At 38.5% G+C, this 102475-nt stretch overlaps 2 protein-coding genes across 4 annotated transcripts in view; one reads left to right on the plus strand and one right to left on the minus strand.

Annotated features, from left to right (window-relative positions):
* Window positions 1-3066: 3066 nt before the first annotated feature.
* Window positions 3067-69533, minus strand: LOC5572868 (A disintegrin and metalloproteinase with thrombospondin motifs 18). Of its 3 annotated transcripts, none has more exons than XM_021843702.1 (15): window positions 69092-69533; window positions 68552-69026; window positions 40470-40542; window positions 16471-16560; window positions 15498-16410; window positions 7079-7207; window positions 6772-7021; window positions 6425-6711; window positions 6313-6364; window positions 5994-6251; window positions 4252-4444; window positions 3933-4189; window positions 3591-3854; window positions 3328-3514; window positions 3067-3270 (listed from the first exon to the last, which is right to left on the minus strand). In XM_021843702.1, the coding sequence occupies exons 2-15, from the start codon at window positions 68753-68755 to the stop codon at window positions 3215-3217; spliced, it is 3213 nt and encodes a 1070-aa protein (XP_021699394.1). In that variant the 5' UTR covers window positions 68756-69026; window positions 69092-69533; the 3' UTR covers window positions 3067-3214. The 3 variants fall into 3 exon arrangements, with proteins under 3 accessions (XP_021699394.1, XP_021699393.1, XP_001660627.2); XM_021843701.1 differs by having other exon boundaries at window positions 68552-68840; window positions 68921-69533; XM_001660577.2 differs by having other exon boundaries at window positions 68552-69533.
* Window positions 69534-99099: 29566 nt separating this feature from the next.
* The window catches only part of LOC5572867 (proteasome subunit alpha type-4), a 12424-nt gene continuing 9048 nt past the window's right edge, over window positions 99100-102475 (plus strand). Inside the window, exons 1-2 of the mRNA XM_001660576.2 lie at window positions 99100-99257; window positions 99401-99606. Coding sequence (XP_001660626.1) covers window positions 99255-99257; window positions 99401-99606 — 209 coding nt within the window. The 5' untranslated portion in view covers window positions 99100-99254. The remainder of the gene's footprint in view (window positions 99258-99400; window positions 99607-102475) is intronic.

Consider the following 102475-nt stretch of genomic DNA (forward strand, 5'->3'; position numbering starts at 1 on the left):
CACTGACAACTGGCTTGTTTTCTTGGCTTCTTTGATTTCTTCTTCTCATGTTTGGGCTATGCACAATGGTTCGGAGAGTACAAACTGGGTCAAAACCATTTTCACATTCCATTTGATATCAAAAAGATCATAAAATTTCAAATTTGCAATAGCAAATGGAGTCCAATCGACAATATTTAAATATTCAACTATTTTATATTCGATAGCACAGGAAAACAACCTAAATTTTCAATTACATCCAATTTTAGTTCGGTTAAATTTTGACGGTTTTTCACGTTCTGCCCTTCGAATGTGCGGTTTTCCAGTGACAGTTGATGACAGGTTTCCATGACTTTTGGGAGCTCGCAATCTAAGCCAGCTGTCTCCTCTCTCTCAGAATACGATGAGTGCTGAACAAAAATGAGTTTTGCAACGAGTTGCATACATGACATTGACATGACATGCATGTATGACATATTTTGAAAAAACGAAAAATCTCGAAGACTTATTCAAACAGACTCAAGTCAGAAAAGTTAACAAACTTACTTTATTATTCCTACGTGTTTCATAGACGAAATTCTACACGTTCCGCTTTAAACCAACTCGATTTTTCACTTTTAGAACGTTTAATTTCCGAATTTACAAAACGACGAAAGTAAGATTCTCCACTTTCGCAACCTAACCAGTACTTTCGCCGCTCCGTTGTATGGGAGACAAAGTGACTTAACCACGAATCAAAACAAAATACTACTTGAGTCGATTGTACACTTGTACAAAAACGTCTTGAAACGGCTTATCATTTTATCACAGACAAACAGACGTCACACTCTCATCATTGGCCATCGACCACCTTTTTAACGGTCGGTCCAAAAATATGGTAGGTGGCCGATTCACCACCCGTAGCGCTCGCATCGGTTTTGTTCGTGTTTGACGTTTGCACACTACCGCCATGTGTTGGCCTATCGGCCAAACACACCGATTTTAGTATTGGGCGTACATGTCCTCGTGACTATGATTTTGATAGACATTTGTTCTAAGTGTTACGTCTGTTTGTCTGTGATTTTATCATACAATTTTTGTGGGAAATAATAAGAACTATCTAGTGTTTGAATGCGAGCTGATTGCATGCAAAATTTAAGCCATATACACGGTAAGAAAAAGTTAGAAATATGATTAATTTTAAAACAGTTTTAGAAGAAAGGTTATGATTCTTCTTAATTAACTTTCTCAAAACCGTATGAAAGTTACTTACGTCGATTTGAAAAAGTAATCGAGAAATGGCGATAAAACTGTATTATATTTTGGAGATATTTAAAAAAAAAACAACGCATGGGTGGGATAAAATTCGGATTCTCGCTCCAGTCTACTTTTTGGATTGCATTTAGGTCTCATACCAACTGTGCAAAATTTCAGCTCGTTCGGAGAAACTATATTTTAGCGCCAGCCGTTCAAAGTTTGTATGGGATTTACTATGGGATAACTTACTTTTGCAAAGAAAAATCGCCAGAGGTCGCCCATTGACCTCTATAAAAAATCTGAACACATACCTGGATAGGTATTTTTACGATGAAGAATATTGCCGAAGAACGCGAAACAATCCGACATTTGAGAAAAAAGTTATTTAATGAAAACCTACTGGCAAGGCGACGTTGATTAACACGTAAAGGAATAACAATAATAACAAAATCTGGCAAAATTTCCGAATAGTCTATGTTTAATAACTTTTTTCACAAGCATCGGATTGCTTTGCGGTCTTCGACAATGCTGTTCATTGTAAAAATACCTATCGAGGCCTGTGTTCAGAATTTTTATAGAGGTTAATGGACGACTTCTGGCGATTTTTCTTTGCAAAAGTAAGTTTTCCCATAGTAAATCCCATACAAACTTTGAACGGCTGGCGCTAAAATATAGTTTCTCCGATCGAGCTGAAATTTTGCACAGTTGGTATGGGACCTAAATGCAATCCAAAAAGTGGACTGGAGCGAGAATCTAATTTTTTCGATATAACCGTGTCCCAGGCTAGTGTCCATGTGTAGCAGCTACTCAGTATTTTCCAATCAGGTAGGCTGTGGAATGAGTGTCACAAATTTTCACACTTTTATGGCATACCATGCAAAACTTCACAATAAAATAACTTAAGTTGACAGTTTTTGCACATGCTTTGGACAAACTGAACTTCACCGTCGTGATGGTGAACATTGCCCAAAGACAAAATAAAGACCTCCATGTCCCTTTCAGATGCCCTAAAATATTTGACACATAAGGTAAAAGAGTAAAATCTAGAATACCGTAAAAAGTTTACTGCGATCTGTCAAACTTGGGCAGTACTAAGGGACCAAATACAGTACTAGAAGTGGTATCCAATTTAAGCCCGAGTGCGACGGACCTGCTTTGCCTATACTATCTGTTGAGTAGGGTGTTTTATGTATTTTGAACAGAGCGTTACGCGTATATAATTTGGCCACTTCCATATATTGACGGATCCTGCTCCCTTAAGTATATCGATTATTCTCTCAACCCAAAATCTCACGGTATTCCCTCCCATCCCCACCAATGTTGTCAAAAATAGAGAGAGCTGCACCTACATAATGGGAGAAGTTTGGCCCAATAAGCTCAACCTTGGATGAATGAACTTAATTTAGCGTTGAATCAAACCAAATTTAAGTATTTTTTCTTATGACTTCAAAGGAAAAGCATCTAATGGAGACCTTGGAAATTCAGCCAAATTTGGCTTTATGGGGCTCAACTGCGGTTTTGCGTTGCTCAGGTTTGAGTAGCTCTGTGTTGCCGTGTATATGCGCAGGATTTACAAACACTGTAATATTTATAGCTTTATATAATAATATACAGCTTATAACAGAGCTTGAAGGTATCAGTGCCTAAAAGCACTTTAAAATATTTTATGATGCTAGTAAACAGTTAGAAACCTTTGAAAGGCTTATATACCGCCTATAACAGTGCTTAGTAGATACTTGGGTAGATTTAGGTACAGCAAAAAACTAAATTTAAGTGATACTTCGATGTAAAGGAGAGTGATATACAAATAAAATTCTAAACCACCAGAGACCAAAATTATAGTTCAGCTACATTTATGTATTGCTATTCGTTTATCACCGGTTATAATTTATAGTATAATAAATAATTAGTTTACAAAAGATTTGCCATCAAAATGCCTAGTTATCAGAAGAAAAAGTTTATCGACATATCATTTTGCATTCCGTCTAAAAATCGTATTTTACGGACTGAAATAGATTGGGTTTCTGAAATCGATGTTGTCCTCAAATATTTCGTCTGAAATAGGGTAAAAAATAAGCAAAACTGTTCAAGATCATATTGATAAAAAATTACCAGTATTCCTTGCAAAATTCATGTTTGCTATTAAATTCTCGATATACTCTTGGCTGATGCGCTCGGTTACGTTGATAGGCGAGAAGAATTCGAAATGTCTTTTGATTCTTCTGGCAGTTCGTTTTGTTCGCAAATGTGCTAAGCTATTGTATGATTCATTCAAAGGTGTATCGTCCTCGCCAAATCGCTAAATTTGAAAGAGAAAATCATTTGTCTTCGGTTGCAACAATTTCAACAAAACTAAGGCGCATGTCTCAACCTACCAAACACTTTCCATTGACACAATATCGGTTCGGCTCATCGTGGTTGCATCGAGCTCCAAACGGAAAATGTCCCTGTTCTCCATTCACAAGGTAAAACCGATGCCGAATGAAATTGTCCTGGCATGCGATGCGACAGCTGCGATCCGGATCCTCCACACTTGGAGCTATTTGCATTCCAACGCCAGAGAGGCCACGAACCTTTTGCTGGTATCGTTTACACAGTCTAGTCGCGTATTCGTACGTAGTGAGAACCTTGTCGCAAGCCTGAAACATGAACAAAGACTTCAATGACATTCAATTTCTTGAAGCGACATGAAGGTGAAAATGTGAAATGGAACAAACGATTGTATTGGGGGTGCACAGCTGAATGCTGGTACGGATGTCCATCCTTGAGGCTACGATTTGAATTCCTTTGGACTTTTCCATGCAACTGAAGTGACAGCCGGACTTTATATCCCACTGATTTTTCCGCGATTGTAACTGTGACAGTTTGTCATATTTTTCCGGTTCGAACTGTCTTACTCTCCAACGGCCATAATTATCGGCTTTGTAGAAGTTTGCTTCGGGAATGCGCCTTCTCTCTGGGTAATTGTAGAAAACTAAAAATAAGGGACATTTTTAAAATCACATTCACAGCTTTGATTCCAATTTAAATTGTTACCAGAGTTTTGAGTAACATTTTCTAACTTGCGAGTTGTTTGATGAGCGTCGTGTACAAGATTGAGGCTTTTGTAGTCTCGTCCATTCTCCTGCTGGATGCTGTTACTGGCTCTGTCCGGTGATATGGAACTCTCCGGGCAGAACATGGGATCTATTCGATAGAAGTTTTCCAATGAGCCATTGCATGAGAATTTCTAAAAAATCAAAAATTAGTATCTATTTTAAATAGCTTTTCTTAAGTTCTTTAGTTTTTACTGTCCTCTTTCTTTTTTTTTTGTTTTTAGAAACAAAAATCTTTAGTTTTTGTCAATTTTAGTTTATTTTTGTTCTTTGGTGTCTAGTAATTTTTATTGTTAATTCTTATAGAACCAATTCTCTTTACTGGATACTAAAAAAAAAGTTATGGAGATATCGAGTTATAGAACATAAAATCAGTGCAACTGTTATTCAACAGACCTTCGAACCATAACCATCAAAATCAACTTTAAAAAAGGCATTATGGTCCCATAGGGATCTCCGAATTAACACATGTTTTCATTGTGAAACTCTGTTGAAATTCTACAACACCATGGATGATTGCAGGTTTAGTTTGAGAGACTTGATCATTCGATCAATACAAGTCTCAATTTTTATTTTAAGATCTCTTTTTAACAAAATGAAGTTTAAAATCAGTGTTTTTCCCTCCATATAGTAAATTCTGAGGTAAATTTTCAAAGATCTCCAGTTAGGAATTCGGCAGAGATTTGTTCAGGAATAAATGTTGGAGACACCTTTAGGGAATTCCCCAAAAATACCTCTATAGATTCCTCCAGTAAGTCTTGCAGAATACTCTCTACGAAATCCTTCAGCAGTCTTTTACAGATTCATTTCCATAAGGAAAACCTCATAATTCCTCCCAGAAATACTCTCAGGGATTCTCCAGTAAGCCTCTAGGATAGTCCTATAATATTTTAGGAACTCATACTGGAAAATGCAGCAATTATTTCTGAAATTTTATATCCTACAACGGAAATCAGCAGAAATTCTTAGAAATAACCTCACAAAAATGTTCAATTCTCTGAGGAATCCTTATTAAGAGTTTGTCTTGCTTCCTGGTTGGCCTTATTTTAATCTCATTTCCAGTCATGGGTTCTTAAAAGTTTGTTTTTTTTTCTCAATTCTTTTAGTTCTTTCAGTGTATTAGTTCATTAAATCTTCAAATCTCTTGTTTATTTGTGTTACAGTTTTCATTGATTTAAGCAACACGTCCGGAAATTTCATAATTTCTTGTTGCCAAATAAGTGATAAAATCGAACGGTCTTTTTGTGATGACAAATTTTTACACAATTCATCGTGAATTGACTAAGAAAATCATCCAGCCTGCAGCTTTATTTTTGATTACAGAATTTGTTGGTCATCGATGACAATGCCTAACATTTTTTGAGAGCCAATATATTTTTGCATGGAGCCGAAAACAAACGTTGCCAAAATCAAACGGTATGTTACAAAATCGAACCATGCCAAAAAACGAACAATTTAAAAATTAGTTTTTTTCGCTACTTTAGTTCTTTCAGCACTTTTTGGTCTCTTAAAAGAATTAAATTGTTCCAGATTATATAATAATTTTTAGTTCTTGTCAATATTAAAGCTCTTTTAGTTCTACATTGATTTCATTTTTTTTATTTTAAAGTATTTTCTAGTCAGATCATTAGGTGTTTTTAAGCTTTTGGTTCATCTCTTAAAATATATTCAAGGTAATCTCACCTGACATCTTCCACTGATGCAATAAAAATAATCATCAAAATCAGAACTTCGAACGCGGCAGGTCGTCCCATCTGGGAAAATCCAACTTTTCGTTTTGGGATCCCCAGACTTTGTTTCGCAAAATATTTTGCACGCCTCCTCCGGATCTTCAGCAACTTTTTGAATGCCGATGCCTCGAATATCGGAGTCAAACGCTTTGGCACGATCGCATATTTGATTTGCGAAATCCAGTATAGTAGTCCGGGCAATGTTGTAACACTAAAAGGAATAATTTTTTTCTATGTGCTTGTTTAAAGTCCAAAATGGAAGAGCACCATACCTGTTTGGCAATACATGTTTCGTATTTTTTGTTGGAGCCAATACAACTATTTCTGCGAAACAAAAAAAAAGTTATTCAATTAATCAGCCATAGAATACTCAAGTGAGACAACCTCTTATCCAGACAAATCCTACTATATTGACGCAATCCAACGCTACCCTCTTTGAGGCGCCCAGATTCACCATACAAACATCCTGACTCGCACTCGGTCGGATCTCCCCAGGCGTCCCAGGTTGGAATAGTGTTCAAAGTTCTGGCAGTGTCTTGTTTTAAACTGGCAAATTTCAAACCCTCAATGAAAGCTTTTTTATCGATGGTCTTGAAAGCAGTAATATGTTTGCCACTAGATTGGATCGTAAGACCCGGTATCTTCGAAACACATGCTCCACTACGACACCACTGAAAGATAGTTGTTGGTAAAACTGATGATTGTATAGTATAATTGGTGCATTATATTACCATTAGTGTTCCACACGCAGTACCCTCCAGTGCTGGGTGAGACGTCCACGTGTATCGATCCCTTTGGCAGTGTAGATCTCGACAAATGTCGGCAACATGTTGTGCTTGTGATCGAATGCTGTCTTTTCCATACTTGAGCATGCACTGTTGATCTGCATCGAAGCGCTCTCCCGGTAGCATTCCTTGAGCAGCGTGATCCAAACTGGGCCCAAAATGGCCCCGATCAAACAGGCAAACCGCTTGACTAGTTCTAGAAAGACGAACAAACTTATAATGTCTCCTCTAAGTCTCCTGTTGTATGTCATACTTTAAAAACGAACTCAAGTAATTTCGACTGCATGTTGACCACGTGATTTTTCCACTTCCAAGAGTTGGCGACATTATGTATTGGCTGGGATCACAGTTGTTTTCCGATGTATCGTGGCGCATTCCTAAACTAAATTATCCAATGCAAAATACTAAATTAGTGGTTTAATCAATCCTGCTATTAGGGATGGTACACAAATTAAGTCACGCAAAATTTCAACTTTTTCGACCCCCTTATTCTTACTTCGTATGTATTTTTCCAAAAACATTTTTTGAGTTTTGTAAACTAAATTTTTATTTAAAGTTGTGACATTTTTCAAAAAACACACTGAAAAAACATTTGTAATTTCCTCAGCATTGGATCGACCAAAATTTTAAAACAAGGTATCATTAAAATCGTAATCTTATATTCTCTGAAGAGCGCTCACGAAATTTTTGCGGAAAAATCTGAAAACTATTCAAAATCAATGAAACAATCATTCAAGTCATCGTGCAAAAGTTTGGGTTCATCGCGCAAAAGTTTGGGTACACCTGAACTTACTTAAAACACGAAAAATCTGTGAAATATCAAACCAAACATGTACGCGCCATTATTTGCGTTTGAAAAAGCTATGAATCATTCAAATCTGTTGAAAAATGGCTGAGATATTGACAAAAAATATTTGCGTGCGGTTCAGGTGAACCCGAACTTTTGCACGATTTGCATCATATTGAGGAGTGAACCCAAACTTTTACACGATGACTTGAATGACTGTTTCAATGATTTTGAATAGTTTTCAGATTTTTTCCGCAAAAATTTCGTGAGCGAGAAGAATATAAGATTACGAGTCTAATGACACCTTGTTTTGAAATTATGGTCGATCCAATGCTGAGGAAATTACAAATGTTTTTTCAGTGTGTTTTTAGAAAAATGTCACAAATTTAAATAAAAATTTAGTATACAAAACTCAAAAAAGGTTTTTGGAAAAATACATACGAAGTAAGAATAACTCTTTGCCATTCGAATGCGGCTCAAAGAGTTTCAATTAGACGCGTAATCACAGCGATATGGATCGAACAATTTTCTATGTTTTTTAGGGGGTGAACCCAAACTTATGCACGGGAGTGTGTGTAAAAAAATACCATTTAGTTTAAAATTCCTATTATCAGTCCCGAACGTGTACTCCTGGAGCACTAGCGCAACTACTGGAACACGTGTACCAATAGTGGCTCAAGCGATTTTATGTTAAAAAAATAAGTTTCGTTATTTTGTTATTGTTATTTTTTATAGCTTAGGTAGTCCACTAATGGCACCGGTACCCTATTTCTTATTATGTCAGAAGTCTCATTTTATACCACAACAAAACAATCAAATCACGTTTTTTTTTGTTTCTCGATATTTTTTCATCGTCTTTCCATGAGTTTTGAAGAAATTATTTTATTTTCAGAATCTGTATCGATATTGCTCATTGCTGGGATTTAAAATATGCCGATATTTCTGGTGAACCGACTGAGAATCATATGAAAATTTCTCCACGGAATTATATAGAAACTAACTCCAAAATTAGAGATGGGCAAAAAGATTCGGAGCCGTTTGAATGATCTGGATCATTCAAAAGAAGGAGTGATCCATGCCTCTTTTTTGAAGAGAGTCGGTTCATTCGATTATCACGGATCAGACAAAAAGTAATCCGGGATAAGAATGAACCGATTTTTCCTTCGTTCGTTTCTAGGCTTTATTATAACGCTTGATATATGCCTTGCTTTGTGCGCCACTGCACACATGCAAGCACTGTTTGCTGTAGCTCCTCACTCTCAGCAAACAACTTACACAGCCAAACAACTAATTTGCTCCGCCCACTTGCATACAGGAAGAAGAAAGATTGAGCGAAAAAGCACCCACATGTATGGCAAAGCACATTCGGCCGAAGATGTCGTGAGTTTCTGGGGAAGAATGTACGAAAAATGAGAGAGGAAAAGATACGACGCATGTCGTGCAGCTGGAAGTGATCCGCTCTTTTTTCCGTTCGCTCGGTTCAGTTCACTCTTCCTTTGCGAGCCGCTAAGTCACTGAACCGTTCAATAGATCCGGTTCACTAAAACGAGTGATTCGGATCGGATCCGTTCACTGAAATGAGCCGTTTTGCTCATCTCTATCCAAAATAGTGACAATAAATTCCACAGAAGCACTACTTTAAGTATAATTTCGAAAAAAATCCTGAATTTTATACACGTGTTCTTAAATAAATTTGAAATGAAACTTATGTGAAGCCGGATTTTAAGCAACTTCTAGGACAGGAGTTTTATACTGCATTTGGAAAAGGGAAGTTTCCGAAGTTTTCAAAACCATGAAATTATCGAAAAAATACCTCGAAAGACATGCCATATACACGTGTGGTCTAAAAAGTGATATTTTCATCAATGGGGCTCTGCACTGTTTTGATTATGTATAGGATTTTGACGTTTACTGGCCTTGTTGTTTACTAGTTCCATGGCAGAGTGAAAGAGAGAAGATGATTTTTGTGCAGAGCCCCATACGGGAATCCCTAATCAAGAGATCTACATTTTCGTAGTGTCCTAAAAGCGACTGCTACCATTCCTGAAGCAACATAATAGACCTTTTGCGGTTTTGACCAGACTTGGCGAGCTGCCACTATGGGAAAAAGGCAATCGAGTGGTACGATGCGAACAACGTGTTTTTGGTACCCTAAAACACAATCCTTCCAACAGCCAGAGCTTCGCCCTGTCGAAAGGTATTGGGTCTTGGTCACATATACTGCTTCGCGACTAAAAATGGGTAAACCAACGTGCGAAGTTCGATTTTTGACCAACTTCGCCGCGTCGCGAGTCGCTACGCTATAGAGCGCATCTATGCCCTCCGCCGTGTGCATTATGCGCACTATTGAGAATCGAGCTGCGACGCGGCGAAGTTGGTCAAAAATCGAACTTCGCACGTTGGTTCACCCATTTTTAGTCGCGAAGCAGTATATTATTTCAAATAAAATAGCCACCGAGCAGCAGTTGGAAACAAACTGGCGTTCTACGGCGAATAAGGTCGATAAGATCACTGTACAAAATTTAATGGAAGGAGTTAACCTAAAGGCACAGCAGTTCGGATTTCGTTAATAAAAAAAAAATAAACAAACATTTTCCTTCAGATTGAGCTATTAAAAGAAAAAATATGTATTTTGTATTATGAAATTTGACTGAGAGATACGATTTTTTTTGTCGACTTCTTTTTGCGCGTTCCAGTCTTTAGGTGAAGGCCTTAAGACATCTCTGACATTATTCCTAATCCATCTAGGAAAAAAATCTTGTTTGAGCTTTTGGCGAAATTCTGAGAAAAAAATATTGGACTTATTACTAGAGAAATCACAGGATTGATTATTGTGATAAGTTTAGATGTATATCCTGTACGAAATCAAAGTGTGTGCATTACTTGAGAAAATTTTGGTGGAATTTTTTTTTCGAACAAACTTTTGAAAGTTTTAGAATTTTCGCAATTCTTTTTTAAAAGTCTTTGAGAGAACTCCATGGAGAATTCTAAGATTAAATAGTTGAAAAATCTCTGATGAAATCTCAAAGATTTGTTCGAAGAAATTTCCACAAATCACCAAACGGTCGTTTTATGAAATACCTAGAGTAATTCTTAGATATACCCTGGAAAGAATATTCGAAAAAAATATATGTAGGGAATTCCTTAATAAATTCCTATTATTGGAGGTATTCTGAAAATTTATTTGAGGAGTTAAAAAAAGTACAAATTTTGAGATAATACATTATTTAACGACTTTGGCAGCAAGGCGTGAATTGTTGCCAAATCTGGGCGTTGCCAAATTCTAGAAGACACATGTTTTTATCATTGTTATCACTTTAATTTCCAGGAAATCCACGGAGCCTTCTTCAATTCAGCTTGGTGTTCATGCACAAATTATGTCACGCTGGGTGAGGGGCTCATGCCAAGTGTTACAAGCCTCACAAAATTTTCTGAGGTATCACACAAAAAACGTAACAGTGAGGAAGGGACGTTGTCGAAATTGTTGAAATTTAGCGTGACATAATTTGTATACCCTTGTACTGAGTACAAGAATACACGGAACGAAATTCTGCGGTAAAAATAACTATTTTAGCTGACTACGCCCATTCTTGAAACTACCATGGAAATTCAGACCAATTTACTATGTTTACGGTACACCTCACCGCATTACTGGTACATTTGACAGAAATAATTTACAACAATCTGATTCCGACTACAGACTTGGTAAAATCAAGCGCATTTCTGGTCTGCTGAAAATTGCCGGTGCGAGCGCTTAAAATAACCCCCTAAAATGGTAGCTTTTAACGCACATTTTTTTGCGTGTACCGTTGGGTTATTTACGACATCTTGGAAATTAAAAAGGCTTGTGACATTGATAAGATATATCTGTCTGGAAGATTTTACTGTGAATTTAATTTTTATCGAATTATGAATTGATTTTTTCCTAATATTTCCCTAGTATTCAACCAAGTATAACTAAGTTTCTGGTTCAAAATAATCAAGAAAAATTGAGTATGATGTGAAAACACTTCTCAGAAGTAAGCCAGATTTTTTTTATAGTCTAAAGTTGCATTTTATCAAGGATTTTCAGAGAAAATGTAAGCAAAGGGGATTTTTTGGGTACTTTCTAACTAAATAACTAAAACATCGAAAGAGAAAACTGGAGTCTGGAACTGGAAATTTGTTTACAAATCGAAAGAAAAACATCTAAAAGAATACCATGTAGATTTCCTCTTGTATAAAAGTTTTTGCCGTATTCTTCGAAAAATTCCCGAATCCGACACATTTTTGCCGATAGTCAGCATCGCTTCCCTTAAACATTCACAACACAGGCGATCAACCAATGTCGGGAAGAAAAATGTCAATTGAATGCCTCTGACCACGAAAGCTTCGCTGAGTAACGTTACGGTTTTATTTGTTTCAGTCATTTTTCGTAATAGGCGCTGCTTGCACTGTTTGTGTGTCACACTGGACGTAACAAGTAAGATCAAACTATTTATGTTGTTTATGATCCGATATGTCTGAATTCTATGCAAAACTTAAGATTTATGCAAATGTCATCATGTCAGACGACATTAAATTGACTTTTTTTTTGTTTTTTGATGTTCATTTTACCGTTCGTGCTGTGTGTGGGAGGTGACGGTAGCGGATGAATGCAGACAAATTAAATGAATGCTGACCATGACAATGAAACGAACGTCGCGAAAAGTGTCGAATATTTACAGCACTGGTTGGCACCAACCTTTTAATTTCCATTATATTGCGATTTTTTTCACCACTTAGACTTTAGTGATCTTAATTTCGTCTTTCTCAGATTTCGACTTCAATTTCGCTGCCCCTTTTCGATCACCGCCACCCATGGAATTACCCTGATGTTCATGACAGTTTTCTTCGGCCGGCTCAGTGTTTACCATTTTCTCTTTGTTCTCGACTCACCAGCTGATCCTGTTTACACAACAAAACCAGCTGGCCTTCCGATGTTTACAGTCATCGTCATTAGCTGTGTTCAACGAGCTGCTCGAACTTGGTTGCAACCACTTGCGAGTCAGCTTTTGGTGTTCATTGAGCCACTCCAACCTACTTCGAGTCGCTCGGGTTTGTGTTCATTGAGCCGTGTCCAACCAACTCCGAGTCGCTCAAAACAGGTTGGAAGCTAGAGTCCGAGCTAGTTCAACCAGCTCGCAGTAGCTCGTGTTTTTGACGTTTAAAAACGTAAACATTGAGAAAAAAAGCAAAATTCTGAAGCGATACGGATTGTTAAGTGCACGATTTTTTTTTCACGTGGAATTCCGGTAAATTAGTAAAAAGAGTAAAAAGAGCGTTCATTGAGAAAGCAGCTTGGAGTTGCTCGAAGTAGCTTTGACAGTTATTTGTTGACAAAAAATACGAGCTAGTACAACCAACCCCGAGCAAGTTCGATCAAAGTCATTGAACACAGCTATTGTTCTCAAGCTTCAGCTGGTCATATTTTCGTGTCAAACCCAGCTGGTAGTGATTGAAATCAAGGATGAAAGGTGAATGGTGTTTAGAAATGTACCATCAGTACATTATTGGCGGCTTCTAAAATTCGTCATGAATGTCTAATCATTCGTGAAAATTACAATATTGTAACAATTGTTGTGTAAACAGGATCAGCTGGTGAGTCGAGAACAAAGAGAAAATGGTAAACACTGAGCCGGCCGAAGAAAACTGTCATGAACATCAGGGTAATTCCATGGGCGGCGGTGATCGAAAAGGGGCAGCGAAATTGAAGGCGAAATCTGAGAAAGACGAAATTATTGTGCATCCCGATAAAATTCAGTAAAAGAACTTCGCTCATTTTCCTCTTCTTTATCAACGAACTTAAGGTAACACACGATAGACTCATCGTGGCATCCATGAACAATCTATGTTCAAACTATCGTTGAAAAGAAAATATTTCTGGTGTATATCATATCGATCATTCGGTGATCTATCCGGATCATATGCTTGCTAACAACAGGCATGTTGATACACTTTCAGTTCATCTATGTCCGGTAGAACCGATATCACATCCCCAAAACTACAAAATCGATCATCATTTATGGATAGCAAACAGTTGCACCTTAAGCACCGCCAACACATTTTCAATCGGAAGGATTTTGGCGCGCTCGAACTGACAAATCCTCCGTTGTGGTGAAACTTCTTCCGTCGACGTGATGTTGGACAGTTTTCTAAAACAGTCGAGATAAAAGCCGAGCCGGCAGAGCAATGACAGTTAGTTCGTTCAAAACTTCGCTTCGGAAGTCCAACCGGCGAACTCCAGATTGGTGCTGCGAAGTCAATAAGATCACTAAAGTCTAAGTGGTGAAAAAAATCGCAATAGTTTTTTTTATCAAATTTGTTTCAAGATGATGTATATTGCAGACTGTTAATAAAACCTTCAAATGATTCTGATTAGATGTTAGGCGGAAAATTAGACATTGATGAGCTCCAAAAAAATTTCAAGAAACAAATAAGAAAGCGATTTTTTTATGAACAAAAATTCTGAAGGCTGTTTTCAAAAAAATGAAAAGCAGACTAATATCTATGGCGAAAATGTTTCCATCGGCCAGGAAGAGCCGAGGCAACGTCAAATTGTCTGAATTGTTTCAGGAAATATCTATGATCGAAGTCTATACTGAGTGCCGACATCAAATTTTCAAAGCTCTCTAGTTTTGAAATCGTTCAATCGATTCTGATGAAGTTTTCAGGAAAAGTGAAGAGCTACATAGGGTATTTTGAAATAGAAATTATGGGGAAAATGCATGAAAGCTTATCAAAAACATTCAAAAATCAATGAAATAATTTACATGATAGAATATATTATGGAATACTTCGGGAACATGGTCACCGGATATCGGTTCCGACAGGGACTTTAAAAAAAGACCTCCAGAATAGCATGCACTGTGACTACTAAACATTCTTAATTTTTTCACCAGAAGTTATTAAATGACAAGACATGAGTTATAAAGTGGTTTTGACCATATTTGGACACAGATTCTGATAGGGCTTTATATGGCTAATTTTGGAAACTCTTGCCATTGTCGTATGACAACTTGAATTTCATGATTTATCGCACAGAAGTAACATAATCTGGTATCCTTCCTGTTCTTTCTTACGTCTGAACCAGATCAGAGCCTGCTTCTCAGCTTACTGTTTCTTCGCTCCCACCCATATTTACATGAATCAACATGCCGTGAGTTCTTCTTCTATACATTAGGTCCCAACTAGGACAGGGCCCGTTTTCAGCTGTTCTAAGAGTATTTCCAAGATTATCAAGGAAGTTTTCTAAATAGATAAACCTTCTGTAATTCCACTAATTTGGCTTTAAGAATTCTCTAAGAGTTTTTTTTGTATAATTTTGCCAGAAATGTTTACGAAGCTTCCTAAAAGAAATTCTTCTAAAAACCTATAGAAAAACACAAGTAATGTGTAGTAGAGCTAATAATATATTAACAGCAGTTCCTATCATGCAACTAATGAATTTGTAAAAACATTTTGCATGAATATCATGTATGAATTCTGGAAGTATGCTCTGATATATGTTTTTAAACTCTATAAGGGTTTCCTTCTTAGATATTTGAAGTATTCCTAGAGAGTCTTTAAAGGATTCGACAGGGAATTTCATTAGGTCCTCCACTAAGCAGGGTTAAGCATAGTTTTCCCAAAACAATATACCTATCAAAGATTTGTTCAACTTTTCCTTCCTAACTCAATAAAGAAACGGTACAGAAATTTTTCATTGAATATTTTAGGTCAATAGAAGTACTAGAAGCCGAAATCCAGGCCAATATAATTAACTGCCATCGAAGATCTTGATTGTCGCATTCATATGATAAGGGCTTGAATTTATATTTTCCAAAATATATAAATAAACAGACACGTTTTGGTTCCAATGACTCACTTGTGGCCTATTTCGTGTGAAACGACGAACACACTTTCGAAATGTTTTCCCTCGTTGATCGTGCAGCTGGACGTCATCGTGCACATGCCAGCAACCGGTGCCAGCCCAACGACTTGGTTGCTCACTTTTCCAGTTTTACTGACCACGTACAGATCAAGCCCGGTAAGTATCACAGCGTGATCGAAATGTACCGGATCGGCATCCGAGATCGGATTCAATTTCCGCTGCCAGCCGCAAAAACTGTTCAGGTACACATCGATATCACTAGATCGACGAAGATCCTTTGGATCATTGTGCAGTATCTCTAGCCGCTTTAGGATGAAGTTGATCGGATGTCCTAATGAGGGATGGTTGTAGAGTAGCTGGACACCGTTGACCATAGCAAGGACAAAGCGAATAAGATGAGCTTCGGTGTTTTTAGGAAAATTCTTCGACATATGTTGGTAGAGATCCTTATCGATAAATATTGCAGTCTCAACGTGGAGTGTATCTGGAACTTTTATATTGCCAATGTGTCGTTTGCTTCGGTCTTTGCTCGGCATTGAAAAATAGGTGGGTTCGTAATGAGACATATCTGGTTCAAATATCACATTTTTATCAGTCTGGTTTACATGAGCGGTAGTTAAATTAGTTGTTCTATTTTTATTTATAAGTACGTGGTTATTAGCTCCGAATCGTTCTGGCAGTGGATGTAATATCAAGTCCGAATTGTTCAATTTGATTAACCCTCGGGCTTCGCCCTCACAAAGATCAAAAGCAGCATAGTCGTTTCTGTAAAAACAGTCAGCAAACTTTTGAACTAACTGATAAGAATCATCCAACAGTTGCGTTGAATTGTCGTAACTCTCGATCAACGCAAAGGAATCATCAATTAAAATATTGGATTTTCTTAGTTTTATCAAAAAGCTTTCATCTGTAAAGCAAAAGAAAATATTTAGAATCAAATACGCACGAGTAACATGTTTTTCCTTACCTGTACTATCACTGATATTGAACTCAATAAGCTTTTCCGTTGATCTCGTTGTACGTTTTCTCCGTCGCACGCTAACAATGCTGAAGTCATCTGAAATATAGGAAACAAATTAACAGTGCGCATCGTACCTTCGTGCTGTGCGTACACGAATTCTCTCTGCTCTTGGAAGTTTTCTTAAAAACTACTTAAAGCAATAAAACAGTACTTTTCAGTGCTACAAAAACAGTACTTTTCAGTGCTAAAATTAAAAACGGTACTTTTCAGTGCTACTAAAACAGTACTTTTCAGTACTATTTTTTCTACTATTGATCCCTTTACGATCCTTGTTTGGACCCGTGCCTTCGATTTTTCGTTGGACCCGTTGGCGAAAGCTAGCGGTGGTAATCCTTCTTGGACACCGTCTTGGGAAAAAACCTCTCGAAGGTCACGTCTTTCTCGTTTATTAATTAAACATGGTATCAACAACTAACAAAAGGAAGAATTCACTACTTCCTTCCAAAAAAGTGGGTTTTAAAACTGTCACTACACGTGGCAAGAATGGAAGAAAGGACGCTTCTCCGCAATGCGAAGTTTCTTCCAAGGGTGAAATGAATAATTGTATTGAAATGAGCAATCAGTGCTCTAGACAAATTTTCCGAACACCAAATCGAAGCAGCCTCTAGCCCAGGCTCTTTGATTCAAGTGAGGAAGCAAAGAGTGCCGCCTATCGTGGTCAGTTGTTCCGCATTTGCGGGATTTAGGCAAGAGATCTTGAACTCCATTAGGGAAATCAAGGTTTCCTTCCAAATCGCAAAGAAAGGAGACTGTCGCGTTTTGCCGGAAACTCTTAAAGATCGCGAACTTCTTCTCAAACATCTTGAAGAGAAGAAGCACAAATTTTTTACTTATGACGACAAAACTGAACGTTTGTTCAAAGTTGTCTTGAAAGGTCTCTCAAGTGACTATAAGTCACCTGAAGAGATCAAAAATGAAATAAATGATTTACTTGGATTTTCCCCTGTTCAAGTAATCATTATGAAAAAGAGAACCCAATCTGGCATTGTTCGGAAAGGGCTTTCTCAAGAATTTTATTTAGTTCACTTTAACAAAAAAGAACTAAATAATATTAAAGCTTTAAAAAAAGCAAAACTTTTGTTTGATGTTCGTGTGACATGGGAACATTTCCAGAAACCTGGAGGAAATTATCAGAACCCCACTCAGTGCCGTCGGTGCCAAAAGTGGGGTCATGGTACAAAAAATTGTCGCATGGATGCTAAATACATGATTTGAGGTTCTACTCATGCTAAGGACGTCTGCCCTGTGAAAGAAGATACCAGAATGTTTGAATGGGCCAATTGCAAGGGCCCTCATAAAGCTAACTTTTGGGAATGCTCTTCACGCAAGAGAGTCATTGAGGCTCGTGCCAGGCAGATGAAGGATAATATCCGTTACGATAACGGTCGTTTCCGGAATTTGCCTGGTAGAGTATCGAACAATGCTCATTTTTCAGTTAACGATCGCTTGATCATGAATCATACCCATCAGGAAGATCATAATCATGCTCATTCACTAACTAATTTTAATTCGTCGGGTAGCCGTTCGAATCTTTCAATTTCGAATGTATCTACCCACGGTAAATCCTTTGCCGATATCGTAGCAGGAAATTCGAACTCCTCCCCTGCTCGATCCATGGGTACCCATTCTACTTGTTTCAAATCAAATGGAAAAAAAAACCCTACCGCCACAGGTAACTCCGCATCTTCGTCTACCGGAAATTCTAATGGGAAATCATCAAATGTACCCACTTCAAGTGATATGTCTGCCTCAGATTTTAATTTTCTAACTGAATAATTGAATCTTATGATTGATGCAATGTTCAAAGTCACCACTATGACTGAAGCAGTCCAAGTAGGTGTAAAATTTACAAATCAAATTGTTATTGGATTACGCTTTTCTAATGGATCCAAATAATAATTTGAATATTTTGAATTGGAATGCTCGTTCTCTGAATGGTAAAGAGGACGAGCTGTTTAATTTTCTTACAGTGTAACACTTAAATATTTTGTGCCAGTCTAAGAATATTCCTTTTTGTTCATAACCAAAAGATTAGCAAGCTTTCAGTGTAGCTTTTGTGCCCGAAGATTTAAGCTAAAGTAAGTGTTGCGCACGGTGCATAACCAAAGGCGAATGAACTGGACGCTTATTAACATTCGATAAGTTACGGAATTTTCCACTAATTAATTTGTACCTGGCCTTTTGAATTTGCTAAAATCACCAATCGGGAAAGCGAACCAGTGGAAAATTTTTAGATTCCTTCGAAGTTCTCCAGAGCTGACCAATAAAAATCATCGTACAAAAAAGAGAGTACACGATAAGGTGGAAATTGCGTCGTAGCTTTAAGGCTCGAACAAGTTTATTATGCGCTTTCCATTTTATTCTGGTGGAGTCAGTGAAAGCGAAAAGATCATTTTCCGAGATTGTGAAGCTTTGAAAGTAAAGTGAAGCCACAGTTATAAAGTGAGCTTTTAGATAATTTGGTGAACTTTTATCCGAACTCGAATATTTTGAATTTTCAGAGTTTAAATAGTTTGACCGGTAAATTGAATAAAGTGAATAATTTATTGTGATTAGTCAGGCAGCGTCAAGCCCATCCAACGTGGGCAGCTTGTCCAGGCTGGTGCAAGATTTCCTGGATTGACCTGAGTACCACGTGTTCCCGTGCGAAGTCCTTTCCTGCGTGTGATCGAAGACTGTTCCGACTAGTGGGCCATTGTGGGTGGAAAATCAGTTAGCTTTCCACCGGTTAGATAAGCTCGGACGTGAGCTTGTGCCCAAAGTGTGTGCCCGAGTCGTTGATCCAAAATCGAGCAGTATTTCGACTCGTTTCGCCAAAGCGTGAGGCGTAGAGCAACATCAACCCGCTCTAACTCCACCAACCGCCAGGGACGCCTCTACCCTGAAGATCGTGCCCACGCGCGAGTCTACCGTATAGCACACGTTCCAATTAGAATCCGACGAAGCTCTCCTGCCGTCGAGGGACGATCAAGCCATCGCCGTTGGAGCACCACGCCGATGCAGTTAAGGTCAGATCCACACTAGCTTTTGAACAGATTGATTGTATCCGCAAATTGTATATATAGAATAAGTTAAATGAGTTAAATGCGTGACGTCACCAGACAAGTTACTAGGTTTTATTTGAATGTTCACAATAAATTGAGAGCTTGCATACGTTTTGAATAGGTCCTATGCAAATAACTCTCTAAATTCATTTTTTTTAAATAAATTCGTTTAAATTGACTTTGTTTCATAATATTTATTTCGAGTTCGGATTGAAAACGACTCTACCATTCTTTTACGTTTATTTTTTGTAAATATCTAGATTTGTTGGTTCCTTAAGTTAAGACTTTTTCTGCCGCTCAGTTCTGGTTGACTTTTTCTTTTCTTTTTGGTTTAGTTTCCGGTTTTCAGTTGGTTTGTAGTTAAATTTCCGTTCATTTGTCCTTTCGTGTGTGCCATTTTGGAGAGTTTTTGCTTCTGCATTGAACTATTTGCGACCTGCCCTGAGAAGGGTGGTCTCATACCGGGCTTAGACAGAGTGACGGTCCTTCGGAAGTCGAAGGTGGCGCTAAAGCCGTTGCTTGAGGAGCAGAGTAGAACGTTACATTTTGGCGCCCAACGTGGGGCCTTCGGAAAGCAATAGTTTCAAATTTCAAATTTAATTAATTATTTTTCTTTGACTGGCTTTGTACATATTAAATTGAATTCATTGCTGAATTGAACTCTTACATAGTATTTTCAGTTACTTTTTCAACATATTCTGTCAATTTCATTTTGTTTTTTTCAGTATATGCGCGGCTAGGTTTAAGTTTGATTGATAATTTCGGTAATTAGTGATTAAGTTCGGTCGGTTATTAGTTTTGGTTTTCGGTTATTAGTGTCGGTTTTCGGTTATAAGTATTATCGGTTTTGTGTAAAATTTTCAGTGAATTGTGTTTGAATTTGTTAAAAAAAAAAAAAAATCTTTAATTTAATTTTTTTTTTTTTGAATTGAATTTTGGTTTGTTTGACAATGGAGTGATATAAAATAAACGCGTGTTACTTGGACGAAAGTGAACTTAATTATGAACTTTTGTTACGTGACTATTCTACGCGAGGATCGCTCGAAGAACGTAGACGAGATCTCCGTGCGTTACTTCGTGATCCACAATCGGAACGATTAGTGCGAGTAACGGAGCACATGATGGTTGATGACCTCTGCACAGTACCAAGGAAGTTGAAGGAGATTGCGGACATTCTGTTTCGTGGATCTGATCCTTCATGCCTTTCTCGCTTGGTGCACTACCACCAAAGGATTCGACGCTACCAGCCTCGTACTCATCGTCAGCAAGAAGACGTGCAGTACTTGCTCGATCTGATTGCAAGGATAACCATGCATTATTATGGCCTTAACTTTGACGATACAGTGCGTTCAGTACCAATTGCTGAATCCACAGTTCGGGTACCTCGGTCAGACGAAAATACCGCAGGTGCACCGTTCAGTGTGATCATTGGACCTCAATCCATTTCCGAAAATACCGCTGTTGAACATGAGATTACACAGCGTAATCGAGAGTCTCCCTGGTTGATGACCTGGAATGAGGCAGAAGAAGCGGTTGGAGGAAACATGGAACGATCGGATGATACGACGGGTGTGATACCAGCACTTGTTGAAAATCTTTTGAATTTTCGGAACCAGGATCGAACACAGACCACCGGAGCGGTTCCGCGTCAAGCTAATCTACCGGATGCCTCCCCAGAGCAGTGTGGTAATCCTTCCTCAATAGTACATGGAGATGGTCCTACATTGGACCATACACCGAATGTCCACGGAGTGGAGACTGGAGCCGTAACTAAACCAAACGTGTTCCGTCCTACCATTCCATTGCGGGGAATGTCGGCGACCATCGATCATTCAAGGTCTGGTTTGTCAACGCCAGTTCCGAACCCTATCCGGTCTAGTCCGGTATCCAATGCCGTACCTGAAAATGTAAATTTGCAGAATAATGAGTACGTCCATGTATCCGAGATTTCAACGTACGTCCAGAGATGCTTCGATCAGTTGGTTCGCCAGAGGTTCTCAACGGTTCGGTTGGACCCAGCCGTTGATGCACTTTCGAATAATCTGGCCGAAATGAATTTCCATCCTAGGACTCAAGCTCTACGTGACAATCGGAATACCAGTGTAAATCAGACATTCAGATTCCCTGATCCTTCGCCTCCGTTGCAGTTATCTGGTCCTACTTTGGAACATCGTAGTACCCCTGATCCAAATCTAAGTGGCTGGAATACGATGAATTCCACTAGTCGACCAAGAAATGATTTCCGATCCGCAGCTAACTCTGGTGCAGGAAACGTCACGTTTGCTCCGATGAACCAGATGAATTCTAGCAGGTCGTCAGCTAGCGGTTACCCCAGACGTTTGCCGCATCAGCAGTGCAGCATAATCGAGAAGTGGCCGAAGTTCACTGGCGATACCAATTCGGTCCCTGTCACGGATTTTCTGCGACAAATAGACATTTTATGTAGATCGTATGATATTACAAAACCAGAGTTACGAATGCACGCCCACCTACTTTTCAAAGATGGCGCGTATGTGTGGTACACAACGTATGAGGAAAAGTTTACGTCGTGGGAAATGTTAGAATCTTATCTTAAGATGCGGTATGACAATCCCAACCGGGATCGCATAATTCGCGAAGAAATGCGTGTACGTAAAGCTATGTCGGTCCTTCGCGAGAAGGTCAATAAACAACGAAACTATTACTGAAAATACTCAATGAGGTTCCTAAACTACGTCCAATGTTCGAGATGTCAGCTAGTTCTGTTTCCTCACATTGTCGACTAAAAATATTCTGTCCAAAAACACAAGCTATGACTGCATTACGGCCGCGTAATGCATATACTACTCCAAATCTAAAATACACATCTGTGGTGCAACGATGCAGTCCGATCTGAGACGTCCTAGTGTTTCCTCGATCGTTGACGAACTGGTAAGCAACTTGAAAACAACAAGCTATGACGGTGCATCCTAATAGGCACATAAACCAAAAGTTTGCAATGAAACACTCTTTGAGGTGAAAAATACATATTGCCGATGTTCGAGAAGTCATCCTAAAGGTTTCCTCACATCGTAGACCACTTTTAGGCAGTAGAATAAGTCAAACAAACCTAGAATAGAAATCCAATTAGAATTTTGTTTATCTCGTTCCGTTTATATTCGTGTTGAGCTGTGTTGCATTGCTTGCAACTTATATGGGTCAATGATGCACTTCGTTGACCTTGACCCAAATCGAATAATTTCACTTTGTTTACAAATTGCAATAGCCCGGAATCACAAAATCTGTTCAATATTTCCAATCTTTAACCATAGATTTCATCCACAGTTCACTTTATAGTTAGCATAAAATCGTTTCACAGTAGTTTCCGTCGTCGAATCGCAGTTAAAATCATTAATTTTGAAGAAATTAGGTAGAATTAGTTTACCTCTATCCCATCAGCACAGCTCGCGTTCGTTTTTTGTGTTGATCGATTTCGTGTTTCGTTTTTGACAGATCGTCAAAAAGCTTTCGTGTTAGAACCCGGTACTGAAAGTTCGGGATATGTGTGAAGCGTTTGTCGAGATGTTTATGCGTTCGTGATTCGTGTTTTTGCTATGACATTTCGAAATGAATGATTGCGGTTAATTAATTAATGAGTGATTTCGCGTATGATAAGTTATTAAGTAATCATGTATATTTTCAGACCATTGTTCTGAAGTACGTTGGTTATTCGGAAGAAAATATGCTCAGACATTTCTGAGGGTAATTCGGTTTTAGTCAGTAATTCGTTAGTTGAAGATGCTCAGACATTTCTGAGGTAAATTCGGTTTTAGGTATTAGTTTTCTCAGACGTCTCTGAGGTCATTTCGGTTAAGATAAGTTGGTTGAATAAGTACGGTTGTTTGTAAAGCATGTGAGAGTTCAATATGACATAGCAGGACCAATCATTTGTCGTATTTGTTTAGTTTACTAGTTCAGAATTATTGTATGTTCTTCGATGTAGTTTGAATTAAATTAGAGTTTGATTTTTAATCTGTGAAATTAATAAAAATTTTGAAATTAATTTCAAAATTTTTATTATTATTAGTGTAGGCGAATATGTAACACTTAAATATTTTGTGCCAGTCTAAGAATATTCCTTTTTGTTCATAACCAAAAGATTAGCAAGCTTTCAGTGTAGTTTTTGTGCCCGAAGATTTAAGCTAAAGTAAGTGTTGCGCACGGTGCATAACCAAAGGCGAATGAACTGGACGCTTATTAACATTCGATAAGTTACGGAATTTTCCACTAATTAATTTGTACCTGGCCTTTTGAATTTGCTAAAATCACCAATCGGGAAAGCGAACCAGTGGAAAATTTTTAGATTCCTTCGAAGTTCTCCAGAGCTGACCAATAAAAATCATCGTACAAAAAAGAGAGTACACGATAAGGTGGAAATTGCGTCGTAGCTTTAAGGCTCGAACAAGTTTATTATGCGCTTTCCATTTTATTCTGGTGGAGTCAGTGAAAGCGAAAAGATCATTTTCCGAGATTGTGAAGCTTTGAAAGTAAAGTGAAGCCACAGTTATAAAGTGAGCTTTTAGATAATTTGGTGAACTTTTATCCGAACTCGAATATTTTGAATTTTCAGAGTTTAAATAGTTTGACCGGTAAATTGAATAAAGTGAATAATTTATTGTGATTAGTCAGGCAGCGTCAAGCCCATCCAACGTGGGCAGCTTGTCCAGGCTGGTGCAAGATTTCCTGGATTGACCTGAGTACCACGTGTTCCCGTGCGAAGTCCTTTCCTGCGTGTGATCGAAGACTGTTCCGACTAGTGGGCCATTGTGGGTGGAAAATCAGTTAGCTTTCCACCGGTTAGATAAGCTCGGACGTGAGCTTGTGCCCAAAGTGTGTGCCCGAGTCGTTGATCCAAAATCGAGCAGTATTTCGACTCGTTTCGCCAAAGCGTGAGGCGTAGAGCAACATCAACCCGCTCTAACTCCACCAACCGCCAGGGACGCCTCTACCCTGAAGATCGTGCCCACGCGCGAGTCTACCGTATAGCACACGTTCCAATTAGAATCCGACGAAGCTCTCCTGCCGTCGAGGGACGATCAAGCCATCGCCGTTGGAGCACCACGCCGATGCAGTTAAGGTCAGATCCACACTAGCTTTTGAACAGATTGATTGTATCCGCAAATTGTATATATAGAATAAGTTAAATGAGTTAAATGCGTGACGTCACCAGACAAGTTACTAGGTTTTATTTGAATGTTCACAATAAATTGAGAGCTTGCATACGTTTTGAATAGGTCCTATGCAAATAACTCTCTAAATTCATTTTTTTTTAAATAAATTCGTTTAAATTGACTTTGTTTCATAATATTTATTTCGAGTTCGGATTGAAAACGACTCTACCATTCTTTTACGTTTATTTTTTGTAAATATCTAGATTTGTTGGTTCCTTAAGTTAAGACTTTTTCTGCCGCTCAGTTCTGGTTGACTTTTTCTTTTCTTTTTGGTTTAGTTTCCGGTTTTCAGTTGGTTTGTAGTTAAATTTCCGTTCATTTGTCCTTTCGTGTGTGCCATTTTGGAGAGTTTTTGCTTCTGCATTGAACTATTTGCGACCTGCCCTGAGAAGGGTGGTCTCATACCGGGCTTAGACAGAGTGACGGTCCTTCGGAAGTCGAAGGTGGCGCTAAAGCCGTTGCTTGAGGAGCAGAGTAGAACGTTACAACAGCTAATAACGTGAATATAGCAGTTATTACCGAAACGTATTTGAAACCTGGATCCAAACTCAAAAGAGATCCTAACTTTTTTGTTAATCGTAATGATCGACTTGATGGGCATGTGGGGGAGTTGAAATCATCATTCATAGGCGTATAAAACATCTGTTTTCATCATTTGAAACTAAAGTTTTTGAAACTTTAGGTGTTTCTGTTGAAACACAGTTTGGTAAATATACTTTCATAGCTGCCTATTTGCCTTTTCAATGCTCTGGACAGCAAGTTAATTTGCTCCAAACTGACTTGCGTAAATTGACTCGCAATAAGTCAAATTTTTTTGTCATTGGTGGCTTTAATGCCAAACAACGGTCATGGAATAATTCTCAAAGTAATTCCAACGGCAGAATTTTGTTTGATGAGTGCTCTTCAGGATATTTCTCAATTTAATACCCTGATAGCCCTACATGTTTTTCCTCTACTAGAAATCCATCTACGATTGACTTGGTCTTAACCGACTCTAATCATCTTTGTAGCCAACTGATTACTCATGCTGATTTTGATTCTGATCATATGCCTGTTACATTTCAAATATCCCAAGAAGCGATTCTAAATCCTATCAGCTCCACTTTCAATTATTTACGAGCCGACTGGAGTATATATGAAACGTATGTTGACTCTAATCTTGATGTTAACATTTCTTTAGAAACTAAACTTGATTTTTTTTTTTTTTTTACTTATCTCGTTTATTTGGCAGGCTCAGGCGCCGTAGGGCATAACAGAGCCGAAATCTTTTCTTTTTTTTACATTATTTACATTTTGAAATTTGAACTTATTTTAAAAACTATGTTAGTTTGCGGAAGTTTTAAGGTTAGTGGATACATTTGAAATAGGGAAGGAAAGGATTTTTTGGAATTACTTAAGCTACTTAGACTGCTAAGCTGAAACTGAACAGAAACGGTTTGTGGGAGACACGACGAGAAGAGGACAATTTGAATGGGAAAAAGAAAGACAGGGAACGAACACAATCAAACCCGGATATTGATACGCTTCAAAAACAGATGGATTAAATTCATATATTCTAAATCAAGGCCCGCCAACACTTCCCTGACAGGTTTCTGCTGTTTTCCTCGGATCCGGAGAGTTTCAGTCAGCTCAGATCTGACGCCACGATGCTCAATGCATCCCCACACAACATGTTCGATATCCTGGTAAGCCACGCCGCAAACACAGAGATTGCTTTCTGAGAGCCCAATACGGTGGGTATGCGCGCTTAACGAATAGTGATTGGACATAAGCCGACACATGACACGAATGAAATCACGGCTCATGCCCAACCCCTTAAACCATGGCTTTTTCGACACCTGTGGAAATATGGAATGCAGCCATCTACCCATTTCTCCGTCTCTCCATTTCTGTTGCCAGCTGATCAAGGTCTCCCGACGGGCCAATGCAAAAAATTCTTCGAAGGCGATTTGACGCTCGTAAACATCGCCTTCTTTAGCGCCTACCTTAGCCAGAGAGTCCGCTTTCTCATTGCCAGGAATGGAGCAATGCGAAGGGACCCAAGCTAGGGTAATAGTGTAAGAGCGAATTGACAAAGCACTCAATGCCTGGCGTATTCTATTCAGGAAGTACGCTGAGTGCTTCACCGGCTTCATTGACCGAACAGCCTCCAGAGAACTTAAACTGTCGGAAAAAATGAAGAAGTGCTCGGGTGGGAGAGAACTGATGTACTCTAAGGTGTAATGTATAGCTGCTAGTTCAGCAACATATACAGAACATGGTTTTTGAAGCATGAAGGAGGCGCTATGAGAAACGTTGTAAACACCGAAACCAGTGATATCATCCATTTTTGACCCATCAGTGAAGAACTGTCGGCTCTCGCTGACATGCCCGAATTTACTTGCAAACATGGGAGGGATAAACTTTGAACGAAAGTGATCTGGTATACCATGGATATCTTGCTTCATGGACAAATCAAATACTACAGAGGAACAGTCGAATTCTAGGAAGTTATCACGATTGGTGTTAACCGAAGATGGGCTAACCTCCAGCGTCATGTACCAGTAGTACACACTCATGAAACGAGTTTGAGGGTTATGTTCAAGCAGCTTTTCGTAGTTTTCAATAACCAATGGATTGAGAACCTCACAACGGATGAGGAACCTGAGTGTTAACTCCGCGAAACGATCTGTCAGGGGCTGTACTCCTGCAAGTACCTCTAAACTCATTGTGTGAGTCGAGTTCATGCAGCCTAGCGCGATGCGAAGACAGCGGTACTGAATCCGCTGTATCTTCAGCATATGTGTTTTCGCCGCGGATTGAAAGCAAAAGCTACCGTACTCTAAGACCGACAAGATGGTTGTTTGGTACAGCTTGATCAGATCTTCCGGATGGGCTCCCCACCATGTTCCGGTTATAGTTCGCATGAAGTTGATTCGTTTTTGGCATTTCTGTGTCAGATACACAATGTGTTTCCCCCAGGTGCATTTGGCGTCGAACCAGACCCCGAGATATTTAGAAGACAAGCTATGAGTGATTGTCTTACCCATGAGTGTAAGCGGAAACTTGGCAGGTTTGTGTTTCTTTGAAAAGACAACCATCTCAGTTTTCTCCGCAGAGAATTCGATACCCAGCTTTAAGGCCCAAGTAGACAAATTGTCCAGAGTATCTTGTAAGGGTCCTTGTAGTTCGGCTGCTGTTGGTCCTGTGACAGAAACAACACAGTCGTCTGCAAGCTGTCTTAACGAGCAATTTTCCATGAGACAGTCATCAATGTCTCTCACATAAAAATTATAAAGAAGGGGACTCAGACATGATCCCTGGGGGAGACCCATGTAGCTAATTCGTGAAACTGACAAGTTGCCATGAGTAAAACTCATATGCTTCTCGGACAACAAATTGTACAAAAAATTGTTCAAAACTGATGAAAGGCCACTTGCGTGGAGTTTGTCTGAAAGGACATCAACACAAACTGAGTCAAAAGCACCCTTAATATCCAAAAACACTGAACCCATCTGTTCCTTTTGGGCAAATGCAAGTTGAATTTCTGAAGAAAGCAGCGCAAGACAGTCGTTCGTTCCTTTGGCTCTGCGAAAACCAAACTGTGTATCTGACAGCATGCCATTCGATTCAACCCATTTATCCAGCCGAAAGAGAATCATCTTCTCTAACAACTTGCGAATACACGACAACATCGCAATTGGGCGGTACGAATTATAGTTCGACGCGGGTTTCCCGGGTTTTTGGATGGCTATTACTCTCACCTGCCTCCAGTCATCCGGAACAATGTTACACTCCAGAAAGTGATTAAACAAGTTCAATAGGCGCCTCTTTGCGACGTCAGGTAGGCCCTTAAGCAAATTGAACTTGATTCGATCCATTCCTGGAGCGGAATTGTTACATGAAAGGAGAGCAAGTGAGAATTCAACCATCGAAAAAGGTCTATCCATGGCGTCCCTATCCACCGGAATATCTCGTCGCACGCGATCAACAGGAACGGAATCCGGACAAACTTTCTTAGCGAAATCGATAATCCACCGAGGAGAGCTCTCTCGATCTTCATTAACCGACGATGTATTACGCATTCTTCTTCCGACGGTCCAAAGCGTTCTCAACGAGGTCTCACGTGATAATCCTTCCACAAAATGACGCCAATAACCGCCTTTCTTCGCTTTGACCAAGCTTTTAAACTTGCGTTCAAGGGAAGAATAGCGCTCATAGTCGTCAATTGAACCACGTTTCCGGAAGTCTTTAAACGCGGCGGATTTCTCGCGATAGAGTGCCTTACACTCTTCATCCCACCACGGATTGGGAGGCTTCTTGCGAACCGACGGACCAGGCACAGGACGGCGTTGGGCTTGAAGAGCGCTGTTGAGAATCAACTCGGATAAAAAGCGATACTCTTCCAACGGAGGAAGTACTTCTACCGCTTGTTCTCCATCAATGATCGTTTCCGCGTACTTTCCCCAGTCTATGTGCTTTGTGAGGTCGTAGGCGAGATCGATGGATGAAGACTGTTGTGTTCCATTGGAAATTGAAACTACGATCGGCAAGTGATCGCTACCATGGGGATCCTGGATTACCCTCCATGAACAATCCAGCGATAACGAGCTTGAACATATTGAGAGGTCTAAACGGCTATCCCTAGGACTTCCATCTTGAGCTGGAGGTGCCACTCGTGTAACTTCCCCAGTGTTGAGAATTGTCATATTGAAGTCGTCGCAGAGGTCATATATCAACGTTGATCGGTGGTCGTCATACAGTTCCCCCCAGCCTGTTCCGTGGGAGTTGAAATCCCCAATGAACAACCGTGGTTCAGGCATAACAGAGCAGATGTGAGAGAGATCTCTGCGAGATATCGCCGATCTCGGAGGAAGATATATGGAGGCGACACTGAGGCTTTTGCCTCGGATAGTCACCTGACATGCAACGACTTCAATGCCTGACATCGGCGGCAGATCGACTCTGTAGAACGAGTGATGCTTTTTGATCCCCAAAAGCACTCCTCCATATGAGTCGGATCGATCCAGGCGAATAATATTAAAATCATGGAAAGGAAGGGTCACATCAGGTGTTAGCCATGTTTCTGATAACGCAAAAACATCGCACTGTAAATTACTAACTAAAAACTTAAAACTATCTAATTTAGGCATAATACTACGACAGTTCCAGTGTAGAACAGAAATCATATCTTCGACCTCTGTGGATAAATTATCCATCAAAAGATATGATCGTTGCAAGGAGGGGCATTCTAGAAGCCAGTTGCTTCAAAAGAGGAGTCACACATGGAAGCAATCCTTTGACAATGTTCTTCACTGGGTCAGAAGCATTGAAGAAATTAAGGATGATATCTACAATGCCAGAAAGCGTAAACATTGGAACGCCCTGAGGTTGCCCTAGGGGCTCCGAATGCGAACTTTCTTTTGGCTGAGCAGTTTGAAATTTTGGAATATTTGGGATTTTAGATTTTCCCGGTAGTGGCGGAAAGTCTCTTTCCTCTTGGAGTTTGAATCCAGGAGGTGAAAGCTTTGAGACTTTCGCGACAGGCTTAGTATTTTTCATGGCTGGTGGGTCATCACTGCTAGACAGATTCCGAGGCTTTTTTGTGGGTCTCTGGAGTCTCACACGCTTCCTCGATGAACCCTTGAAAACGAAGGAAATTCCTTCACCAACCTCAGAGTCGGAGCCCTGATCATCAAGAGACAGAGAAGAGTAGATATTTTGGGATTCAGCAGACGGAGCAGCCTTTTTCAACATCTCGGCAAAACTACGCCGAGAGCGCTGCTCTAATGATCGTCGCTGATGTTGCTGCCGGCGTACGTACGTCGGGCAGTTTTCGAGGGCATGTGGTGGACTTTCGTTGCAATAAACACATTTTGGCGGAATACTACATGCACCATCCACATGTCTCTCCCCGCAAGAAGCACAGCGAGGTTTGTTGCAGCAATACTGGGCAGTATGGCCCAGCTGCTTGCAATTTGTGCAATTCATTACCTTCGGTACGTACAGCCGCACAGGTAAACGAAGTTTGCCGATTACAAGAAAATTCGGCAAAGCAGATCCGGAAAAGGTCACACAGAAGGATTCAGAATGTGAATAGATCTTCTTTTCTCCCACCAGGGATACGGAATGCAATTGCTTGCATTCCAGTATGGGGACAGATGGGAGAGAAGGGTTTTTGAAGCGACCACAACCCTGCATCAATTCTTCGCAGGTCATACTGCCTTCGGTGACCACTCCCGCAATCTCAACCCGATGGCTTGGCAGATAAGTTTGATACTCACGAGTAAAGAGCTCACAGGCCACAATCTCATTGGCCTGTTTACGGTCACTGACGGTGACGCGCAGCTTACCAGAACCCACTGTGTCAATGGCGACAACGGAAGAGAATCGCTTAGTCAGATCCTTACTGATCTGAATAGTGTTCAACCGTTTGCCTTTGGATCGAAAGAAAACAACAAAAGGCCCACCAGAGTCGGGCGGGTAGGCCTTGAGGCGAGGGGACGTCGGAGATGGTAGAATATTGGTGTCCATTTGAGACACATCAGATTGAGGAGACACACATGGATTGGGCATAGAGGTGTTTGTGTTTTGTTGGTTCAACACATTCGAAGACTCAGTGAGGGGATACGACGTTCCCCCGCCATCATCATCTACACCCATTGCGGTAGCTTAACACCGCAAAGGGCGCACGAATAACTCAAACTAACACTATTCACAGAAATGGAAATTGAATCAAACTGAAAAAAAAACACATACAAAGGGGAAAGGGAAGAGGGAAAACTTTCACACGCAGTAAAAACTAATCAAAAAAGACGTGAAGAGGAGAAGAACAACGAGAGGTACTTATCTTTTACTCTATCCACGCTGGCGTCGTCGATGCTGTAACCGATGGGCGTCTACGCTTGGGGAGAGGTAGCAAGTAACGTACGACCATTCGCTGGGACGCGTAGATGTGTGGTTGATCTCCGCTGTCCACGCTATACGCACACCACAGACGATGATCGCACTGATGAACTCTGCACTGCACACAGGTAGCACACGGGACGGGGTGCGAGCTGCCTTCGATGATACACGTGATCAAAAAAGGACGGTCTGGTTCCTGGTTCGCTGGTACGGTGTATGTGTGGTTGGTCTCTCACTGCCTGCCACCAACCAACACAGGCGTCGATAACGATGGTGACCACTGTCGGCGTGGAGAGCGCACCGCTGTGCACGCTATATGCACACCACAAACGATGATCACTCAGGTAGCACACGGGACGAGGTGCAAGCTGTCTTCTACGATACACGTGATCGGAAAATAACCACGCAATGGCGAAAACGTTCAATACTTTTGCGCAAAACTCGATTAAACGGCAACACAATGGCTTCGCCAAAAGTGTTCCGCTTCCAAGCCGAACTAAGGCTCTTCACTGCACTAAAAACACTTTGCAATAGGCGTCGAAATACCAAAGATTTGGAAAAACGGGGGTGAACCCGGACACACGAGAACTATCGACTGTCTCGCACGGTAGCTCAACAAGGAATAAAAAAGAAACTAAACTTGATATTGACAATGCTCTTGAAACTTTAACAAATTCCATTGTTGAAGCCCGGAGCATAGCAATTCCAAAATGTGAAGTAAAATTTGAATCCGTGATTATAGACGATGATCTTAAACTCTTGATCCGTCTTAAAAACGTGAGGAGAAGGAAATTTCAACGCACTTGCGATCCTGCTATGAAAGTTATACGGCAGGATTTGCAGAAAGAAATCAAGAAACGTTTTGCTCAATTAAGAAACAAAAATTTTGAAAATAAAATTTCTCAATTGGACCCTGGCTCTGAGGCCTTTTGGAAATTATCTAAAATCTTGAAAAAAACCTCAGAAGCCAATACCGGCATTGAAAGAGGAAAACAAATTATTACTAACTAATTGCGAAAAAGCTCAAAAACTTGCTATGCAGTTTGAAAGTGCACACAATTTTAATTTAGGACTTACTAGTCCAATTGAAAATGAAGTTACTCAGGAGTTCGAAAACATTCTCAATCAAGAGAACGTTTTCGAAAATGCCTGGGAGACTGATTTGGAAGAAGTGAGAACTATTATTAAAAAATTCAAAAATATGAAAGCTCCTGGCGATGATGGAATTTTCTACATCCTCATCAAGAAACTTCCAGAAAGTAGCTTATCATTTTTAGTTGATATAGTTAACAAATGTTTTCAATTAGCATATTTTCCTGACAAATGGAAAAATGCTAAGGTTGTTCCAATTTTAAAACCAGACAAAAATCCTGCAGAAGCTTCTAGCTATCGTCCAATCAGTTTGCTTTCCTCCATCAGTAAAATTTTTGAAAAGGTTATTTTGAACAGAATGATGGCTCACATCAACGAAAATTCAATTTTTGCCAATGAACAGTTCGGATTCCGCCGTGGACATTCGACCACTCATCAACTTTTACGTGTAACAAATTTGATCCGTTCCAACAAATCTGAAGGCTATTCTACTGGTCTTGCTCTTCTAGACATAGAAAAAGCATTCGACAGTGTTTGGCATGAAGGTTTGATTGTAAAATTAAAAAACTTTAATTTTCCAACATACATTGTTAGAATTCAAAGTTATCTGTCAAATCGTACGCTTCAGGTTAATTATCAGAACTCCAGATCTGAAAGACTTCCTGTAAGAGCTGGTGTTCCTCAAGGCAGCATTTTGGGACCAATATTATACAATATTTTCACATCTGACTTACCTGAGTTACCTCAGGGATGTCAAAAATCTTTGTTTGCGGATGACACAGGCCTCTCCGCCAAAGGACGAAGCCTGCGTGTCATCTGTAGTCGATTGCAAAAAAGTTTGGATATTTTTTCTTCATACTTGCAAAAATGAAAGATTTCTCCTAATGCTTTCAAAACTCAACTAATAATATTCCCACATAAACCAAATGCTCTTTATTTGAAACCTTCAAGTAGACATGTTGTCACGATGAGAGGGCTTCCAATAAATTGGTCAGATGAAGTTAAGTATCTAGGGCTCATGCTAGATAAGAATTTAACTTTCAAAAATCACATTGAGGGCATTCAAGCCAAATGTAATAAATATGTAAAATAATATTGAAGCTTTAGAAAAAAGCTAGACTTATGGTCGATGTCCGTGTGACATGGGAACATTTCCAGAAACCTGGATGAAATTACCAGAACCCCACTCAGTGCCGTCGATGGCGTTATGGTATAAAAAATTGTCGCATGGATGCTAAATGCATGATTTGCGGAGGTTCTTCTCACTCCAAGGACGTCCGTCCAGTGAAGGAAGATACCTATAAGTTCATATGCGCCAATTGCGGGGGCAATCATAAGTCCAACTTTTGGGCTTGCCCTTCGCGTAAGCGAGTCGTCGAGGCTCTTGCCATCCGTTACGATAACGGTCGTTCCTGGAATTTGCCTGGTAGTGTATCGAACAATACTAATTTTTCAGTTAACGATCGCTTGATCAAGAATCATACCCATCAGGAAGATCATAATCATGCTCATTCACTAACTACAGTCGACTCTCCACAACTCGATATACTCTATAAGTCGATGGATTTTTTGGTCCCTTCAAATTCCCATACATCATGCTCTCCATTAGTCGATATTTCTATAACTCGATGTCTCCACTAGTCGATGTCCCGTGTGAGGCAAATTTCCCTTCATAACTCGATATATGTCTAAAAATCCTTTCAATACAAGGAAAAACGAACAACTTTTGGTTTGGAAGTAAATAAAGACTTGCAAGTTGTAATGAAAGTTAATAAACATGGAAATAGAAATATTGATTTTCAGTAACAATAAGTGATTTCTCGAGCTTTTTGAAAAAAAAGTTGTTCAAATATGATTTTTCAAAATGCTATCAACAAAATAATATTGCTTTCTTACAAAAGTGATCATAACAGTATTGGAAATGCAGAAATTTGATCCATTGGTTTTAAGATTTTTTGTGTCGATGTGTTACAGTCAGTTTGGATGGGGAAGGAATGTTAGGGTATAATGATTGTTGCTTCTAGAGACCGAGAATACCTCTGCATCTCCACAATGATCATGGGAAGGGTATTTTTTAGTTTTTTCTTTGTTTCTTTATTAAGGTGATTTTTTTGTGACAGAGGAAAAGATCTGGAAGTCATCATTGGTCAGTGATGCGATCCATGGATAAGGAGGAAAAATACAACTTAAACTTAAAGCTAGTTTTGCATTTTGTCTCGAGAAGTTTTTGGTAGAAGATTTAAAAAATACGTTAACATCCATAATGTCGAACCATTCAAAAAATGTTTTTACTAATGTTAAAGAGAGAAAATATATGTTAATTGAAATTATATAAAACAGGCATAATGCCGACACTTGTAGTGACGAACCATACAAAGTTTGTTTGAATATCACATAAAATTAACGCTGTCATGAAAAAATGTGTCATTATAAGCATGAAACGAGCTCACCAGTTGGTAATCCATCCTCGACTTAACACGGATATCTTTTCGCACTCACACAATGCAAACCGTAAAACTTCTCAGCGTCCCGAAAACGAACCGTCTTGCTTGGGCTTTTCAAAGCACTGCCCAGCAAACGAAACACAACTCCCGGCGTCTCGAAATCGAACCGTCTTGTTTAGGCTTTTCGAAGCACTCCATGTCTCTGTTACTTTTCAAATATCCCATGAAGCGATTCTCAATCCTGTCAGCTCCAATTTCAGTTATTTTCGAGCCGACTAGAATATATGAAACATATATTGACTCTAATCTTTATGTTAACATTTCGTTACAAACAAAACTTGATATTGACAATGCTCTTGAAACTTCAACAAATTCCATTGTTGAAGCCAGGAGCATTGCAATTCCAAAATGTGAAGTAAAATTTGAATCCGTGATTACAGACGATGATCTTAAACTCTTGGTCCGTCTTAAAAATGCGAGGAGAATGCAATTTCAACGCACTCACGATCCTGCTAAGAAAATTATATGGCAGGATTTGCAGAAAGAAATCAAAAAACGTTTTTCACAATCATTAAACAAAGACCTCTGCTCCGTGTTTTCGGATAGTGAAAAGTAGATTCGGCTGATGGTGCTTTGCCACCTGAACATATTTTTTGTGTTCTCGTTGGTCGCGATTCCGCCGATATTGCCAGGTGTAATGTTATCCGAGTTATAGTGCTTTGTGCAACGCTAAATAGCTGCAATAGAATTGGCTGATTGTGCTGTAATCAAAGTGTATTTTTTGAGGGAAGATTTTGAAGATGGCTTGTGGCGCCACCCGGATAGTTTTTGTTTCGTTTGAGAAAAGTGTGATTCTGACAAATTAAGAAGAAAAATCATATAGTTCCATGCCGTTAAGTTCTATTTACAATGAAACCATTCAGAGGATGTCGATTCAAATTCCCTATAGAATCGTTGAAGTTTTTTGAGAAAACGGTTTTCTACTCGGCGTTTAGACATATGAATGTATTTGGTGAGTTTGTTCCGATTAGACTACATATATTAATGCAATCTGGACTTTTTCTGTATCATGGGGACAGGCCAATTTATTTTCTCGTTTCAGAGAGCGAGTAATGGCGCTCAAACCAAAGCTTTTTAGCTAGGACACTAGGTGGAAATACCTGTGTCCCATCCCTGGAAGACGAACGCGCATGGAGTGACATTAACTTTCTTAGCTGCGTCACTCCCAACAATGATGAAACCATTACATTCACACTTACACCCAATTACAAAAAGTGTACTTAACTACACCTACACTAAATTTCAACCCAGTCGCATCACTCGCTTATAGTGAATCCTAGACCATCACCTTTCCCTTCATCCAACTTCTTGACATCTATGAGGGCGTCGGTGAGTCGCTGGCCTCTCTTCAAGTAGGTGTCATATCATCATTTTCCTTTCCTTTACTCGTAACGGAGAAGATGGGCGTGGCCGGCAATGGACATTGTCATGTCTTTTCATTTCTGACTTCCAATTGGATAGCTATTCCATCCGAATTAGTTCTCCATGAGCAATTGGAATAAGAGTGGTAAAGCAACTCACATGACAGTTTTCAGTATGCAATCTACGAAATACTCCGTTACCACGCAACGTAACGCAAAATCATTAAACAAAAATTTTGAAAAAAGAAATTCACAATTGGACCCCGGCTCTAAGCCTTTTTGGAAAATAATCTAAAATTTTGAAAAAAACTCAAAAGCCAATACCGGCATTGAAAGAGGAAAACAAATTATTACTAACCAATTGCGAAAAAGCTCAAAAACTTGCTATGCCGAACATTTTCGAAAATTCTTGGGAGACTGATTTGAAAAAAGTGAGAATATTATAAAAAAAATCAAAAATATGAAAGCTCCTGGCGATAATGGAATTTTTTACATCCTCATCAAGAAACTTCCAGAAAGTAGCTTATAATTCTTAGTTGATATATTCAACCAATGTTTTCCATTAGCTATCTATTCTAGCTATCGTTCAATCAGTTTGCTTTCCTCCATCAGTAAACTTTTTGAAAAGGTAATTTTGAACAGAATGATGGCCCATATCAACGAAAATTCAATTTTTGCCAATGAACAGTTCGGATTCCACCATGGACATTCGACCACTCATCAACTTTTACGTGTAACAAGTTTGATCCGTTCCAACAAATCTGACGGCTATTCTACTGGTCTTGCTCTTCTAGACATAGAAAAAGCATTCGACAGTGTTTGGCACGAAGGCTTGATTGTAAAATATAAAAAAATAATTTTCCTACATTCAAAGTTATCTGTCAAATCGTACACTTCAGGTTAATTATCAGAACTCCAGGTCTGAAAGACTTCCTGTAAGAGCTGGTGTTCCTCAAAGCAGCATTTCGGGACCAATATTATACAATATTTTCACATCTGACTTACCTGGGTTACCTCAGGGATGTCAAAAATCTTTGTTGTCGATTGCAAAAAAGTTTGAATACTTTTTCTTCATACTTGCAAAAATGGAATATTTCTCCTAATGCTTCCAAAACGCAACTAATAATATTCCCACATAAACCAAAATTTATTTGAAACCTTCAAGTAGACATGTTGTCACGATGTGCAATAAATTGGTCAGATGATGTTAAGTATCTAGGGCTCATGCTAGATAAGAATTTAACTTTCAAAAATCACATTGAGAGCATTCAAGCCAAATGTAATAAACATGTAAAATGTCTATATCCCATTATTAAAAGAAAATCAAAACTTTGTCTTAAGAACAAGCTTTTTATTGTCACGATGTGCAATAAATTGGTCAGATGAAGTTAAGTATCTAGGGCTCATGCTAGATAAGAATTTAACTTTCAAAAATCACATTGAGAGCATTCAAGCCAAATGTAATAAACATGTAAAATGTCTATATCCCCTTATTAAAAGAAAATCAAAACTTTGTCTTAAGAATAAGCTTTTGATATTCAAACAAATTTTCAGGCCAGCCATGTTGTATGCTGTACCAATATGGACTAGCTGTTGTAATACAATGAAGAAAGCTCTGCAGAAAATTCAAAATAAAATTTTGAAAATGATTCTGAAGCTTCCTCCCTGGTATAGTAACAATGAGTTACATAGAATATCCAATGTTGAAACATTGGAACAAATGTCAAATAAAATAATTAATAATTTCAGGCCAAAATCGATACAATCTTCTATTGCCACGATTTATGCGTTATATGTTTAGGTTAAGTTAGGTTAAGTATATTAAAAACGTTTTTTTTTCTCTTATAAGCAGGTGAAATCAACTCATCTGTAAAAAATCTGAACTGCTATGGCAAATGAAATGTAATATGTTGTTAACAAAATGTTAATAAAATCTTAAATTTGTTTTACCAAATTAGGATAATATAAGAAATAATTGTAATGTTTGGAATGATACTAATACAGAAATTAAAAAAAAATATACCTGCGCAAATTCAACTATTATGTAGTACAGGTACCCACAAGCTAAACTTAATGATGAACTTGAACTTTACTCCAATATCATAGGACAACAAGATGCAATGCACACCTTCGGTATTCATTAGTGCGCTAAATGCAAACTAAATCTGATGGACGAAAAAACAACTTAATCTAAAAACAAACGACAAGCGCCGGTGCGTGAACTGCAAAACTGGTAAACCGAATTCAATCCCATCCACCGAACTCACTGCCTCACCATATAGCAAGGTATAACGCCAATAGCAACAACCGCGAGGTGGTTGGGCTGGGAAATGATCGACTTCCGGTGCGCTTTGTGACCAGCCAGCTGATTGTGTTTGGTGTTTCGTGTGACAAATGGGCAAAGGCTATAAGGTGCGAAGCGTGGTAAATTAAAAAGAGAGACAGAATGGTTAACCAAAACATTCAGTTTGACCGAATGCCGATCAAAAACGTAACGTAGTATGAAAACGAAGAGCATCATGCAAGCACGTGGTAGCCCAAGCGCGCAAAACGATTTGCGCCAAATGCCTTGCGTTCCAATACCTATAGGTACAGTAACCCCACAGTTATGAATCAACTTAATATTAACTTTTTTGAAGCAAATACGAATGAAAATCATGGTTACGCAAAGTTATATACAAGACCAAATTCCCCCGCTTACACTGCAAAACATAAGTATTTTTTTTAATTATTTCAAAATACACGATAATTTGGACAAAAGTGTTAATTACTGTGGAATTTTGAATACAGTCAACTCTTTCTTACTCGATAATCCATATCACGATATCGAGTTTTAAAACCATAGTAAAATTTGGTTGTCATGGTTTTGTGTTCTGTAGCTCGATTCCCATGAGCGTTAATGCCATCAGACCTGAGGTGGGCCATGGTCCCTTCTCATGAGAGATAAAAGTCGTAAATGATTCGTTTCGATAATATTTGCGAACCGATTATAGTGGCGCACTTCCATACAGAGGTAGATCAAAACCTAAAAATCGCCCAAAATCGATTGATCAACTTTTTAATACTACCCAGGTAACCAATAAGCCGTATATTGGACCAAAATGTTGATTTACGGCTGATATAATGCCAATAAAACGTTAAGTAGCACTATATTAGCCGTATATGGGGGATTGGGCCCGATATACGGCTTATGGTTACCTGGGTAAATTTCACTTTTATGGAAAAATAGTAAACGTTTTTTAAAGTCTATTATTTTGATTTAGATTGCCAAGATGACGTATTCAACCCAATCACATGTATCTCGAATGAAATACAAATATTTCAAAGCAGACCATAATCAGGAAACAAATTTACCTTTTTACGATTTGAACTAGAATTTTTAGCAGAGTTATAAAATAAACAATATAAAATTTTAAATGTATCAGTTCAATTAAGGTTCAAGATCTATATGAAATTCTAAGCCGAAAACCCAAAGAGAAAACAAAAAGAAAAAACGCTTGTAAGCTGTAACGTCGCTTTGTCTGTGATTATATTTTAATTTATTGCGAGTCTAAAAAGATTAAAAGTCATTATTTTTGCATAACTGAAAATGCATCCTATGAGAAATTTTGTATTTAATCAAACATTGTTCCGTATCTGTGGGTTATCCATAACTGTGGGGTGACTGTATAAGAGTAGATATGGATTAAAAAACTGGATTCAGGAACAGAGGAATTCTTAATCTGTATTATTAATGAGCTCAATATCTGATTTGTAGAATAGATCAAGAACGTAAGCAATAAAATGCGTAACACTCAATGTACCATAGGGAACATATATTTTATAAAAAAAAAAGTATGAAATATACAGTTGACAATAAAAAATACTTACTTGTACTTTCCTTTCCGAATAGAAAACTGTGCTCATGTTCCCGCAGATACCGATGCAGATTGCTTTTATCTACCTGCAATGAAACAAGATACAAAGACGATCAAATGCTTTTATCCACTTAATAGCCAAATTAGCAAACAATGCCACGCTGGTGGACGTTTTCGGAAACATTGCACTGTTAAGCAGACGTCCGTTCATGTCATGTGGCCGTGGTGGGTGAAGAGCGAAATCTTTTGTGTTATTTCCCATTTAGCTATGTAAAATTTATCTCCTGCACTTCCTAACCCCGATTCAGGTGCATGATTTGAACAAAAACGCTATTGCTGCAATTGCAAATGCAGCACTAAGCGTCAGTGTCTTGAAGACAACCTCAACGGTGTAGAACGAAATGTGCCTTTAGAAATTTCTATGCATGAAGAAAATTTATGACACTTATGCCATGTTTTGTTTTCCATTACACGGTCAAATTTTGCATACGGCTCATCCTCCGAAGCACAAAAAACGGTACGCATCTTGTTTGTTCATGGTCACTCAGCTGTGGAATGGTCTGTCAATGCCAGCCCAACATCATCCTTTTACTGCGGCATTAAAAAGATTAAATCTAACATTGTGTGACACCATGACCTAGCGTGGTGATGGGCAATTGTTTTTTGGTATGAAACAAGATAAATTCAAAAACTAACTTGGCTCTGTGTCGAACCTAAGCTATACATTCTTGTTGAAATCGTATTGAGATTGTAAATTTTGAATAAGTTTTTATGAGTAAAGAAAATGCTACATTTAGATGTCACCGATAAAACAATACTTATAAGTTTTATACCATTCTAACTTATACATGACATTCTTCAAGCAGTAGAGTACGCTCGGTTATAGTGAATGAGTTGTTTCAATGTCACAAGAACATTATTGACACAGCTATGAAAATTTTGGTCCTAAGCACCTAAATACCTTTCCAACTTTAAATCTTCTCTAATTGTTTCCATGCATAAATTGCATTATGAGCATGGAGTAGTGTTTGATCCGTCAAATCTTTTGCATGCTCCTATGAAGCGAACAACGAAACGGAAGTGCAGAGGACTCGTCGGCTTCCATAAAGCAAGTAACATGTCAACATTTCCCTCCCATCCCCAAATTGACCTGCATTCGGACGCAGCCGGCGGCGTTATTGTTTGTTATAATAATGAGAGCACGAGTACTTACATATTGAAGATGCTACTGATCCCGAGTAGCGTATGTTGATTACCTGTGTAAGTACAGCTGTTCTTACTGTAACGGAGTAGCAACTGCGGAGGTCAATCATGCTCATGCTCATAAATTGCATCATAAGCATCAGGGTCGCTTGAGATACTTTCGTTATATTAAAAAGGTACTTTCTGAAAGGGGGTCAGGGGGGTCGTGACAAGCCTTACATTTGTTTTGGGAAACTCAACAAAAAGCTTGGAGGGGGAAAATTCAAAGGGAAATCCTTAATTTAGCGTGACATAATTTAATTACAATCCCTGATTTATAAAAAAAATGTATTTGACCAAATAAAAAATAAATGAATTTTGTATAAGGGTTACAAGTTTGTACAAAATTTGATGAAATCGATACTAAATCATGCAATTTCAATCAAACTATGTCTCATGCAAAAATTTAAGTTAAGTTTAGCATGCTTGTTGGATCAAAACCCAAAAATTAAAACAAATCCTTGTTTATATTTCATGAAACATCAATAAAACCTTAAACAGAAGTGTTTGATCCGTTGAATCTATTCATGCTCCTCTGTGGGCGAGCGACGGAATCCGGATCAATTGTGTCCGGTTCGCGTTGGGCGGGTGAAACAAACAAAGCATGCGAGTGTCAATAGTGTTTGATCCGTTTAATCTGTTCTATGCTCCTTTGTGGGCGAGAGACGGAATCCGGATCGTGTTTGTTCCCTTAGCAATCGCATTATCGGTATGGACCCATGCACGAGTTCACCATTAAATTAAATTTTTCACTAATCAAATTTTGACTTTTGAGCGGTATCTTGTTATTTACGTGGCCATGGCAACGAAGAATTCTTCACCGCTCAAACGTCAAAATTTGATTAGTGTAAAATTCACTAAGTTTGAGCGGTTCACTAATTTGAAGTTTGAACGGTGCCGAATTAGCTCATTCCAATGATAACATAAATAATACGGCACCGCTAAAACGTCAAAGAATAAACGCGTGGATTGGTCCATGCTCAAGTATTCATTTCAAATTTGATATTTATCGTTTAACAAAACGAATCCTTTCCTATATCCAAACTCTCAGTTTTTCTTGTGGAAGTGCAGAAAACTCCTCGGCTTCTACCATACTTGCTTTATGTGTTTTACACGTCAACATTTCCCTGACATCCCCAAATTGACCTGCATTCGGACGCAGCCGGCGCTGGTATTGTTTGTTATAATATTGAGAGCACCAGTATTTACACATTGAGGATGCTACTGATTCTGAGTAGCATCTGTTGGTACCCTGTGTAAGTACAACTGTTCTTGCAATAACGGAGTAGCAACTGCGGACGGTAAATCATGCTCATGCTCTTAAAACATCAATAAAACTTGTAAATATTTTATTTTTATTTTTATTTTGTTACATGTAATAAAAGTTCAACTGAAAATTACAATTTTCACGTCTAAAACCACAAATTACAATAACTTTCCTAAATCTCAATCGATTTCTATGACATTTGGAGTAAAAGTCTCTAAATTGAATAGCAGTCGAACCTGGGAGGGAGAAACCAATACAAAATTTCTGTACGTCATAGTGAGCCGGGATTCCGCTGTCACGAACTGTCACTATGAGCCCAGATCTCAAACATTGGACTAACATAGAAAAAGCGCGTAACTAATTAAAACACATTTTCGCATTTCATCAAAAGTGACAAAAATAGAATGAAAATCAATTCATGCACACAATGCAAGTAATGTTCCGTGAGCACCTTTCAATCGGATTGAATATAAAGCATTGAAAAACGCATCGTTTTACTTTTTCCAATAAAAATGAATATTTAGTGCATAGAAAACTGTGGCCCTTTTCCATGTTTGTCAGGAAAAATTGAAAGTACACAACAAAAGAAAACTAGCGATTTTCCCCAAGCCTGCCTTGATTGTTGTTGGCAAGCTGGAGTTATCTTGCAGTTCAAACAAACATTGTTCTATATTTCGTGTGTAGTATCGGTGCCTCCCTCCCAGAGTGTTTTGAATTGAGCTAGAAATCTCGAAAAGAAACTTTTTCCCCACTTTACCCTACAAATTATCTGCGGAATCAATGGCGAGTAATGCAATGATTCTTTTTCGCCTGTACTTGTCCAAATAGTATTTAAGAATTGCGAGTAGCAGATACATTACAATCAGGCCTTCAGTATCTAAGAGAAGACGGGGTAAGACCGCCCGCCTAAGCAATTTTATTCATATGTCAAAATCAAGAATCAATAAATACTTTTTCGATGCCGCATGTCGTTTTTTGAAGCCTTAGGCATGATCAAAAAATATCACAGGTGTTGTATTTCTAAAAAAAAAATAATTATTTCTTGAAGCTTTAAAAAAGTGATGTCTTATCATGATTTTCTTTAGCGACGGGGTAAAACCGCTTATATAATTGGTTTATACAGTTATTTGGTATAAATTAGGGGTGGCGGTGTTACCCCGTCAACAGTAGTCAGTTTTACCCCACTTGCGCAAATTTCACAACTATGGCCTTATTTCAAAGCTTAATATTTACAATTCATATTTCACTTCACCGAAGCATATTTCACATTTCTGTTAAAGCATGGACGGGTAATTTATTCTGTTTTTCCAAAAAAATCCCTTCCGAAATCCTTAAGTGAGCATCTGTTAAATTTGGATCAAATTCAATATCGACGAGCAGAAACTTTGTTTTTGACATTTATTATGAAAAATTTGATATCACACTAAATGTTTCGAAATGACAAAAATCTTGTGTTTATAGAAAGTGCTTGGTGAACTTTTAAGAAAATGTCCATGCCGAACTGAAAGTGGTCCGTCTTACCCCGGTGGGCGCTCCTACCCCGTCTACCCCTACGCTTTGAATATTGACTTTTTCATGTTCTAAACTGCCGTGAATCGCAAGTCAGTCCCATCTGCATTTTTGGCAAAATTGAGCTGAGTTCAATTTTCAACATATCTTCCAATGCTCTTTCAGCTGCATTAATGAGATAATATGTTTTGTTCGGAAAAATTGTGAAAAAACAGCAAGTCAAATTGCTCCATAATGAAATGTAACCGCAAATCAGTCCCACTACAGATTACCGCACCGTAAACATAATATGTGAAAGTTTCATTAAGATTGCAAAATGTTCCAATACTCTGGAATTTTTTGAATATTCGTATGGAAAACGAGTTTGGAAACTTCACAGCCCATTTTCTCAATGCCTACTTTTTACAGATGGGACTGACTTGCGATTCACGGCAGTAAAGCTGTTAAAAAATACCGAAATTTATGTGTGAAATAAGACTTGGCAGGTGCGGTGATACTCTATTGCCAGGGAAGTTAAGGAAATATACATTACGAGAAGATCCTGGACCAACCGGGAATCAAACCCATGCACCTTCAGCATGGCTTTGCTTTGTAGGCGCGGACGTTACAACTATTCTGAGGGAGGCCCTGACACTGAGAGTTCATTCATGCTAAAACTTTTTTAATCAATATTATTACAATTACAGTTTGAAAAAAATGCATGATTATCATGTGAAAGCAGCAAAACTTTTCTCGTCTTTTATAGCCGTATTTTAACAAATTCATGCAAACTCCCATAATTGTCAGGCAGAATAAGGAAGTCAGTTAGATAAAATACACCTGTGTGTTAAGTTGTTATCAAAAAATGAGATATTTCAAATAATATCTATCAGAACAGATCTGCCCATAACTGCATATTTGTCACATTCGACATGTTTAACAATTTCGATTTAATACCATGAAGGCTCATCAAATGAACACTTTCGATCCACTTACTGAAATCTGTGAGATTGTTCTAGAAAACTCGAAAAAATACCAAGTTGTTTTGTCACATTGAAGAATATAACCGCATAACAGTCACATTGAGATTATAGATGAGCCTCGTAATTTATTAGCAACGAAATTTGTATGAGAATTATTCTCTGACTATTCACCCCATATGAGATAAGAGCTGTACGAAATTTCAGTCTAAAATAAGGACTTTTGAGTTATAGGTAATTTTAAGATATATTAGTTTCTTCCCATACTGCTATAAAATGCACACTTTGTACTCCATTTACTCAATACCTACTTTTGTCGAATGTTACAAATATGCAGTTACGGGCAGCAGATTGTCTCCACCGATCAGACCATGATTGACAAGAGGAAACATCTCTGTATGAAAATGTGAGCAGAACCGTTAAACGGGGTACACCACTATTTAAAAGCAAAATAACAAAATGTCTGTTAATCAGTTACACATAACTAATACTAAGTGAACAGTATTAGTAAGGAAAATAAATTTATCATTTACATCCAAGTAAAATAAAAATATGTATATCAGGAAGTAAATCCACCATGCGGGAACGAAAACAATAGCATTCTAAAACGATTTCTCTTTCCGTAGTTCCCAAAATTTAGCCCGGTCAGGCAATAAATCTCATTAGAGATTAGACCTTCCTGGTGCTCAGCTTCTCGTTAGTTGACCATCAAAACAAAGACCAAACTAGAACCGAAATACTACAAGTACGATCGTTATAGTTGTGATCACGGTTAACGTCAGTAGTTGATGCATTGTAATGCGTCTTTTGTGGTAATGAAAATTTACATGAAGACTCGTTTAGGGCACTGAGAATTAATTTCCACCGCATTACCCACGACCGGGTGATCTATGCTCGGTATTTACCACTAGCTGAGAACGATGCATAAATTACCGCGATGAGCATGCTGGTTCTCATGCTTCTACCGGTCTGCACATGTCATATATAAGTTTTCACTTTTATTAGCTTATTTACAATTTTCACTTATGTGGAGTTCGTGGAGAGGTCGATGGACCTTAGTAGGATGCAGATTAGATGCAAGTGACATAGATATTATTCAAATTGTAATTACCTGGGAACTAAAGCTCATCACAGAAGAACGATAGGGTAGATGTACCAATAGTGGCGGTACTAAAGACGATCGAACTTCATTTAACCGCTTAAATTTTATAAGCGCAATTAATGTACATGTTAATGTTGTAACGGAAAGCAACGACCATTGACTTAATGAGAAAAATGATTTCATCGCAGTAATCCACGGCATGTCAGTGAAAAATAATACCGTTTTGATTCATATTACGGACACTTCAGCCCAATTCGAAGTGTGAGTCATCTGAAAGCATATAAATTAAATAAATCTATAAGATATCTCTGCGTTATTATCCTATCAGGACCCTTACCTCTCGGATGGTAGTAGAAGATTTAAATTCCACAACTCCAATAAATTTAAATACATAGAAAAGTGTGTCCTCTTCGTGTTTCTAATTCCGGACACCACCTCACTTTTGCTTCTTATTCCGGACGCTTCGATTCGAATTCCGGACAGCTCGTGAAAAGCAAAGTTGGAAATGTTAAATCGTTAAATAAACACTACCAGCCATTAGAAAAACGTCAAAACTAGTTGAGCATTGTAAATTTTCATGGTTTGCTATGTAAAAAGCTTGATAAAACGAGTCTCCAAATTGTGAGCTTTTGAACGGCAAATTTTGAAACATTTCAATTGAAACCTTTCCCATACAAAGTTGAGTGTCCGGAATTTGAAGCTGTCCGGAATTTGAATCAGAACGGTACCTTCACTATTGGTACACTGTTCCTTTAGTTGCAGTATATTTTTAATTTGTGTTCCTATAGTTGCGGTATCCGTTGTTTTCTTATGGGATCCTCCACTATAGGCACATTTTACCGCAACTATTGGTACAAGTAAGAAAAGCTTCAGCAATTTCAGAGATATTTCATCAGTTTTAAAGCAATTTGAACGCTCTTTTCAACTATTTCGTGTAACAACAAGCCAATACATCAATTGGCAGTGTCGGTTATGTGGCTAATGTAATAAAATCAGTGAAAACGGCACTACCGCAACTATAGGAACACCCACAACTAAGGGAACACTTACCCTATATCATTTTGTATGATACGAGGTAACAATTTTTTCAACTCAATTTTATTAAATTTCAATGAGAACCTATATTATAACATATAAAGTAAGGCAATTTTAGCGAGGATGAAGAAATTGCTGATAAGAAAATGGGTACCGTAAAACAGGGTAACATTGATCGGATTGACACTTTATTAACACTTTATGATGAAACATATTCAATAAATGAATGGTCTACTTTTAGGCATATTCCGCGGTTCAGTTTCTATATATTGTTGACGTAACTTTTAGCTCGGAGGTCTTGAGGTTTTTCAGTGAGGTGAATATCGTTATGATATGATATCAAATCTGACACCTTTAGATTTTTTGAATAGGTTACAATCATTAATGGATATATTTTCGGAAATGCAATTGAAATTCACAAAAATATTTGTTTTGCTCAAGTATTTTGCATGGTGTTCATTTTGCCAACAGCTTAATATTTCTATCGGTTATTGCTAACGACAAAAATATGTGAAAATTTAACTAATATAGTCTGCATTCGTGGGACCCAGATAGCCGTAGCGGTAAACGCGCAGCTATTCAGCATGACCAAGCTGAGGGTCGTGGGTTCGAATCCCACCGGTCGAGGATCTTTTCGGGTTGGAAATTTTCTCGACTTCCCAGGGCATAGAGTATCTTCGTACTTGCCACACGATATACACATGCAAAAATGGTCATTGGCATAGTAAGCTCTCAGTTGATAACTGTGGAAGTGCTCATAAAAACACTAAGCTGAGAAGCAGGCTCTGTCCCAGTGGGGACGTAACGCCAGAAAGAAGAAGAAGAAGTCTGCATTCGTGTCGTTACTTTAGATAACATCCCTATTTTTAAGTTGTGCAATATAACTATACAAATTCATCGCTTTTTCATCTGAAACAAGATGATCTTTAAGGTGTTCATTTAACCACCCCTTCCCCTACACCATTTTTGGTGTATTTTCAACGGGATGGTATCGGGCATCTAAAAAGTTCATAGATTATGATTTCCAACCGACTTGAAACGCATTTGAGGTTTTTTCCGACCTTTGTAAGAAGGCGCGCCACTGTGAGGTACTTCGAAAACTTTTAAGATTGGTGTTAATAAAATTCAGTATACAGTCATGTCTACCATTAGTCGCGTCCACCCAATTTACGCACATTACAATTTTTCGGTTGCCTTCCAAACGATACAGGTGAAATTTTATAGATAACAAGTTCATATTAGGGAGTCGATGTTATGGACCCTTTGCGTATTATGGACCCCCTACAGAAAAACATAAAATTAACACTCAAAGCAATTTTATTCCTGTAAAAATCCACCGGAAGAACTTCGATTCCATTGTTAGTCAGCAGTATCAGGTAAAATATTCGGTTTGAGGTGCATAAATACAGATATTTGAACAGTTTCGTAAATGAAACTACACAAGAGGGTCCAGAATTAGCATTTCCATGTGGGTCCATAATAGGCACGTCGGCAGCGAGCTGGATTACATGGGAATCAAATGGAGGGTTCATAATAGGAAACGTCGAATTTGTAAACATTCCTATTATGGACCCTGGGAGGGTTCATAATAGGTATTCGGACAACAGTTTTCTAAGTGTATATTTCGCTGGAAAAATCAAATGGTTTTGTATGTTTCATACTCGTACTATGAAGTAGAGACATTGAAATTGTTGTTAGACTCCACAAAACGTAAATCCGTCTGATATATCATTGCAGAAAAGCGTTGAGAATGAATTTCAGCTACTAAGGGGTCCATTACTACACAGAAAAAAATATTTAATTTTCAATGTGATGTAAACTGAAGTCTACTGTAAAAATAAATCAAATTCGTGTGTTGTTGCAGCGTCATGTAAATTTAAATAAATATACATTCAATTTTCAACTAAAAATGGTTGAATATTACTTGATCGTGTAAATTTAAAGTGAATTCGATTGAAAATTAATGGATTGGTCGTTGAAATTTAGGTTTATTTTGATGCTCCAAATATGTGCATGAAAATAAACTTAAATTTACAACATATTTTTAGCTGTGTAGTATTGAAACCCTATGTCGCAGTAGCAAACAAGAAATCAGTTTAATTCCATCTTTTGTGGAGTCTAACAACAAGTTCAATGTCTCTACTTCATAGTACGCGTATGAAACATACAAAACTATTTGATTTTTCCAGCGAAATATAAACTTAGAAAATTGTTGTCCGAATGCCTATTATGAACCCAGCTGAAAAGTGGGTGGCAGGGTCTAATAGGAGAAATTACTTGAATTTTGTATGCATTTTGTGTCGGCTTTCGTTACCATTATTCTAAATACAACTGCTGCAATTTGACAAACAATAGTTAGAGAACACTTACCCTATGCTCAATTCCTTGAATAAATTCTAACAAAACTACCAAAGTTTATGAGAACAAACACAGCTTATTTTTAATTGTTCAAAGTATTCATTTATGATTTTTAAAAGAGATTTGGTCAAGGTTTCGACTAATACTTATTTTTCAATTGACAATTATATCAATTCAGTTGGGCAGTAAAAAGGAAGTTGAAAATTGTAATAATTAGATTAATAGCTAAAGATAAGTTGAGATAATTTGTATTTTAAAATAATAACCCATCTGAAATTATTGTACCTTCTCATTATGATAATTCTTATGCCTACTACTAAAGTGACACTGGCAGGGTAAATTGCATCGCATCAGGTCACCAATTAAACTAATCTGATGGACCCAAAAGTTGCAAAAGCTTACAAAAGAATGACCATTTGTGCAACATTATTGCTTGCGCCCGAACATTTAGATCATTAAAACCGCAAACACAACCATCGTGGTTCTGGGATATCGCGCGTAGACACTCTTAATGATTCCACTACGAAAATCTCGCAAGCATGACCGGCATTGTGGTGTAGCTACATTGCATTCCGTCACCCCTGCCAGAGATTTGTTTTCGCCTTTGTCATTATGTAACATCAAAGATGGAATGAACAAAATTCAGCGTTGGCACTTTTATACCAGAAGTTTTCCACGCCACAATGCCAGAAGACCGACATTATCACGCGAAAATCGTTACTATTTTGCTCTACTTCATGAAAGCAGGTGCGGATACACCTACACCAAGCTCGTTGTATGGTGTTTTATGACTGAGAAAGAGACAATCATCTGCATATATTAAGTTGATTTTTTGGCGACTTTAAGCAACATTTATCGCTGAAGGTGCAATAAGATGACACTAATTTCATTAAAACCAACTTAGCCGACCAAAATATTAATTAAGATCAGTTTGTGAGTTATGGGAACTGGTGAATGGCTTAGCATTGGTTGGTTGGGACCTTCCAAGTTCTGCAATACAGTAAACGATCACTAGAGTTCGAATCAATTCTGTTCGTAAATCGTTTCGCATTTGTAGTTTATTTTACTATTCCGAACTGCCTAATCATTACTAATTATTTTAACAAACATGCATTCATTTTAATCTTTATTCGAAGAATAAAAATGAAGTTTCTACCAACAGACTACGGGTACAATAAACATACCTGTTCATCTATCAGGCACAGGTACAGTCTCCATACAAATCATTTGTATTTGGATAAGGGGAAGTCCGAAAACATGGATTGATGGCAACCCCTACAATTTGCACATCTATTTTTTTCCGTATCTCATTGAACAGCGTAACAAGAACCTCCATAAATCATAAATACATGATTCCGCAATGTATCTTGCGAGAAATTAGCCAAAATTCTGTTATGAAAATCAAAAGATTTCTGCCAATGATATGTCCAGAATATTAATTAGTTATACAGTCAACTCTCCCTAACTCGATATAATGTTAGAGAACAATAGTAAAAGTTGCTTTTCATGTCTACCTGATTATTCCCATGGCTCGCATTTTCACTGGATTTGTGTTCTATAACTCGATGCCTGCCTAACACTCTTCAATACCTATTAAGTTATGGGAAGTTGACTATATTGATATTAACCCCTCTACCGGCAGCTTCATTTTTTTCCCGCAAAATTCAATTTCAAATCGTTATAACTTTTTTGTTTTTTTTTAATATTTTTGCACCATTTTTTCACAAGCTCTCAAAAAACTCTTCTAGTTTTAGGATCTGTGTCGATATTGATCATTGGTCATCTGGTTTTGAAGATATTCCAAAATTCCTTGGGGGACCGACCCGTAACTAGAACCCCCCGTTAATTTCTCAGGCTACATAATTTTAATCGTATTCGGATATTCACTCTTCGAAACAAAACATTAATGAGAGTATGTTGTGGAAAAATGAAGCAATTTCGTGCAGCCGTCTTTGAGTAATGACCATTTAAGTTTCTGGAACCACGCTGGCCAAATAAAGATCTTAAAAACTTCAAAAAACATCATATCGTAATTTTCAGATATCTCCAAGAATACTGAACCGATTTGTATGATTTTTTCAGAGAAGCTCCTTATTACCTGGCATTATATAGCCCATATTTTATTTTTTTGATAAATTGATCAAAACAAAATGGCCGCCAAAGACATTTTATATGGAAAATGTCGATCCCCCAAGGAACATCGGAATAACTTTAAAACCAGATCACCAATAATGAATATCGACACGGATTCCTAAACTAGAAGAGTTGTTTGAGAACTTGTGAAAAAATGGTGCAAAAATATTGAAAAATAAAAACGATTTGAATTTGAATTTTGCGGCAAAAAATAAGTTTACCGCCTTTGGACGGGGTTGGTGGTCTGATGGCTACCGCTTCTGCTTCATATGGAGAAGGTCATGGGTTCAATCCCAGGCCCGTCCCTTTCCTCGTACTTTGTAGTTGTATATCTCTCACTCGCTTCTATCTTCCATTCCTAATATATCACACTCAAAAACTATTCGTTCATAGCAAACGCTAGAACCAGAGACGGACAAGAAACCGTTTCCCTAACGCTTCCTACTTCCACGCGCACGCCTTTCTTACGCCTGATATATAGGCAGTCTGCTAACCACAAAAGCAAACCTCTCTGCCATGCCTTTCCCCCAATCCATACACTCCCGCATGAACTGGCGTGGATGCAGTGGAATATACGGTCTACGTGGGAACCAGTTCAATGCATCATCAATTCCTCCCCCTTCCCCTCATTGGTCTGCATTCTGACGTGGCAGGTGCCATTGTTGCCTAAAAATAGAAGATCACCAGCACTTATACACTGAGGATGCCTGTTAGTCCCAAGCAGTCATTCGGTTGGTTCCTTGTGTAAGTGCAGCTGATCTGGCGATACTGGAGTGCATCCACGGGCGGCCAATCAAGATCAAGCTCAAGCTCAAGCTCAAGCTCAAAAAATAAGTTTACCGCCTTTGCTGGGATGCTTATAAAAATGTTCATAACATGCGGAATTCTCTACAAGTCAATTCGAATAACTAATATGGTTATTTTAGTCTCCATTCAATGGGATATGTGTTACCCTTTTACGATATGTGGTACTCTTTTATTACGGCGGATACGAATAATATTACAATTGATCAGCACTAAATAACGGTAAAATATTGATGTCGATAAGTATAACAGTACTTAACACGCCGAAAAAACATGTTTTTATTGAATATTTGGAGAAAAAAATTACTTTGGGAGCTACTGCTATGTCAACTATTCCCTTTCTACTCTTTAGAAACCACTACTGGTGCCTCATTTTGGTTTATTATTAGGAAAATCTGTTATTAATTTGAATTTTACTATGCTATTTAGAAACAACGAAATCTTATAAAAATCCACCGAAATTTGGTTGCTTTTACAAAAGTCGATGTAAATACGTGAAAAATAGAGCAATTTTCATCATATTTTGATCATTGTACTGTGAACTATAAGGGAACATATTGTTAAGCTCAAAGAGAAAATATATTTTGTAATTTTTATAAAAAGCAGGGGTGATTTTTGTATGAAAAGCAAAAATTGTATTTATTTCTCAGTTAGTTCGTATGCGAAGGTGGATTATGGCTGTTCAGTCAAGGATGAAAGATCAATTGGTGAGCTCGTTTCATGATTTTATTTCTAATCTGTAAAATATGTATGACCGCACATTCTTTCGTTACAAAGGTGGGACGTAAATATGATTTTTCAACAAACTATGAAGGGTTCGTCACTTTGAGTGTCGGCATAAACTCGAGATCTTATTCATATATTATTTATGTTTAACATATTATTTTTTCAAAACACCGCTTTCTTTTTACCTTTATTTTGAATGACCCCTAGGGAGCTTAAAAAAAGTTACAAATTGTAACTTGGGGTCGTTTTCGATCCGAAAATTCAACTTTTACCCCACTTTACTCTATTTAACCTTAACTCACTGTTTTGTAGCACTGAGTGAAGTTCTGGTAATTTCTCAAGCCTTCCGGGTATAACATGTTATTATCGTTCTGACAATAAGAAGAAGAACAATTTCATCGGCTGCTCGGGCACGTCAGGAGTTAATCATCAATATTAACCTCCTTTTCCCGAGCAGCCTAGATAGCCGCGTAGTGTCGGTAGCGGTTGTTTCAACTGGCTAAGAATTAACACTACGGACTGCCTGTTCCGGTGGTAAAAGTCCACCTCACAGGTGGCCCCTAATTTATGGTGTGATGCGTACCGTGCCTAGGAATGAATGGTTAGGGGGGTCTAAATAAAACCTAACCGCAAACGGAGCCTGTGGGGTACCAGGGCGCCCTCCACAGTATTGAGTCCTTCCTGTGCTACCCGGAGCAATGGTGCAGGTGACCTTGTGTTTCTCCGAGATAATCGGCTGCCCTTCTTCAGTCTCTATCCTGAGGCTTAATAAGGGTGGGATTATGAACATGTTGACATTTAATTTAAATTATCACCTATATGGATTCGCATTATGCGTTTTACACAGTGTATTCTGTGCTCTTTCGCCTTTGGCGACTTTAAATAGATACCGATCTGGTTTTTTCGTTGCTGGTCTTTTTCGTGCTGAGATTGCAAAAAGCTTAATCCTGCCTAGTTTGGGTAGTGGCTACGGTTAGGTTAGCTCAGATCAATCTTCAGCATAAAAGAACAGCAACGATCAATCTTTGCAGACTCATGCAAAATGGTGCAGCCCAAGTGGCGCTAGTTCAAGAACCCTACTTTCGTAGAGGAAACTTCTATCTAGGTAACCTTGTGGACCCAGTTTTTGCTACTTTCAGCAAACTTGAAATGGCAAACTCGCGCTCCATGCCCCGCGCATGCGTGCTCGTAAATAAAGCAATCGTTGCTACACTCATTTCTGAGTTGACGACCAGAGATGTATGTGCTGTTACAATCGATGTTTCTGTTGGTGACCTCAACAGGAAATACGTCTATTGTTCGGTATATTTACCACATGATGAACCATCCCCAACGGATGACTTCAAACGAGTTGTCGTACACTGCGTAACAAAAGGCCTTCCGCTGATTGTAGGCAGTGATGCCAATGCTCATCACATCATCTGGGGCAGCTCAGATATCAATTTGAGAGGCTCCAGTCTGATGGAATACTTAAGTAGTACAGACCTTGGATTACTTAACATAGGCAATCGCCCAACCTTCATGGTTTCTAATAGAGAAGAAGTGTTAGACATAACGCTCTGCTCGAATAGAATCAGTCACGAGTTGACGAATTGGCATGTATCAGATGAGGAATCATTATCTGATCATCGCTACATCTTCTTTGAACATTCAAATGTAACTGCGCAGACTTTGCGTTTTAGGAATCCCCGATCAACAAACTGGGAACTCTATATTGAATTGGTTGCGACCAAATTTCATGGATATTCTCCGTCCATTGAAAATCCAAGTGATCTGGATGATGCCGTTGATACTACAACATCCTACATTATGGAAGCTTTTGAAGAAGCATGTCCTCTGCGGTCTGTAAAGACTACAAGAGGGACCCCATGGTGGAATTCCGATCTGACTAGACTCAGGAAACAATGTAGAAGGAGTTGGAACAGACGCCGTTCAGCTGGATCAGAGTCGTTCAAGTCGGCTCGCAAGGCTTACAAGAAGGCTCTTCGTTCTGCTGAACGATCCGGCTGGAAAAACCTCTGTACAAATGTTTCCAGTTTGAGTGAAGTCAGTCGGCTGAACAAAATCCTTGCAAAATCTAAGGATTTCCAAGTGAACGAAATTCGCTTACCTAATGGTGACTTTACTTCTTCCGATGAAGAAGTTTTAGAATGTCTATTCAATACACACTTCCCCGGATGTGTGGACATAGCATCTACGGATGAACCAAATGTCTTTTCATGTAGTTACGAGTCTCTGGCCTCGGCTCGCAGTATCGTAACTACTGAATCGATTCAATGGGCACTTTATAGTTTTGCTCCTTTCAAATCTCCAGGAGCGGATGGGATTTATCCTGTTCTGCTCCAAAAGGGGTTTGAGTTTATCAAACATGTTTTGAAAAAGCTACTTGTATGCAGTTTTGCTACCGGGTATATTCCCAGATCCTGGCGTGATATTACTGTAAAGTTTATCCCGAAAGGAGGCCGTGCGTCGTATGAAGAAGCGAAGAGTTTTAGACCAATCAGTCTGACCTCTTTTCTTCTGAAATGTCTGGAACGCATTATCGATCATCACATCCGTGATGTTTATTTGGCAAACATGCCTCTTCATGTGAATCAACATGCTTACCAATCTGGAAAGTCCACGGTGACTCTTTTACACAAAGTTGTATACGATATCGAGAAAGCATTCGCTCAGAAGCAATCCTGCTTGGGTGTTTTCTTGGATATTGAGGGTGCCTTTGATATAGTGTCTTTCGATGCCATATTGGAAGCAGCACGAAACCATGGGCTACCTACAATGATTACCAATTGGATTCATCAAATGCTCAAAAACCGACATCTCTTCTCGACATTGCGTCAAGCAGCGATTCGAAAATTGAGTGTTTGCGGATGCCCCCAAGGGGGAGTCTTGTCACCACTTTTGTGGAATCTCGTAGCAGATACGCTATTGAGGCAACTCAATAATAGCGGTTTTCCAACATATGGATTTGCCGACGACTATCTAGCTCTGATAGTTGGTATGTGCATAAGCACCCTATTCGACCTGATGCAAAGTGCTCTTCAGGTAGTCGAGAGTTGGTGTCGCCAATATGGCCTTTCGGTTAACCCGAATAAAACATCTATTGTTCTTTTTACGGAAAGACGAAACCGCGATGGAATTCGACCTTTACGTCTTTTTGGCACTGAGATTAATGTGACTGATCAAGTAAAGTATGTCGGAGTTATTTTAGATTCCAAACTTTCATGGACACCTCACATTGATTTCAGAATCAAAAAAGCTTGCATGGCCTTCGGTCAATGCCGGCGAACCTTTGGTAAAACTTGGGGCCTCAAACCCAAATATATCAACTGGATTTACACAACAGTTGTTCGACCAATATTGGCATATGGATGTCTTGTGTGGTGGCAAAAGGGCGAAGTGAGAACAATCCAATCAAAATTGGGCCATCTCCAAAGGATGTGCTTGATGGCGATGTCTGGTGCGTTCTCTACAACTCCCACAGCAGCGCTCGAGGCCCTTTTCGACGTTGCGCCACTACACATATATCTTAAACAAGAAGCACTTTCTTGCTCTTACCGTTTATGGGTACTGGATCTACTGGAGAAAAATCCAGTGAATCGTAGATCTACACACACTTCGTTGCTTCCACTTTTGGTGAATTGGGACGAAATTGTCCTTGCTCCAAGTGATCTCACAATTGCTTGTCACTTTCCTTACAGGACATTTATCACACAATTCCCTTCACGGGAAGAGTGGACGTCTGGCTATTTGGAAAGAAGTATATCAAACAATATAGTATGTTACACTGATGGCTCCCTTCTTGAAGGTAGAGCTGGTGCAGGAGTATATTCTCGTGAGCTAAGGCTGAATCAGTTTTACTCACTTGGTAGAAACTGCACCGTTTTTCAGGCGGAAATATTTGCCCTTATGTGTGGAGTGCAATCAGCACTTCAACAGCGCGTAATGGGTAAAGTCATATACTTCTGTTCAGATAGTCAAGCTGCTATAAAAGCTCTCGCTTCGGCCAACTCAAGGTCGAAGCTTGTTATCGCATGTCGAACTCAAATTGAGGAACTGAATTCAGTCAACTCTGTAACTCTTGTATGGGTACCTGGCCATTCTTCCATCGCTGGAAATGAATTGGCTGATGAGCTAGCTCGCGATGGAGCATCGCATGACTTCATTGGCCCTGAACCGGCTATTCCAATTTCGAAGTGCTGGGTGAAGCTTCAGATAAATTCTTGGGCGGCAACTCAGCACAAGCAATATTGGAATAGTTTGGAGTCATGTCGTCAAACAAAATTGTACATTACTGAGCCATCTCCAAGGGTGGCGAAGTATTTAACAAATCTGTCAAAGCAGAATTGCAGTCTCTTAGTCAGAGCGTTGACAGGCCACTGCCGACTCAACTATCACATGGCAAATATTCAGCGTGCTGACTCATTTGTGTGTGATAGTTGTAACTCCGATTATGGAACTTCGTATCACCTGATATGTAACTGTCCAGTTTTTGCGCAAATGCGATTCCAATTACTTGGTAAACACTTATTAAGTGAAACTGAATTCAGAAGCCTGAATCTTCAGGACATTCTGTTATTCTTAACCCGCTGTGGTAATGAGCTATATGCTCTCTTTACGCTCATGCGTTTTGCAGTGTCCTTTTTAGGGCGCTGTTCGAACCCATTGTGGTATGGAGCTACATGCTCTCAATTCGCTTATGCGATTTTCCCTCTTCAAGGGACCCCACTCCTATTTCCTCCCATCTTTCCCTTCCCTTTCCTCTCCCATCGGGTAGATGATGAAATAGGCTCAAATATGGCGATGGCACAAATCTCCCAACTGGTGGGGAACGTGCCTTTGGAGCCGGCCTTCTGATACCTGATACCACTGTTTTGTAGCACTGAGTGAAGTTCTGGTAATTTCTCAAGCCTTCCGGGTATAACATGTTATTATCGTTCTGACAATAAGAAGGATATGCCCGAAATGACATATCAAACTAGTTATACCTTCACTTTCCACCGGTTTTGTATGATGTTTAAAAATGTTCTCGGTTGCTTGCACCTCACAAAACAACCATTATGAATAGAATCCACCAAAATCAACGCATCACAAACTGTGACGAATTGGTGTCTCTGACATTCAAATTATTCATACGACATTGTTTTTGGACGAAGCGTTCTGCGGCTGGGACTAGCAGCTTTTCCTTTCGCACTTTTAATTTTAAAGTCAACGCACGCATTTGTGTGGAAGCAGAATGAAAAAAGTTCTCACCTCCAACCTACAACACAACGCGATGATCGACTCTAAGGGTAAAATAAAATATATTGGTCAGTAAAATTCGAATGATCATCGAGACCTGAACATGTAGCATACCTACAATACATCATACACTGAATCCATATTTGAAATATTCGCGCCAAAAAATGAAAATGTGCCATAAAATTGGGTATCATAGATCAGTAGGGTAACATTGATTGGCATGCCCCTACTCGAAAAAGTTTAGTAGCGATGTTCTTGCTCTTTTAAGAAAAAATCAGTGAAAATATTATCCTGCCGATAGAAGAGTAATCAGTGTTCTGTAGCTGTTTCCAAAGTCACATTACATTACGATCTCAGGCATGCAAAATTGCCACTACCGGCGATTGTTCAAATAGTTTGCGTTTTGGTGGATAACCGTACAGTATTTGCACGCATAACAATTCACAATTATCGATGGTTCGATGAGCGGTGATGCTTACACACTATATCACAGTCAAATCGTTCGGTGGGAAACGGGGGCGTCGGCAAATATCCGACAAATTGTTCTTGTCAAACTTAGCATGTAATTAGAATCCAGGTCGTCGTTGAACTCTCTATGGCTAATGTCACACAATTGTGGAGGTTGTGTGGTAAGTATATAAAAAACTGTGATCTGGCTCTGAATTGATTATCATGAATGTCATTTGTGTCCAGCTTCCAATGATTTAATGTATGAATGATGGTGGGCTTGACCACCTAGACCGACATTATAGAGTGTGATGGTTATTTACGCAATGCTGATCATAGGCAAAGAGCGATGCAGTGATAACAGTGAACAAAATCATGGGATAGTGTGTCATGAACATGCCATATTTAGATTAATGTCAACTGTATATAGCAACTTTGAACTAAATATATACAAAATATGTTACTTCTTCTTCTTGGCAGTTACGTCCTTACTGGGACAGAGCCTGCTCAGCGTAGTGTTCTTATGAGCACTTTCACAGTTATTAACTGAGAGCTTTCATTGCCAAAGTTGCCATTTTCGCATTCGTATATCGTGTGGCAGGTACGACGATACTCTATGCCCAGGGAAGTCAAGGAAATTTTCATTACGAAAAGATCCTGGACCGACCGGGAATCGAAACCAGACATCTTCAGCATGGCTTTGCTTTGTAGCCGCGGACTCTAACCACTCGGCGAAGGAAGGCCCCATATTACTTATATTCTTCTTCTTTCTTGTGTGACATACCCACTGGGGCATAGCATGCTTCTCAGCTCATATGAGTAATTCAACGGTTATTAATTGAGACCTTTCTTCGACAAATGACCATTTTTTCATGTGTATATCGTGAAGCAAGTACGAAAATACTCTTTGAACCTACGACCCTCAGCTTGGTATTGCTGAATAGCTGGGCTTTTACCACTACGGCTATACGAACCCCACTTATATTACTAAACTAAATTAAGTAGTTGAGGAAAAGTGCTAACGTATAATAAATTTCCACGTATTTGATTAATTTTTTTTTTGTGGAAACTCCATAGAGATCCAAAAATGTAGTGTTTAAGGTGAAACTGTTTGGAATCAACTTCTAAGATTGCACTAAAACTTCAAAGGCACAAATCTAGCGAAAAAAGCATCCATCAACCGTGCACTTTTTATTTTGGCTTTGTGCACTGTCAGAAAGCTAAAAATAAGAAGATCAGAAACGTTTTCTAACTATTTCTCCAGTTTTGTGCCTTTGAAAACGTGAGTAGGGGCACAAGTCGGCCATTATGCCGGCCATCTTTGGATTCCGAGATGTTTCACCTTAACTTATTTGATTTTAATTGAACATTGATCACGAATTTCACGAATTTGGCGTTTGAGCGGTGCCGAATTCACTGGTTTCCATGGTCACATAAATAACAGTGCACAAAGCCACTACGATTCGTTTTGTCGATTTCATGCGCTTTGTGAATAGCGCTCAAACCGTTGATTTTAGGGGTATAGTTTGTTCGGAGAAGTTTCTTTGTATATTAAAGCACATCTTTTGAAAATATCTAACAACTTTGTAGAAGTTATGAGTTATGAGTTATGTAAAAAATCTTGATAAAGAATTATGATTTTTTAACAGAATGTTCACAAAGTTGTTTGAGAAAACTCGCCTAAAATCATTTTTCATTTTCATATCTTCTACAAAGTTTTTAGATATCTCCAAACGCGTGTTTTTGCTAAACATTGTACCTCTCTATTTGTTATAATAAAGGAATTATAGGTCAAATTCGTTTTAAATAAGGCTTATTTGTTTGATTGTAAAGACCAATGCAAAGACGCTTATAGACAAAAGTTTTTATCAACTGTCGAAAGGGGAGACATGGCACTTTCATGATTTGTAAGAGTTGTCTGCGCCATTTTGCGCCGAAGCCAGTTATAGAGGCCTAAACTATTCCTTGAGAAAATAGTAATTCATAAAAAAAAACTTTGTTACTTCAAAAGATAGCGTTTTGATATGTTTAGCAAAAACACGGGTTTTTCATGACCAACAACTTTGTAGAAAACACAAAAACTGTTAAAAATCTGGATAAAAAGGTATGATAAAAAATATATATATTTTTTTTGAGAATGGCCCCTAACATACAAATGACCAAATCTACAACTTTGCCGAAGTCACCATATATCTATCTAAATGTTATGAAAAAATAGTTTTTACTATCTCACTGCTAGGTGGATTGATCACAAAACTCAGTGCGTAGACGAAATGTACTGTCCGATAGAAAAAATCGTTTCTGGAATTAGTCTTGAGTTTTAGTATTCCATATTAACCTTTAAAATATTTTTGGAATTCCATATTATTCACAATCTTATATTCATAAAATAATTACGTCATGCTAGATTTCATGCAGAATTTTTGGAATACACATACTATCAGGCCTCTGAAAAAAAAAATCTTACCAGAAATTATTCGAAAACCTTATCAACAGTCCTCAATATCTTGCTAGGAATCTGCCAGAAATTTATTTCGCAACTTAAAAGATAAGGAACCTCTCTGAGAAATGTTTACACTCTCATATACTGCCCAGAAACTTTTCATAGGATTCCACTCAATATAACTTAAATTTCATAATATTTTCTATGTTTGAAAGTTATTTTTAACTCTAGAAAAATATTGTTGCTTGTCATATTTTCTTCTTCTTCGTTTTGGCATTACGTTCTAACTGGGACAGAGCCTGCTTCTCAGCTTAGTGATCAATGAGAGCTTCCACAATTATGAACTGAGAGCTTTCTTTGCCAAAGTTGCCATTTTCGCATTCGTATATTATGTGGGAAGTCAAGGAAATTTCCATTACGAAAAGATCCCGCACCGACCGGGAATCGAACCCAGACACTTTCAGCATAGCTTTGCTTTGTAGCCACGGATTCTAACCGTTCGGCTAAGGAAGGTTCCCTTATCTTGAATGTCTCCAAGAATATTTCCAGAACATCGTCCATTACTCAGAGAATTTTTCTCGAGACTTTCCCAAAAATAACTCTATAATACTTTGATGGAAGGATTCCTTTTTGAGTTACACCAATAATCACTCCCGGAGTTCTTTCGGTAATTTGCTTCAAGTAGTTTTTATGTATCATTCAAGAAACTTTTCCGGAATGCTTTCTGAACTTCCACAAAGTAACTTGCTGAATACCTCAGAAAATTGTATTTTTTTAGATTTTCGATAACCATTTTCCAAGCATTACTTCTTCGTGTATGCTTTGTATGCTTGGAATTTCTCCGAGCATTACATAAAAAAAAACTGAAGGAATCCATGCAGTCAAAATTTTCATTATATACAAGCTATGCACCCTTTCTGTATGAAACGTTAAACTATGGAGGACATCCACACTCTTCTTTCTTTCACAGTGAGCCGAAACGCATCTTGGCTCAAATTTTTGGCTGAGTAGCGAAAAATGACAGATTTAATACAAGGATTTCATACTTATAATTCCTCCAAGAATGATATTTGTTCCATGGATACACAGTTCGAACGAAACGTGTAAATTTCTGAGACATATAATGCACATAATTGGAGCGTGGTATATAATGGATATTTACATAACATGTCATGTAAACTTCAATTATATGTCATGTAATCCAGCAGGATTCTGTGTGGTTACATGACATATAACACAAATTTACATGATTCCAGACTTAAATTTACATGACGTTATGTTTACATCGCATAAATGAAGTTTACATGACGTGTAATATTCATTATTTTTAACTGTGTAACTCCCGAATTTCTCCAGGCATCTCGCAAGTACTCCTCCAATGAATCCAACATTCCGAGAATTTATTTTTAGATTGTTGCTTTATTCTTTCAGAAACTCCAGAGTTCTTTCAGAAACTACTCAACACATTCCTTAAATTGATGGCTTTAAAGACAAAGTGTATGAATTGCATGAGTTTTATATATCATTTGTTGCAGAGATTTCACCGTAAACCACTCTTAAGATTGATATTTTTTTTCCTGAATTTCCACTTAGATGCCTTTATATATTTCCTATTAAATTTCTTTAGGAATTACACCTAAATCCCTCTAAGAATTTATACAGGAATACAGTTAATGTTGGTAAATGGCTGGGCATGGCGTACCATTGGTACCTCGCGTACCTGAAGCAATAAAATAGACCCGAAGTCAAAATCATCATAGGAGATCTAAACGCTCAGGTTGGTCAGGAGGAGGAATTCAGACCGACGATTGGAAAGTTCAGCGCTCACCAGCTGACGAACAAAAACGGCCTACGACTAATTGATTTCGCCGCCTCCAAGAATATGGCCATTCGTAGCACCTACTTCCAGCACAGCCTTCCATATCGATACACCAGGAGATCACCACAACAGACAGAATTGCAAATCGACCACGTTCTGATTTATGGACGGCACTTCTCCGACATTATCGACGTCAGGACCTATCGTGGCGCTAACATCGACTCTGACCACTATCTGGTGATGGTCAAACTGCGCCCAAAAGTCTCCGTCGTTAACAACGTACGGTACCGACGGCTGCCTCGGTATGACCTAGAGCGGCTTGAGCAACCGGATGTCGCAGCGGCATACGCGCAGCACCTCGAGGCTGCATTACCGGAGGAGGGTGAGCTGGATGAAGCCCCTCTTGAGGACTGCTGGAGAACATTAAAAGCAGCCATCAACGATGCAGCTGAGAGCAACGTCGGGTATGTGGGACGGAGTCGACGGAACGATTGGTTCGACGAGGAGTGCCAGGAGGTTTTTGAGGTGAAGAATGCAACGCGGGCGGTCATGCTGCAGCAAGGGATCCGGTAGAACGTGGAACGCTATAGACGGAAACGGCAACAGCAGACCCGCCTCTTTCGGGAGAAAAAACGCAGCCTGGAGGAGACGGAGTACGAGGAGATGGAACAGCTGTGACGGTCTCAAGAAACGCGTAAGTTCTATCAGAAGCTCAACGCATCCCGCAACGGCTTCGTGCCGCGAGCCGAGATGTGCAGGGATAAGGATGGGAGTATTTTGACGGACGAGCGTGAGGTGATCGACAGGTGGAAGCAGCACTTTAGCTAACACCTGAATGGCGCTGAGAGCACAGACAATGAAGGTCGGGACAACGGAGGAAATGCCTTGGTCAGTACTGCGGAGGATGCAAACCAACCAGCCCCCACTTTGAGGGAGGTTAAGGATGCCATTCACCAACTCCAGAACAACAAAGCTGCTGGTAAGGATGGTATCGGAGCTGAACTCATAAAGATGGGGCCGGAGAGGCTGGCCATTTGTCTACACCGGCTGATAGGCACAATCTGGGAAACAGAACAGCTACCGGAGGAGTGGAAGGAAGGGGTAATATGCCCCATCTACAAGAAAGGCGACAAGTTAGATTGTGAGAACTATCGAGCGATCACCATTCTAAATGCGGCCTACAAAGTATTATCCCAGATCATCTTCTGTCGTCTTCCACCTGTAGTAAACGAGTTCGTGGGATGTTATCAAGCTGGCTTCGTTGACGGCCAATCGACAACGGACCAGATCTTTACTTTACGGCAAATCCTCCAAAAATGTCGTGAATATCAGGTCCAAACGCATCACCTTTTCATCGATTTCAAGGCAGCATACGACAGTATCGACCGCGTAGAGCTATGGAAAATCATGGACGAGAACCAGCTTTCCCGGGAAGCTCACGAGACTGATAAGAGCGACGATGGAAAGTGTGCAAAATTGTGTGAAGGTTTCAGGCGAACACTCCAGTTCGTTTGGATCCCACCGGGGACTATGACAAGGTGATGGACTCTCGTGCCTGTTGTTCGATATTGCGTTAGAAGGTGTTATGCGGAGAGCCGGGTTAAACAGCCAGGGTACGATGTTTACAAGATCCAGTCAATTTGTTTGCTTCGAAGATGATATGGACATCGTCGGCCGAACATTTGAAAAGGTTGCAGACCTGTACACCTGCCTGAAACGCGAGGCAGCAAAAGTTGGACTGGTGGTGAATGCGACCAAGACAAAATACATGCTAGCCGAGCGCGACAGGGCTCGCCTAGGTAGCAGTGTTACGATAGACGGGGATACGTTTGAGGTGGTCGACGAGTTCGTCTACCTTGGATCCTTGCTGACGGCTGACAATAACGTTAGCCGTGAAATACGGAGGCGTATCATCAGTGGAAGTCGGGCCTACTATGGCCTCCAAAAGAAGCTGCGGTCAAAAAAGATTCACGCCCGCACCAAATGTACCATGTACAAAACGCTCATAAGGCCGGTAGTCCTCTACGGGCATAAAACGTGGACGATGCTCGAGGAGGACCTGCAAGCACTTGGAGTCTTCGAACGTCGGGTGCTTAGGACGATCTTCGGCGGTGTGCAGGAAAACGGTGTGCGGTGGCGAAGGATGAACCACGAGCTCGCCCAACTCTACGGCGAACCCAGTATCCAGAAGGTGGCCAAAGCTGGAAGGATACGATGGGCAGGACATGTTGCAAGAATGCCGGACACCAACCCTGCAAAGATGGTGTTCGCCTCGGATCCGGTCGGTACAAGAAGGCGTGGAACGCAGCGAGCTAGGTGAGCGGATCAAGTGCGTATCGATTTGGCGAGCGTGGGGCAGAACCGAGGATGGAGAGATGCGGCCACAAACCGAGTATTGTGGCGTGAAATTGTTGATTCAGTGTTATTTGTCTAGATGTTAACTAAATAAATGAACAGTCAATGTATTTTCAGAAATTAATTGAAGATTTTCAGGAGTTAATGTCAAAGTTTATCTAACTTTTTAAGACCATGTCAAATTTTATCTAACTTTTTTTTTCTTGAGTTATCGTTAAGATATTTCTTTGAACATTACCCCTCGTATTTTTTCTGGTACTCGACCTTCAATTTTCCATGAGAGATATATCTGAGAAAAAATTGCTTGGCATCTGTTTATGTATAATTAATTTTTTTCATCCATACAAAATTTCCCAATAATGCATTGAAATTGCATCCAGTTCTTATGGAATTTATTAAAAGAATACTTCAGAAAATTGTTTAGGGATTCCTTCAAGGATCTCTTTATGATTTTTTTTTCTAATGTGCAATGCTGGAACTTGTGAAATCCCGTGAGCGTTATGTTGAGAGATTTCCTTTGAATTTTGCAGTTGATACTTTGGTGTTCTTGAAGGTATTCATAGATAAATGGTATTAACACTTGAATTAAACATAAGAAGACGTCCTAAAAAAATATCTAAATTTATTCCTTACGCATCTTTGAATCTGTTTGAATATTTCAACAAATCCTTAGAAAATTCAATAGACGTTTTCTAAGGGAAATCGCATGTTTAACACCAAAGATTTTTTTTAGCGATGCGAGCGCTACGAGTGGCCCGTCGGCTAACTACCAAATATTAGAATTGGGCGCTATTCTGCTGTGCGATGAAAATATTTAGAGTGTTATGTCTGTTTGTCTGTGCTTCTGAGTTCGATAAGATGCCATCCACAAATTACGTAACGCTCTAGGGGTAATGGGAGCCAGCTCAAGCGTTACGGCTCATACAAAATGATTGTTTTTTTTTTGTATATACAAACAACGTTATGGAGGGAGGGAGTCGTCAAATTGTAAATTTTAGCGTTACGTAACAAATGGACGCTGCCCATTAGATTTTTGGTAGATTCCTGCGGGTTCTGGATAAATATTGAAGACAAGTTTCGATAAGTTCAAATACAACATTAATTTCCGTGACGAAATTTTTCCGTCGGCCAGGGTGAGGCGAGGCAACGACCATTTTTTTGGAAAGATTGAGCTCCATGAATTGTATTATTAGTTTATCATGACGCAATTTTGAATAACTGTGTATACTGAAAACATTTTTTTAAATTCTCAGATCGCAAACTAGCTGGATTGTATTTTACCTGTCAGCCAGCCTGCAATAAATTTATGAATTGCACCAAAATGTTTAAAAACAAAATTATGATCAGATTTGAAATAAGAAGAAACTTATGGCCCTATCTTAAACTATTTATATATATATATATATATGTATATATATATATATATATATATATATATATATATATATATATATATATATATATATATATATATATATATATATATATATATATATATATAATATTGAAGGTTTGCCAAACATCATTCAATTCAGATTGTAGAGCAATCACCATGAATGTTGCTAATTATTTTTTTGATACTATCCTTATCACTGGTTTTTAATTAAATTTCAGAAGTGTAAATAAAATATAATTGTTGAATATTTCTATTTAATTTGAATTTGAAGATTACGATTTTTTAGCTAATATGGATTCGCAAAAAAAATCAATATATGCGCTTACATACTGTAAGTATGCTGACACTTTTTCAGGTATGTCCGTGCGAACGCAATTAATTTTCATTAATTTGAACACGTGAGATGAATTAGGAACAATCATCAACAACGCGTACAAATTTCAATGACGGACTACTTCGCCTTAAGTAATGATTTCTTAAACAAAATTTAAAAAAAATGGTAGAAGAAATGTTTAAGCAGTAAGATTAATTCATTGATTTTTGAATGAGCCATGAAGAGGTCAAATTAGATGTGTAATCAGTTGAAGATGGATTACTAACTGGTGAGCTCGTTTCATGCTTATTGTACCTCATTCATTTTTTCATGACGGCGTTACTTTTATGAAATATTCAAACAAACTGTGTATGGTTCGTCACTACAACTGTCAGCATTATCCACATCTTTTGAATGATTCGACATTATGGATGTTGCCGTTTTATTAATCTTCTACCAAAAACTTCTCGAGACAAATATGCAAAACTAGCTTTAAGTTTAAGTTGTATTTTTCCTCTCTATCACCGACCAAAGGTGACTCCCAGATCTTTTCCTCCCTCACTAATAAACACCCTTCCCGTGGTGATTTTGAATATGCAGAGGTATTCTCGGTCTCTAGAAGCAACAATCATTACACCCTAACATTCCTTCCCCATTCCAACTGACTGTAAGGACTTGGCTGGCGCCGTTATTGATCAATAATATTAGATCTGCTAAAATTGCACTTCGAGAGTAAGCGGAAACTCCCATCCCTTATTCGTTTGGATCGTAGTGCAATTCTTACCAGTTCCGATCAATCAGCAACAGGAGTAGCAACAATTGACATGTACAGTCCGTCTATGCTATGCTATGCTATGCTTTTAATGGGTGACCTCAAACGTGTGCACGGGAGTGTAGATATTGTTGTATATTACTTTTATTTAAATTATATGCATAGTTTTCTCACCTTTTCGTTATCTAACACAATGTGATTTACTTTTTGCACATCCAAGTGAAAACAGTTTACTCCAACATCGCGATGATCCACTGCGCGAATCGCCACAAGAAAAACAACTATGCAAAGCATTTTCACACTAAAGCCATCCCATGTCGGGCAAAACTGGCGGCGCCTCACGAGACGTTGTGGTAACCACCGATATCGAAGCAGCATTTTCCGTTGCAGCACATAATCTACCTTCTTAAATCTGGTATTTCGGAACTCTTCACTCTTTCCTGCATTGTATCATGCGCGAAGGCTGAAAATATTTAAACTCGTTGTTGAATTCCCATTTTGTCACTCGTATGGTGTACGCTTCTCTGTTGTATCGTTATCTACCGGCGAGCATTAATCAAAATCACTGCAGCATTACGACCACATTTTATACGGGGAAATTGCACGCGACTCCAATTCAACTATCCATAGGAAACGGCAGTTACGTATGCTTAAAAGGGGTTTAAACTGTGAGCCTCATGTCAACGTCTCAATGCTCTGAAGAAATTCACAAACCACTCGGAATTATACACCTCAGTAAATAAGTATAAAGCGCGCACTTTTATGATTAGAACTATCTAAGAAATTCTCAATGCTAAACTTTTTGGCAAATACCCAACATATTAGATAGTTAGTCACTGAAACGGCAATTATTATTGTTTAGAATCACTAGAGCCCAACGCGATGAGCTTTCCACTCTTGAGCCACAGTTCCATTGAATGCTGTGGTCTGTTCAGAGCAAAGCTGGAAAAGCGTTCGAACACCTCGGTGGTTAGTGTTTAACTAAAATAAACGTTGGAAAATGGTTCTGCATGCAGCTCAGCTGGTTGGCCAAAGCCGCATCCTCCCTCGATTCGAGTAGTATTAACGAATGGCAGCGACCGAAAGAATTACCAGCATTTTCAATGATAGCTACAGTGCCATCACTCAGTGCATGGTTTTGCTTTACTCCACTCTTGAATCGCTACTGTGTGAACTAATAAGCGACACAGATAATTGTGAATGAGCTTTTATGTTCAGCATGGGCCCAGCGAAAGGAAGAGTATACATGGCAGGGCTGGTAGTTGGTCACTTTTAAGTGACTTGGTCACAGTGCGCATCCGTACCTTTGTGCTGTGCGTACACGAATTCTCTCTGCTCTTGGAAGTTTTTCAAAAACTACCTGAAGCAATAAAACAGTACTTTTCAGTGCTACAAAAACAGTACCGTAAAACGGGGTAACTTTGATAGTTCTTTCGAATAAAACTTGAATATTTAGGCATGCTGTTTCAAAGAATAATAATTTATATTTTTAAAACAAGCACCAGTACTATTAACTATCGATTGCAGTTGATAGATTGCCAAAAGATTTATTCTGAATGGATATATAATTTTTCACATAATCGAAAGTCGGTTTTTTGTTTTGGGGTAACTTTGATAATGAAGTATAAATCGCACAAAATTGAATCAATTACGGAACATTTATAGAGCGTTGCATACCTCTAGGCGTTAAACGTTATATGGAAATTTCTGACGTAGATTACAAAAATGGTTCCAGTTTGTAAAAATGGTTTCCGCTGAGAGATTTGAGATAGAATTCATGTTCTACTACAACTAGGCTGTCAAAGATAGTGATCGTAGAACAGATTGTTTTTGAGCGTTTCAAAAATGCTAAAATCTTATAAATAATTAATATTTGCATATAAATTCTCAAATGTACTTGATTCCAATGAAAATAGCTTTGGCATGAAGTGTCATACTAATACTCTTTTTTTTCATTCGTTTTGCTTAACTGATTAACAGAAACTTTGTTATTTCGTTAAGTATGTAATGGGTCTCGTACTATCAAAGCTACCCGCATTATCAAAGTTACCCCGTTTTACGGTACCGTCAAACGGGGTAACTTGCAACAATTGTCAACTTCAAAGCTTTATGGATGAATATTTTGAGGATTCAGATGAGACAAAAATCATCTGGTACCCTAATCGACATGTAAAGAATACCACGTATTATTAATTTTATCAGTATTTGGTATTCTGGGAGCAGGAGAGACGAAAAATTATACATTTTTAATGCTACCCCTGATGTGGGGTAACATGCAACACACAGTGCTACCTAAAGTATACTATTAAAAACTTTATTTATATCGTGTTATTATGATCATTTAATAACTTTTTACAGTAAAAGCATGACAATAATCAGAAATAGGCTACCGTAAATTCGGGTGAAATTGATCAGTAGGGTGAAATTGATCACTGTGTACACGATTTTATTTCCCTCTAATAGAGCACAGAAATGCAACCTATGTATTGTTGTATGTATGAACGTTGTTTGTCTTAACTATTGTCGAATTGCATGTTGTGAAGCTTTTTGTGTTAAGGAATACTAATTTCTATGAAAATAAATGAAAATTCCATAATCGTGTTCTGTGTGGTATTGGCAGACATCAATAAACTTAAAGTTTTGAACAAGGACTTGGACATGGTGTCAACCTGAAAATTTGTAAGGATGCTTGAAAAATATCCCCAATCATCAAAATTCGTACCAGTTTGTTCGTTTTTTTTTTTGTAATAATTGATTTTTTTTATTGATATCAGAAGATTCCTTCAGAAATTGCCTACATTTAGGCGTTTTCTGCGGTATTGTTGAAAATTAATTGTTTATTATTTCCATAAATTATGCATTGTTAAGAATTTGGCAAGCATATTTGGATTCAGGAGGCTCAAATTAAATAATTAAAGTTGTTTTCAAAACTAACAATAATGGTTTTGACAGGTGATCAATTTCACCCCGAAATGGAATTACTTGATTTTTTATTTTAGAGACGATTTTCAGCACTAAAATCACAACTGTATGAAAATTTGTGTATATAAATCAATGAGGCTCACTGTCGTACTTGTTTTCCTGCATTAAGTTGTTTGGAATTGGCAACATCATAGAAAACAGGCATGGAAAACAGTGAAAAGTGATCAATTTCACCCGAAATTACGGTACTCTACTTTTAGAAAACTAATTAATATTGATTGAATTATGATTCGAATTGAATTCGATTGAAAACTTCATTGACATTGACACGGGAAAAATTCTAGAATATCATAAGTCTTCACAGTTATTGGAAAGCCAATAAAACTTTTTAATGTATTTTTTCTTCTAATATAGTGGTATTTTAGGTTATATTTCACATAAATATTTTTCTTATACATATATAAATCAAAGCGGCGTATTACATTTGGATATGTATGTCTTAAAATGGCATCTATTGATGTTTTGACATAACTTTCATCTTATTTTATGCAGAAAAATCCCAATAGCAGTTCAAGTTAATTTCATGAAAATCTAACAATAATGCCATTCATGTAAATTTTCTAATATTTAGTATCAAACGCGTATTGAATTGATTGAGGTATAACAATTTCAATGTTACTGAACAAATATTTGTTAATTTTTGCCTTTTCATGTGTTTTCGATGACAAACGGCAAGAAATATCAAACAATTGAGATCGAAATTGCTGTTGCAAGTTACCCCACAAGGGTAGTCAAAAACGTTTTTGAATTTTTTGCATCAAATTATCAAAACTTTTATATTGTCAATTTGTACACTACTGAGTACTGTAACTGATAGCAAATAACCCAAATGACATATTTCTACCGTTTGTGTGGTACGAGGAACGTTTTTTTTAGAAATAATTTCATACAATCCAACGTGTAATATGATTTTCACCTCCAGCAAACCAACCAAAAGAGAAACAATATCCAAACCCTCGCCGAAATATTATGCTGTATACCTAACGTCAATGAATGACATAATAAAACATAATAATTTAAGTCAATGCTGAACGAAACGATAATTCGGTTGCATTTTAAAGAGGTGCAAGTTTCACCCCTGTTGCAAGTGGTAATCCTTCTTGGACACCGTCTTGGTAAAAAACCTCTTAGGAAGTCTCGTCTTCTTTCGTTTATTCACTAAACATGGTTGCAACTACAAACAAAAGGAAGGATGAATCTCTGAATTCACAATTTCCTTCCAAAAAAGTGTGATTTATAACTGTCACTAAACGAAGAAATTGAGGAAGCAAAGAGTGCCGCCTATCGTGGTCAGTTGTTCCAAATTTGGGGGATTTAGGCAGGAGATCTTGAACTCCATCACGGAAATCAAGGTTTCCTTCCAAATCGCAAAGAAAGGAGACTGTCACGTTTTGCCGCAAACTCTTAAAGATCGCGAACTTCTTCTCAAACATCTTGAAGAGAAGAAGCACATTTTTTTTACTTACGACGACAAAACTAAACGTTTGTTCAGAGTCGTCTTCAAAGGTCTCCCAAGTGCCTATAAGTCACCTGAAGAGATCAAAATTGGAATAAATGATTTGCGTGGTTTTTCCCCAGTCCAAGTAATGATTATGAAAAAGAGAACCCAATCTGGCATTGTTCGGAAAGGGCCTTCTCAAGAATACTGTTTAATTCACTTTAATAAAAAGGATCTAAATAATATTAAAGCTTTAGAAAAAGCAAGACTTATGTTCGATGCCCGTGTGACATGGGAACATTTCCAGAAACCTGGAGGAACTTTCCAAAACCCCACTCAGTGCCGTCGGTGCCAAAAGTGGGGTCTAATTAATATAGAACAAAACATTGCCGCATGCATGCTAAATGCATGATTTGACGTATGTCCTGTGAAGGAAGATACCGATAAGTTCTTATGCACAAATCGCGGGGGCAATCATAAGTCTAACTTTGATAGTACGAGACCCACTACATACTTAACGAAATAACAAAGTTTCTGTTAATCAGTTAAGCAAAACAAATGGAAAAATAAATAGTATTAGCCCTACATTTGATTTGCTCTTAACCGAAGTTAGTCACCTTTGTAGCCAACTGATCATTCATGCTGATTTTAATTCTGATCATGTTCCTCTTACATTTGAAATATTCCATAAAACGATTCTCAATCCTATCAGCTCCACTTTCAATTATTTTCGAGCTGACTGGAATATAAATGAAACATATATTGACTCTAATCTTGATGTTAACATTTCTCTGCAAACAAAACTTGATATTGACAAACAGTGCTCTCGAAACTTTAACAAATTCCATTGTTGATGCCAGGGACATTGCAATTCCAAAATATGAAGTAAAATTTAAATACGTGGTTATAGACGACCATCTTAAACTCTCCGTCTTAATAACGCGAGGAGAAGGCAAATTCAACGCACTCGCGATCCTGCTATGAAAATTATATGGCAGAATCTGCAGAAAGAAATTAAAAAAACTTTTTTCACAATTAAGAAAAAAAAATTGGAAATAACATTTTTCAATTGGACCAGGGCTTTAAGCCTTTTTGGAAATTATCTAAAATTTTGAAAAATCCTTAAATCCAATACCGGCATTGAAAGAAGAAAACAAATTATTATTAACTAATTGCGAAAAGCTCACAAACTTGCTATGCAGTTTGAAAGCGCGCACAATTTTAATTTAGGACTTACTAGTCCAATTGAAAATCAAGTTTGAAACTAATGTTCTACCCGACAACAACTCAGCAGCGCGAGACTCGGACACAGTCACAGGGTCGGCGCACTACCGGGCAACCGGAGGGGCTTCGCGGATTCAAAGGGCACTCAACTATTCAAATAATCACACACACGAGCGGTTCAAATTTTAACGATGTATTTGGCCAAACTGTTCTGGTGGGTCACACTGGATTTTCGGGCACGTACCTGGTGTTCTGCAGTCCAGCGAGCGCTCGCGACGATTTACCGGATTCACTCCGGCGTTGACGGTCTCTCCTACTGACGCTGCGACGATCGGCAAGATGGCACCGATACCGGCGGACAAAGCTTGGGGCAATGGCGGATATGAATGGGCTGGAATGACGGTCTTCAGCGATGTGGAGTTGGTTCGGATGCACAGGCGCTTCCTTCGAACGAAACCGGTCGACGACGGCATGGCCGCCCTCTGTCGAACCGTGAAGGGAATACTCCTTGATATTTAGGGCCGTTGCCCGAGTAGTGTCCTCCTTTGCGTTGATGGCCCTCGGCCAGAGGAACAATGGTCCTTGACTATTAGGTCTCGTGACTACAAAAGTCACTTCGACCGTAGCGTGCAATGGCGGTCTAAGGACGCGCCAACCAGATTGCTTTAAATCACAAGAACAAAAAAGGTCCTGGCTCCCTTTTATGCCATTGGGCTAATGGTTTACCTGAGTTGCGGTGAACGGTCTCTCCAACTTAACTCGATTGTGCGAGTAGTGCACTTTATTATCAAATTTACTTCTCCACTGAGCACTTCTGGTCTACACGCTCGCCTGATTAAAAGTGGGCGATGGCCGCCCAGCAAGCATCCTTCGAACCCTTCAGCCCATTCGTGAAACCGTGTCCCCATTTTGCTGTAACTTTTACGCCATGCTTTTACGACCGTTACATATAGTTATGTCGAACTGCCCAGTGGTTTTGACTGCTTATGCTATTTGAATATTTGAATACTCGACCACATGGTGCAATTTAAAAAAAGTATTTGAATTCTTGTAACAACGGTTACAAGTTACTCAGGACTTCGAAAATATTCTCAACCAAGAAAACGTTTTATAAAAATTCCTGGGAGACTGATTTGGAAAAAGTGAGAACTATTATTAAAAGATTCAAAAATATGATAGCTCCTGGCGATGATGGAATTTTCTACATCCTCATTAAGAAACTTCCAGAAAGTAGCTTATCATTCTTAGTTGATATATTTAACAAATGTTTTCAATTAGCATATTTTCCTAACAAATGGAAAAATGCTAAGGTTGTACCAATTTTGAAACCAGAAAAAAATCCTGCAGAAGCTTCTAGCTATCGTCCAATCAGTTGTAACCAGGGTTGGAAAAAATCATGAAATTCACTCTACAGCAGCCAAGCAAAGCCAATCACAGTCAGCGAAGCCAGTGAAACTCATGCCCATCGCTGCTGTAGGCATAAAGCCTTGAAAATAGCAAAACACCCGTTGCTAAGGGCAACCCAGAATTACTGTAGAAAAATGTTCTATTTCCCGCTGCATTTCCCGCATTTAGAGCCTTCAATGACACTCATGATTTAGAAAATTCGTGCATCCAACATAGGCTACTTAATGAGATTCACGTTTTTGAACTACTGTACTGGAGAGGCACGTGATTTTCGCGAAAATTCAAGCCTACTACTATTACCATTCCCAGCACTGGTTGTAACAATGTAACAAATATATAAAATGTCTGTATCCACTTATTGACAGAAAATCGAAACATTGTCTCAAAAACAAGCTTTTGATCTTCAAACAAATTTTCAGGTCAGCCATGTTGTATGCTGTATCAATATGGACTAGCTGTTGTAATACCAGAAAGAAAGCTCTGCAGAGGATTCAAAATAAAATTTTGAAAATGATTCTGAAGCTTCCTCCCTGGTATAGTACTAATGAGTTACATAGAAATTTATATTGTACCTCCAAAATTTCAAGATATTGCCAACAATTGAAAAAAAAGAAAAGTTAACATTTACGCAAGTAATCCTTTTTTTGGCAGATATTTCCAACTTTTTCAAAATTTTAGAAAGATGGTTTAAAGAAGATCATGGTTTGTGTCTTAACCTATATCACCAAGGTATTTTATTTTGTGTTGTAAATTTTAAAAAGAATTTGGCGTATTTGTGAAATTATTTTTTTTTTTTGTAATTTCACATTTCTATAATAATAATTATTATTATTATTATTATTGAATTATTCAAACTCCCAAAAAATGACATCTTAGATTAAGAAGGATCAAATATAATATTCACAGGAGGATACTTTATATTAGATTTGTTTTGTGTAACTAGATCCAGATTACTGAAAATATAATATTTGGCCATTAATCAATATTTCAAATTAAAAATGATGACGTAGCATTTTTCAATGATTTTTCACACCCCCCTCTCCCCTTGTAGTATTCAGTAACCAATGCTGAAACCCTTCTTGGAAAATACGTAGCATACCGAGCACCTCTACCCCTATTTTTTTTGTTTATTTGTTTTCGTCAGCAATTGGGCTAAAACAAACAAAAATCCAGAAATTCAAAACATAGTGTAATATACCTTAAGGCTCAAAAATCATTTGGAAAACAGTTTAAACAAACTGCAAAAAAATGGTCATTGGCATAGTAAGCTCTCAGTTAATAACTGAGGAAGTGCTAATAAGAAGCTGAGAAGCAGGCTCTGTCCAAGTGGGGACGTAACGCCAGAAAGAAGAAGAACAGCAAAGAGTGAGAGTTCAATATGTTTTATTTTATATCTTGTAAATAAAGAATAAAATAATATGTTAATCAGTCCACAGTTCTGGAAGTCTCCCTTCTGCGCCAACTGCAGCCAGTACTTATGGCTCAGAAATACCGTAGGTACCAAGTCAAAAGGTAGAATAATTAATAACACTTGAGATAGGTAGACACATGACAGTCCTTTTCCCTTTAGAAACTTTCTAATAACTCTTTAAAAGCCACCTACAACAGTTGCAACAACTCATACAACGAACAATCGAAAATGTATCCAAAGAATTCCACGATCTTATCTTAAATACGCAAATTTGGATTTACTGCTCAACATTACATTTGACAAATTCGTCAACACTAAAAAACAATTTCGTTCATCTCAATACAGCAATCGCTTCACAAAAGAACAACTATGTTCACAATAAACGACAATTTCGTCAGCTCTGAAGAACAATTAGGTTCAACTCAAATCGGCAATTTCACCACACTTTCAAGTACAGATACAATTGGCAATTTGCCACCCTAAAGAAAATCGTTTATCTTCAACACACGTTTCTATGCTCCTCGTCAAAAGGTAGAATAATTAATATCTTGAGATAGGTAGACATGACATTTTATAATATATTAAACAGAAATTTTGTAAGATCAGAGGATTTTTTTTAATTATACATAGTGAGGAAACAGATTTCAGTGAAAATGATCAACAAAATAGCTTAATTTGGAATGAATCTTCGTCATTATTTTCTAAATTTAAATCCATTTAGTAAATAGTGGCCAGATAGAGAAAAAATAACAATTGTAATATGTGGAATAGACTGGTCCACCTCAGTATGGGAGCAAAATAAAGTTGTATAATTCCACGGGGCACCCCCCAGGTCTATGCCTTAGGATTAAAACAGGACTTCCTTGAAATTTCAGCTCATTTGGTCGTGCCACAAGCTGGCACGTTTGAATTGAAGATAACATGGGATTTTAAGCTCAAACATATGGGAAACATGACATACATTACTGTTTAACTCATGGAAATTGTGGATAGCGCTCAATTGAACCCAGAATGTCAAAAACAATAGTTGATACCATAGCGAACAATACTGTAGAAGGTTATATCATGGTTAAAATTGAAAAAGTTAGTGTTTAAACTATCTGAAGTAGATATGCAAAACTGCTTTGCATTTCTTCAACAGAGCTTGGTGGTAGCCTCCAAGCGCATCATTGCCACCTATGACGCTGGGCGAGCTGCTTCTCATGGCGCATGCATATATGTGATTGCGCGGGGGTGATGATCTAAACCTAATTTTAAACAACTGAAAGGGTAATGAAAATGAGCTTAAATCCAGATACAACCTTCTGCAATTATGTTTATTAGGGTGTCAACTAGTGTATTTGTCATTCTGGGTTCAATTGAACAACTAGTATACGGAACAAAAAAGTGACATAAGGTCAATTTCCGATATATTTGAAGCAAATAGCCCATACAAACTTCAAATTGAATGCGCCAGCTGGTGGAGTAACCGATTGAGTTTAAATTTTAGGAGAGCTTTTTTCTTACCCTAAGATTCATATCTAGGGAGTGCCCCGTTGAGTTTTACAACTTTTTTGTTTTAGGGCCAGTCTAATGTGGAATGTTTCAAAAACCAGCGATTTTTATACATTCACCTTTATTCATATTTCAACTAAACTTCATCATCGTTCCTAATGATGAAATGATGAAATAATAAAAATGTTCTTTCGCTAAATTACCGAGTGGTTTAGAAAACTGAATGATAGGACAATCTCGATAATACTTGAATTTAATATCCTTACACGGCAACGCGGATCTACTCAAATCTGAGTTGTTTCAACTCGTAACCGTAGTTGAGCTCAATAACCCAAATTTTTGCTAAACTTCCAAGGCCGGCCTCCATTAGGTACTTTGCCTTTAAAGCCATAAGAAAAAATTACTTAAATTTGGTTTGATTCAACGCAAAATTGAGTTCATTCAACCCAAGCTTGAGAATAATGCGTTTACCCAAATTTGGCTTATTGGGCCGAACTACCGCCATTGGGTAGGTGCAGCTCTCTTCATTTTTAACAATATTGATGGAAAAGGGAGAGAATACCGAGAGATTTTGGGTTGAGACAATAATCGATATACTTAATTTTGGGTAAAGTTAACTTAAAAATTAGGTAAACTGTTTTTCCGTATATTATTTGTATATCAGGTTGTTCCATCAGGAGCATTGATTCAAAAATGACGTCCCTCATATGGTGGAGGTGGGGTTCTACTAAAGTGTGACAGTGCATATATTAAGTATTGGAAAAAGCGTGACGGAGGGGAAGGGGGTCTAGAAACCCCAAAAAATTATGGACGTTATTTTTGAATCGTCCCATATCAAAACAAATCGATGAGTTGAATGATTGGAGATCTCCAACTTTGAACGCACTAAATAAATATCTTGTTTTATGATAATACCGTAATATTTGCCTAAATGAGCATATCGCATTCTTCTGAAATATTGAAGCTCCGAAATAAATTATGAATAAAACTAAAATGGTTGATTTTTCTCATATACTTGTTTTGAAGCTGAATCATCGTTTTATAACCCAAGTTTATTAAGTTAGACAAAAAAGTTTGATAAAAAACGGTTGTTCATTTTTTTTTTAGTGCTACTGTATTCACCGAAATTATTCAAAATGTCCACTAGTTGGGACCCTTCCCTTCCCCTCGTCACAAATTCGTAAACCACTCATCCTCCCTTAAATACTACGTCATTTATGGACGATCCCCGAAATTGAAATTTTCCAAATGTACATTATAACACCATACTTATAATAACTTAGATACTATTACAAATTACGTGGAACTCTATGAAAGATTAACTCTTTTTCACAAGAAAACCATGAGGGAATGTTTTCATACTGACATAAAGTTTAATTGAAAGAAGGTCATTTCGTAATTTTCTTTCGAAAATTAAGCTCAAAATAGTTGAAAAAAAGTTACTTTTTGACGATAAAAGTTACTTAAGTTGAAATGGCTCCAAAAAAGAGACAAGTGACTGGTTTAAAAAAAAAGTCACTATGAAGTGACTCGCTACTAGCCTTGTAGGTATAATAAATTAATGTAATGTTTGGAATGATACTAATAAAGAATTAAAAAAAAAGTCACTTAAAGAAGCTTGGAAATAATGCTAACCGACAGCACACTAGATCACTTGGGGATGAGCCTGCCCACGACAGAAAATCCCTACCATAAACATTAATTCAATTCAAACTAGAGCACTTCAAACCAACGAACTAATATAAAAATCAAACAAGTTAAATGAAAGGCGTCATTGTGTTAGATCCTAGCCAGAGGGTGGGTAGAAAAACGGTACACAGCGCTAGCATTGAGAAATACTTGATGGTCCGAATTAGAACAGGGTCCGAATCGGACCAGGTTCCTCTATAAACTATCTACAATATGACTCTAGTGGGAGCTTTTCCCACTTTAAATTTACTACAGATAATAAAGACTTTTTTTTTTGTTTTGAACATATTTTTTGACTGATATTTTTTTTTCATTAGGCCTATACAAATATTAAATTTCTTTTATGTCCGAGCCCACTTGGAAGGTACGAGGGGGGGGGGATAAAAATAAATAAGGAACAAAAAAATAAAAAGGAAAAAAAAAGTTATTTTTTAGAATTTTTATTTTAAACGATAATTGTTAAACTTTTATCAAACGTCCTCTGGTTAATTATTTTAGTTGTTTTTAACTTTAAAAATTGAAAAAACCACACTGATGTCAAAAAATGATAAATCTCTTTTTTTTCTCCCCTTCAAAATTTTCGGATTTTTGAAGGGGGGGGGGGTGACATAAAAGAAAATTAATATTTGTATCAGCCTTATTTTGATATTTTAGTCGCCAGTCACTGTTATTTTGCTCTCTGACCGCTACCAGCCCTGACATGGTGAGCGGCGAGTGCTCATCTGGCTCTGGGCTTTGGATAGATGCGCTTTGAATGCAATTTGGTTGGCAACTGGATGCGCTCCATCTACCAACCTATACAAATGAGCCTAATCTAATTTGGTGCATTCACGAAGTGTGGTGACTTTATTGTGATATCATCTTTGACCTAGGTTATACAATAAGTTCAGAATATGTAACAAACATTTTCGGTTACATGTTTAATGAACAATTGAATTCAGTATGCCTCGATATTGCTGCCGTTATACGAATAATTGTTTCATGTTACTTTTTGCATTCAGCAAGAACAAGCTGAGGGTTATAGGTTCGAATCCACCCGATCGAGTTTCTTTCGTAAAGGAATTTTTCACGATTTCCCAGGGCATAGATCTATGCTCTTTGTATGTTTGTGGTTGCCACACGATATACATATGGGGATTTTTTTTTATTATCGGCCAATTTGGTCCGGAGGTTCTCCGATTTGCATGAAATTTTCACCAGAGGTAGAGCTCGTGGATACATGACCAAAAGTGAAATTCAAAAAAATTATGATGGCCTATTTTCCCGGAAAACTCTAGATGAATTTTCACGATTTCTCTATATACCTCAAACTTTGAAAACTCATATCTCCTGAACTATGTATCGTAGAACAAAAGTTTTTTAGTGAAATCGAAAGGAAATTTTCTCAGCAATCTATTAAAAATATAAAAAGAAAAACATTTCTCGGAAAATTTTTCACCATGGAGAATTATGTCGGAAAAATAGCGAAAAAACTATCGCCTGTATCATGAAAAATTTTCAAAAAAATATTTTTTGTTTCATCAATCCATACTCTAACTTTCGTCCATAGACGTCAAAGTGGTAGGGTGATGTGCTAGTATCCATCGTATAAAGGGGACACGGGAGACCGTGTTATTTTCCCTATCTTTCGTCTCACTCTAACAATAATTATCAAAACTTTGTGGAAGCAAATCTCGAGTTTTAGTGAACCGATGAAGCTGAAAATTTATCGGGTTGTGCACTACATATATAGAATCATAGTGATACATTTTAGCATCGATATATGGAGTGGTTCTTGATATTTGCTTCTTGAAATGGATAGGGTGATTATGATGACGTCCCGTGCGGCCTTAAGCATTGATCAGTGAGAACTGCAATTTTCCCAGTATTGCAGTGAATGATGCTGATACAAACCGATGCCAAACAATGCTTTCTCAAAACGGCTTTAGCATTGTACAGTAACATTTTGATAAATCTTGATCACTTTTTGGAAATAATGCAAAGAAAATGCATCTTACCGTATTCTCAATCCGTCGTATCGTTTTCAACTCTGTCGCAATCAGTTTCCAGATTTGTCTCACAACTTACGGCTCACTGTGTGTATTGAGTGGTTAAAACACAACATATCAACGCTATAATAAAATGTTTTACTAGAATATATAGATCTACGGGCATCTCCCTCCATTCCTTCAGCATGATGCAATATACTAATTATCTTTAAAATTAATTGTTCGTCATCAAAATTCAGCCCAAACATATGAACACAATTCCTTTTGACCTTACAATTATGGCATTTTCTCACAGCACAGCGAAAACAACACAATCAAAGGAACCATATTTTTACGTCGAGCATCGCGCACACATTGATGCGCACAAGATTTTTTTTTCTCAGTACGACGGATTGAACTTTGTTTACATTCTCAATTTTACGCGGCGGTTGAGGAAATTTCATAAAATTTGATGATTTATTGAAGTTTTGCGGCGTTGTGATTAGAATGAAATCCTTCATTGAAGAAGTACGAAGGTTTTCCATAGTGAAAATAAGTGCCCGGCGAAGTAAGTCACCCACGGAGGCGGGAAGAAACTTGTGTTGGAAAGTGGTGTGGCTCAGTCGATCGCTAAGCATTTCTCTCAAATCGTGTTCGTCCATGCGATTTCGGTGAAAAAGTGCAAAGTGGATAATTGAACTGAAGTTATTTACCGAAATACAGTAGGTTTATTGCATTTTTGGTGTACAAGTTTACAAACCATAACAGCTTTCACAAAAGTACACTTGGATAATGAATCTATGTTGCAGGTAAGTTTGAATATCCACCGTAGTGGAACATTTTAAGTTTGATACGACGAATAGTAACGCTTACGACGAAGTAGAACAAAACCCTATCTTTTACTGTTTAGGCGACAGAACTGAAAAACCGATAACCAGTGTTGCCACATTTTTTCCAACTCTCATCTGTGTTTTCGATCGAAAAAATCTTTTTTATCTTAAGTCAACCTCCAAAAATCTTGGTAAAAATTTGTGTCCCAAAAAAAATTTTTTTTTTTAATATTTTTAGATCAAAAAGACTCTTTGCAAACGTATTTTGGCTGTTCTTGGCATGTCAACCATATTTAATTCGATTTTATTCTCCTAAATGTAAAATAAAAATGCATAATTGTTTTTAAAATATTTAAATATCTAAGTTTTTGAGAAAAAAAAACTAAACAGAGAAGTAGCATTTCTTTTTCATATGTTCCAAAACCATGTCCTTAACTCGGGAAATATGCTAAAATCTTAAAAATCTTTTTTATCTCAAAAATCTGTGATCTGTGATAACAGATATCTTTAGGCAAGAACAGGAAGAAATCTGTGTAATTACAGATAAATCTGTGTATGTGGCATCACTGCCGATAACCACCCGCACGCTTCCCATAGAAAAATGTGTTCTATTGTGGGCCTCATAACCGTGCGCTAACGGCGACAGTAATTTACACGCATTGTAAGTGTAACGCAGTAAACCATCCTTTCCTTTCCAGTCAGAAGAAGCTTTTCGTCAATCGGAGCACTCTCCTTTGGTCTGTTGGGTGTTTTGTATGTCCTTTATTCGTAACCTTTACTATTGAGACCAACAGTCTTTAATTGAAAACGATTTTAACATTTAATAATATAGGTAATAGGAACTGACCCTCAGCAAGCATGGGAAAATTCACTCACTCACCCGAATGCCACCGATGAAAAATAGCAAAAAATCTGCTGCTATCGAACATTCAGTGATAGCTGAACCGTCCTAGGCGGAGTGTAGCGTGAAAGCGTCGAAACCGATTGTGTAAAAGCGACAATCGGAAGAACGCGAAGAGAAGTGAATACCAATACACTTGTATCTGCGAGGCACGAGTTAATGCACTTAGCATCCATTCGCCGAGTGCATTGAACTGACTGAGGGGATTCCTTCTCACTGATTCATTCCGTGGTGTAGCAGTCAGTGAACGCTCATTAGCACTCAAACCCGAATGCCATTCGAACGGAATCAGAATGTAAACAATCATTCCTGGTCAAACATTTCAAAAGGGCACATCGACATTGGTAAACATTGGCTTTGCAAGCCGCTGTTGAACCCAATTCAACTCGATCACGCTCACCAATACCACTATCAGGAAGAGCTAACACCAATCTTTCTGATAGTGAGGTTAGTTTGCGTGGGCGGGTTAAAAAGGGCTCAACAGCAACGTTTCTGAATAAAGGCTCAAGACCTCTTGGGCCCTTTTCAAATGTTTGTCCTTTGTCCGAATTTTAGTATTGCATTCGACTGATCAGATGCCGTTTTTTGTTTTGCTTAGTGCTCGCCGAAGAAGCAGAATGGGCACTGGACTTTGAAACGTTAGGCTTGGTTAACACTTCAGTCGTCGCGCTGTTGTATTTTGTACAACAGTGGTGAAAAAACCTCGCTTATCATACACAGCATCAGCGTGGTGGTTCTGACGGTGGCAAACCGCGCGACGACTGAAGGGTTAAAAAACGGCTTTCTCGCTCCCGACTGTGCGTGGAAGCGAGTGAGGGAAACACAATAACTGAGTGAGTGTTTCCCATGCTTGACCCTCAGCCTAGCAAAAAGGATATTTATGCATACATAAAGTGCTATTTGTAATTTTCTTGCTTTTTTCAAATTTTGTTCAATTTATCAAATGATTAGATAATTAACTAAAAGCGCGCGAATAAATTTTCAGTTTTGTTTTCTATACAAAGTGATATATTTGATAGAAATTCTGATTGTCCCTTGGACTGTATAACCACAGACAAACAGACGTAACACTTAGAACAAATCTCGATCAAAATCATAGTCACGAGGACATGTGCGCCCAATGCTAAAATTATTGTATTTGGCCGACGGGCCAACAGATGGCGGCAGTGTGTAAACGTCAAAGGCGAACAAAACCGATGCGAGCGCTGCGGGTGGCGGATTGGTCACCTACCATATTTTTGAATCGACCGTTAAAAAGGTGGTTGATGGACAATGATGAGAGTGTGACGTCTGTTTGTCTGTGGTATAACACTCAGGGACGCTATCTATTGTTCCATTGATGGCTGCTGTGGAATATTCCACTGCCAGTCAGCGTGCAGCCTCTACAGTTGGCGCCAACCCAACAGCGCGCCAAACTGTATTGAGAAGCGTACGCGCGTAATGTAGTTTCTTTCGTTTCTCCACCGAGTAGGCATGCTGCCTCTCAGTGGTAAAAATCTGTTAAAGTGAAGCCACAGACAAACAGACGTCACACTCTCACCGATGTCCATCGACCACCTTTTTAACGGCCGATTCAAATATATGGTAGGTGGCCAATCCACCACCCGCAGCGTTCGCATCGTTTTTGTTCGCGTTTGACGTTTACACACTACCGCCATCTGTTGGTCCATTGGCCAAACACACCGATTTTAGCATTGGGCGTACATGTCATCGTGACTATGATTTTGATCGGGATTTGTTCTAAGTGTTACGTCTGTTTGTCTGTGGTGAAGCCGTTCGCTTGATTTGCCGTCCGTTGTATCGTAAAAGACACAACGTAGGAAAGACGTCCTGGCCGAAACAACATATTAACAATATATTCATAAGTTTTCAAAGAAAGTGGATCTTGAGATTTGATACTTCAAACGTTACCATAATGATTGATTGTAACAAGAACTTCCCGTGCGGCTTTCATAGAGGCTGTTAGCTTTAATACTAAATAACTTTGCTGATGAAGGGCACACAAAACACCCAACAGACCAAAGGAGAGTGCTCCGATTGACGAAAAGCTTCTTCTGACTGGAAATGAAAGGATGATTTACTGTGTTACACTTAAAATGCGTGTAAATTATTGCCGCCGTTAGCGCACGGTCATGAGGCCCACAATAGAACACATTTTCCTATGGGAAGCGTGCGGGTGGTCATCGGTTTTTCAGTTCTATCGCCTAAACGGTAAAAGATACCACTTTGGCGTCTATGGACGAAAGTTAGAGTATGGATTGATGAAACAAAAAATATTTTTTTGAAAATTTTTCATGATACAGACGATAGTTTTTTTTTTTGCTGTTTTTTTGACAATATTCTCCATGGTGAAAAATTTTCCGAGAAATGTTTTTCTTTTTATATTTTTAATAGATTGCTGAGAAAATTTCCTTTCGATTTCACTAAAAATCTTTTGTTCTAAGATGCATAGTTCAGGAGATATCAAGGGGGTGGTCACTCTACACAATGTGCCAGGCGCTGCTTAGGCACACCCTGAGACGAGACTCGCGAAGACGGTCTTCTTTTTCTGTGATTGCTGAGTTTTTTTCTAATTCCCCTTCGTGTTTATACCAATTATGCGCAAGCCGTTCAAACTCTCACATGAACCTCTCAGCAAAAAATGATTGAGTTTGCATCACATCGAATCATAAATAGACGTTTGAGTGAAATTTCATGCCAGCAAACGTAGCAGACATTAGAAATAATTAATCTTCTGCTTAGATGTATCAGCAACTTTGGTAAAAACTGCTCCGCCGACTGAGGTTTTTAATAACAGTTTACTTTGAACACAATACTTTGCACTTTTTCAGCCATAAAAACGGTGGGCTGCATTTGACGTTTCGTGAGAGGGGAATCTGGGCTGCATATGACGTTGATATTTTTCCTCTTCGCGAGTCTCTCTCAGGGCACACCCAGGCGCACTTCCATAAAAAATAGTTTTCCATAACAGGTCGCTATAAAAATCACAGTGAACTGAAATGTTGTTCTTAGCAACCATTGATATTTCTTTGTTGTTTGCTTCCCGTCAAATAATGGAAAACATACTGGTTTGCGCAGGAAAATCTTACTTATGCTAATTGTAATATATTTCCCATTTATCATTTTTTTTTGTTATTTTAGATCGACGTAACAGACCAATAGATATAGTAAACTATAGAAGAAGAATACCGCAGGCGACGCAATTGAAACATGTTTTGCTGACAGAGATAGGCGGGCTAAAACGTGAAAAAGTTGTTTTAGGACGAGAACAAAAGATAAACCAGTTGCACTTTTCTCCTATAGTCTTTATTTCTCTTTTAATAAAACTCATTGAATCCCGAAGACGGAGTAAAAATGTGTTGGGAATGACTGAATGTAGAATGAGTTAAAACTGTATTGGGAAACCTAAGACTAAGTGAAAACTCAAAATACTTTGGCGAACGTCCAAATATTACCATCAATCTATGGGAATGTCCTCGTTTGCCTCTCTAAGAATTTTATCTCAACGTCGTCATGTGTCCAGTGGTTTTCAGTGGTCCAACAGAACTTATGTCTCTTTGCGTTCCTCAATCAAAGGAGATATCATTCAATTATTTACTCACAGCTCCCCATACACTCCTTCCTTTTCCACCACACCTCCCGTACATATAATTATCCTAACCCGTATATAACCGTTAATGCTCCATATTCAGGGATTGAATCCTGAGAAAATTGAGATAATCTCTCACGTACCGCTCTCTGTAACTATCAAAACATGCTGCACATTATGAGAGACTGTTTATCGTATACTGCTACAACTTTGATCAGATTGGGGGGATAGTAATGCATGATAAAACCCCTCTAAACATGCTCCAAGCCTGGGGGACACTATTGCTATTGGAAGTTCGTGGATTGTTTATCGTGCCAGTAAAGAAAAACACCTATCCCCAACGGTAAACAAGCGAGAAAAATGGATTTTATCATCGCTCTCTCTTTGGGGCTCTCGCTCGCTGCTTCCATTTATCAGACTTGTTACACCTTGCGATACAATAACGATCGTGGACCGCAACAGATGGGATGTTTTTCTTTGCTTGCTTTGATCGTGCTTCATACTCAAATGAGAGCGAATTCTGCAATGCCTGTCCATATTTCATCATCGGCCCAAAACAATGTAGTATATATTATAACCATTGTAGCACCCCCCGTAAGAATAATGTTAGAAGAGCGAAAACGACAGAGAGAAAGAGAAACAGCTTGGGTCGTATGACCGGGTATTTCCTAGTATAGGCAGTGGAGTGTTAACCTTTTCCGAGATCGGATCAATAAAGTGAACGCGTGTTAAAGATATCTAAACGTATTTAATATCTCTGGATTGTGTTCGGGAAGTGCTACTGTTTGGGGCAACTCTACAATTTGGCGCAGTCGGTACGATTTCATGGTGAGTATTTCCATATCACGGACTGTGTTGAATAATCAATAACCCATGCGGAAAAAGTGAAATAGTTAATTTTATTGCCACGTGATTTTTTTTTCCTAACGGTAAATTGGTTGAATTGTACTGTATAACCTGTTTTGTGCTCTTGTGGTGTAAGATATCATTTGAAAGATGCGTGTACGATATTATGAAAAGCTGAAAATCAAAATTTTACCGCAAAGTGATGAACATGTGATCAAAAGTTAGTTTACAAAATGGCGGAAGCTGAATCGATTGAGAAAAAAAGAGATGGAAATAAAAGATGCGAGACCGGTTGATGGCCGTAGCGCACAGATTGTATATGAAGCAAAAAAAAAAAAAAAAAAAAAACAATCAAGAAGAGAAAGGCTACACCTAGTGCACATGACGAATATGAGGAAAAGATGCGAGCCCAGTTGATAACTGCAGCGCCCAGTGTTCGAGGAAAAAAAAGCGAATCCGGCTAAAGACCGTAAAGCAAAAAAAAAAAAAAAAGATGCGAGCCCGGTTCATAGCCGCAGCGCACACCATGCCGAGTGAATGGGAGAGAAAAAAATGCACATTGGTGTTTGGAAGAATGTGAGGTAGGTTGCGTGTAGTGCACACTGTAACAGGAAAAAAAAAAAACGAAGTGTACGTTGTGTTGAATGACAATGAAAGAGAGAAAAGATGCGTGTCCAGTTGATGACCGGTTGTACATAAGGAGATTAAAAACAGAAAAAAATATCTGAGAGCACAGTGAATCCGGCTGAGGGCCGTTCAAAGCCGCAACGCACACCATGCCGAGTGAATGTGAGAGAGGAAAACATGCACATTGGAGTATGGAAGAATGCGAGGTAGGCTGATTGTAGTGCACACTGTGATATGAGAAGCATACGTTGTATCGAGTGACGATGAAAAAGAGAAAAGAAGTGTGCCCAGTTGACGACCGGTAGCACATAAGGTGAAAATTAATTTGGAAAATTTAGTTTGAGAGCGATTTATTAGTGTGAGTGACGTCTTTGGTGCTTACGACTCCAAACGCTTTCAATCTAATTACACATACATGTAGTGAGTTTGTATAGATTTGTAAAAAGTGAAAGTAAACTCACTCAGTTTTTGGTTTTAACAGAACGTGTGTGGAGGTAGTTCAATTATATTCCCTATCATTGATGATTTTTGATGTGTGCCAATGTATGATGTAGATGGAAAAAACGAATTTTGTTTTTAATTCTAAATTTGCAGATGGAATCTGAGAACCATTTCCAGTTGGATCCCTTCAACGACGCTGCCGATGCTTCCAATCTACGACGAGAGTGGGAGGAATGGCATCGAGCGTGTGAGATCGTTCTGGAGCTTAAAAACATTGAATCGCAGCACCAAAAACTGCTTTTCATGCTGGCTCGTGGTGGAAGAGGACTGCAGAGAATTTATCATCATCTCGCACCAGTGGCAGGGGAAGTTAATCCAGAACCCGTTAAAGTCCCGTTCGCTCCGCAAGAAATTCCCGAATATGACAACGCTGTCAAGCGTTTGAATGCGTTTTTCGTGGGAAAACGCAATGAGAGGGTGGAGCTTGAAGTTTTTCGTTCGCTTCGCCAGAAGGCTGGAGAATCTTTCAACCGATACATCCTGAGATTGCGCACGCAAGCTGTCGGTTGTGATTTTCGCGACCGTGAAGAAAAGGAACTGTTGCAGCAGATAACCGTCGGTGCAGTCGACGAAAGGGTGAGAGACAAAGGCCTCGAAGGCACCATGAAATTGGATGAGCTAGTGAACTATGCGATCAACCGAGAAGTATTGCGGGAGCAGAAAGAAAAAGCGTATCCGTTCAGATCGGAGTCCAGTTCCGTAGCCTTGGTAAAACAGGAGTGGAACAAGAGGACAATGTCAAGGGGAGGAAATCCGGCACAGCAGTTCAAGCGCGATCGTAAGTGGACAGGCCGCGATCGGTCTACTATCGAATGCAGCCGCTGCGGTTCTTGGAGACATCTGCGTGATTCGAAGGATTGCATTGCTCGAAGTGCCACGTGCAATAAGTGCGGGGATCTCGGCCATTTTGCAAGGAAGTGCCCAGTAGGCCGATATGCCCCAACGAAGAATCGTTTTTCATGGAAGAAGTCCGAAGCAGCCAATGCCGTGAGGGGTGGAAGCAGTCCTGATTCCGGACCGAGCTATTCTACCCGCTATGAGGATAATGGACCATCAAAGGTAGAATGAACTTTTATTTTTTTTTGTTACATTCATGATTTCACTATATGCTGACGAATGAATTCATTATTTTGTTGAATTAGAAAATGAATTCAATCAAATAAAACTACACTCAACTAATATTTTTGTATTGAATTATTTATTCGGCCAGGCAAACATGAACAATGGAACTATTGTGGGATTTATTGATCAGCTTCCAGTTGTATTTCTGATCGACTCTGGAGCAATGATCAACACGGTTACGGAACAAATATGGGAAAAACTGAGCTCTAGTGAGGCAAGATTGTTTAAAAAGAAATTCCAATGCGATCGACAATTTACTGCATATGCTTCCGACACACCTCTTCAAGTTGTCGCTATTTTCGAAGCATGGATTACTATCAACGAAACAAAACCCAGAACCTATGCTGAATTTTTTGTAATTCAAGGAGCACAAAAATGCTTACTTAGCAAAAGAACCGCTGAGGATCTTAGAGTCCTGAAAGTAGGGCTAGAGGTTTTCAGCATTGCACCGAAGAAAAACGCGTTTCCGAAGTTTCCTAATGTGCTTTTAAAGTTATCCATTGACTACACGGTTGCACCCAGGAAGTTGGCGTATCTCAGAATACCTGTAGCTATGGAGGATAAGGTCAATCGAAAACTTCAAGAAATGTTGGATGCTGATATAATTGAACCCGTAATCGGCCCTTCTGAGTGGATCTCGCCTATGGTGGTGGTTCCAAAAGGAACCGATGATATTCGATTGTGCATAAATATGCGATACCCTAATCAAGCCATACAAAGAGAACACTACCCTTTGCCACTCATTGACACTCTTCTGAACAAGCTTAAAGGGGCGGTTGTGTTTTCTAAGCTTGACATTACGTCTGCCTATTACCACGTTGAGTTACATCCGGAATCACGGGAAATAACGACCTTTATGACAGGTAAAGGTTTGATGCGCTTTAAGCGACTTATGTTTGGCATAAATTGCGCACCGGAGATATTTCAGCGAATCATGTGCGAGATGCTGGCTGGTATCGAAGGCGTGATTGTTTACATCGATGACGTTGTTGTGTGGGGTGCGACGCCTGTGGAGCATAATGAGCGTCTTCAAAAAGTATTATCAATCCTTGAAGATAATCACGCATTGCTAAATAAGGACAAGTGCGTATTCGAGGTCCAGGAGCTTGAGATACTAGGGTTCAAAATCAGTGGAAATGGGATCAGTCCTGCAGATGACAAAGTAGCAGCCATCCGTAACTTCAGGCAACCAGAGTCAAAGGAGGAAGTCCGTAGTTTTTTAGGACTGATAAATTTCGTGGGGCAGTTCATTCCTCACCTTTCCTCAAGGACTGAAGCACTGCGGAGTTTTATTAGAGGCGAGGTAGATTTTTTCGGTGCTGATCAGAAAAACGCATTTGATGACCTTCGAAATGAGTTAGCGAGTGCCGTTCATCGACTGGGATTCTTCGACCCAAAAGACCCAACCGAGTTGTACGTTGATGCATCTGCAGTGGGCCTTGGTGCAGTCTTGACGCAAAGGGATAGTACGAATCAACCAAGGATCATCAGCTTTGCGTCAAAGGGACTCACGAAGACGGAAAGAATTTATCCACAAACCCAGCGTGAAGCCTTGGCTGTTGTTTGGGCTGTGGAAAAATTCTACTCGTACTTGTTCGGTATACATTTCACGGTGTATACGGACCATAAGACACTGGAGTATATTTTTAACGGAAAACATCAAGAAGGAAAGCGTGCATGTTCACGTGCTGAGGCATGGGCGTTGCGACTGCAACCCTATGATTTTACAGTGGTGCACGTTCCTGGTTCAGACAACATTTCCGATGTCTTCTCAAGATTATGTTCTCAATCTGATGCGCCGTTCGATGAGGCTTCAGAACACTACGTTTGCGAAATCAGAGATGGGCTATCGGCTATCACTTTGGACGAGATTAAGCGAGAAACCGCTCTTGATGATGAACTTAAGGAAGTTGCACGGGCAGTTGAAACGCAATTATGGCCCAAACACCTGTTTGCTTATCAAGCTTTCGCAAAAGAGCTTGGTGTTCTAGATGGCGTCGTGGTGAGAGAAGATAGAATCATTCTTCCTTCGAAGTTACGACAAAGAGCGTTGGACATTGCTCACCGAGGCCATCCTGGTGTGGTATCGATGAAACGGAATCTGAGGGAGAATGTGTGGTGGCCGTATATGGATCGTAGCGTTGAGAATCACGTACAAGAGTGTGCTGGATGTGCTTCAGTTAGGCAACAAGGACCGCCAGAACCAATGATCCGTAAGGAAATGCCTGACCGAGCATGGCAAGATTTGGCTTTGGATTTTTTCTCGGCAAAAGAATGTGCGACGTTTTTAGTTGTAGTCGATTACTACAGCCGATTTTTGACTGTGATTGAGATGAAAACAACTACTGCATTGAAGACCATCGAGGCCTTGGAGCGTATCTTCAGGGAGCACACCTACCCTGAAACAGTTCGTACGGATAATGGACCTCCTTTTGCGAGCGTAGAATTTTCAAACTACTGTACCAGCAAGAACATCCGACTCGTACGCACCATCCCATACTGGCCCCAAATGAATGGGTTAGTAGAACGACAGAACCAGGGGATTCTGCGCGCCCTACGAATTGCTAAATCGATGAAGGTAGACTGGAGAAAAGCGGTTGACGAATATGTGTATTCTTACAATACAACTCCGCATTCCGTCACTGGCAAGTCACCAATGGAACTACTTACCGGAAGACCGGTAAAAGATTTATTGCCTTCGCTAAGGACTGAGCCATACTGGAAACGGGATGAAGCAACGCGTGATAAGGACACTATTAAGAAAATGCAAGGAAAATTGTATGCGGATAAACAACGACACGCCAAAGAATCCGATATAGTTGTCGGAGATAGCGTCATGATTAAAAACTATGAAATGGGAAAATTGGAACCTAGTTTCCGATCGGAGAAGTATACAGTGATTCACAAAAGCGGAAGTGACGTAGTTGTTTTGAGCGCAGACGGGGCCAAATATAGACGTCCAGTAGCTCATTTAAAAAAGTGGCCAGTCTCACATGGTCAAGATGGTTAGTATGGTCATTGCGTCGGAGCAGAGTTGATTTATATATGTGTAACACTTTATTTAAAATCGATTTATTTTCTTAATAGACTTTCCACAGTTACCAGCCTCACCCATCTCAGATGTCAACAGGGATTCACCACAATCAGCAGCCAAGACAGATTCCGATAAACGTGAGACCATGGCGGACACGATGACTGAGGAAACCAAATCACGGGAGACCCCACCTACAAAGCGGCCCAAGAGATCCTCGAAAATGCCAGCACGTTATGATACTTAATTATAAACAATGATTTTGTTATTATCAAGTTTCGTAAATGTAATCAGTCAAACCTTGGACCAGAGGAGGGATGTAGTATATATTATAACCATTGTAGCACCCCCCGTAAGAATAATGTTAGAAGAGCGAAAACGACAGAGAGAAAGAGAAACAGCTTGGGTCGTATGACCGGGTATTTCCTAGTATAGGCAGTGGAGTGTTAACCTTTTCCGAGATCGGATCAATAAAGTGAACGCGTGTTAAAGATATCTAAACGTATTTAATATCTCTGGATTGTGTTCGGGAAGTGCTACTGTTTGGGGCAACTCTACAAACAACAGGGCCTTTCCCAAACCTTCCCATTAAAGTAACATATGTGTCACACAAGTGATTTGGCCTTCCCGTAATATTCTCCGTCGATTATGTAGAACGTATCCCGGAATGCCCTCGTCTAATAAAAAGTATTTCCTTGTGAAGCGAAAACGGATGGTACTCCGAAGTAATCGTAACTAATACCGTGCAATCCTACCCAAGGGATCTTAACCCTACCTAAGGTTTCTGAAATTTGCGGAATGAGATGCAAACAAAAAGAAAATTAGTGATGTCCTGAGAGAGACTCGCGAAGAGGAAAAATATCAACGTCATATGCAGCCAGATTCCCCTTCTCACGAAACGTCAAATGCAGCCCACCGTTTTTATGGCTGAAAAAATGAAAAGTATTGTGTTCAAAGTAAACTGTTATTAGAAACCTCAGTCGGCGGAGCAGTTTTTCCAAATTTGCTGATAAATCTAAGCAGAAGATTAATTATTTCTAATGTCTGCTACGTTTGCTGGCATGAAATTTTACTCAAACGGCTATGTATGATTCGATGTGATGCAAACTCAATCATTTTTTGCTGAGAGGTTCATGTAAGGATTTGAACAGCATGCGCATAATTGGTATATACATAAAGTTGAATAAGAAAAAACTCAGCAATCACAGAAAACGAAGACTGTCTTCGCGAGTCTCGTCTCAGGTGATGTCAATGTTTGCTGAGAATGTTTTCCTGTAATTTCAGTTCATAGGATTTTTATAGCATTTGGAATAATATCAAGCTTGGTACCCTTGGCGCACTTTGGCGCTCTGAAGGCACAGCATGAAAAAAATATGCGCCGATGAAGTGTGTAGAGTGACCACCCCCTTGGGAGATATGAATTTTCAAAGTTACCTCAGTATTTAGAGAAATCGTGAAAATTCATCTAGAGTTTTCCGGGAAAATAGGCCATCATAATTTTTTTGAATTTCACTTTTGGTCATGTATCCACGAGCTCTACCTCTGGTGAAAATTTCATGCAAATCGGAGAACCTCCGGCCCAAACCTGTCCGATAATTTAAAAGAATGCCCATATGCGAAAATGGTTAATTAGCAAAGAATGCTCTCATTCTATAACTATGGAGGTGCTCATAAGAAAACTCAGCTGACTAACATAGTGTGTCCCAGTTGGGACATAACGCAAACAAGATGAATAAATTAACAGGAATACTAAATGTAAGCAATTTCGCTTGTTAAGGTGTATATGATTTCTGAAAATTATTCCGTAGGGGTCATTCACAAATTTCATAATGCTGAAGGGAGTAAGTGGGTGTCCTAACGATGTTACGGCTCATACATTTTTTTAGGATATTCATACAAAAAGCGTTACTATAGGGTGGGTGGGTATCAAAAATGGTCATATCAGGTCTGTCCCACTCGGGCTCAGATTGGGTACCACTTCTAGTACTGCTTTTGGTCCCTCGGTAGTGTAAAAGGTACCCAAGTTTGACAGATCGCAGTACACTTTGAACGGCATTCTAGATTACCTTATGATGGGAAGTATGCACTTCAACAGAAAAGTAGTCGCCTATCTCGATGCGTGGGAAATTTCTTGAAAGAAATGCTCAAGATAAGCAATTTTCTTTGACCGCAGTACGCTGCGAGCTGAACAGCATACTTAGCTTGAGCCATAAAATTTTAAGCAACTGCAAGACCCCCATCTTTAATTTGTACTTGGTCATATGGTGTGAATATTCATAGTGTTCATACCATCAATATTTATTAACCCGTGGTTCACACGTAAGCTTACAGAATATTCCAAACACTTCAAATTTGCTTGTTGTTGATTTAAAGCATCACGGAGAAAAATAATTAGTAAAAACGACCAATTATTAGTTGACTTCAAACTAGACTTAAGGTTGAAATATGCACAAACAAAATCATGCTTTAAATCAATAACATGTTTTTTCTCGGTTTTCTAGATAAGTTCAACAAAGCCTAGTTTGACACAGCCAAAATTTGTGTTGTTCACTTTGACAGTTCTTGAAACAAACAAGAATGTAGATTTATTTTAACTAGGAAAAATGTTTTGATTTAAACAAGAATTGATTCAAAATAAACAATTACGGTGGTTTATTCAACCTACTTTTTAGATTTGATTTTAATTTAGTTGATTTTTCTATTTTCTTCATTTTTATTCTTCTTTTTTTTGCATTTAGGAAAAATAAGAAAGAACTTTCTTCAAAAATGTATTTGGAAACTTTTGGTTGTGCGTAATGATGAAGAATGTGTCAAGAAGAAGAAAAAGAAGAAGTATGGAGCCACATAGCCCTCTACCCATCATATAGCTAAGTACTACAGGGTAATAAGAGTCATTGATGAAACTTCCTCTAAGTAAAGGGATACTCGTGGATACTAATGACACTATCGACATTTACAACTACTAATGATGTATTATGAATCGTACTAGGTTTCATCTGCCACCGAATAAATACACGGACCCCAAAAATGACTGATTTTTGCACTTAAATTGTTATAACTGCTTTTCCTTGATCTTTAGAACCTAGTGTCTTCTAGAGAATGATTCATTTTGACTGTTTACAAAATTTTGTAGAACATTGTTGCTACCGGAGACTTAGCATTTTCAAAATATACGAGAAAAACTAGTTTTAGGGGGTCGTATTTTGGAAATGCGGCTGAATACACACTAGGTGTCTTTGTCTAATGTCGTTTTCGTTTTTAGGAACTGGGTCGGTGATCAACACATAAACAAACCAATGTCAAATAAATTGTAGTTCGGTCGAACCTGAATCGGGTTGGGGTTGAAACTGTGATTCAGAACGGGTTGCGCCAGTTCCAACCTAGGTTCAAAAACGAATTCGACATAAGTTGTTTGTATTTGAATTATCTACAACTTTGCCGAAAACATCATATTTAAAGATAGTCATTTAAAAGACAATTTACACCGTCTTCAGCCATAGGCTGCACAGACTGAACATAACTTACATTAGACAACGGACACACGGAACGTCCAGTGGACCAATGAAGAATTTTTCGTTTGACGAAAAGTTTTCTCCGACTGGGGCGGAATCGAACCCACACTCTGTAGCACAATACGCCTAAACGACTGACGCCGCTAACCGCACGGCTACGAAGCCCAAAAAATAAAGTTTCGCAGCGCCGCCCGTGGTAAAGTTGAGAACTAACATTTACCGTCAATATATGCGCTATATTTTTAGAAAATTTTCGTCCGAAAAAATCACGTTTAAAGGTGCTATAGAATTAAGTTCACGATTTCGGCCGATCGAAATACTGTACAGCGAATCCCCGCTGTATTTTTCTTTTTTAAATTTTTGTCAATGTGATTTTTAGCTGTTGATTTTTCCAGCTGTTCATTACACTGTAAACTCGGCATAACCCTTTAAAGTGCAAAATTCACCCATTTTTTTCTATTGTATGAAGCTGTCAAAATAAAGGGTACTTTATAATTTTCCAAACAGGGTATTTTTTGCTCAATTTGACGTTCCAGGTGTTTACCCATTAAAGGGTGAAAATTTACTTTCGTTTCGGTCAAATAAGGATGCTGTTACAGTTGCAGCACGTTGCAGCTAGTATAATTTGAATAATATTCAAGTGAAAAAGATGAATACACAGACAAACAGACGTCACACTCTCACCGATGTCCATCGACCACCTTTTTAACGGCCGATTCAAATATATGGTAGGTGGCCAATCCACCACCCGCAGCGTTCGCATCGTTTTTGTTCGCGTTTGACGTTTACACACTACCGCCATCTGTTGGTCCATTGGCCAAACATACCGATTTTAGCATTGGGCGTACATGTCATCGTGACTATGATTTTGATCGGGATTTGTTCTAAGTGTTACGTCTGTTTGTCTGTGATGAATATATGACGGATTTCACGCCAACTCAACAAAGGGATTGGCAGCACCCCTTCAGAATTCAATGAAACTTTCTGGGTGTGAAGACTATGTGAAACTAAGATACTTTACATACTTTGTTTTTTTCAAAATCGATCTAGACTATAGATATATCTTTACTTATTGTGAGTGAAAGTCAAAACATGATAATGATGAATGTTGCTTTCGATACTCGTATTTATACAGACATAGTCCAGCTGTTCAGTATTTTTTGTCTTTTCAAAAAACACTCGACATGCAGTGTTTCTAAGGGACCATCTTTTTTATTCTATTTTATTTCTATTATTTACGAAAACCAAAAAGACATTCGTTCTGAAGATTTTGAATTCATAAATTTAGTTTAATATAATTGATGTGTTTCAGTATAAAACAAAATCAATGAATATATTTGTTAAATTTGATGATCATCATTTCAAAATGTTTACTAGGTTTGATTTCACACAAGGCAGATTAAACGATTTAATAAGGCGAGCTGTTTTATTCGAAGCAAACTTGCGTATTTCACGATAAATTTTGATTCGCATATGAATTCATTGTTAAACAACAGCCGTAAATTCAGTAGTAATTATGTAATTAATAAGAAGACTTGCCATTGTTTTCACTTGTACATTTTTAATTGCGGACATTCCAATACATGTTCTCCGCATTTTGTTGCGTTTTTTCTTAATTGAACAAAGTATAATACATATCTATGTAAACTCATATGATGATCTATGTAAACTCATATGATACTTAATTTTGACAACAAAAATATGTTGCACAAGCTCCACCTTCTGTGCTTTTTCAGTCATATATAAGTATAAATAGTTGTTTTATCGCCATGAAACAGAACAATTTTATTAGTCATTAATAAAGGTTTTCTTCCCAGTGGAAGAAGCAGCGTGACGTCATTGTGAATTAGTTCATATAGAACCAATGAGAATATATACTAAGGTGTGGAAAAAGAAGCAATGGCTATGTATTAGTAAAGAGAAAAAACGTAAACAAAAATAACTACGTCACTAATTTACACGGCTTCTTATGGGAGCTCGCCCGCTTGTAGTTGTGAAACATTTTGCACCGTACACGGATGTCACGCACACTAAATGTCGTCTTCCTCACCTCGGTATATATTCTCATTGATATAGGCCTATTTTTCTTAAAAAAGGCTTTTCCGAAAAGTAAAACAAATGTTGACATCCCTATTAAAAGATGACATTTCCAACAAAACATCGCAGAAATGCGATGATTTTAAGTTTCGCGACTGGCAGTGACTGTTTATATTTCGGGTCGTTCAGTTTTCCGAGCAAAACTATTGAAAAATTCAGTGAAATACTTTATTTTTCCACACTGTGATACGATTTACTGATTCTTCAAAATGGTATGTACAACAAGTGTTCGAATTTTGTATTGTTAACATCGGTTTTCCATACAATATCAAAGTTAACATAAACCAATGCATTTGAGGTTATGTTTGGTATTTCTGCTTCATCACTAATCGGCAAATATCTCTCTCCGTGGTAGGCTCGTCGGTATGATTCCAGAACTACTATCTTCTCGCCCGAGGGCCGTCTCTACCAGGTCGAGTATGCGATGGAAGCCATTTCGCATGCCGGCACCTCTTTGGGAATACTGGCTAAGGACGGCATTCTGCTGGCGGCCGAAAGGAGGAACACCAACAAACTGCTCGATAGTGTAATCTTCTCGGAGAAAATCTACAAGTTGAATGAGTAAGTAAAGCAATCTTCCTAGCCGATTCCACACCGGGGGCCAGGAACAAAATTTAGGCAGAAAAATCCTCTAGCGCAGGCCTAGCCAAACTTTTTGAATTAAATACAATAGTTTAAGGGCGACAAATCGTCCCCTTGATGCTAAAACTAGATAACTCGAAATTTGAAATATTTGACTTCAATTTGTCAAAACAGTTTTCTTAATTAGATCTACAAAATATCCACAGGTCTTAAGCGTGTGATTCAAAATATACAAGTTAAAGATTATTTTTCAATCATAATCTCTGCGATTAACCATCACCTTGTTAAACGGTCATACTTTCAAAGTTACACATCTCAAAATTTTGATTTTCGAGTTATCTAGTTGTAGCATTAAGGGGACGAAATATTCGTAGCATTTTCTAAAAATTTGGGTAAAATTGTAATTGTAATCTATTAAACATACGGTATCCTGTCAGTTATAAAACTATTAATCGGGACAAATAAAAAAATTTTGAAAGTTTTTGTTAAATCAAATGAAAGTGATAAGAATGGCGTTTGGAAAGATTGAAAATAGATATTTGTTTCTCTGATAATCTTGGACAAGATCCTGCGAAAATTCTGTTCAGGATTTTGTCAGAATCATACCTAGATTCTATTAAAAGATTTGCCCTGAACACTGTGAGTATTTTGGTCATGATTTAAGAAAATCATTTTCAGAATTCTGCCAATTTTTTTATCGATTTTACCAGAATCTCATTTGAGTATTATTTGGAATTTTTGCCCAGCGTTTTTTTCGAGAATTCTGCGCAGGATTCTGTCCAAATCGTCCTTAGGATTCCGTCTAAACCCCACCAAGACTCATCTAAAAATCCTGTTCTATAATCTGCCGTGAATAGCAAGTCAGTCCCATCTGCATTTTCGTCAAAATTGAGATGAGTTCAGTTTTCAACATATCTTCCAATGCTCTTTCAGCTGTTCTAATAAGGTAGCAACAATTTATTATGTAACGCTAAAATTGGAAATTTTCGACAACCTCCCCCCCCTTCGTAACGCTTTTTGTAAAACATTTTTTTTTTAATTTTTGTATGAGCCGTAACGCTTGAACCGACTCCCTCCCCCCTCCCCCTAGAGCGTTACGTAATTCATGGATGCCGCCTAAGATAATGATATTTGTTCGGAAAAAGTAGGAAAAACAGCAAGTCAAATTGTCCCATAATGAAAAGTAACCGCATAGCAGTCCCACTACAAATTTCCGCACCGTGTAACACAAAAAAGAACCGTGTTTGATCATCCTTATATTTTTCTCAGAAACATACCGTAGTGAAAAGCAAATTTTGTAAGTTTCATTAAGATTTTAATATGTTCCAATCCTCTGGATTTTTTGAACATTCGTATGGAAAACAATTTTGGAAACTTCAAACCCCATTTTCTCAATGCCTACCTTTAACAGATGGGACTGACTTTCGATTCACGGCAGTAATCTGCTCAAAAGAACTATTCCCAAAATAATTTCACGGATTCGGTGATGATCAGGATTCTGTGACAATATTTCTCTGAGTTTTTTTTTTTAAAAATCTCATCCAAATTTTCCGTTATGCTGTGTATTGGGATTTCTTTACGAACTATCACTGTGAGCCCCGATCTTAAATAATGGACTAACATTAAAAAAGCGCGTAATTCAGCAAAACATATTTTTGCATTTCATCAATGTGACAAAAAATCTATTAATAAACTATTCATGCTTATTCAAAAGTAATGCCACGATAGCACCTTTTATTATGATTGAATATAAAGTATTCAAATACGCATCCTTTTTTTTTTTCAATAAAAAAGGAAGTGTAATGCATAGAAAGCTTTGCCCCTTTTTTCATGTATGTCCGAAAAGATACCTTCAACAAAAGAAAACGAGCGATTTTCATCAAGTCTACCTTGATTGGCGTTGGCAAGCTTAAGTTTTCTTGCAGTTTGAAAAAACTTTGCTTCAAAGTTCGTGTGTAGTATCTGTGTCTCCCTCCCAGGCCACAATCATCGATGCCCAGTACAAATTTCAATGACGGCCTACTTCGCCTTAAGAAGCCTTATTCAAATGGGACTATAGTCAGATGTAGATGTTTTTGGATAAATTGTCATGAGCATTCATGGAAGTTTTTCTTGACAAATAACTGGAATATATATGGGAAACTATCAAGAGATTGCTAAAGAATCGTTGGAGCAATTTATTCATGGATTAATCCAAGACCGGTAGCATCGTGTACTGAATATTCGCATCTTCAACAAAGCTTGCTTGTTTTAAACAGCACGAGTGTAGTGCTGCTGGCGATGGCCGATGATGCACTTGATTTCTCAAGGCAGTCCTGGACGAATTTGTTGAAGATCTGTTGAGCAATCCCTACAGAACTCCCGAACCACACTCCCTAGAAGTTCTTGCCCGAATCCTTGCAAGATATTCCTTGATAAATTCTTAGAAAATTATTAGATCATATTTCCCATGATTCGTAGAAATAGAGTGATATGAACTTGCACAATCTTCCTTCTCAGTATGCTGTCTTATTTTCAACTATTTCAATCTATAATACAGATGCAATGTCGGATTCGGACTTCGACAGGCCCTGGTGAAATCTCATGAAGGGAACTCCAAACACAAAAAGCGCAATTGCTTACTTCCCAAACAGGTGCAATAAGCTTTGAATATGATAATCGGGTCAAACATGCAAGAAAATTGCTTAATTTTCACTTTTCAAATTGTTTCCAAGCAGGTCAAGACGAACATTTTTTTTATGTAAAATAAAGCAATTTTTATTGGGACTCTCAGGTTTATCAATTACGTTTCAAACGGATTAATGTAATCCGTTTCCCCCAGACAGCCTATTTCAGAGATACTTTCTGG

This window comes from Aedes aegypti, chromosome 2 (assembly GCF_002204515.2).
Source record: "Aedes aegypti strain LVP_AGWG chromosome 2, AaegL5.0 Primary Assembly, whole genome shotgun sequence".
NCBI lineage: Eukaryota > Metazoa > Arthropoda > Insecta > Diptera > Culicidae > Aedes > Aedes aegypti.

Bases quoted from the DNA above. Each gene is read 5' to 3' on its own strand.
- LOC5572868 (XM_021843702.1), bottom strand. From the start codon at position 68,755: ATGCTGCTTCGATATCGGTGGTTACCACAACGTCTCGTGAGGCGCCGC. The intron at 6,365-6,424 runs GTTGTCTCACTT...TTTGTTTCGCAG, and splicing joins AGGATTTGTCTGGATAAGAG to AAATAGTTGTATTGGCTCCA. The intron at 3,855-3,932 runs GTTTGTTCCATT...TTCATGTTTCAG, and splicing joins TGTGCACCCCCAATACAATC to GCTTGCGACAAGGTTCTCAC.